This window comes from Acipenser ruthenus, chromosome 4 (genome assembly GCF_902713425.1).
Source record: "Acipenser ruthenus chromosome 4, fAciRut3.2 maternal haplotype, whole genome shotgun sequence".
NCBI lineage: Eukaryota > Metazoa > Chordata > Actinopteri > Acipenseriformes > Acipenseridae > Acipenser > Acipenser ruthenus.
The window spans coordinates 69,601,711-69,745,889 of record NC_081192.1 but is presented as its reverse complement, the minus strand read 5'-3'; the positions used below and the strand labels follow the sequence as shown (position 1 = coordinate 69,745,889).

General features: G+C 38.0%; 6 protein-coding genes across 9 annotated transcripts in view; 3 read left to right on the top strand and 3 right to left on the bottom strand.

Annotated features, from left to right (window-relative positions):
* The window catches only part of aldh5a1 (aldehyde dehydrogenase 5 family, member A1 (succinate-semialdehyde dehydrogenase)), a 12,289-nt gene extending 5,574 nt beyond the window's left edge, over window positions 1-6,715 (top strand). The window contains exons 5-10 of the mRNA XM_034000707.3: window positions 1,071-1,214; window positions 1,731-1,874; window positions 2,195-2,353; window positions 2,939-3,102; window positions 5,315-5,373; window positions 5,803-6,715. Coding sequence (XP_033856598.3) covers window positions 1,071-1,214; window positions 1,731-1,874; window positions 2,195-2,353; window positions 2,939-3,102; window positions 5,315-5,373; window positions 5,803-6,014 — 882 coding nt within the window. The 3' untranslated portion in view covers window positions 6,015-6,715. The remainder of the gene's footprint in view (window positions 1-1,070; window positions 1,215-1,730; window positions 1,875-2,194; window positions 2,354-2,938; window positions 3,103-5,314; window positions 5,374-5,802) is intronic.
* A 21,469-nt stretch (window positions 6,716-28,184) lies between these two features.
* Window positions 28,185-41,133, bottom strand: tdp2b (tyrosyl-DNA phosphodiesterase 2b). Its single transcript, XM_033999112.3, has 7 exons — window positions 40,814-41,133; window positions 37,024-37,139; window positions 35,247-35,429; window positions 32,375-32,466; window positions 31,798-31,916; window positions 31,289-31,459; window positions 28,185-29,041 (listed from the first exon to the last, which is right to left on the bottom strand). The coding sequence occupies exons 1-7, from the start codon at window positions 40,958-40,960 to the stop codon at window positions 28,760-28,762; spliced, it is 1,110 nt and encodes a 369-aa protein (XP_033855003.3). The 5' UTR covers window positions 40,961-41,133; the 3' UTR covers window positions 28,185-28,759.
* Window positions 41,134-41,446: 313 nt separating this feature from the next.
* Window positions 41,447-45,703, top strand: acot13 (acyl-CoA thioesterase 13). Its single transcript, XM_034000967.3, has 3 exons — window positions 41,447-41,668; window positions 44,018-44,202; window positions 45,118-45,703. Exons 1-3 carry the CDS (start codon window positions 41,585-41,587, stop codon window positions 45,272-45,274), a joined length of 426 nt encoding a protein of 141 aa, XP_033856858.3. The 5' UTR covers window positions 41,447-41,584; the 3' UTR covers window positions 45,275-45,703.
* Window positions 45,704-48,701: 2,998 nt separating this feature from the next.
* Window positions 48,702-54,874, bottom strand: c4h6orf62 (chromosome 4 C6orf62 homolog). Its single transcript, XM_034000674.3, has 5 exons — window positions 53,531-54,874; window positions 52,645-52,821; window positions 51,875-52,000; window positions 50,595-50,729; window positions 48,702-49,990 (listed from the first exon to the last, which is right to left on the bottom strand). The coding sequence occupies exons 1-5, from the start codon at window positions 53,657-53,659 to the stop codon at window positions 49,865-49,867; spliced, it is 693 nt and encodes a 230-aa protein (XP_033856565.1). The 5' UTR covers window positions 53,660-54,874; the 3' UTR covers window positions 48,702-49,864.
* A 1,773-nt stretch (window positions 54,875-56,647) lies between these two features.
* gmnn (geminin DNA replication inhibitor) lies at window positions 56,648-62,616 on the top strand. Its single transcript, XM_034001077.2, has 7 exons — window positions 56,648-56,783; window positions 57,854-57,920; window positions 60,696-60,797; window positions 60,916-61,072; window positions 61,280-61,362; window positions 61,607-61,717; window positions 61,802-62,616. The coding sequence occupies exons 2-7, from the start codon at window positions 57,864-57,866 to the stop codon at window positions 61,952-61,954; spliced, it is 663 nt and encodes a 220-aa protein (XP_033856968.1). The 5' UTR covers window positions 56,648-56,783; window positions 57,854-57,863; the 3' UTR covers window positions 61,955-62,616.
* Window positions 62,617-81,426: 18,810 nt separating this feature from the next.
* Window positions 81,427-136,798, bottom strand: ripor2 (RHO family interacting cell polarization regulator 2). 4 transcript variants are annotated; one of them, XM_034000054.3, is made up of 22 exons: window positions 136,672-136,798; window positions 121,677-121,797; window positions 119,714-119,869; window positions 118,616-118,694; window positions 116,119-116,142; window positions 115,943-115,996; window positions 111,964-112,113; window positions 111,391-111,454; window positions 110,115-110,158; window positions 108,559-108,684; window positions 107,472-107,620; window positions 105,269-105,401; window positions 100,123-100,785; window positions 99,331-99,500; window positions 97,054-97,216; window positions 96,136-96,271; window positions 94,008-94,169; window positions 90,021-90,191; window positions 88,848-89,050; window positions 87,803-87,886; window positions 86,191-86,281; window positions 81,427-85,766 (listed from the first exon to the last, which is right to left on the bottom strand). In XM_034000054.3, the coding sequence occupies exons 1-22, from the start codon at window positions 136,778-136,780 to the stop codon at window positions 85,666-85,668; spliced, it is 3,153 nt and encodes a 1,050-aa protein (XP_033855945.2). In that variant the 5' UTR covers window positions 136,781-136,798; the 3' UTR covers window positions 81,427-85,665. The 4 variants fall into 4 exon arrangements, with proteins under 4 accessions (XP_033855945.2, XP_033855946.2, XP_033855949.1 ...); XM_034000055.3 differs by lacking the exon at window positions 99,331-99,500 and adding an exon at window positions 98,428-98,510; XM_034000058.3 differs by having other exon boundaries at window positions 100,123-100,413; window positions 136,672-136,797.
* Between the last annotated feature and the right edge of the window lie 7,381 nt (window positions 136,799-144,179).

Sequence of the window (144,179 nt, the reverse complement as noted above, 5' to 3'; positions counted from 1 at the left end):
AACTGTATAAATGGGTAATTGTATGTAAGAATAATGTGATATCGTGTAACAATTGTAAGTCGCACTGATGTAGATGTAGATATCCTTCTGCCTGGTGTTGATGGCTGAAGTGTAATGCTGGCTCCAGGGATCAGCCTATTTTGCCTCTCTGACGCATCGGAACTCACAACGGCTGCAATGCTGGCTCCAGGGATAAACCACAGTGCGGCCTCTCTAGCGCATCAGCATGACAACTGTCTGGACTGAGCTGAGTAGGGTACTTCTCTGGGGTCTTCAAGTGGGCACCTTCCATCCTTGGTGTTTTGTCGACTAGCCCACGACACCTTAAGAGGGCTCGATAATGATTCTGGTGTCCCAGTATCACCCCCTCCATCCTCCTCTCAGCTAAGCCCAGTTTACTTAACTTCTTTTACATGTACTTTTTTTTTTTTTTCTACTGTGCTTGAAATCCCCAACTATAATCTTTTCGTCTCAACCAGAGCCAGTTGCTGCTCCTCTCTGCTGCTTCAGATAAGTTCTTCACTATGCGTCACAACTCTTGACCACTGAATCCAATGTCTCTGAGAAACCGGGTTGAGGAGTGTGCCACAAATCCTCGACAACCCACCTCCACTGGGTAAACCTGGACTCTTCATCCTCGCTGTTCCGCTTCAGTAGCTAGTTGAGCGTACCGAAGTTTCTTCCTCTCATACGCCTCATCCACAACATCCTCCCATGGCACTGTTAACTCTACCAGGTGAACAAGACATGCTGATCCAGACCACAAGACAATATTAGGTCGAAGGTTAGTTGTGGCAATCTCAGGTGGGAAAATAAGCCGTTGTCCAACATCTGCCAGCATTTTCCAGTCTCTAGCAGCATCCAGTTGTCCTAGATGAGTTTTGGTTTTAATACCTTTTCTTGGAGGTTGCTTCCCTGGATCTTCGTGTGTCATATGTTGCTGGCATTGGTGGCAACCAGTTGGTCATGCTGCGCTTGTCTTCCAATGCTAAGGCAAATAAATACATTTAAAGTAAAATGCAGTGTTTTTAATTCACAGTACTGTACTAACTGATGTTTTTCTTTTGTAGCTGGCTTCTCAGGCAGGGATCCCAGCGGGAGTCTACAACGTTCTCCCCTGCTCGAGGACCAGCACCCCTGCTGTAGGGGAGGTGTTGTGTACTAACCCGCTGGTTGGCAAAATCTCCTTCACAGGCTCAACTGCTACTGGAAAGGTGTGTTTCAAATGTTTAGCACAAAACTAGCCTAAAATTAGTATCCTCCAGCCTCTGGTTGTTGGCTTAAGAGTTTGATAAAATGGTTTTAATGTTGGCTGGAGGCACTTGTATGTTTTAGTTATCTTATTATGAGCTAGGCTTAGTCATGTGAGGAATCATGATTGTTTCCATAATTTAACCATCCTTTTAATGCTTTTTAAATCTTGTGTTAACTCAGCTATTGTTTTTCTGAAGCTGTCCCAGTTGCTTGCACTCCTTCAAACTCCACTTTATTTGCACCTTGACTTGAGTGAGTTTAGGATAAAGGTGTTGGCTTCCTTCTCCCCTCGAGACGCACGACCACAGAACAATTGTACGCCTTTGATACTGGATTCCCTCTCCCCAATTTTGAGGGGGATTTAGTTTATGCACCACCGCACCACATACACAATACTGTCTCAACAGGCTTTTCACTCCATCACTGTCTCACCCTGGCCATCTGAAAGAGCCAGCCTGCTCTGCTATGTTTTGTAGGTTCTGCTGAGACATGCTGCTGGCACAGTGAAGAGGGTCTCGATGGAGCTGGGGGGAAACGCTCCATTCATTGTGTTTGATAGTGCTGATGTGGACCAGGCTGTCATTGGGGCCATGGGCTCCAAGTTCAGAAACTCTGGTCAGGTAAATAGCAGCTTGTAAAAAAAAAAAAAAAGTGTGTGCTGCAGAAATAAATACAATATGTGTTTCTTTCAAAACTGCACATTTGATACCCATGCAGCTAAGATTTCTGATTATTGTGTTAGCTACAATTATTCGAAATTATATCTAAATATAAAATATTTCTATCTGTCTATCTGCCTATCTGTCTATCTTTCTATCTATCTGTTTATCATATATATATATATATATATAGTATATATGTAAAAAATAACAAAACTGTTTGCTTCTGTTTTAATATATCAAAATATTAACCATTGTTTTTCTCCTCTGGGTGGGATCAGACCTGTGTGTGTTCAAACCGTTTCCTGGTGCAGAAAGGGATCCACGACATATTTGTAGAAAAACTAGCGAAAGCAATGGAGAAACAGCTGCATGTGGGACATGGGTTTGAGTCAAAGACCACACAGGGCCCCCTGATTAACGAAAGAGCTGTGGAAAAGGTAGGATTTAACAAGCACTACAAACACTAAAATACCATTCGTATGCAGTGTACCACACATATAGAATACAGTGAAAGGCATATGAAAACTGGCTTTGCAATGTGAGGTATTTTATATTTCTCTGAATAATACTGGAATACTTTATTCCTGTAAACACGTTTGCTTATCTCTGTAAAAGTGAGAGATGTGTTTGTCTCCATTAATCAACGATTTGGGGCAAGTCAAGATTTACCTCATGATCTTGAAGCTGGAGATATGTCATGTTAAAGCACAGTAGCAATAATAGAATATTAAAATGAGCCTGACTTTAATTAAACAGGAGTTTCTGACAAAAATAACCCAATACTCACAGTACAATACTGCTGGGTGAATCAGGGTGAACTGTAGCAATCGCGAGGTGTTACACGTGTTCAACTTACTGTCTCTCGTTCTTGCAACACAATGATCTGTATAACGCTGTATCAGCAGTTTTGAGTATTAGTCCTGTGATATAATTGGTACTGTATTCTGCAGTTCTTGGGCAGGGGTCTTGTTAAGTGCTGATGTTCAGTGCTGTTCAATATAATGTCACTTCTTCTGGATTAGGTGGAGAAGCAGATAGCAGATGCCGTGTCTCACGGTGCCAAAGTGGTAAAAGGAGGGAAGCGTCTCAAAGGGTCTTTTATGGAGCCAACTCTCCTCTCCAACGTTACTACAGACATGCTGTGCACTCAGGAGGAGACGTTTGGACCCCTGGTGCCGGTTCTCAAGTGAGAAAGTCTTATTTGATTACGTGATTATCTACTGCCATGCCTGCTAACAGGGGTTACACACTCGCTATTCTTTCTGAAAATGTATTGGGGACACCACATATGAAATACAGCACCTTTCAACTGCTTTAGAGACGCTTTTGGGAAACTTTGGAGTAGGGACTAGAGGTAGGCCGATGTAAAATATCCATGGTATTATCTGTCAAAACCAATATTATGATAACTTTATTATCCTGGTGTAAATTGTGTCAGTTACATACTTAATAAAAATGGAGAAATACTGTAATTTTACTTTGAAAACAAAATCCCAAACCTAGCACTATATATATATATATATATATATATATACATATATATATATATATACAGTGCCTTGCATAAGTATTCACCCCCCCTTGGACTTTTCCACATTTTGTAGTGTTACAACCTGGAATTAAAATGGATTTAATCGGGATTTTTACCGTTTGATTTCCACAACATACTTAACACTTTGAAGGTGCAAAATATGTTTTATTGTGACACAAAAGTTAATTAAACAAAAAAAAAGACATTTGTTGGTTGCATATTTATTGAGCTTATTTAGGGGTGTCGCAAGCAAAGGGGGTGAATACTTATGCAGTCAAGACTTTTCAGTTTTTTATTTGTAAATAATTTTGAAAAATATGTAGATTTTTTTTTCCCCACTTTGACATTATGGACTATTTTGTGTAAATCGGTCACAAAAAATCCTAATTTAAATCCATTTTAATTCCAGGTTGTAACACTACAAAATGTGGAAATGTCCAAGGGGGGTGAATACTTATGCAAGGCATTGTATGTGTATGTGTATGTATATGTATATATATATATATATATATATATATATATATATATATATATATATATATATTTTTTTTATACAGTCAGAATTTTAAAACTTTAAATGAACACTCTAAAGTTGTCCAATTTATTTTACAATGCCACAGTATGTATTATTCTGAAATATTAAGATCAATAATTTGCCCAAAACAAGATGGTGCTGCAAAGTACAAAAAAAACAAACAAAAATGCTTTGTTTAGTTGATTTTAAACAGAATTTGGAAATTATCGGCTCTATTGCTTGAACCACAAACACTTACTAATCGAGGTTATTATTTAAGAGCAGAGAAGAGTTATTTATACGTATAGTAAAACTATTAAATACATCTGTTATTGATTGTATGTCTACACAACACATTGTATTGCACAAGCTTCCAGTGTTCAACAAATCAATATTACACATCTAAAGTTTGTACAAAAAAAGGTTTCTTCACATAACTTATGATGTTTATTTTGTGTTGCTGAGTTTCCTCCAAAACAATGATCAAAATACAACAATCAGTTCACATTAATTAAACTACGTAGAGCTACAAATAAGACAATAAACATTGTTACATTGTTACTGCATCTTTTATCAGGCACCATTACAATAAATGATGTGTCACTGACAGTGAAAATAGTTATGCTGCTAAACCTGTATCTTTTACCTAACATGTCTTGTGCTTTTTCCATTTTCTTTCTTGATATGTTTGGCAAGTTGTCTTACATTTTAAGTTTCAGCTGCGATAATCCACCTGCGAAAAAAGCTATTTTTGTTTTTATTGGTGAAGCTAGGTGAGAAAACCGAGTACTACTTGAGACTCATTTTGTACAGGATGTTGAATAAAGCCGTTCAAATGAAAACAAACAATGTTTTCCTTAACTTTGTTCATAGGAACACAAACATAGTATTAGTTGTTGTATACATAGTATGAACTGTTGTATACCGTAATTATCATATTCACAGTGCCGCATAACAGGAACAGTGTCAGTACCATAATGCGCTTAAACTGCAAATCCGGTACATCGCCTCCCCGAGGTAGGGACACCCCATTTAAAAAGTAGTATTATCCATATAGGAAACATCTTACACACCTATTGTTTGGTCTTCAAATACCAGAATTAGGATTTGGCCTTCAAATACCAAATTCAGTCTGCATCTGTTGAAGTCATTTTTCCTAACCAATTTCACAGCCATGTGAATCAATGCCAATGTGTAGTGTTTTCATAACTATTGACTGTTCGACCAAAAACATACCTAAATGCAAAGTGTCCTTTCACATTTCTGAAGCATTAAATTGCCAGTAAATACCCACTTTTTAAATAATAAACTCCAAAACTTTTTTTTTTTGTTTACTGTGTTTTACCTCTACAGATTTGACACAGAGGAAGAAGCACTTGCAATAGCTAATTCTGCCTCAGTAGGTTTGGCAGGTAAGTTTAACTTAATACATTTAACACTTGTGTACGGTAGGATGTTTTTAGTCACCTGTACCCTATCTACGAAAGAAATCATGTGATTGCCATTTGTGAAATTCAAAAATATGTGTTAAAATTGTAATAATGTGCATTATTTAGCTAGTGTGCCATAGAACCCTAGCCATAGCCAGTTCAGAAAGGAACTCCAGGTTTGGAGGACGCTGACTGCATCCTCTGCCGTTCTTATAGCAGTACTAGCTCTGAAGTTAAGTTTGTTATAAGGAACATTTGTTGATTTTTTTAGAGAAGTGTGGAAAAAGAGATTAACTGCAGTCCCTGCATTGTGTGCTTCATATTTCCTGGTCACTCAGGCAAAGCGAGGAAAAGTGTAACAAAGTTGTGCATAAACGTCTCAGCCCGTTTGTTTGTTTATTTTTTTGCCAGGTTATTTTTATTCCAAGGACCCCAGTCAGATCTGGCGAGTTGCAGAGCAGCTGGAAGTGGGGATGGTCGGAGTGAATGAAGGGTTGCTATCAGCTGCTGAAGCTCCTTTTGGTGGTGTGAAGCAATCTGGCATCGGGAGAGAGGGGTCTAAGTACGGAATTGAAGAATACTTAGAAGTCAAATACATGTGCTTTGGAGGGCTGTCAACCTGAACATAGAGCATCAATACCCCTCCTCCCTGATCATTGTTGTCCCTTTATGTAAAAAGAGGGAAAGAAAAGACACAGTAAGAACAGTAGTGGAAAGTTACCCATTAAGCACAAATGTTGTAATTTTAATTGTAATTGTTTTAATAACAAACAGATCTACTGTATCAACAAATAATCTTAGTTTCAGTCGCTAGTAAATAGCAGAAGGATTAAACATGTAGGTTTTTATTTCAAATTGTGAATCAGGAATAAGCACATTGTTTTATTTACATTCTACTAACTTTTTGTTTATTGTATTTGATAGTCCTTTATCATAGTGGACAAAGAATGTGTTACAGAAAATGATAAATAAGGTTAACATCTGTTTGTGAATTTTCACTGGGAACCTTTTAATGACTTGAAAAGGTCAGAATTAAAGTAAATGTGAAATGAAACTGCCAAAATTCACCACGATCTTCAATAGTATTGCTAATTCAGAATAAAACCCCATAATTACATGTATGTATGAAGGATAAAAAAGGTTAAGAATCTTGTCTACATCATATCTAAACTGTATTGTTGCCAAATTAAATTAGTTGTTGTTTAGAAAAGATGTTCTACAGAGATTTTTAGGCAATAATGATGTTGTTCTTGACTATCATAGTGTATGCTGTTTTGATGTTGTAAAGAAATTTACATGAAATAAATATTAGTTTTAAGAGAAAGTCCAGTCTTCATTAAAATACCTGACATTCACTGTATGCATAGATAGAACGATGAGAACATTCCCTGAGCCATGTACTGTATTTCACCAGTACAGAAACGAGAATGCAAGTGGAATGGCATTATGGGGTAAACTGGATTCCACTGTATAAAAGGGCCCCTTAAAACAAGGGAACTGTGTTTTGACAGGTAACTTTGCAGTAGGGTGAAAATGACCTAAGACTTGTGCAGCACATGACTCTTAACCCAACTCCAAAATGAATTGTTGATTAGGAACTAATGCTAACAGAATGAAGAATATCCAAATAATTGTGTCAGCACTATAAATGGAAACTTTTGTCAGCCACCTTCTGCATCTTGTTACGTTTGCATGTTTGTTAAAGACACAAACGTCGTCTTTAATACTGTTTCTGTCCAATCTCAGTGTTTACCTTCCAATTGTTTTTATGTTCTAAATGCTTCAAGTGTAATTGTACGCAGTTACTTTTAGTATTAGGTTCACAATTGTCAATCAGGATGAAATCTGAGCATGTACATTTCCTACAGGTCCAAGCAGTTGTTATAAAAGCAGATGTACAGTGTGGGGGGTTCCTGTGCAATTAGTTTACAGCTCTACCAAATCCACTAACATGGATATTGGGATACAGTAAGTAGGTTGAAAGTTTACCAAGAGGAGTCATGGGTATGGAATTTATTTACTGCTGTTTTCTTTTAATTCCATATACATTCCCATTCAGCATCTCTTATAATCTCAGACTTTCTAACACAAAATTAAATTGACTGTTCAAGGCCAGCTACACGCACAAAACCATTTAAAATACCTGTATAAAAGTGCCATTCACTTTCAATTTACAACCATTGCGTACATAACTCAGCTACCCAAATGGACTCCCCACTTAGTATCATGATGGAGTAGGTATTTATTTTACCAAGTAATAAAATAGACCATCTATTTTAAATAGTAGAATAAACTCTTGCTAATCCACACCTGAAATGCTTGCTGCTCAATTTAAATATTACTGCAAACGTCAACCCAACATTCATGACCTGCACATGTACAGTAAAGCATGTTAAAGTTACAAATAACATGCTCCCCCAAAGGTCTATTGCTTTTATCTGATCAAATATAAACGGGGAGATTATAAAAACAGACTAGAGAAGGCATTTTTAAAGTGGTACAGATTATGATAAGTACTCTGAACAAGTGTCCTGTCCCAAGTGGTTTAGATTAGCGTGAGTCTACTGTAATATAATAATGTGCAACACATAAATCACTGACAGGTATTTTACTGATGCAGGAGTTTTCAGCAGAGAAATATAACCAGTCGTAGCTTACAAATGTGCAGTGGTCCACAAAAATGCAGAATTTCACAGGGGTGACCCCAAACAAAGAAATGTATTAAAAACAAATCTTAAAAAAAGAGGATACAAAGAATGAATTATAGAGACGGAGTTAAGAAAAGTGGATAAACTAGAAAGAGATGATCTGATAGATTATAAAAAGAGATAAAAAGGTCAAAAGAGTCCCATTAGTAATAACTTACTCTAAACTTTTGCCCAATATTTCTAAGATAGTTTGGAAACACTTGCGAATTCTACATAATTCAGAAAAATTGAAAAAAGTATTTCTTAATGCCCCAGTTGTAGCATTCAAAAGAGAAGCTAATTTTAGTTCACAGTAAACATAAAAGAATAATTGATCAAATAGGTTATAAGAACACTAGTACATGTAAAGCATGTAAATACATGGAAAAAATAAAAATATAATTAAACATAAGAACACCACATATCCACTAAAAACTAATACCTACTGTAAAAATAGCAATGTCGTTTATCGAATAGCCTGTGAAAAATGTGATGAAATCAAATATGTTGGAGAGACTGGAACTACTTTATATAAAAGAATTCAGAACCACCTTTCATTAATTAGAAATAAAAAAATGAGTGAACCAATAGTACAGCACTTCACCAGTCAGGGACATGACATAAATGATGTCAAGTTTGTAGTATTAGAACAGCTCAAATTAGACAATGCGACATATAGAAGAATAAAAGAAAGTAAATGGATAAATAGACTGAACACGATTATGCCAGTGGGACTCAACAGAAAAGAATGAACTAATTAACTTCAATAAATATATAACATTTAAATAAATAAACAAAATTCATTCAAAAGTTGTGCATGCTGATGCGCTGGGGAGGCCAAATCTAGACTGATCCTCACAGCCAGCATTGCATGATATAATAAAAATATAAGTTTATATAAAGTAGTGTTAATTAGAATTAATACAGATTCAAAGATAGAAGTAAAAATGATGTCACAATATATAGAACACCATTACATCATGTAAGAATAAATCATGGATTTGAATGTAAACAATAACAAATAGTTGTCATGCCGTCAAAAACCTATAAATACCTCCAATGTTTTGATTCAAACACAGGCTCCCTTGAGAAAGATATGTACAACATATCGAAACATTGGGCAGCCGGACCACTGGGGCCACAGCGCTTTGGTGGTTGGTGAGCAGCAGGAGATATCTTCCCAGCAGGGTCCGGTGCCCTGCGCAAGCCAGGGAAACCAAGGGTTGCAGGTCTGGGTCCCGATCCTCTTGCATTTGTCAATCTGAGGGAGAGACTGTGGAGAGCTCTTTGCATGCCGGCAGGGGTATGAGGCACTCGCTGCTATTCTCCTGCTTGTGGTCCCGTTGCTGTCTGGTCCGGCAGTAGTGGCAACCTTCAGGTGCACAGGGACGGCATGATAGGGCATCCGCATTGGCGTGCTGCGTACCTGCTCTGTGCAGGATGGTGTAGTCAAACTCCTGGAGCTGCTCCAGCCAACGCGCCAGCTGTCCTTCGGGCTCCTTGAAGTCCACCAGCCACTGAAGCGATGCATGGTCGGTGCACAAGGTGAAGTGACGGCTGGTGAGGTAGGCTCGGAACTGGCGCAACAGAGTGTAGTTCCCTGCGGGTCAGACAATACCTGCACTCTGGTTTGCTAAAAGCACGGCTGTAGTATGCGATGACCTGCTCACCTCCTGGCAGTAGCTGGGACAGGACCGCACCCGGACCATGGTCGCTGGCGTCTGTGTCGAGGATGAAAGGGACGTCCAAGGCAGGCGGAACTAGGACTGGAGAGTTGATGAGGGCTTCCTTGAGCGTTGCAAAGGCAGTTTCACTCTCTGCTGACAGTGTTGCTGTCACTCTCTCCACACACAAAGCAAAAAAAATCAAAGTATATTTCGGCTGATGATTGTGTCAAGATATTTCCCAAAGAAACTGGACATGCAAATGGAGGTAATTGTTTTGCACATCTTGTAATGTGTCTTTGGAGAAAATCTGATCGATCGCTATTTAGCTTCAGAATCACACATTAAACGAAAGGCTACTACAGAGGCTGCTGAACAGAATGTAAAATAAACAGCTTTCAGAAAACAAACTGGAAAGTCAGCGCAGACAAAAAGTATTCCTGTCGGTTGTAGCCAAGTTAAATCAGTACTACAGACAGGTACGATCTAGCACAGCCACCTCGCTTCAAACAACCTGCTGCTTACTTTTTAAACACAGTTAGAATTTAGACCCGAATAGGCACGTTTTCATTGTTTTGACTCGGTACTAATAAAACAAATTATTGGATGGGACAAATAACATGACAACGAACGTGCTGCATATATTGCCTTTATTAAAGTATGCCAGCTGCCCTTGGGTAACCGAGTTTTGGGACTGTTTCTAATCGATTTCAACATCTGTGTAACTTGGCAAAGGGGTTAATTCTGTCCCTGCCAACAATCACATGTGTGGCCCTTCCCCAAATAGGTAATTGAGTGTGTAAGGTTTCTGCCAGAGTAACAGTGTAGGAAAGAGTCCTTAAGTAAATACACAGAAGTCCAGACTTTTTGAAAGGCCTCAGTCTATTTTCCATCACATGCTTCGTTACGCCATCCTCACAATCATGTACACAAACCACAGCTAGCCAATATATGCATATTATTGTAAGAGTTCCCATATCCCTGCACAACTATTAACTGCCATGCTGTACTTGTTCAACTCTCTTCTCATACACACGCACACACACTGCATCTCCTCCGTTGTGAGGTGGAGTTTGACGTCAGTCTCTCAAGAGCTCCCAACCTTAAAGGTACAAAGCTAATACTAATATATAAGGGATCATTACACGTGCTAAATCGGGGAGTGGCCACCTGTACAAAAGGAGGAGAAATCCTTTGTGGGGCGAGAGAGTTCAGTGAGTTGAACTGTGTTTTGTTTGTATGTGTTCTGTGAAGGCGAATGCTCAGCCTGACAGCAGTGTTTGTGTACGCTTGTTGTTTTGTTTAGTAAATGTGCATGTGAGGGCTAGAACTGCAGCTTCCTAGCCTCGCGAGTCTCCTTCCTGATGCTATCCTGCTACAATAACTGACTACTGTATTGGTATTTGAGAGTTCTGTAGGTGAAGTGTATCCAGTCACAACACAAGGAGCTTGCAAGCGCGTATGATAGGTAGTATCTGTCATGGGCAGCCACTGCTTTCATTACTGTAAACAGTACTACAGCATTTAAATATGGCAATGACGGCAATGAAAATTAATTAGTAAGCAATGTGATCAGCTTTTAAGGAGTAAGAAACTCCTGCACAGTCTTATAAAAATAAGATAATATTTTTGACCAACAACATTCTATATACAAAATAAAAGCAAAATACTGATGTAAATGTAACCCCCCCCAACTCACACAGGGGTCTGGGGTTCTTTTTCAGGGTCTCGGTTTATTCACTAAAAATAGTTAGGAAAGAAGGGTTGATGAGAGGTACAAGGGATAGTGGTATAATGGAGAGTAGGTATAGATAGAAATACTGAAGTTATAGAAGGGTGAATAATCTTATTCAGAGTAAGAGGGTGGTAGCGGCCTGTGTAAGAAATAGACACATTATCATCAGGGGCTGGCCGCCTCTACATGTGTTACATCATATCTTGGCAACAGTACCATTTAACATGTTTTATACTTAATACAAAACCCAACATTTTACTTAACCAGCAATAACTGAATCATTGTTATATTACGTGAAAGTATACACACCTGCTATTTCGCTTTTTCAGGGTTCCAGTCAAACTGCACAACAGGTGCTTCGAGACGCAGCTCTCTCTCTCTCCATCCAGATTTTCACGCTCTGCCGAACCTGTTCTGATGCAACCCCTATAACTCAGTGCCTTAAAGGGATAGTCCTGCATTTGGCTGATATATAAAACTACTCCCTTTAAACCACCCGGTTATATAAAGTATACATAACTCTATATTTTGTAAATTAATATTATACATTTTATAACCAAGAAATTATGATATTTACAGTTTATTTACAAGGGACAATGGAAGCTATGAGACACAAAATTACCGGTTACACATACTGTATAACTATACTACAGTATAGTCTCCGCCCCTGTTCACTGTATAGCTTGTGAAAACCTGTCAAAATTAAAATAAGTATGTCATCACATGCTATTTATGACATCACCAGGGCAGGTCTGGTTGATGGCAGATGAGATCATTTCTTATCTAAATACTTTTATATCCAAGATTCACGAGCAGTCTGAAAAAAATGTGCATAGGAAGAGGCTTTATTATCCATTTTGCCTTGATGGTAGTGCTGTCGAGTCTCTGTCAGTCTCAAGGGTGTATGCTCTGTGATAAAGACATGAAGGATTATATTAAGGAACTTATAGGAGTCTTAACAAACAAGGCAATGAGCCAAAAGACCAAGGACGCATTAAAAGCCATTGAGAAAGAAATGCCAGGAAGTTTAAATGCTCTCAGCAAAAAGGAGGGAAGAGGGGTCTTAGGGTTGGACGAACATACATCTGCTTTAAGTGAATTGCTTGCATTTACAATAGCTAAGAGGAAAAACATCCCAGCGACGGATGAAGGGGTTTTAAATCTTCTAACATCAGTAAGTGATGAAGGGCATCGAGTTCTGAAAAAATATGTGCACCAATTTGACAAAACATATTGCAACCGAAAGTGTGGCTATGTTGAAGTCGAAGCCATGAATTGTAATACGTGTAAGGAAGAAGAAACTACTTGTGGATTAGATCGCTTCTGTGGAATATATGAACTCAAGTTTCATTTAGGAGAGGATGTTGTGATTAACTGCACCCAGCCTTGGACTAATATTATTTCTCATAAGCGGCTAAACACCTTGTTTCAGATTGCAAATCTTAAGGAAAACGTGGTGTCCAATTTCAAAGATCTTGGAACATCTGAAGGCACACAGTGGCTGATAAAGGATTTCTCACAGATAAATGTGGGAAGATATATATGTCGAGTAATGCCCTATGATAGATATGGACTCTTCTATTACCAGGTATATGATGTGACAATGGATCCTAGAAGATTGCCTTCCACTACTACTGCTACAACTACTACTACAATTACAACTACTACCATGCCTGTCTTAATTAAACCAGCTCGAGTCACTTTCAATGGTTTTGTGGCTTCCACTGCTGCAGGAGCAAGCATTGTCATACTGGTCCTAGTAAACACAATGGTGTTTTTCTCTATGAGGAAAAAGAGAGTTGAAAAACTATTGATTAAGTCAACAGATGGGGAGGAAGGGGTGGTGAGTGAAAAAAACAAAGGATTGGAAGAAACACAAGGGAATGTTGAAGAAACAGAGGGAGACATACGAGGAGCAAGTGGAGGAACAGAAAAAGAGGGAACAGGAGAAATAGGGGGAACAGGAGAAATAAGGGGAACAGGAGAAATAAGGGGAACAGGGGAAATAAGAGGAACAAGGGAAATAAGGGAAACAGGGGAAATAAAGAGAACAGGGGAAATAAGAGGAACAGGGGAAATAAGGGAAACAGGGGAAATAAAGAGAACAGGGGAAATAAGAGGAACAGGGGAAATAAGGGAAACAGGGGAAATAAAGAGAACAGGGGAAATTAGGGAAATTGGGCATTTACAGCAAACAACACATGTTGTACAGGAGGAAGATAAAAGAGTAAGAGAGGAAGATGAAAAAAGACTGCTTGAAGCACAAAAAAGAACAAACCAGCCACCCGCTAAAATTCTGCAGCAGGTCATATTTGAAGATTAAAGATTAAAGGAAAAGTCTTACAAAAAAATGGTAAAGCACAGTAAGATCTTTATAAGTACATTTTAAAAGAGAAGTTTTTTTATGTGTTTGATTTGTTTCTAGTTGGGTGGTTGGGTGAGACAACGGTGCCCACGATGTCCAGTCAGCAAAACGTTACTCCCTGATTCTTGACAAGTCAAGAGTGTCTGTAGTATAACGTAGTATAATGATCGGAATCTAAAATTCCTGATGTTCTATCTCTAATGTTTGCTAACAAGGTAGGTTTTCTTACGTTATTTGTACTTCCTGTTATGTGGCTTCTCTTGAAAATTAGATCTTGATCTCAGTAAATAATTATTCCTGGTTCAGATTCTAATAAATAAATAAATACATAAATAAATAGGTTTGTTTCAGAAAAATGAAAAAAAAAATCTATTTGGCTCCTCTTCACCTGATAAAAATGTTTCAATGTACAGATATGAACAGTAAACATTAAATAATAATAATAATAATAATAATAATAATAATAATAATAATAATAATAGACCTTCAAAATATACACATTTAATCTTTTTTTTTTTTTTTTTTTTTTTAAACAATTACAGCATTAAACATGGCAAGTTGTAACTGTTGGTATGAGTTATAAGTTGTGGATTGTGGCTTGAAACCTTCTGTGGAGTATTAAACCTAGTACCATGCCTGTCAATTAAACCAGCCTGGGGAACCAGGGGAAGGTTCAGGCTAGTATGAGGCGCTGCCAGCGGGAAGTGTCGCTCTCTTGCAAGGGGCCGTTTTAGGCATACTGCAATCTTGGTCACCACCTTGGAACGGACCCTGGACCTGGTGTGAGCACGGTTCTACTGGCCAAGAATGAGTGCAGAAGAGAAAGCCTTCTGTGAGTCGTGTGAATGATGCTGTCTGCTGAAAATGCCACTTGGGAGACCTAAGGCCCCGCTAGTGAACATCAACACGTCAGAGCCAATGGAGCTGGTCTGTATGGATTACTTGTTGGATCCTTCGAAAGGTGGAGTGGCCAACCAACATTGTCACAAAACTATATAGAACTATAGCCTATATAATCATCACTCTGGTTACAAACGGTAGTGACATCTACTGTCAGCTCTACAATAACAATATTTATGAATCAATGGATTCTACCACCATGCATGAGCTTAGAGTTAAATAACAATTGATACAGCCAGTGGCGTACACACAATGTCACAGGCCCCATAGCAAAAACAAAATTCGGGTCCCATAACTATGGTATTGAGTAAATACGTGTACCTACAAGCCTTAGTTAAAACACTCGTTTTCTGCATTTCATGGCAGGGAAATCGTCCACAATCTTGTCCGTGTTCAATGTTCTTGCGTGTTCTTGTCCTATGCTCAACAAGGCTAGTCCCGATAGGCCTTCTTGACACAGGGTGCTTCTGGTGTATGTTTTGATCAGCTTAAGTTTAGAAAATGATTTCGGCAACAGTGACAGGAATAGTTAAAAACAAAAAAAAAAACATGCTGACGTGCAGACGTCAGGCAAAGAAAACGACAAGGCAGTGTTTTCAGCAATGAGGAGATGGGTTATCTCTTTGACTGAAGTAAGTTTCTCAATGTTATCCTTTAGTTATGCTCGGAAACATAGCATTTGACTTGGAAATTATGGCGATATGTCACTGCTGTACGTTTTGTGGAACTCTTCTGCTTGAGCAAAGAGCTCATCATCTGGCATAGAAACCAGGGTCTTTTGTTCGAATCTGCAGTCAATGCCCCATTTTAATGTAAGTGAAACCGCAGTCTCCCCATGTATTCTGAAAGTCATTGCGATAGTGTTTCAGCGGCACTTTGAATCAGTTCTGCAGCTTTCATTAGATCAAATATTTCTCGCTGTAACATTTTAGAGACACAATTCAGTTTCTAAAACTTTACACTGCAAGACTACAAGAAAAACAAACTGGAAACACTCAAGCTTCTTTTTAAGCCTGAGTGCTTCAGATTCATGTTTTTTTTTTCTTGACATAAGAATGATCCTTGTCAGTACTTTCAGTATGGCCATGTAGCGAAAACGCAAGGCTATCAGAGACTCATAACGGGATGACCAACGCATCGGACACAGTCCTTTCAGGTGCCCCCCTGACTCACTCGTGAAAGAGGAAAGAATTACCCAGCGTTTAACACAAAAAACGTATAGTCTGCACCACATCAAAAAAACATGACACTTCATGGATGTTCACAACTGCGTCATTTAATTTAGCACCAAATTCAGGTTGTCTGCTGCACAGTGTACATAAAGCGCATTCTTGCAGTGATTTGAGCTTAGTTGTACACCTCTGTAAACGCCACTCATGGCTGCTGCTCCATCAGAGCCTTCCCCGACATTTATTTAATTCCAAACCTTTGCTCTCTATGCACTTTAGAATTTCAGATTCAATTGAATTTCAACAAGACCTAAAAAAATGTTTATTTATCTTTATAGCAGTTGGTGTGTCATTTTCATATTCAACACTGACGTAGCGAAATATTTGGCTCATTTGAACCTTACTAATGTCTTTAGTTGTATCTGTTACAATTGAAAAGAATGGTGCTTTGTTTTATGTCATTGACACTATCGTTTAATACTTTTAGACAATCTCTATAACTTTGTTTTCAATTCTGGGGTTTAGGTATTTAATTGTGTTGCTTGGTAATTGTATGAGCTGTTTCAGCACTTGATCATACTCAGCTAAGAGCTCAATTACAGACAGGACATTACCTGAATTTCCATCGCCGGGACTCTCCCTGTGTCCTCTAAAAGGCAAGCTGCATGTCGCTAAAGTTAAGGTCACATTAACTCCCTTCAGAACTTGTCTCCAAAAGTTCTTTTCTTCCTGTATTTCTGCTTCATTGTGTGCATCCAGTGTCTGATTTGAGTCTCCAGTGATCGTATACAACACATGCATCTTTATGCGTTAGAGAAGTTTTGTGTGCCTGTATTTTGGTTGATAAGCCTTTCCAATTACGGATTCCTTTTGCCCAAGCAGGCTCAAATCCTAATTTGCTATGGTCTCCAAACAACCAACAGGGCTCACAGTATAGAGAATCAAGTTCAGGTGAATAACATAGCCAAGTTATACGCAATCGGACACCTGCTTTTGTTGTACGATTATAATAATGTTCTGAAAAGCATCTCCCACCTTGCTCTTCATCCCCTGGAAAAGGCCCTTTTGGTTGACATGATCCACAATCTAATATAAACCGCTTCACTTGGTGATCGCTAACATTAATAGGAAAGTTAGCCCTATCTGTTGGATATTCCGCTCCTTTAGGTAAGTTATCAATAACAACTTTCAGCACTGTCATTTTCTACTTGTACTCTTTCAACAGTTGCTTGTTTGTCATTCTTTGTTTGCATGTGGTCTTTTTTTTTTTTTTGCAGCTACTTGCAGTTGTATCGAGCCTAGACTGTTCTGTGTCCCTTGTTGCTTCGTTTTGCGTTTCGGTGCTGTCACATTAACGTTTTTTTTTTTTTAAATTTAGGATGCTTATGAATTTTTAATTCTTTTTTCTTTTTTCTCGTCTGAGCTCCACTTTGGTGGTGATACTCAGACATATTGCCTGCTGCCTATCTGTTTTGAATTCTGCCAATACTGTTAGTTCCTTAGCAACTGAAGTTAATACAGTCCTACCGATGCTGATTGGCCTTTTTCCAGTCTCTTGATTTTATTGAGCAATCGTCAATCAGTTAATTGAGAACTGTGTGTGTTTTCTGGTTGCGCTGGCCCTGGGCACGGTGGCCAAAGTGCTGTGGCGGAACTTCATCTGCCATTATGGGTTCCCCGACTGCACTCTGACCAAGGGAGAAACTTCAAGAGGAGGCTATAGAACCGCCACAGCATGCTGTAGATTCATAGTCAATGGATGGTACCTGAGATGTAGGGCACAGAGTCAGAGGATGATGATGATGAGGAGGACCATCAAGGGAAGGAAGGACCAGAATCATTGCCAGACCAGTCTCCCTCTCACCGGTACCCCACCAGAGTACAACGATGCCCAGGGCGAATTTGCTGCAGTACTCAACCCTGCTCTGGCAGGCCAATGAGGGAGGAGCTGTTAGCTCATGGCCGAAAGCTGTGGGGAGAATGGAAAAAAAAAAGAGAGCAAAGCCGTGTTGCTCTATCGAAAGACGAGGTACCAATGACATGGACTTCTTTAACAGACTGGGCAAGGGTGTAACAAAGGGATAGTGTACCTATCATACAGCTGCCTTATTCACATACATTTTACAGCACCAAGTCCCAATGTAAGTGTACCACAGAGGAACCAAAAGTTACAGGTTATGGCTTTCCCGGGGGGAAGATTCAGGCTAGTATAAAGCGCTGCATGCGGGGAGTCTTGTTCTCTCGCTGAAGCCGCCACTCTGTAGTAAACATTGTGAGGGGCCGTTCTGAGTTTTAGGCAGATACAGCGATTTCCCCCTCTCCCCCAAGAGAACTGAGTATTTGGGTTGTGTGCCGACCATTCCTCTGTTTTGCTTTTTTGGGTAATTAATAAACTACAAATTCGAATGAAAAGAAAAGTTGGCTCTGAGTGAAAAATCGGGTGAAGAAAACGGATGGAGGCGGGGAGAAGAAGGAAAGGTAAAAGGGACTTGCACAACGCAAAGTATTAATTAGAAAACACAACGCAAAAATAGGATAACTACATGAAAATACAAGCAGTGACCCCCTGAGGCCGCACAGTCAGGTTACACACTTATGCCCTCTCTGTGCTAAATTTGAAGTAGTGGGTTAAATTTATCTATACCATTTATGATTTTAAAGACTTCAATAAAGTCCCCTCTTTCCCTTCTTTTTCTAGGCTGAAGAGATGTCATTATTTAACCTGTCCTCATAGCTCATGTCATTAAGTGAGCTATGAGGACAGGTTAAATAATGCCATCTGTTCCATCATTTTAAATAATATCATCACATGAACACAGTGGGTTTGATGCATATCAGATAGATAGATCTTAAAAAATAAGCTTGCATAATAATTTCTCCAATAAATATACACAAGCAGCTCATCATTATTGTCTGTTTCACAAATTAATTATATTGTTGATTCACCAGGCCATTTCAGACATTTCCATACTATGCACTGCCTTTTAAAAGCTAAAACCTTGATATCACAAGTAAGATTTAATTGTATTTGTCTATGTTTAACAGCACTAGCTTGACCTGTCCTAAAAGAAAACTGACTAGCTGGGTACTTTTTATTTTATAATAACTAACTCCGCAAATAAATATTTCTTCGGTGAACTAATATCTCAGACCATCAAAGTGCACTTTAAAAAAATATATATCATCATGTTCACTCTTGTGCAGAATAAAAAGTAGTGACACTGTTCTCAATCTGAGCAGACGGGATAGGTGTCTGTTGCCTCATGGTTTATGATGCTCACAGTGGAATTGATGGCAACAGGGCCAGATTAAAGGACATGTGGGCCCTACGCTAACCCATATCTTGGGGACCCAATGCATATTATGGCCAATGGTGTTCTTGGCATATTGATTAATCCGGCCCTGTGTTTAGGACCTATACCAAGCGTTATTTTGGGGGCCACCTACATACTCACTGTACCACAACAACCAGGGTACTCAAGGTATGAGGCTTGTTAAACTATTTATGCCTTTATTGCCTTGTACCATACGACAGAAATCACATAACTGTCACGTCTATATATATATATATATATATATATATATATATATATACAGACATGCTCAAATTTGTTGGTACCCCTCCACAAAAAACGAAGAATGCATAATTTTCTCTGAAATAACTTGAAACTGACAAAAGTAATTGGCATCCACCATTGTTTATTCCATATTTAATAGAAATCAGACTTTGCTTTTTATTCAACATAATATTGTAAATAAGAAAACAAATGAAAATGGCATGGAAAAAATGATGGGACCGCTAACCGAATATTTTGTTGCACAACCTTTAGAGGCAATCGCTGCAATCAAATGTTTTCTGTAGCTCTCAATGAGACTTCTGCACCTGTTAACAGCTAGTTTGGCCCACTCTTCCTGAGCAAACTGCTCCAGCTGTCTCAGGTTTGATGGGTGCCTTCTCCAGACTGCAAGTTTCAGCTTTTTCCATAGATGTTCGATAGGATTCAGATCAGGACTCATAGAAGGCCACTTCAGAATAGTCCATTATCCATTCTTGGGAGCTTTTAGCTGTGTGTTTTGGGTCATTATCCTGTTGGAGGACTCATGACCTGCGACTGAGACAGAGCTTTCTGACACTGGGCAGTACGTTTCGCTGCAGAATGCCTTGATAGTCTTGAGATTTCATTGTGCCCTGCACAGATTCAAGGCACCCTGTGCCAGGCGCAGCAAAGCAGCCCCAAAACATAACCGAGCCTCCTCCATGTTTCACTGTAGGTATGGTGTTCTTTTCTTTGAAAGCTTCATTTTTTCGTCTGTGAACATAGAGCTGATGTGACTTGCCAAAAAGCTCCAGTTTTGACTCATCTGTCCAAAGGACATTCTCCCAGAAGGATTGTGGCTTGTCAATATGCATTTTAGCAAATTCCAGGCTGGCTTTTTTATGTTTTTCTTTCAAAAGTGGAGTCCTCCTGGGTCTTCTTCCATGGAGCCCACTTTCACTCAAAAAGCGACGGATGGTGCGATCAGAAACTGACGTACCTTCACCTTGGAGTTCAGCTTGTATCTCTTTGGCAGTTATCCTTGGTTCTTTTTCTACCATTCGCACTATCCTTCTGTTCAATCTGGGGTCGATTTTCCTCTTGCGGCCGGGCCCAGGGAGGTTAGCTATAGTTCCATGGACCTTAAACTTCTTAATAATATTTGCAACTGTTGTCACAGGAACATCAAGCTGCTTGGAGGTGGTCTTGTAGCCTTTACCTTTACCATGCTTGTCTATTATTTTCTTTCTGATCTCCTTAGACGACTCTCTCCTTTGCTTTCTCTGGTCCATGTTCAGTGTGGTGCACACAATGATACCAAACAGCACAGTGACTACTTTTCTCCATTTAAATAGGCTGAATGACTGATTACAAGATTGGAGACATGTGTGATACTAATTAAAGAAACTAATTAGTTTGAAATATCACTATAATCCAATTATTTATTATCTTTTCTAAGGGGTACCAACAAATGTGTCCAGGCCATTTTAGAATATCTTTGTAGAATAAGCAATAATTCATCTCTTTTCACAGCTTCTTTGCTTTATTCTATGACTTACCAAAGGCATGCAAGTATACATGATAAAATAGCTTTTAATTTAATCACTTTTCAGGAGGAATGAAGCATTATTTCAATGAGCTGTAAGGGTACCAACAAATGAGCACGTCTGTATATATATATGCCTAGAAATAGCGGCTGTGCACATATTTGCTAAACAGGGCCCTCTCCGTTTTAAAATAATGCCTCATCATTTTAGCCATTTCATGGAAAGTTTATGCCTATCTTCATCTCCAGAGTGTGCCAATGGCAAATGTGAGACACTAAAGTAGTCATTTTCTTGGAAAATGACGAGCATCCTATTAGATTATATGTTTATTTACGCGTCTATGGTATGACAGTAAGGAGGACCCCAAGGGCGTCCTTCACAGTGCCATTTAATGTCCCAGCCACACCATTTATAAATTAACCATGTTATTTATAAATTAACCATCTTGAAAATAAATTAACCATATGTTCGGAAATTAACTATCTTGAAAATAAATTAACCATAGTGTTTGTAAATTAATAATCTTAAAAATAAATTAACCATACCGTTTATAAAATTAACCAATTAATTATTTCCTGAACGGCACTCATACTTCAGCTTCGTGTAAATGCTGTGTGCGCACAACCAAGCAATTTACAGACACTTGCAGATTTGTATTTTCAGTGCATGTCATACTGCATTTTTCACAGAAGTAAAGGAAGCATCTAATCAAATGTGTTTTACATCCATTTCCAAGATTTCACTGACTTTATTCAAATTCATGATTTTCACGATTTACGTGACCTCCGTGACTCTGACAAAATCATAGCCTTGGGTATAAGGCCTCGTCCATCCCCTTTTGTATGTCAAACTTACATATGCACCTGTTAAAACAGTAGACATGTCACTGATAGCTTTTTTAATTTTTTTAATTTGCAGCTGAGGAGCGGGCTGCTTGATTAAATTAATGCCAATACTACATAACAGGTTTTTTATATCATTCGGAGTCTTATTGTAAATGGTCTAGCTGCAATCAAAATACAAGATGTGATTAGACGCCAGGAAGCAGCAGACTTTGTTGTACATATACAATATTGTGTTTGAAAAGATGCAAGGATAACGTTACTAATCCCACTAAAGTACTAAGTGAATCCAGCGTCAGTATCAATCAATCAATATTTATTTTATATAGTGTCTTTCATAGTGGACCACCATCATAAAGCGCTTTACAAGATGCAGTAACAAGGAAATCCATAATACTTTAAATACAGAGAAATGCATAATACATGATATACAGTAAAAAAAAAAAAAAAAAAAAAAAAAAAAAAAAAGAAATGCATAATACATGATAGTAACATAATACATTAGATAGTAGCAGCAACACAGCAGCTAATAGCAGATATCAGGCTTAAAGAGCATGGAAAGCAAGAGAGAACAGGTGGGTCTTGAGAGTTGATTTAAAGCAAGCGACGGTGGGAGTATGTGATAGAGAGAGAAAGGATCGATGCTGTAAATCTCCCTCCCGATTAGAAAGGGCGCTGTGTAAGGGGGAAGGTACGCTGCCTCCTAGATCTACCACCTCGGTGGTAGGTGGAAACCGGAAGGTGACCATATTAGGAGGGGCGCGTAGCTGCAAGTACTCAGGACGATTCCAGTGCAGTCAGCTGCGGGGCAGCCCTCTATTGGAGAAACCAGGCGACGCTTTGACTGCAGGGAGGAGTTTGCTGGGTACAAAGGGGAAGCAGCTACGTCAAAACCTCCCCTTGCGCTGAGTTAAAAAGCGATCGGCCGGAGCCGGTGTTTGTTTTTTGTGATTACGTGTTTTGTGTTTGTGTGTCAACAGAGGAGCAGGAGGACGGGAGGCTGTATTATTATTATTATTATTTATTTCTTAGCAGACGCCCTTATCCAGGGCGACTTACAATCGTAAGCAAAAACATTTCAAGCGTTACAATACAAGTAATACAATAAGAGCAAGAAATACAATAAAACAAGTAAAGTACAAGTTTGACAAACCACAATTCAATAATACAGCAGGTAATAGTGATAGTTACATCAGGATATGATTAAATAGTGATAGTTACATCAGGATGTGATTAAATACAAAGTACTACAGGTTAAAAACTTGGCAGATTACAGTATTCTGAAGTACAGGATTAAATGCAGTAAAATAGGGGCTGATAAGAGCAAAATAAAGCACATTTACATGAAGGGTGATAGTGTCCCAGGATACAAACAGAGGAGTTCTACAGGTGCTCTTTGAAGAGGTGAGTCTTAAGGAGGCGCCGGAATGTGGTCAGGGACTGGGCAGTCCTGACATCTGTAGGAAGGTCATTCCACCACTGCGGAGCAAGGGTGGAGAAGGAGCGGGCTTTGGAGGCAGGGGAGCGTAGCGGTGGTAGAGCTAGTCTTCTAGTGCAGGCGGAGCGGAGAGGTCGAGTGGGGGTGTAGGGAGAGATGAGGGTCTGGAGGTAGCTGGGTGCAGACTGGTCAAGGCATCTGTAGGCTAGTACAAGAGTCTTGAACTGGATGCGAGCAGTGATCGGGAGCCAGTGGAGCGAGCGGAGTAGTGGAGTAGCGTGGGCGAAGCGAGGCAGAGAGAACACTAGGCGGGCAGCAGAGTTCTGGATGAGCTGGAGCGGACGGGTGGCGGACGCAGGGAGGCCAGCCAGGAGGGAGTTGCAGTAGTCTAGGCGGGAGAGTACCAGGGCCTGGACCAGGAGCTGGGTAGCATAGTTGGTGAGGAAGGGTCGGATTCTACCAGCGAGCCAGCACTTACCCCAGAGCACGCCCCTCATCGCACAGCACTTCACAGCACAGCGCACGCACCACAAACCCTGGAAAAGAAGAGCACATTTTCGTGCACGAAAATGCAACTGTGGTTATTGGAGTGTGTTTTTGTTGCTTTTGTTTTGGCTGGATGTTGCTGAGTTTTGTTTATTTATTATTAGTATTATTATTATTACTTATTATTACTTATTTTTCCAAGTGGATTTATTTTATGATCTTTTTGTTTGTTAATTATTAAAACCTTTTTGTTTTTGGGAGAATTCAGTCTGGACATTCACTTTCTACAGCACCACACCATTCACCGTGTCACAGAGTATCACGCACCAAAGCTGGGTGATGAGTTCCAAAGTGTCGGAGCCATGAAGCTAAACGAGGGTTCTCCAAGTGTGGTGCACTTTTGCTTGGGGATAACAAGCAGTCCAGAGTCGGAAGACCTTAGCTCGCGGGCAGTGACAAAGCGGGTCAGCAAGTTGAGGAGGTACCTGTGTGATGAAGGGCATTGTAGGTGAGTAGGAGAGTTTTGAAAGTAATATTGAACTTTACAGGTAGCCAGTGGAGCTGGGCAAGACGGGGGGGGGGGGTGATGTGATCACGTTTTTAACATCTGGTAAGGATCCTGGCAGCGACATTCCGAACGCTGCAGTCAGTTTATGGTGCGTGCCGGGAGACCACCATATAGAGAGTTGCAGTAGTCGAGTCAAGAGGAGACAAATGCATGGCAAAGTATCTCCGCATCCGGGAGGGAAAGGTAGGTACGGACTTTTGGAGATGTTTCGAAGATGGTAGAAGGAAGATTTGACCATGAAGGAGATGTGGGCATCAAAGGAGAGGTTGCTGTCACTAAGTACACCAAGGCTTTGTACTGTGGGGGAAGGCAGCAGCAGACAGTTTCCGAGCTTCAGGGCAGATTTATTTAGATTCTTAAGTTGAGTTTTAGGTCCTACTAGAAGGAGTTCAGATTTGCTAGTGTTCAGCTGAAGAAAATTGGCAGACATCCAGGCCTTGATGTCTTGAATGCAAGCCGAGAGCCGGTCCATGGCAGAGGGGCTTCCAGGGTCAAGTTTTAAGTAGAGCTGGGTGTCATCAGCATAGGAGTGAAACATGAGGCTGTGTTGGCGGATGAGGTGACCCAAGGGAAGCATGTAGATGTTGAAGAGAAGGGGCCCAAGAACAGATCCTTGGGGGGCATCACAAGTGACTAGGTTTTCAACACCACTGCACCACTGCATCCAGCATAGAAAACAGACTGCATGCGTCCGGATAGGTAATAGGACATCCAGGAGAGACAGGTTCCGGAGATCCCAGGATACTTCTGAAGGCGGTCAAGAAGAATACCATGATCTAAGGTATCTAAAGCAGCTGTTAGATCAAGGAGGACAAGCACAGAGGGAGCACCAGCATCAGCAGGAGATCATTCACAATCCGGAGCAAAGCAGTTTCAGTACTGTGATGCGGCTGGATGCCAGCCTGTAGAGATTCAAGCAGATTGTTATCCGTGAGATGTTTCGTCAGCTGACTGGCTACAGCCCTTTCGAGAGTTTTGGAGAGAAAAGGAAGATTGGACAGAAATTAGATAAGTCAGCCTGGTCAAGGGAGGGTTTTTTGGGTACCGGTGTAACTTGGGCAAGCTAAGGGCAGCAGGTACCGAACCAGAGTCCAGGGACAGGTTGAGAGAGTGCATTATGGACGGAGCAAGACCAGAAGCACAAGGTTATTCGGCCTGGGGTCCAGGGGGCATGTGGCAGTAGCTGATTTCAACAGTAAGCCTGAGACATCAGCAATGGAGAGAGGAGAGGAAGAGGAGGGGCAGCCAGAAGAGCATCAAGGTGGTCAAGTAGGAAACTGGGTTTGTGGTGGGAGAGCATAGAATAGATGTTGTCAGTTTTGTTCCGAAAGAAAGAGGAGAAATCACAGCAGGAGGATGAACGGGAGATTGATATGTCGGTGGCTGGATGTAGGATTTGGTCAATGGTCTTAAAGAGAACATTGGGTTTACCATGTCCCATAGTTATGATTTCAGAGAAGTACTTCACCCTGGCCGCGGCGAGCGTACGCCTGTATCTCGTGAGATGGTCGGTCCAGATCTCTCTGTTAATCGTTAGTCCAGATGACCTCCACTTGCGCTCAAGCTTGCGGCAGGCAGACAAGCAGTCAAAGTTCGAGGGTGTACCATGGGCCGTTTCCATCTTTCTTGATGGTTCTGGTTGTAAGCAGGGCAACGGTGTCGATGATATGAGTAAGAGTGGCATTGTAGAGGGTCACTGCATCATCAACTGAGGATGGGAGAGTACCAGTTAGAGGGGATGAAGAGACACATTCCAAGAGTTTCAGAGGATTCAGCAGATTCTTGGGATGGAAGGAGATAACAGTATCAATAGTGGAGGAGGGAGCAGGGAGATTATATATTAGCAGTGATTAAGAAATGGTCAGAGAGAGATATCTGAGATAGAGATTGGACATATCAAGGCCCCTGGTGATGAGCAGATTCAAGGTGTGTCCTTGGGTGAGTGGACTTTGACAGATTGAGAGAGTCCAAGACAGTCCAGAAGCATAGAAGTGAGTCACTAGGGGGAGGAAGGCAAGTCAACATGAATGTTGAAGTCACATAGGAGTAGGATTTTGTCAGTAGAATTGCAGATGAGGGAGAGGAATTCCAAAAACTCAGCAATAAAAGCAGAGTTGTTCTTAGGTGGACGGTAGATAACAAAAAGGGTGAGGGACATGGGAGAGGGGAGCTTGATGGCAAAATGCTCAAATGAAGAAAAGACAGGAAAAGAAAGAACTGGGGAAGCGAGCACAGAATTTGCATTAACAGCAGTGCCCTCGCCCCGGCCAGTGAGGCGACGTTTGTCAAAGAGGGAATAGCCATTTGGGGTGGCTAGATATAGAGAGTGCATGTTGTTTACAGAGTGCCAGGTTTCAGCTAGACAGAGAAGATCAAGATTGGTATCGGTTACAAGTTCACTGAGAAGCAGAGATTTGTTAGTCAAAAGAGTGACAATTGAAAAAGGAGATTTTCAGGTTTGTAGCAAGCAGCGTATGGGGAGAAGGATTTAGTAAGGGTATGTGCAGCAGGTACTTACCAGTGTTCATTCTGGGAGTGGAGAATGAGTGAACCCACTTTATCCAGGGGATCCAGACGTTAGGTGTCAAAGTAGGAATGAAACCTCTAGAAGCCATTGTCTACCTGTCCTCGCTCTGACTGCCACAGCTCAGACTGCCCTTGGACGTGTGGCCCTTAGACGGCTGGCGTTCTAAGACATTGATTTCACCAGCGGTTGGAAACACACGCGTCTGTGCAGTGCACTCACGAACTGAATACACGCAATTAGGTATTAATTATCTTTCGCGTTTATATTTGCAAATGTTACACATTTGTATCACTGTAGCTGCCGGTGTGGTGCCAGTAATTCAGATTGTATCCTCCCTTATTTCAACAGGTATCGCTCTCATCTTAATTATCCTAACTTTTTTCCCCCCCGAAGGTTGGTATGAGGGACGTCTTCATGGAAGGTTTTGAGGTACTATTCAGCACAGACATAGTTTAGATGGAAGCTGTCGGGTGCTGCTGCGGGCACCAAAATAAAACTACAGCAAATCAACATGCCTGCATTTCTGATTTAAAAATAATAAAAAAAACGGTTTCCTATATGAGACAATTTCTGCAAATGTCTGCAGAATTGTGAATTCTGTAATCATTTCTGTGATCGCAGAATTGGGGAATCCTGGTAGGATTGGTGATTAAACCAGTTATGATTAAAAAATAGTTTAATGTTGGATGTAAAGATGTACACAAAATAAAATTAAAGTAGGCGAGTTAAAATGTTCTTATTATGTACTGTTTCAAATATGCTAATATGCTGTCAATTAAATATAGTTCAATATTGAACACTTGATTTGGTATGTTTGATGTGTATAAATAAGGGTTAAATTAACGTTTGGGGAGGGGGGCCCACAATAAGGTCCTGCACCGGGGCCCATCTTCCTCTTCCTCCGCCACTGAACACAGCCCAACACAAAGGAATTCTAAATTACTATTTTTACATGCAGGCTGGTTACCCCAAAACTACTTTAACATGGCAAGAAGTATCCCACTAGTATTGTGTCATTAAAATACTGCAATTGACAATTATCCTGTGTTAACATGCCTTTTAAAATTTTTGAGACTTAGTACATCAACTGTTCGAAGAATTAAACAGAAATCTTAAGCAACACATCATCAGTACATTTTAGTATTTATATACTTTACACTGTCATGTTCATTTGTGTGTTTTTTGTGTGTTTGAACTATAGTCTAAACAAATAACGTCAACACTAAAATTTGTTTGTTTCATTTAAAAAAAATTTTTTACAGTGTAGGTGTTTTGAATAGTCTGTCACAGTGTACAATAGAGGTATTCAGATAAAGGCAGGACAAATAGTAAAGTGAACATTTTGGTTTAATGATTAAACAGAACATTACATATTTACAATACAACAAAGTGAAGGTTGATCCCAGGCACTGAGACTCAACACCATTACTAGGGTGGACTGCACTGGACTGCTATGAGAGGAAAAGAGGTCTAATGAAAGCATGTATCTGCTCTACAGAAAGCTGAGATGAGATGGAAGCAAAAGAGGCATATAAGTGTGGAGGTACATATATGCTTGTCTTGCCAAGGATCATTGCTCTACACCTCTTACATTTCCCTGGCATGTCCAGGAACCTGTCAAGTCACCCTATATACAAAGGCGGATTTGTTCTAAGCTGGTATCAACCAACATTAGGACAGTATAAAATGCTAAAAATATGCTGTAAAGTGCATTAATTCAAATTTCTAGGAATGAAAATATAAAAGCGGGTCTAAACAGGTACAATAGATTAACAATCATGTCAAACTTCAAAGACATTTATTTTCTGGTATTTCAAAGTAATTTTTAAAGGCATAATTATGTATACTGACATAACACATAAAAGCAACTTTATTTTTATACACTTAAAATTACATTTTTCGCTTTATAATACAACCCTAAAATCACAGTAGATCCCCCAGTGATCACTGGGGAATTTGCCACAGTCTAGCTTTTCTAGTCCTATGAGGTCCATGTTCTGTGGAATGATCTGACCCCCACCTTTCGATGCTCGAAAGAATACACGATCAAAGCGCATCCTGCTAACGTAGTTTACCTGCAGGTTGTGGTTTGTTTTCGTATCCCAGGTATATCTGCAGTGCTCAGGTTTTCCAAGGTACTCCCAAATATCACACACGTTGCTGGGTAAACCTCCAATTTTAGCAACCTGTGAAGAAATAAATATATATTACATGCATATACCCTCATCCTCCAGGAAATGTTAAGAGTGGGGCTTTGTGGTTTTAACCAACTTCGACACCATGCTTATATACCTTGGTCGTCCTAAAAAGATAATCCTCTCCATTTCAATAAACAAAGTATTTTAATTTTACTCCCAAAAATGCCTGCAATGTTATCATGACTGTAGGGGAGGCCAACATACCTAAAAAATATATCATATTTCAGATGTTCAAGACTATACATATATATATTACAATATTTGAACAATCTGATCAAGGTTTGTTTTTCTTTCTTTTATTTTTTAATACGTATTTTGCCAAAAACTCACGTTTGTCATCAGTATCAAGTTTTAGTCTTACATCTAACCAGCACACCAGATAAGGTTCTGAGTCATTGAGTAATTTAGATACTATCAGCATGATTTTCAAAAGGGGCAAAATAAGAACCAGGTCGCAAAATGATTTTTAACGTCTGATTAATGTAACCACGTCACTTGATTTATATTGTTAAAGCGTCAACAAGTAAAAGACTCTTAACGACACTTCATTTTAAATCAATGCACATTGTTGAACCTGTGTACGTGGATCACTACTCATTAACCTGTGGTGGAGGTTTATTTTGCAAGCTACATGCTGTTGATTTGTATGTTATTCACATATTACTTTATGTTGAATATTACTTTGTTTGATTACTAATCGCATGTGTTTATGGTACAAAAAAAAAGTGGTAGCAGCAGCACACTATCGGTTTGTTAATCCAGTAGCTGACAAATATAGGGTTTGTTACAGTATAATCCAACATTACCTTGACGTCATGAGTACTTTCAATAAATACTGCACATACTTAATGCTAACTTATGCGGTATGCATTAACTACAGCCTTACATTTTAATTAATGTACAAAAACTTGATCTTGCAAGAAAAACTTTACTTTCAATATTTTCCACCTGAAAAAAATCCAGTAATGTCTTTTTCGCAGCCATTTAGTCCTGCCTTAATAATATTATAGTCTGGGAAGTTGCTACTCTCGATGTAGTTATCTAGCACTGTGTTCACCGAGTCTCCTCCCACTAGTACAAGGCTGTTGCAGTTGTTCTAGTTTTCTATAAACGTTACTGTCTCACTCTTTTTGTGCTCTCCCTTTACTAGTCGCCTGATAACGCTCCCAGAAAATTTAAAAACAAACAAACAAAAAAAAAAGTAAAAAAATATGTTTAAAACTGTACCAATACTGCAATAATGCAAATAAAAAAACAATACTATTGCATTCTGTATTGATCACCTTGCATCAGCAATATAAATTGAATATTGTATTTATTACATAAATTTACCTTCCAAAGTTTCAGTTGACAGATAGGTAGATTGGTAGGTTAGGTAAAGGCATTTCTATGATCCATTCTCTAGCTATCGCATGCAGTATATTCACAATTGACCACTGAGACACTGGGAACCAACGAAGTACAAGAAGCTTGATCACATACGAACTCAAGCTGTGCAGAAAAATTGCTAAGAGTATTCTTTACACATACATATAAATATTCATATTTTTATCTGAAGAGTTGCATGTAACAACGTTACCACACGTACTGAAAATTCTGTCAGATGCAGAACGTGTTGCTGGTTTGAACAAATACTTCTGTGCAAGTTTGCAGAGTCTGTGCATTTTAGGGTGTTGCTGTTAAAGCCAGGCTTGGGGTCAATTCCGAATGTGTTGGTAAACTTCAATTCAATTCAACAATTGGAATTTGAATTGAAAATATCTTCAGGATACAGAATTGGAATTTGAATTGGAATGAAAGGAAATAGAATTTAATCCATGAAATTCCACTCATTTTAAAAAGGTTGAATGCCACATTTATTTTATACATCACTATAAACAATACTGATTGCAACAGCATTAATATATACTTTCAAATACTGTATCTTAAGCATGGCTCAAAGCTTTCAAAACTTAGTTTTTTGCTTTTTTTGTAACGAGATGTTTAAGAGCTATAATAGTCGTTAATTATTTGTTTTTCTTTATTCATCCGTTATTGAACCCTTTAGTTTTTCACTCCTATGTTGATATATGCCACTCAAGTCCATGGTGATACAAAAACTGTTACTGCAGAAACAGTAAAGTTCCAGTTCAGACATCACAGCAAATATTATTACAGCTTACTGCAGCAAGCATGTGTTTGTTTGATTAAGGTTATAATGGAAACATAGTAAGTAAAGACTGAAGTTAAGCTAACCTCTTGGTCCCTCAGGTTGGTGTCACCTCCAAATATCACTATAGATGTCTCAGGTGCTTCTTTGATTTTTGTCAATACTGTCTTCAGTTGGTTAATTCTTTCGCCTGAATGGTTTTTAGTGCTTTCCAAATGGGATGTCATTAAGTGCAACTCAATGCCACAAAAACTGGCCTGTGAATATAACAAATACAGGTCAAGTTAAATATTTAATGTCAAACATGATTAAATTGAACACCATTTATTTGCAACTTTGTAAAAGGGAATTACAGCTAAACTACTTTAATATATTAAGGCAGGATCTCAATAAAACATATATTGATACTCAACAAAGCAGACTTGGTCTTATTGACTAACATTCACTCTAGGCATTAAAGCCTTGTAAATTAGCCACCTGTGCCACCTGCCCTGTAAAAATGGGAACTTTAAATGGCAAAGACATCTTCTAACAACAGGCTGTTTTTAATTCCAGAAAGGCATATGCATTGTTTGCATTTACAATGTTGCCCTACCTGCACGGTTAGCAGATTCCTCATCATTGACGTAGAAGGGAAAGGAATTATTTCTGTCTTTAGGAGTTTAACTCGAGACTTCTTCAACATTACTGCAGTAAAATAGCAATCCTCATTTCCTACAAAAAGGAACCACAAAAAAAACAGTGTCATGTTCAGGCTCTTTAAAGAACAACTTGGTATGGCTCAAAAATACTCCAGTTACGTCAGCTAAGGGATTCATAAAAATGTACAGCACACCTGTAGCCTCACAAGGACTCAAACATGGCCCCCAGTATAAAAGAAATACCACATTTGTTCAATGTGGATGTGATGACTGAAACAATACAGTTTCTGAACACAGGTGAATGCACAATAGCGCAGAAGATTAGATAGATAGATAGATAGATATGACAGACAGACAGACTTGAATAATTGCAGCACCACTTGTGTATGTTTTGTTCTGTATTGTTTTCCAGCTGTAATTCTCTTTGACTTCAAAAAAGCCTAATCCACCAACTGAAATCATTATTACTTCTTATTACCATTTTATTACCATTATTACCATTTTTTCTAAAAGTATGCTGAATAGGTTTACCTTCAACGATTGTGTAACTGACTGCTCTTTTTTTCAGATAGGACAAATACGGCGGTACAACTTCTTGAAGAAACACCACATCGGGGCTATACCTAAAAGAAGAAATTGGAAAAACTTTAGCAAACAATGAAATATCATGTTCATATCTACTTATACACTATTGTGAAAGAGAATAGGCACAGTGTTTGTGTTCTAACCAAGTGTAGGAAAAATTGCTAAAAATATAGATAATTTAAATATAAGTTAATGACTGGTCCTTATGAACAAATGCGAGTCCACAGCTGGGCCGGGGAGGGGGTCGCCTTGGCAAGTCCGTCTGAAATGTAACTGAAAAAAAATAAAAAAATAAAATACCCTTACTCAGTTTTACAGACGTGCGTGTTATATGAAATTAACAAGAAAACTGTTTTGGTTTATTTTTGCCAGTCTCGTCTTTTTCATCTATATAAAGCTTGTTTGAACAATCAATCTGAAAACAAAATTTGGGGGCGGGACTGTGATGCCTCATTTTCTCATAAAACTACTTTGAACTGTCTTTCATTGGATGAATTAATCTTATGACCATCACCTTAGGTGATAATAATACGGAAAGTTTTACAGCGGTCCGCCATCAATATTTATTTCCGAGTACTTAAATTGCCCAAAGTAAACAGAGAGAGAATGACACCGTTTAAAACGCTACTGCCCCCTGCCTGTCAGTTCTCCTTTTTTCAGATTTTTTCTCCTTTGTTTTGGTTTCTCAATTAAAATGGAGAAATGTGTTAATTGTTAAATTAGTAACTGCTGATTCTTATTATGGATTGTTATTTTAAATGCGATTCAAATGTGATTGAATGTGTTTGATCAGGAACAGGGGTGTTTTTTTAACTAGATAAGTCAGCTATTGAAAGCGTTACACTTTTTACAGGCTATTAATATTATTTGTTTATTTAGCAGACGCCTTTATCCAAGGCGACTTACAGAGACTAGGGTGTGGAACTATGCATCAGCTGCAGTCACTTACAATTACGTCTCACCCGAAAGACGGAGCACAAGGAGGTTAAGTGACTTGCTCAGGGTCACACAATGAGTCAGTTGCTGAGGTGGGATTTGAACCGGGGACCTCGTGGTTACAAGCCCTTTTATTTAACCACTGGAGCAAAAAACATTACGTTAAACAAAATATACAAATAACTAATGGTGCAATCGGCACCCTAATTTCGTATTCGACTATCGTATCGGCATTTGTCAACGATAATCGATGCATTGACGTTTTATTTTTCAAAATAAAGAACAAACAGTAGTTTAACAGAAGATCCAATAACTAAAAACACTGTTGTGCATAATAGTTAAACAAAAAGGCACAACTTGTATTCAAATTAGAACACTTATTAAAAAAGAAATAGAAAGGACCTGAGTTTTTAAAAACTGGAAAGAATGTGCACACGTCCACATCAGATGTCCCTTTAAATGCCGCGGTTATACTCATACCTAAAACCGCCGCAGGCAGTCATTATGACGGTTACATTTTAAACATCAACATTAAAATCAAAGACAAACTATCGGATACAACTCAAAGGTTTTAGTCAAGCACATCGTATCAAACATCTGCACAGCGTAAACGTTGTATTTAAATTAAAGCACTACTTCAAAAAATCAAAAAACTATAATAAAAACATTTCAAAATAAACTAGTGTGTAAACAGGTACATACAAAACAGTAAAAACGAATGTATTTTGTAATTTAAAACGAATGTAACATGTTTTCTCTGTGTGTGTCACTCGGTGTAGAACTGAATCCAGCTTGAGCTGCTGCAGCCTGCTGCTTTGCAGTTTTCTGATCGAAATGTTTCTGATGAAGCGCTGTGGCTAGCTTCAAGATGAAATCTCTCCTACTGATATTTTCCCCGGTGCATTCCTTGTACAAAACGAAGGAATTGGTGGCTGGCAGGTCCAGTAGAGAACAGGCCTGTATATTTAAAAAGAAAAAAAAAGAATATTGTAAAGGGCAGTCAATGCTCCCACCACGGCAGTCATTTTGACAGTTTTCACTTTTAAAATTTTAAATTACTCTGCAGATGTGAAAGATATGCGGTTGTCCGTTCTTCACTTTTACATTTTAATACATGTATTAAATACCCTGACGGTGTTTGAATATAACCTATAATATTCAATTTTTTTTAAATATACAAGCCTGTTGTTCTCTACTGGACCTGGCAGCCACCAATTCCTTCGTTTTGTACATGGAATGCACCAGGGAAAATATCAGGAGAGGTCATCTTGAACAGCGCTTTGGCAAAAACATTTCGATCAGAAAACTGCAAAGCAGCAGGCTGCTGCAGCTCACCCTGGATTCAGTGCTGTACCGAGTGACACACGCAGAGAAAATATTTGTTACTTTAGTTTTAAATTAACAAATACATTCGTTTTTACAGTTTTGCATGCACATGTACCTATTTATTTTATTACAGTTTTTCATTTTAAGTAATGCTTAGTTAGAAAATAAACGGGGTTCTAATTTGATCAGTAACATTTCAAAAACTATGTTTGTTAACTATCCTCATGTGTGATTTATCAGGTTGATCCATCTCGTAAAATGACAAGTTGTAAGAAGTCATTTCTGAATTTCGTTTTCTACAAGGTCTAGTTCAAATTTGCTTCTGAAAGTGGTCCGAAATGCCTCAGAATGCATCTGAGAGCATGTACAACCCCAGAGCTTTGGGTAGCCTATGCAGACCCCTCGTCAAAAGGTTTTGCCCCAGGAGTTTCAGTCAAAATGACCATTGATCACTTTCACCCATGCATGTCCCATAAATTGTTATTTTCAAAGAAGAGTTACTACTTTGTACTTTGCTATCCTTTGTAAACAATAATGTGACACATACAGGACTTACAGTGCTATGTATGAACATATCCCCCTGGCACGTTCAAGTGGGTTTGTAATGTCAAGTCCATCGATGTTCCAGGTCAATACTGAAAACCTGCTGTTATCCTCTGGCTCGGTCTGGACTTTAGAACCACCACCCTCAACTGTACTACTACTTCCACTGGCTGGCTCTTCTTCAGTCAGGTCAATACTGTAGATCAAAAAGAAATTCCTTTTAAATCAGATGATGTTCAAAGCAACAACAACTTCTGTGCTGGGCCTAATACTGGATTTCAAAAATGGTATACTGTAATATTCAGTAAATTATTCACACAAATGCATTTAGGAATCAATACAAAATGAGGAGATTTTGATTTTCAAAACAAGAGATGTTTAGAGGCTTCATTCCTGTTGACTAAAACGGGTATGGTGGTTCCCCAACTACAGGAAAAGTGACATTGCTGAGTAGTTTTACTGGACAGAAGGTCCAAGCTTATATGGCTTAAAATTAAAGAAAGACAAATACATTTTACAAAGCTTTTGTTCCAGTGCTTAATGTGTACAAAGTGGAATGCATTAGCATTGATATGCCCTATTTGGAAGAACTTACAATATGGCATTGTAGCAGGGCGATTGCCCTGCACGTGTGTATTTAGTGTGGATATTATTTGTATGGGGAAATGGGTTTATTGTGTGTCGTTTTGGAGTTGATTTGTTTAATTGAATTATTGTTTTACAGACGGGCGCTTGATTGAGACTTGCTGCCTGCTAGGCTTGGTTGAGGGGAAGGGCAGCAGGTGATTGGCTGGGCTGGACCTCAATCAGCAGGTGGGCGGGTCTTGATCGAGTGTCCGTCAGCTTCAAAAGCATCCGTGGGAGATGGTTCGAGGCGACTGCAACGCCATGCCAGAGGGGAGCGGCGTATACTCGGGAGGAGAGGGTCTGCTCTGCAGGAACGACAGCTACGCAACCCTGAGACTGCAAGCGGTGCTTGTGAAGGCAATGCCCAGCCAAGGCCGTATGAAGCAGCACGAGTCGTTGTATGAATACCGGCTCGTGAGTAGGTTAGTTAGGGGATTGTGATCCCATGTGATGTATAGCGAGGGTTACGTAGTGTAGCCGGTTCCTGGAGCGAGACGCCTCGTTTTAAGGCTAGCGCTCGCCCACTGGGGCACCTTTTATTTGTAGTTTTTGTACTGTGTTTTATTTTGCCTTTTGTACAGCTTGCTGTATGTGTCCTCTGTGCGTTACCATGGCTGGTAACGTCACATGACCACCTTTACTTTCTTTTCTGTTTTTGTTAATAAATCCTGCGTGCCTGTGCCGGCGTTTCAACTCCACCCCCAGTTGTCTCTCTGTTTTGCTAAACAGAGACTACCCATGCAAGTGACGAAAGACCCGGTCATAGGCATTAATAATAATAATAATAATAATAATAATAATAATAATAATAATAATAATAATAATAATAATAATTTAACTTCTGCCTGAAACTAAGTTGTAGCCTAAGTTTAGTTTTCTTGTATTGTACTTTGAAAGTCTTAGCAAATATATGTCAAGATATAGATAGATAGATAGATAGATAGATAGATAGATAGATAGATAGATAGATAGATAGATAAAATAATGTCTGCCTAAATACTGGGCTGAATAACCGAGCATCACATGGCAACATAAAATGAAAATTATTTGTCATAAGTTAAGCATGATGATTGATTGTAAGTTACTGATCTATAACCCATTTGTTACCCCACTGTCGTCCATTTAAACACATTCAGTACAGTAAAATATAAAGTGGTCCTCACCAAACGAGAGGCTCTGATCCGCACTTCATATTGCTTTTCTTGTTCGAATCCAGCTCTGGGGATATATCACAAGGGATTGTCTCAACGTCAGCTTCAAAAAAAGAATGTACTGCCCTCTAAGGATGGAAAAGAAGAAGTTAGAAGAGATGTGTCCAGTGCCATACTGAATCTTAAAGAATAAGTAGTGGTGTTACAAAAAATATACCATTATACGTCCCCACATTTTGCTACAACAATTTAATTAACGTACCTGTAATTTCTCTTTTCATTGTTAACATCCTGACAACTTTCTACACTTACAACTGGAGTCTGTTTCAAAGCTGTTTTCAAAATGGCCACTCTAGTGCACTGGGGTTTGAGATCTGTCCTCTAAATCACATAACAAGTGCTCTGACTTTTCTGTTCTGTACCGCATCATGATTTCCATTACACGACAGTAGATGTTAAAACTTCATGCTGATTTGAACTCGGCTCTCGCCAAGATAAGCACCAACTAAGGCTTAGCTTTACAGTAAACTAATGTGATCCATATGTGTCTACATCAATTCGCGTTTCCTTCCATATGATGATGTAGTTATCCTTCTGTCTGGTGTTAATTGCTGCTCGTCATGGATTGTTATTGTTGTGCTACGTGTTGGACAATAATCCTTACACTATCAGATTTAGGGGGGCGGCAAACAATTACAAAATGAAAACAAGAAATCAGCATTGTGCACGAAGCACCGCTCCTGTGATGTTTAGCTCCAGGGTAACTGGCATCACACTGAAGAATCCTATCCAAACATGCTCTTTCGCATAGTATGGAGTGATCAAAGGTAAATTGCATTTGTTTGATCTATTATGCCGTTCTACAGAGAAAATTGCTTTATGGAGACCCGAAGTTTCAAGAAGTAATTTATTGTTTATTTTACTTATACTGAAAACTAACTGCGTTTTACAAATGCAATGTGCTCTGAGTGTACTGAAACGAATGTTGTTTAAACAAAAGTCAAATCCAATAATCCAATAATTGCCTTTAATGTATTTGTGGCATGCTGTTTTTATTCCGATGAGGAGACTCCCCGAGCCTGTTTCTTGCAAACGGACGTAGTAGTGTAGTTCTCAGCAATTCTCCATGTGGTCCACACAGGGTATTTTGTTATCATAGGGATGCAGTACAGTATACTGTAGCTGTGCAAACATTTTAACATTCTGCATATTTTTACAATAATTCTCACAACTGATACTGTCTTTGGCTTTATGGTGTATATTATAAATGTGTGTAATTGAAATATTTTATCAGTGTTTTCATAGTGTTTTGGTATTTTGTACTGCAGTGAAGTTCAGTGGGCGGTCAACATGTTTATTAGGCTTCATAAAGTGAAAGATCCTGAAAAGGTCAAGAAGGAGGTCAATTTGATTTGGTGTCAAATTTCGATGACCCGCCTCAGTCACGTTTATGACATCTCATGTGAGGTGAGGGGAGTCAGGAAATATACCCACATGACTTTCCTGATGAAAAACTAATGGCACTTTGTTGCACAAACCATTAGAGCCAGGGTCAACTGTATATATTAAGATTGCTTACACTTCCATGGTAACATTCCTACATAGAGTGAATAGGTATACTGCAAACACTATTTGATCTCCAAACTTTATTACCTAACTATCGCCAACATAACATATCCAATGTTCAGTCCTTGGTATGCAGTGCACACAGGCAGCATGCATATACACCTCATTTAATACAATTATTATATATATTCTATCCATCTGTTTAAATGGGGAACACAATCACATGAAAATAATGCAGTTTCCATTAGCTTAAATCTGCATATTGTTTTAGCTCAATGTTAAGGTCTGGAGCAACTTATGAACACAACTAACGGTTCTGAAATGTATATATTTAAAGCAAGCATACACCAGTAACCTATTCAATACTTTCTTGCTTCACATTTTACTGCTATCAGTGTAATATTGAAAAATGAAAAAAGAAAAAACTGGCACATGCTAGAAGACTTGAAATACAGGCGTACCATTTTCTGACCTTACACGGGTCATGTTCTGGTGCGCATACCACATTCTGACGATGTACCACTTTCTGGCCCTGTTTACAGTATATATTTTGTTTAGCTGTAAAGAAAAACGTGTATGTATATAGTGTAATTGAGGGGTTAATTAATAACTGCATTTGGTGTGTGTGTGAAACAGTAAACTACGACACAAAAATGTAGCGAATGAGATCTGGTGCTAGCGGAACAAATGAACCCACTGTGTAATATTCGTTGTCTGCTTTTTACAACGTACCACCTCCCGCTGTAAATCCTTCTCAATTTTGCGTGCAGCTTCGTAGCCAGTTTCAAAGCCACGATTCTGCCTCAGTGCGCCAGAAATACGCAGTTGACAAGTCAGTGTGTTAAGCTGCATGAAGTATGTGCATAAATCATGCAAGTGCGCTCTGTAGCACTGGCAACTAGTAATAAAGTGTCAATAAGCGATGTGCAGTTGCTAATACTGTATCAGAATCTCATTAACATTAAAGTCTATGGGACGGGATTGGTTCCTGGGAAAACGCTATTAATAACCTAAAGTTGTCTTATCAGGGTTGCTAATAACCGGAATCTACTGTAAATGTATTTCAATACAGTCAACACTTGGATATCAGTTACCCAGATAAACGCCAGTCACGTTTTACCGCCCTTGTATTCAGAATAAACTCACTTGGCCAACTGTGCGCCGCCCCCTGGGAGCTCCCGTCCAGACTATAGGGCGCAAACTCTACGCGAGTGCTTTTACTGTATGCGCCACTTGGGAGCTCCCATTCACCCCAAGATATTTTAAAGTGTTTCTTTGAAAACTGTTTTCAGCATTCTTGTTTTTTTTTTGTATAATATTAAATACGTACATATATGGTGTTATAATCATAAAAAGTACCAATATAGTTTACCACAAATATAAATTTCAATATTTACTAACCCTGAGAATACAACATCCTTTTTAAAACTTTATGACATGTTCTTATCCAAACTGTACTGTTATCATGAAATAACAACATTTTTAATCCAAATGAAAACAGCAGAAGTATTCCACCATTAAACAATTATATCAGAATGTCGCTTCCTTATAACCTTTTAATTTGGGGGCAGTTTATCAAGTGCCTAATCCAAATTCCTGTTTATCCTGCCCTCGTTATTTACAGTGCTCAGTCACATAACTCTCTTCTAGTTTGGCGTATTATACATATTCCATTAGCATCCCCTTTCAGTTGTCAGGTGTTTATGATTGCATGTACTGCAGACTTTGTGTTCCCTGAAAAAAACGGACAAGGGTTGCAACGGGCCAAAAATGAAATAATCAGTTATGCGTCACACACGTTTAACAATCACTGAGTCTTAACTTTTTAAGTCCAAATTTTATAGTGTTGGATATGAGTGCTGACTGTAGAACTACACTTTCGTGGATGAATCCGTTTTAATCCCGAGGTCTGATCCACAAATTAGCACAGTGCATTTTTACACTGCAATTTGGTATTCAATTGGTAAAAGTCTGGGATTAACTGGAGGTGATCCTCATATAGTACCGTACTAGGAAGTACTGCACGTAGTACGCTGTTTACCCCAGATCCGTACTAAATTCAAAAGTGCATTGCAATTGACCCTGCCTGTTTACCCAATAGATTGTTAACTTTACTGTACAATTATTTAAATTGATTACCCCCCCCCCCCCCCCCAAAAAAACAACAAAACAAAACAAAAAAAACATGTATTTTTAAATATTATTTAAGTGGAAATGCAACTAGCAAAGCACATACTTCTATATCCCAGTCGTTTTCAGCGAGGTATCCTTGTGCCACAGCATTATCTGTGCTCGTTATGGAGGCAAATTCATCGCACATGCGGTTCCTCTCTTCCACCACAGCCAATTCCGATTGCTGCATTTGGTCTTCAGTATCTTCCATTTGTTTTGTTAACTTTAGTTAAAATGTAATAATAAAAACAGTATCTAACTTTTCCCTTCTGATTCCTGAAACCGAACCAAACCAAAAGTCAGCAGCAACAAGATGACGTGTTTCTACAGTGTGTCCCTCTCAATTGGAGCCGAGTTGACACTCTACGTCCACGAGCAGTGTAAAGGATCTTTGGACCTAGACTTTCATTACTGCTCTTTAAATGTATTGACATTTAGTGCCAATACTAACTTTATTAGTCACATACTAATATATGTGTGCTAGATTTACTGGTTGTTTTATAAAATGTTATAATGACTAGCTTTGGAATAATAGGCAGGCTTGCCACAGAAAGGCCGCTTTAAATTATATATAAATATAGTAAAGTGCTTTATATTGACTATATTATTTATTACAGATAAACCATGCAGTTTATGCTTGTTTTCCAAAAGTTGTAATGTTTGATCCCAAAGCGGAACCAAATTTTCAAACAGTGGTTGCATTAAGTATTAAAAAGACAGTGGGCTCTGCGATTTGAAGGTTGATATAGATGTTCGGTATTTTGAAGAAAGCTTTGCAGTATCGGTTTTAATTGTTTATTTTGATAATAATAATAATTTACATCACATTTACATCATGGGTGCCAAGTCTCTAAACTGTCTTAAACAGTTAATGAGAGCGATGGTTGATTGTCCTGGCTTTGATCGAGTATTAAGTAAGGTAATGAAGACTGAGAAATCATTTTTAAATGTTTATATTGGGTTATTGTGGTATATATTGGTATATTTGTCTGGTATACAGTATGACGACGTGTTTTGTACGTGTATGCTGTTTTTAGGTGATTCATAATGTATTATATGAATTGTTAAATGTACAGGATGTATACCATTTTCCTCAGGATGTACAGCCTGTGCTGTTACTAACTAACTACTTTACCGTATATATTTTAACCGCGTGGAATTTAGAACCTAGACGAGTTCACGTTCACTTAACAAAGTTTTTGTTAGCTAACTTTAGCCACGGTGCAGACCTTGTGATTTTTATATATGTGATCCATCCTGTGAATGCCCCTCCCCGAATCCTGCGAGACCGCATACACCCTCTAATTATAGAACAATATTGTTGGCTACAATGTTTTTTTTTCATTAAATCCTATTACATTCTAAAGTTTCTTACAGGATTTAATAGGATAATACAAATGTTATAGGAATAATTTTAAAGTTGCTATATGATCCAATAGAAATTATTTCAATTTCTGAAGCATTCCTATAAAATTTCCTATAGGATTTTTTCACCAGGGTTACATTTTAATGTATAATTAAATATGTATATTTATTATCCGTAATGGCTCAGAGACGCAGAACGTTAACATAATCAAAGTTATACTGATTAATAATTTATAAACTCTCCTAAAACTTGGTTTTAAATGTCAGTATTTTATACCATATACAGTATATGTATGGATATAATGACAGACCTGCGATTCCCAGTACAAAATATTCTTGAATTAGCTGTCTTCTGTCTGTCACAGCTGTCTTGTCAGCTTGTCTGTCATAACACACACGTGGATGTGTGTGTATATATATATATATATATATATATATATATATATATATATATATATATATATATAATAGTTTGCCCTCGCAGCATCCCGATTCACAAAACGGCACTGATTTAATTTTAATCAATTAATCTCTAAAACTAAACATTCTTAACATTCCCATGAAGTTTATTTTTGGTAGTTTAAGGTACGTGTTTCTTCAGTGGGAGTTTCGATCTATATCACTGACCAAGCCCTCTGAAATATCCTCACTTCTAATTGGCTACCGGGCAGCGATGACGTCACGACTTAATGATAAACTAACAAAGTATTGTCTTAAGTACGTGTCAACTGAAATAATAGTGCTTAGTTATAAACTAGTAACAACTAAGGATTTAGTAGAGATTTTACGTTCCAATTTAGGAATGAACTTGCATAGCTGGTGCAACCCAGCCCAGGTGATTATATTGTAACACAGCATCTGTGTCACCATATAATCACATGTACTTCTTGACACATATGCTGTGTCACAGTGGAATCACCTGTATGTGTTGACACAGAAGCTGTGATAAGAATCACCAAGTTATTTCTGATACCATGTAGGTAAAAGTGTGGTAACTATGAAAAACAATGGGATACGCATCATTGTGAACAGTGCCTTCACAGTATTAATGATTTGAAATATGCTGCTGTTACAGAAAATGCTGTATCATGTCAATTTATAATCCTGACAAATACAGTAAAATCATCACTCCCTGATCTATTTATCTGGCTTTTAAAAATGTCCGATCCCCGCTTCTGAATTATGATAGCCGAGTGCTAGGTTCTAACTTCCACACGGTTATATTTTAAAACTGTAAAAAGTTACTTTCATGGTTTCAGGCATTAAAAAGTATTAACTTGGGTATTGTCGCAGGGCGTCTTACCTGTGCTGTTCTGTATGATTCTCCTTTAATTTTGCAGTCAGCAGTGTTGTTTAAAATAGAGGTTCAGTGTACTGACTTGATGTGACCAGTCTGCAAGGCTTTTAAATTGTTGAATTGGTTTTCCACCTTCAGTCACTCAGTCTTTCTTATGTAGCGCTTTTCGTTCTAAATCATTTCAAAGCATTTTACAGATAAAAAGAAAATAACTTCAAACATGAATAAAATATACAAAACAATTTAGAGAAATAGTAAAAAAAAAATATGATAAAATACCCCTTTAAATTACATACCTTAAAATAGTTAGTCATTTTAATTCTTGCTGTAAAAAGCAGTGACAAAAATAAGAAACATAGGATGATAAATTGTCCCTTTTAAAATACATATGCTAAATTATAAAAATGTTTTAATGTTACTTTAAAAGCAGCAAGAGATGGTGCCTCCCTTAAAAATCATGGCATTTCATTCCACCATTAGTTGGTTACGGAACAATGCCCTGCTTCTTGCAAATATCTGTTTTTTTTACTCTGGCTTCTATTTCATTACTGAAACAATCGAATATTTTATATACAGTGACTTCAGTACTTTTATTTGTATATTTAGGTGGATCTTGTTTCAGCTAGCCCTGGAAAGGTGGTTTGTGAACTGAAAGTGGAAGAGGAGCACACAAACCGTGGAGGCACGCTGCATGGGGGCTTGACTGCAACCCTGGTAGATGTGATTTCAACAACAGCATTGCTGTACACAGAGCGTGGAGCCCCAGGTGTCAGTGTGGACATGAATATAACGTGAGCACTTTTCACACCACTTTCAATGGACAGCTTAAGCATGTTTATCTTGTAATGTGCAGTAGTTTTAGCTGTTTTAGCTGCAGTCAGACCACATGACATACATCAAAGGTACCAGGCGGCATTAATTTATCTTAAACATTGTATTTGAAATGTTTGCATTTGAATAAACGCAGAATAAACGAAAAATATTCCCAGAACCATCTTTTATTCATTTTAAATTACCTATACATTTGGGGGAAACTATGATTATGAATGGGAGCTTCACAGAAAGTAATATGCTGGGTGGAAATAAACAGTTGAAATAAGTAGAACAAAAGCTACAGATTGAGCCAACAATTTATTTATTTATTTATTTATTTATTTATTGATTGATTGATTGTAAGTAAATTAACTTCTTAAAGGGTTTGGTTGGGTCTCGGAAAGTATTTCAATTCAGAAGAAAATGTTTTTAAAATTGTACATTTTAGCCATTTTGCTTATTCCAGTGTATAGCCACAAGGCATGTTGCTGGTGCACTGCTGTGGAATCAAGAGGCTAAACATGCAAATCAGTCACTTGACTTGCAGACACATTTCCACCTAGAATAAAAAGGGGAAAGAAGGCAATTGTGGTTTGGCTGTTTTCTCATAATTGTTATTCTAATACAAAACCATTGTTATAAAATAACTAAGAAACCTTTATAAAAACACAATCTACTGCCATATAACTTGCATCATTTTTTTTTTATTTAATCCATAACTATAGAAACACTGTGATAATATATGTAGTAATACTAAAATAAACTTTGGTGGCAAACATCAGTGTCTTGAAGACTAGTTGAAACATTTGTCATCAGAGTTTTAGTCATACTATATAATTTTAAATGTAAGTACAATTTGCTTCACTGTGGTTTTTATTTGTACCATTTACCAGGTACATGAATGCAGCAAAGATCGGTGAAGATGTTCTTATTACGGCACAGGTTCTGAAACAAGGCAAAACTCTTGCTTTTACTACTGTAGATGTGACCAGCAAAGCTACTGGAAAACTCATTGCTCAAGGACGACATACAAAGCACCTAGGAAACTAATATGGGCAGCAGTGTGGCGTAGTGGTTAGGGCTCTGGACTCTTGACCAGAGGGTTGTGGGTTCAGTCCCTGGTAGGGGACACTGCTGCTGTACCCTTGAGCAAGGTACTTTACCTAAATTGCTCCAGTAAAAACCCAACTGTATAAATGGGTAATTGTATGAAAAAAAATAATGTGATATCTTGTAACAATTGTAAGTCGCCCTGGATAAGGGCGTCTGCTAAGAAATAAAAATAAATAAATAAATAAATAATATGCCAATGGCTCATTCAATTAAAACATAACATTTGTTATACCGATAAAGCATCAGATCTTTTACAATACGGCTGTAAATATCAAAGGAATCAATTAATGTGTATATTTCTGCAATATCTGCTAGCCTGAATGTAAAGTCTAAATTCTTAAAAACAAATAAAAATACAAAAACTTGTCAGTATGAAAGTGTTACTTATGTTCTTGTGTGTCTGCCAAGAAACTTTTGGCAAAGGAAATGTTCACATTTTTACTTTGTATCCTGTCTCCTGGGTAACTACAAGACTTCTGCATTTTATACTGTTCTTACTTAAAAATGGTGTATTCATCAAAATATATCATTGATGTCATCAGGGATGGCCCTGCCAAACAGAAGAAAATGTATATTAGTTATCCTCCTAAGGGCTAAATTTAAGGGATAATGGCACTGGTGTGGTGTTACAAGGTTATGATGGAAATCCCGATTCAATAAAGCCTGAAACCTGAGGTCAAAAGCATTATTTGAACGAGGGAGTTACATTTTTGCCAAGGAACACACCACAGCAATGCCATTACCACTATTGTACTACAAAGTTGTAGGGCTGTGTTCGAAGGTTTGTTCGCTAGCCAGGGATTCAAAGTTTATTTTAAACCTTCGAAGGTTTGTCACACACCATTGACGCACTGTTTTTTTTTTCCGTTAACAGAAACTGTTTAACAATATATGAACACTATAAATCACACATTAAATGTCAATCACATACAAAATGTGATGTTTTGATTTGTATAATGCATATTACGTAAACAAAAGTTGTTGTATTAAAATCCGCTACCAAATCGTTATACGTAGCAACTCTATATGGTGCCGCTGTATGGAGCAGGGTATAGTATCCAAAGCACTGGGGCAGTACGGTTTTTTTTTAGTGCTTCAGTAAAATATGTACTGAACACCTAGTGTACAAGACAGTGTAAGGGAAGGGCTACGGTAGAATATGTTTGAAACATACAAAATATACGATAACACTAATCATTTTAATTTAGAAAACTGAGCATCGTCCGCCCCTCCCCGCTCCAGCTTGTGTTATCCAGAAGCAAACCTTTAATTTATTCATTCTCCATCTCGACAGCAAAGCGTTGTATAGCGTAAGCTGTATTGAAAGTAATGCCTCAAAACCCCTCTGCTGTTTATTTTTTTGTTAAATGTCCAAACGACCAAAAAAAAAGTTAAATGCAAACTATGCAAGCGACTCATATCATGGAGGTATAATCGATCTCTGGGGTCACTTGACAAGCGGAAGTTCATATTATTATTAGTAGTAATAGTAGTAAAATGTGACTGATAACATGCTTGGAACGGTGACTGTTAAATAAAGCTTTGTTTTGCCTCAGTCCGCTGCAGTTGTGGATTGCAAACTTACTGTACGTATTGCAAACATCTTCAATTACGTGTAAATAAACAATGTGTATTTTTTTAATTATAAAAACATGATTACTGTTCTATATAACGTATTTTTAAACTGCATGTGAATGTTTTATTCCATTTATATGGATTACCTGTAAAATAATAGGATTTTCAATCAAATATAAACAAGTAGCTATGGTGACATCACCAGAAAATTATGCAAATGAGTATTATCGAAGGTTCGAACCTTTGAAGGTCAAAATGTACACTTTGTTGCAGCCCTACAAAGTTGTTTATTTATTTACCTCCGTTTGTCTAAAATAATCATTGTCGTCCACTTGGAGTTAAAGATTTTGTAGAGCAGGGCTTGTGCCTCAATGTGAAGTGTTTCATCAGTAAGTAGTGCTTTTAGAACATGTCTCTTTCATTACTGTGATATTTTCTCATTTGTCCATTTTGACCATGTCTTGGCTGTCTCTCAAGTCCAACACCATGGTTACAACATGGTACTCCATATTTTTTCAACAACTATCCCTGATGGCATATTTGATGCAGCACAAAGTATGACATGTCTTATTATGGAGTGATGATTAGTGACTGTCCTATTTTATGATCCCAAACAGGTGGAAAGATGATCAGATTACCAAAATATCTTCTTTACATGATGCAATACATGTCATCAGTGCTAATTGTATTTTTATCACACACTTGTCTTTCACATGAATGATTAATTTGTTATGCAAATGTGGTTTATTATATTCAACTCTTCTTGCAGTCAAGAATGGTAAAGTTATTCACAGAAACATCTGTTCACAAAATGTTGCAACAAACATTGCAATCTAAGTCAGACTTTGATAAACAGGCGATGATCAGCAGTTAGTTGCTTCCATATTTAAGACTGCATGAATGACTCATTTTCACAATGTTATTCCTCCAAGGACTTTATCACTTTGACTGCGCGGAAGCCAAAACATCTTGCCACAATACCAACAGTTTCCTGCTCTTGTTTGCCTCCTGCTGAAGCTATTATGACCCTATTCTTTGCTGATTTTATGCACAATCCTTAGGGCTTGAACTTCTTGGTTTTTATTTTCCAAATCTCTACCCCGTCCCTTTAAATATTAAATTAGTTGTTAAGCTGTCTCTGCATCCAAATAGAGAAAATTACTAAATAAGACTGTTTAAAGGGTTTTTTTTGCTATAAAAATCAAGGGAGATTTTAAAATGATGGACTTGCTATCAGTGTACACTCTGTACTGTGTATTCCATGCTGAAAAGAAAATCTGTCACGACAACTCTGTTAAATGAGTGAAAATAACAAAAGCACAACGATAAACTTGGCAAATGCAAGAATTAAATGCAATTAGAATCAGCAATTAATGTAATTTGTCACGTCTATTTGATAAGCTAAATAAAATCAGTCAAGATATCAAGGTAAAAACAAATGAAATTGTTTTGTAAATGAACTACTGCTTCTGTGTTTAATTAAAAAACAGAATCAGCTCAAAGTAAGATTAAAAGGGACGTCATGTGATCAAAATTAAAACCTGAAAACTTCAAGCCCTAAAAAAGTCCTTAAACCTTCTGCCCAAGAAACAGTTTTCATAGAAACACTATTAACTAAATAGGTAAACCTCTCCCAAATATAAGTGGATATGAGGTCACCTACATAACATTAGAAATAAGGGACTTCTGACTTTTTTGGAACAAGAGACATGTTATTAAAATATTTATAATCCCTTGTTACTGTCCCTTGGTTAATAAACATAGGAAATAAATGTACAGAACCAGTCAGTCAATTTAGAAACACATTAGGTTTACCCTTTATTTCAAATTACTATATTTTCAAATTTATAACAGAGAAGACACTTTAATTTGCTAATGATTTCGTGCTTTTATTCCCAGTAAAGCCAGCTTACAAAAGACCCAGCCCAACAAAGCACTGCAACAATTAACACTGTTACAGCTTTGCATGTCAAAATATAATTCTTAAATCTAAACTCACATTTTTTTGACCACAGTGTATAATTGCTTGGTACCTCAGGTTTTTTGTAAATGCATTTCCCCCACATATAAATCTCTACATATGTTTTCAGTAGCTAGAATGTTATGCATAACCTTCTTGCATGGTAACAATTAATGTGAATGTATGCATTGAAAACATTGTCTTAAGCTCAGTTTTGCAGTTAGAACTTTGCATTACAACAATATTGCACCAGAATTATGATCTTCGCTACCTTTATCTCTGGTCTTTTCTAGAATATACCTTTCGATAACCTGTGCAAGTCTTAAAACAAATCTTTTAGACGCTTGTACAGCAATTCAGGGAAAGAGATCCAACAAAAAGTATCAGCAAACTCAAAAATGGCTCAGCAAAAAAAGGCCACAGTGCCTACATTGAACAGAAATCTCTGAACCCCAAATATCTTCCCAACTCATTTTAGCTGCTCGTGTTTCTCTGCATTTGCAGGACTTATAAGATGCTATAGTTAAACACCTGTTTTGCTTGTAGGCCTTCACTCCTATGCGATTTCTCTGCTATGATTCATCCATCATCCTGTGTAAATACTGACATTTAGACTGTACTGCTTTTGACAAGCATACATGACCAGCAAAAAATAAGACCACCTTAAGATTTCACGTTCCTGTTGTGTGTAGAGAGTTCCTTAATTTTCTAATTTCTGCGAAAATAATGCTACTGCAAAAAGCAGCCTTTCAAACCACAATGTTCATGCAGGAAAAAAAAGAAAGTTTGGAGATGCAAATGGGTTTAAAAACCTAAACAAATAGCAACAAAAAATAAAATGAATCATAAAATGTTAGATCCAGGATGAATGAGAATTGTTAACATGAGTGTTCCAAGCACGAGTTCACTTGTCTTCTAAACTTTGGAGATGAGAAAGTGAGAATTTGCTGTTGTCATTTTCTGGGTTCTTCCCTGTTTTGCTCGCCCAGATCCTAGTCTGGCATGTAGGGATGGAGGTGGTCCTCAATGCTTCCCACCCCCCACTGGGTCAGCTGGTCCTGCGGCAGGTACAGGCAGATGCTGCATAACTTGAAAACTGTGGCCTTGTTTTTTGGAGTCTGTGAGGCAAAAACAGATGGGATTAAGAGACAGTGGCTTACCTACTGTTGGTACAACAAAACTGATGTGGTTACACAGGCTTTTGGGCCTAAGCACCATTGTATAATTGGGCATAAGGGCTTTTACAGAGGGCTATTTTAATAATATTTAAAAATCCTTCAGAAATCCATCAACAAGGCTTTTATACTTGAATTATTACTGAAGACATTTCACTATTAAACATATCATGCGGTTCTGCTGATGTGACCCTCTCCCCCATTACACAAATATTTTGAGGGAACAACAGTAGTGAGGGAAATTTCAAGTAACCATCCAATGCAAAACTCCAATAGTGGACCTGGGACTATTAGGCACAAACTCAATAAGCTAAACTACTAAACTAAAACGAATCTTGGGTGAGGGGGCCATCTTTCTTTATGGTCCAGTTACAGGTTCATATGCCTGAATAGACTGATAAGATTAATGTATGTAGATCTATGCATCTTTACAGAACTGAAAGCAAATAACCCCTTGTTTACAAAATGACCAGGCATCCTTTATGTAGTTCATTAATTTCGTAATGGGAATGCTCTATATTAGTTGTGTTGGGGGTTATCCGTTTACCTGCAAGTGCTGTCTGTCGATAAAGAGGAACAGCGACTGGCTAGGGTTGTTCATGACAATTCCTGCCTTGTCCTTCCGACTCAGTGCATGCAGAAACTGCTTTTCATAGTCTCCATGATGAAATTCAAACTTGGCCTACGAAAAACCAAAAAGAAAAAAATTGTAAAATGCTACTGTAAAAAGCGATATCAAAGTCTTCCAAAACAGAATATAATAACACACACGTTAACAGATATTTACATAAGAAAAGCAATAACTTACTTTAACTTAGTGGTGCTTTGCTTCACAACACATTAACCCCTTTAATATATTATTTTTGTTAAATTATACAATTCTGAAACAATATTCCAACACAAGTATCAACAATTTTAAAAATTTGCTTTAAATTTAAACAAGGCATGTATTGTGGCTCGGCCTCCAACTCTGAATCATCTTCCGTTTGTTTGTATGTGTGTGTGTGTTTGTATGTTTGTTTGTATGTTTGTGTGTGTGTGTATGTGTCTGTGTGTTTGTATGTGTCTGTGTGTGTTTTATTGACTTTGTGCCCACATGTCCAGCACAGGTACATCAATAGTGCAGTACAAATACAAAGATACATTTGCAGAAGACACAAATACAAAGATACATTTGCAGAAGACACAAAAACAACAATACAAATGCTTTTAAAAAAGACCAAAAGATTCTATTGATACTTTAGTATTAAATGCAGGACAGCTGCTATATGATCGTTACCTTTACTAGAAATGTGCACAGATGAATCCACTGGTTAATCAACTAATGCCCATATATTAACCAAACAAATACTTTTTTTTTGTTTAATAACTTTGTAGTTAAGTCTTTGCTATGTTAAAACTTTATTTGCTTATTTAGGGTTTCTTTGCTTAGAAAATACTAATCAGGGCTATCAGTATACATCATAATGTAATATAAATAGTGTGTGTGCGCATGTAGATATGGTTTAAAACATTCAAAAGCTGACAACTGCATAGCATTTAAAAAGTTCATAAAAATGTACCAAATGCACATCCCTACTAAGATTCACAGCAATCAACACAAATTACAGGAGATGTTTCTTCCACTGTTTCGCTTGTAATGGTAAATTAGCCCTATCAGCAGCACTGACCCTCCCCTGGGTGTCAGAACTTGCTTCCTGTGGAGAGCTCAATCTAATGCTCTGTAGAGTGCATGAATACATTTGGAGCAGGGTTATAGTGACAGGTGGGGTATGGCAACTGGAAAGCAAACAATATATTGAAAACATGAACTGAAAGTAGCAGTACCTGAACAAGCCTAAAGGGCTCATCATCAGATCCCTTCCACCTGGAGAACAGGAGACAGACTATTTTCTCGATATCATTACGAGGCCAAAGGATGAAGTCCATCTCCTGGGTGCAACCTATGACATCCTGCAACAGGACAAGAGCTGTACTATGAATTGGGTTGAATTTGTTATTAAAATGTTGCCTTTTATTTCTTGATTAATAACAAAATACCAACTTATTGGTAAGTAAGTTACATTAATTGCCATTTTCTCATTATAAAGCTATGGAGTATCATTTTATCTGTGGGGTATCCCTGAAATGCAGCAAATACACTAAATGAAAATCTAGGATTATTATTCCCATAAGAGGTATGTATACACAGTAAGACAACAACTTTGCTTTTGGTCAACAATACCATCCATCTCAGGGAAATGGCATAGCACTTTGGGTATTACCTTATAAAAACTAAAGCCTTCAATTACAGTTTTGCTTTTGTATTTTAAAACATATATGTTAGGAGGTTCAGATTGCTCAAAAATGGCATACAATATGGAAAAAAGGTGTTTGACTCTCACTCAGAATAGTTATAATGCGAGTTATACCTGTATTACATTAATTTATTTTGTGAAATGAGGCACAATGGCATACATTATTGTTCAGCAATCACACCTTTGTTTCTGGTATGAACTGTTGGCTTAAACTGTTTTTCAGGTAACACAGTGACCAGAGTAAATTTTCACCCATCAGAAACAAACGACAGAAAAATAGACAGTACAAAGAGAGCTTACTCTGCGCATGGACTGATAGCGGGGTGCGTGCAACTGCACAACATCCTTCTGCAGAAGCTCCAAGGAACTTTCCAAAGAGTAGCTGCAATCCCGCACACCCTTAAGAATATTCTCTTCGTAGTTATTGGTCATAACTGGTACCACTTCAGCTACTTCAAAAAGAGCAGACTTTTTCTTCTGTAACAGATGAAGCAAATGTGATCAGGAGTGTCTGTCAATATGAAACTCAAGAGCTTATTACTGCACTCATCCAAACACCACACAAAACAACTATTGCTTAAAACATGTTAAAGTCCTACAGTGAAACTTTAGAGTCCTTCACTGGAAACACATTGGAGAATTGGGTTGTATTTGAATTACCCAAGTACAGTACCAGAGGATCATAATAAGGTTGCCACAAAGTGATTGTTTAAGGATGCTAGAAGGGGTTTTATAAATCAGCTGTTATTCCATTGTACCTAAAACAGGCCATTTAAAAATGTATTTTGCCAATTCTCATTGAAGGACAAGGGACAAGCTACAGTCTAGGGGAGAATCTCCCATACTGCATCTCTTTTCATGCTGCAATCACACCAGAAGTCTGACCTGAATACTCTGCTACTTAAACCAAGGCCTTTAATTGCACATTTTTTATCCACCAACATAAGTGTTGAGACCATCAAAAACATAATTCACTTACTTGTGCTGGAAATTAACAGCACTAAAACAAAGAGGAAAAAAACTGAAATGTCAGAAGAACCAATATAGACCAGTAACTTGGATGTAGGTCCCTACTCAGGTATGGTATACCAGTGTAAACAAGGTTAACAGTTCTTCATACAACACAAAGGAATCGGTATTTTAAAAGGAACTGTGAGGTGTCAAGCACCTCTTGTTGATTACTCACCTTATCCTTGAACACAAAGGCAATGTACATCTTGAAATCAAACTGATCAGCTAGCGATTCCTTTTTCTTCCTAAGCTGAGCACGAAGTCGGTTCATAGTTTGTTTTTTTCGGGAGTTTGGGTCCCCCATTGTGAATTACTGGTGGTGTTTGCTGTTTTTATTCATTTACTTTTGAAAAAAAAAAAATCTAACACGGGGCAAGTTTCTTCAGAAACTAGAAGTAAGAATGTATCTTACACTACATAAGTCCTATTCTACTTCTAAAGGACAGGACTTAAATAATTTAAGTCATTTTTCCAGTCATGGTGAAAATATACGGAGGGTTGAGCTTATTTAAATATATATTATTTTTCATAGTTATATGTAGACAAACTACAATTGAATGCAACAGTCCACCAAAAAGATGTCACTTGTACAACAAAAGGTCCAAATAAACAATAAGTGGGACCTAAACTAACCGAAAAATAAAAGTCAAACCAAACTGCGATTTATTTTTACAAATGCAAATGACAAGAACTTGAAAGGGTGCTGCCAAATCCATCCCTACACAACCGCTACCAAATATAAAATAGGTACACACGTTTGGCTTCTCCCAACCTCATTCATGGCTGGTGTTACTTATTTGTACTTAAGTGACTATTTTATGAACATGTAATTAAAGGATGGGTAGAAATGACCAAGGCAGATGCAAGCACATGCCAAACAAACACAGATGGCACCAACAGAGGAAACGGAAAAAAACCGAGAAGTCATTTCTGAGTTCGTTAGCATTACTATTATCTTAGTACTCGTAAATTTAGTGGAGGTTGTTACGAGTCTTTTGAGACTATACAACTACATCTTATCTCCCCGTACTACGCAACGTAATCATGGCCTGGGAGTAATGCCTGGTTCTCCGCCTTTTACATTCTGTCTAGTTCCGGTATTTTAAACTTAACTTCAGTACATTTCGTCATTTTGTAACCTCTTATAGTAACGCCATGGCTACAGGTTATAAATCAATGATATCCTTTCTTAAATTATCATTGAAAAGTCGACTCAGTTCTTTTTTTGCTTTCTTGTTTTTAGATAGTTTTACTTCTGCTTTTTTTCTTCTTCGTTTAAACGTTGGCCCCCACCCTCCAATAAGCCATGTCAAGATAAATTGACCAACCAGCCAAAATCCTCCATTCTTTCAAATGTTACACAGCAGTTTCTGCTCCCTGGCGGACCCATACTACAATGAATTAATAAAACTATGTTTTTGCTCGTTGGTCTGTCTTCTCAGTTCCTGCGATGTGTTTCTCTCTCGCTGGTCTGAAAAACAGAGCCCGTAGGAACAAACAACCCAAAATGGCTGATAACACGCCACACCTACGCATCGTTGTTTTAATTAGAAACTGGAAATATAATCTTTTTCTGTTTAGTTCGTTTTTATATTATATCATTAATATCGATGTGTCGACTGTTTGTGTTAAAATTAGTTTTAAGCATTGGAAATGAATTGCTGTTGTCCGAGGGCATGGGTTAACTCCTCCCACTTCTTATATGATTGATGTGCGTGGTGGAGAGAAGAAGAGTGAGCGTTTTACGTTTAGGGAAAGAAAGGTTGAGTGGGGAGTGGGTGGTTAGTGAAAATTCAAATTTCAATTAAGTTCTCATTATTTACTAGTTTGAATGTCTGACACAGAAATGTTTGTATAACATTAAAAAAACAGCATTGTGATTCGTTTTATTGAGCAATCTTATTCTGCCCCCTTTTCTTAGAATACATTTTGTTGCGCCCCAACCCCGACACACATATTAAAACTTTATATTTTAACTTCATATTTTAACAGGTGTTTTTTTTCCCCCCGGATTTAATGTAAGTCGCGTATTTTTAAGTTCAAAACTTTATTTTATCTAAATCTGCCATTTTTTATTTTTTTATTTTTTAAATTTTTTTTTGGTTAAACCTAGGAATAAATACGCGATTTACATTAAATCCGGGGGGAAAAAACTTACAGATAGGCTGCATGTAGTCGCCCCCTCTCCACGCACCTGGTCTACTGTACTCATTGAAATGAAGGAATGTTTTTGACAGGTTGCTAGTGTGTAGTGTTATTTTCAGGTACACAGGTAAAAAGTGGTAAGCAGCACACTGCATAAACAACTTCCAAATCTGTTGCGTTTGAATTGTATAATGTAGCCAAAAACACGTGGATTGTATATTCTAGTATCATTTAGTCAATTTCGATTCCTTTTTAATTCCTTTTTTAACATCAGTTTCCATTTACAATTCCCATTCCTTTTTAATCAATTACAATTCATAGAAGGGGCTTGGAATTAGAATTGATTTTAAAAAGGAATTTGAATTGAAAAACAAACGGAATACACCCAGACTCTGGTAGTATAATTGTTAACCACAAATAATTAAAATGCAGTTTAGGTCAGTTTACTTTGTGTTCATTTTTTAAATATTTAATAATATTCTTTAATATTTAAATATGGAGCACACAGTCATAATTTGTGTTTTAAAACTAGCAAAACTGCACAAGTGGTTCCTACACGTGGCAAAAACAAGAAAGTGAAAATACACATTTTCACAAGTTCCTTTGTGAAAATGTGGTCCCATTAAAGGCAAAACAACAGCAGGGGTTGCAGGTGCTTGGTACAGGTACAGTAGGTACAGGCGGGGATTGCAGTAACCACACACCGGCCATGACTTTTGCAGACATTAAAGGTTTGCTGACATAAGGGTGATTAACAGTAGAGTTTTGACCAAAATACGGGAGAAAGTCTGTCGCAGGAGATGTCCGGGAGAAGGATCCAAACTACGGGAGACTCCCGGTAAATACGGGAGAGGTGACAGGTCATACTTTTTTTTTTTTTTGCTGCAATCATGTTTATTGATCTTCTTTGTGTACTGTACTGTGGTGACAAACTGATATAGCTGACTTTGTTAATTTTTAATTTTTAATCGTTAATAAAGCAACTCCAATGTAGTATATAAACCTCCCTCATATACGATATTTTTAATTATTTTATGGACCCCTGGAACCAATTACATTGGATACGACAGGTTATACGTACTCAAGTTTTCAAACACTGCTGTTTCTTACAGTTCTTTGTCACATCTGAGGGTCCGCCTTAAGAACGACGATCACGTGACAAGTGATCACAAATTAACCCAGCGCGCGATTATGTTGCATTCAAGTACCAGAGACCAGTGAGCGCGGATGTGTATGCGTGGATAATACATTGGCGTGTCTCACAGCTCTTTGTACTACACAAGGTAAGTGTGGGGAATTGTTTGACTATTTTTTACATTAGTAAAATATATATAATCGTGGTGTGTAACATGAAGTTAAGCTTTTGATGGTGTGCAGTTCTTTTTAGTTTTTATAACAAACCAACTCCACCCGGAAACGTAGTATTACAGATTACACATGTTTTTGTAAAACGCATTGGTAAAAGTTATTGGTATCGCGTGGTGTTGAGTGAATTTATCTGTGCCATTTAATACAGATATGGTGAACCGTGCAGTTTTGTTAAACAATTTTATTTATATATATATATATATATATATATATATATATATATATATATATATATGTGTGTGTGTGTGTGTGTGTGTGTGTGTGTGTGTGTGTGTAAGGCGCCTTTCTAACCCCAGTTTGCGTTATCAACTAGTAATGCTTCATTAGTAGTAGTAAAATACTGTTTTTTTTTTGTTTTGTTTTTTTAAGGGACGCGTGGCTTGTACACATTTACACAATTTGTCATTTTAAGGAAGGAATTTAAGGAGTAATTTCTTTTTGTTAATACATACAAAGTACTTTTTGATTTTTGTATTTGCTACGTTTTAAGATTAATGTCTCAACATTATTGCCTAAAGCTAAAGTCAGCTAGTAAATAATAAATGGCAGTAGCATCCAAAAACCCAATCAATAGGGCATGAAAAACTAGTGGTAGGATGGGGAGCTACTTTGTTGTGAGTTAGGCGGTTTATTTTTGGCGGGCTCATGCTTTGTAACTACTTTCTTATTACTAGCGTGCAACTCAATCGGTAGAAACAAACAAATGTAACGCTGAAGTTCAAACTGGTGTCCCCATGGTAGATCAAGTGTACCATTTGCTAAAAGTGTGATAGGATATTCTTCCTGTTTACAACATTTGGTTTAATGTAGTGGATGTTGACGAATTTTGAGTTATTTAATTTTAAATGCATAGTAACTTAGCTGTGACCATACAGGGCTTCAGTGTATTAAAGTATTTTGGATTACATTATGCTGTTTGTATGTAAATTTAATGTCCTGTTTAACCCATGTAGACATGCATAACTGGAAGCCTGTTTTATTTTAGCATTGAAGAAATGAATACAAACATGAAGCACCGACTGGATGCAGACAAGTCTGTTGTAAGCATAAAGGTAAGCAAATTAATCGGATATCATTTACTCTTCAGTCTTTGAATAAAATGCACTATCGGTGTTATATCACTTCTACTTTGGTCCAATGGTAAATTGCCTGCATAAAGAAAAGCTTTTAGAATTAAACCAATGTATATTGATGACAGTTTGTAGATATTACCCTTCAACCTCTACAATAGTTAATAGTCGTTTGAATAATAGTTATACAACAGTTTTGACCTTCACCCCAATGCTTTTTTATTAACAGAATCCTTCCTACCCAGACCCCATGCAGTGCTTTTGGTAACCACTGTAGCTGGTGCTGTCACACTTTGTCATTAAAAAGTATTAACTAACCTGTAACACTAAATTGGCCTTAATGATAGAGAAGCCTGTTCCCACGCTAGTTTGTTCAAGAGCACTGCATTATTATTATTATATTATTATTATCATTATTATTATTATTATTATTATTATTTATTTGTTAGCAGACGCCCTTATCCAGGGTAACTTAGTCGTAAACAAAAATACATTTCAAGGATCACAGTACAAGTAATAATACAATTAAGAACAAGATAAATACAATGACTTTGGTTCTAGCAAGTGACAAAATATGATTCAATAACGGAGCAGATAAGTGTCAGCGATAGTTACAGCAGGATGTAATTAAATACAAAATACTACAGATTAAATAACACTTGTGACAGATTACAGTACTCTAAAGTGCAGGATTAAATGCAGTAAAATAGGGGGCAGATAAGAGCAAGTAAAGTGCATTAAGAAAGAGTGATAGTGTCCAGAGGGAAAAGAGGAGTTCTACAGGTGCTGTCTGAAGAGGTGAGTCTTGAGGAGGCGCCGGAAGGTGGTCGGGGACTGGGCAGTCCTGACATCTGTAGGAAGGTCATTCCACCACTGCGGGGCGAGGGTGGAGAAGGAGCCGGCTCTGGAGGCAGGGGAGTGTAAAGGAGGTAGAGCCAGTCTTCTAGTGCAGGCAGAGCAGAGAGGTCAAGTGGGGGTGTAGGGAGAGATGAGGGTCTGGAGGTAGTTGGGTGCAGTCTGGTCAAGGCATCTGTAGGCTAGTACAAGAGTCTTGAACTGGATGCGAGCAGTGATTGGGAGCCATTGGAGCGAGCGGAGTAGTGGAGTAGCGTGGGCGAAGCGAGGCAGAGAGAACACCAGGCGGGCAGCAGAGTTCTGGATGAGCTGGAGCGGACGGGTGGCGGACGCAGGGAGGCCAGCCAGGAGGGAGTTGCAGTAGTCTAGGTGGGAGAGTACCAGGGCCTGGACCAGGAGCTGGGTGGCGTAGTTGGTGAGGAAGGGTCGGATTCTTCGTATGTTGCTCAGGAAGAATCGGCAAGTGCGTGCCAAAGTGGAGATGTGCTGGGAGTAAGAGAGGCAGGGGTCCAGGGTGACTCTGAGGTTCTTAGCTGAGGAGGAGGGAGTGTTGTAGATTCCAGAGGAACAGAGAGAGAGAGAGATCAGAGGAGGAGGAGGAGGAGGGAAAGAAAAGGAGGTCAGGTTTAGAGAGGTTGAGTTTGAGGTGATGTGAGTGCATCCAGGAGAAGATAGCAAACAGACAGGTAGAGATACAGGAGGGGATGGTGGAGTCAGAGGTGGGGAAGGAGAGGAAAATCTGAGCACCATCAGCATAGAAATGGTATGAGAAACCATAGGATGCGATGAGGGGGCCCAGGGAGCGGGTGTAGAGAGAGGACCCAAGACTGACCCTTGGGGGACCACAGCAGTCTTTGGCAAAGCGGCTACCCATGGAAATCTAACAGTTTCTATATAAAGTATCCACCACTTACACTGTACAGAGTTATTTCAGGCAGCTGTTTATATTGGACAAATAGCGTTTGCCATTCCCATTGATTTCAATAACAAAGGCATTGTTTATACTCTATTAAGCACACCATATATTTCGGGCAAGCTCAGCTGTTTGAATCTTGTTATGTGCCATTCACATAGATTTCAATAACAAACGCACTGCTTGTACTGTAGTAATCGCTCTTACTAATCCACCAATTGGCTCTTTTCATCTCGCTACTTTGCCATTCACATAGATTAATACAAAAGGCAGCGCTTTACTGTAGTAAAAGCTTGACAGATCGATCAATCAGCTGTTTGCACCTCGTTACTGAGCGATTACCCCTGTACTGTACCTTGGCTGTTTAATCCCTGTACGTAGTGTCGGGTTTACAGTTTGAAAAAACAGCGCTGACTGCAACAGCAAGTATGGCTGGAAAGAGAAAAGCGATATGCATCGGCACAATTTCAATGGAAGTAAAATGTCTCTTAAATACTGTGCGCTTGCTAAAGCGTGCTTGGAACTCTGTCAGTCGGCAAACAATACAATGTTGCTTCAAAAAAGATGGGTTTCTGTAGTTGAGGAGAAGGAGAGTGCTTACAAATACAACCGAAAACTGAAACTGACAACACCAGAGGGGATGTCGGAGGAAGAATTCTCAGCTGTGTCACCTTAGTGACCAGGATGCTCTGCCTGAAATGGATACCGATGATTTAAGCGTGCATGTGGCGCTTAACGCTGCTAATATGGAGCAGCATCCGGATATAGAGCAGAATTGGAATTTTTTTTTTTCCAGCTTCTTGAAGGATCCCAGGGTGTCGACTTCAACCACATGACTTGGATGTGATTAGGACGTATCTCTTACGTTAGGCAGCACTGAGCAAGTGTTTTTTAGGACGTAACAGATACATTAGGCAGCATAGAAGTGGTTAAAGCTATCGTTGCTCAAATGGTAAAGTTGTTTTTTTTATTTTTTTATTTTCTCTTAGAACTTCACAGCAGGAGTTAATGGAGGCTCAAATCCTAGGCGTACCCTACAAGCAATTCAACCTACAGGGACAACTGGGCACCTTGTTGGGAGGACCATAGAGGTAAAAAAAAAAAAAAAAAAAAGTTACTTGTTCATGTATTTAGAAAATCGAATCAAACATTTTATAGGGATTACATTTGTTATCTTGGGAGTTTAACATAATTTGTATTATTTTGTAGCCAGTCAAATCTCTTCCAAAAAGGAAATTGTGGAGCACTGAACAGCCAAAAAGCTCAAGGAGGGCCAAAACTGAAGTGGCTTTGTATACAGAGGACAATGAAAATGAGAATGGGCCAGAAGGAATGACCAAAGAGACTTATGAACTTATGGTCAAAGGTAAGAAGTCAAACTTGCATGTTTTCTCTGTAGCTAAACCTTTTAACTGCTCTACCAATTGTGGTAACTTGATAAGGTCATTGTGGCTTGCTTGTGTTTTAAGCTATGACCTTGCTGGAACAAGAAATTTACTAGCATTTGGAAGCACCAATTTCTGTAATCAGTAATATTTAAAGAATGTCTCTCCTTGTTTCTGTGTTTGATCAGAAACTCCGCCTCCTGCCTACTGGAAAGAACTGGCAGATGAAAGGAGGGAAGCACTTTATAAGGTTCTTCAAGAAAATGAGAAGGTATAGTTTTTATTACTTGTTGTCTAATCTGTAGTTTGAATGTACAGACTTTTTTTTTCCCACGCTTTGAATGACTTGCATGTTAATTAAAAATTAATAAACTCTTGGCATGGGATCAGAATACATCAGTGCCAGGTTCAGTGAATCATTGCTACAGTAAAAGACAGTGTGCAATGTGGCCTGTGAGATTAACTCTTGAGACCAGTTTAACTTATTGTTTTTTTTTTTTTTTTTTTTCAAAAAGCTACATAAGGAAATTGAGTTAAAAGAGGAGACCATCTCAAAGTTAAAGCAAGAAAATGAAGAACTGGCTGAACTTGCAGAGCATGTACAATACATGGCCAGTATGATTGAGGTAAGATTGTATATTTATAAAAACAAAAGAATCCATAACTAGGAAGGTTTCAATAGCTCGAGTAACATATTTCTTTCCTTGTAGAGATTAACTGGGAAGAGTCCAGATAACCTCAAAGTCCTTGGAGACCTTGATGTAGAAGAACACAAAGATGATGAGGAATACATTTGCAGTGAGGACAAAGACGATAATCTTTCAGAAATTGAAAGTGACAGTAAAGATGATAACTCTGCCTGATTTTTAATGTTCCCAAATCCAGTTAAACAAGCCAGTTTTTTTAATATATACACATTATTAAAGGGACCAATGTGGGGGAAAAAGCATTTTGCATTAGGATTCATTCATTGAACCAGTGGGTCTGTATCGACTTGGGCAGAGAACCTTTCCAAAGATCAGCTTTTGCACTTTTACAAAGGTTAACCGAGGTGAGAATGAACGGTTAACTGGTGGGAAGTGAAGGCTTGGATTCTGATTTATACTGCCGGAGGGAGGGTGTTTGGACTTCTTGTTTTTGGAGATAGGAAGCTGTTCATGCACTGCATGTGTTAATGCAGGGGTGGCCAACCCTGGTCCTGGAGAGCCGCGGGGTCTTCTGGTTTTCGTTCCATCTGGAGTTCTCAATTACTTGATCGAAACAATTATTTTCTTTATTGGTCAACGCTAACATTGTTTCCAGGTCTTTAGCCATTGCTTTTAAAGATACCCAGAAAACCTGCAGGATTGTGGCTCTCCAGGACCAGGGTTGGCAACCCGTGTTATTGTATAAATTGTTGCCTGTCCAATACAGGTTTAACCAGCTGTGAACAGTTGAATATGTATATTTGAAGTTGTATAGTTTTATTGCATGTTTGTATATATTTTAAACCCAAATAAAATTGGTGATTCTCAATATTCTTTAATAGGCTTGATGTTGTGCTTTACATGGCTTGTTATACTTTAAGACATTTAGTCAACGTACTGGTACCGAGTAACCTATAACTGCTCTTCAATATGTATGACCTGAGAAGTCTGAAGACTATTGCATCAATTTCAGGGTATAAAATCCTATTAATTTAATTGTTTTTAAATTATTAAACATGAAACATAGTCTTTTAAATAGGTAATAGGTGTTTTTTTTTTTTTTGGTGATGTTTCAAACAACTCGAACAGGTAAAGCTATTAAAATAATATCCAGAAGCCATAATCCTCAAACAATTACTGGCACTAATTTACTAATTTTACTATTTAATCTCTTTGGTGGGAAGTACAATCCTTCCTATGCCAAATGAGTCATTTTATAGAAACAAATGTTCTGTGATTCATATTCTGGGTGGTGATTCTTGTCTGAGGCTGTGTTTAACCTTACCTGGAAATGTCTAGTTAATTCGGGGCTAAATATTCAGTTCTGAACCTGGACCAAACAAGGGTACAGAAGTGAACATATAATTGCAGTATTACACAATCTGATTGTGTATATCAAAATAAAATTCCAGTGTAACTACTGAATTAAAAGTGTGTGTGTGTGTGTGTGTGTATATATATATCTATATATATATACTGTATATAATTTTTTTTTTTTAAATTGGCTCTACATTACCAGAAGTCAGGACTGTTCCATTTGTTGACATTAGAAGTTCCAGGTGAAGGTACACAAGTTGTCTACTAGCTATTGATAATATTGAAATTATATTTAAAGTTTCAAGCTGCTTATTTTAACTGGTAAGAGTATGGTGAAATACACCAGGACCCTTTAAAATGCAGTTGTGGTCATTCATTAGCTAATGTCTTCCATTCAAGAGAATTAAATCTTAAGGTCCAACCACTTGCATTAAAAAACTAAATATATATATATTGGACTTTAGGCTTGGCAACAAGTGATTACTGCTGATCACTCTAAGTAGGGTAGAGGGAGTATATCATTGTGTGCTGTTCTTGCAACACCAGCAAGGTAACGCAGCATGCAAACCAATATATAATAAAAACTTTCTGAATTGTTATACAGTCAAATCTGCTTAATGTCACACTCCGCTTATTTATAAACAAATTGAAATGTCTCGGCCCGAATATAAATTAAGTCAATAGAAACAAACGCCTGATTATATCACTGATTAATGTCAATTAGTATCACTTTCAACTGCCAATCTATGACCAACCAATTTTGGCACGTTCGGTCTACCTTAGTCTTGCGGTTATGTGATCAATGTGGCTACATTCCGTAACTGTTATTGTAACAGTTAAGGCCTCAGTAAGTGTATGGATACAAAACTTTTCTAATCTAAAATGAAGATGGAAAAGACTTGTAAATGATCAGATGTAACTTTAGCCACAAAAGCTGAAATAATTACTCTATCTGAGAAAGGAGAATAAAACAAAACTGCCTGAAAAGTTTTCCATGCATCCATCAACAATTTTAAAGGTAGTTAAAAACAAGGATGTATTTTTAAGTGCCAGTCATAATTCTCACATGGCCTCCACTACTAAAAGAATGTGTTCTGGGAAGTATGATTTAAACATGCTGTTGAACTGGTTTAAATTGGTACGTGGTCGAAACATACCTATTAGTGGGCCACTGTTTGCTGAAGAATTTGCCGAAGAATTTGGACTCTTGGACTTCTCCTGTTGGAGCGGTTTTTTAGAACGCTTTAAAAAGAGACACAACATCAAGTTCAAAGTGGCAGCTGGTGAGTCTGCATCAGTTTCTGAAGATACTGTTTCTGCATTTAAGACAAGGTTGCCATTACTGCTTGATGGATACTCTGCAGAAGATGTGTATAACATGCATGAGATGGGCCTGTTTTACAGAGCGCTTCCTGGCAAGACATTTTGCTTTGGAAATGAGCAGTGCCATGCAGGTAAACAAGCAAAGGATCGGATCACTGTTGCAGTGTGCACAAGCATGTCTGGGACTGACCGATGTAAACTCTTGGTGATCGGCAAATCCTAAAAACCACGCTGCTTTCATAATGTGAAAACCTTGCCTGTTGAGTGTCGGGCCAACAAGAAATCCTGGATGACCAGCAATCTTTTTCAGGAATGGCTTGTAGCCTTTGATCAGCGCATGAAAAAAGAGTGCCGCAAAGTGATCATGTTTGTAAACAATTGTCCTGCCCACCCTGAGGTCAAGAACCTTTGCAATGAAATAGTTTTTTTTTTTTGCCTCCAAATATGACAAGTGTATTCCAGCCTTGTGATCAAGGAATCATTATGTCTTTTAAACAGCAGTACTGAAAGCTGTTTGTAAGGCACTCTGTGCAGCTCATTGATGGTGGGGAAGATGCGCCACCACCACCACCAGAGGGTCCAAAAGGGGTACCGCCGACAGCAAGTCTGGCACTTGCCCCCACTTTGGGCCCACCCTCTTTAGAGGAGCCTCGAGCGGGAAAATGCCACTTGGGCTTTGGGGATAAAAAGAGGGTTGAACAGGTGCCCCCTTATAAAAACCCAGGGGTCTTAAAAGGGGTTAAACAGGCGTCCCTGATAGAAGACCCAGAATGTGTGTGTTACATAAGTAAGCCCTGCACATGTCAATCGTGTGTGTGTGTGGTTTTGGTTTTGGGTTTAAATAAAGACTGATTTATTTTTAATGTAAGTTTGGCAGAGAGATGGTTTAGATTTTGAAATATCAAATATTTCAATTTTTGTCAGTTTATCGTGTATGGAGAACTACAAAGCGGTATGTGATTCAATATGTTAACGTAACATTATTCAGCACGTTTCATTCCACGTTAAAATGTATTGATTCTATAGGGTGTTGTGCTAAAATTTTGACCATAGCTGTGTAGGTAACAGTATCCTTCAGCAATATAACAAGATGTAGTAATGTAACACCTTCCGCAGGCCACAGTTTGAGAGAGGACCCTTTGCATGTTACACGATTGAACAAGCTACATATTGTATACATTTATGGATATTAAAACTAGATGCCACTATTTAATATAGACATTTATTGAAGAATGAAATACTAAATCTGGCAATTGTTGAATTGTTTTAGACTTTTATTGATAACAACAGTTTTTTCATCTACAATTTTAGAGATCAGTTTTAGGAAAGTGATACCCCAAAAGGTAAAGGAGTACTTGGGCATAATTATTTGGCCAGCCATACCATCCTTTGTGTGCTAAAATTTCCAGATTTCTCTGAAGACTTTCATCATGGTTTAACATTTTAATAACTGGGATGTTGTTGCAACAGAGGATATTCAGGAGGTAACAGGTCCAAAACTTCAGTTTAATAGATTCATGAGAATCAGGCAGAGGATTTACTTCTTTTGTGTGGAGATAACTCAGTAAAAGTCCATAGAGATTGAGCTCTTTGGCCTGTTTCTGGGTGTTGGTGTTGCCATAGCAAATTCCACTCAGACTCTGTAGAACTGTTACTTTTTCATGATCTGAAAGATCTGGAATCAGTAGGAAGTTGATCAGATCTCCCATGTAATGTCCAGCCTGTGATGCTTCTCCAGAGCCACCTGCAACATATAATAATTAAATAATTTTATAAATATTATGTTCACTATGCAGGTCTGAAGTGTGCAGTTTTTAACAAAACACAGGCTATTTTAAACCTGTATTTTCTTTCTCTCAAAAATGATTTTTACAACAAATTGTGGGGGAGCATGGGTGTTTATATGAAGATAATTAATGGGTTAATTCAGTTAGCACTCTTAGTTACAAATTTCTCCCAAAACGAGCTCAAGATCGCGAGGAAACAATTACACAGTAAAACACCAAGCACTGTTCTATCTTTTATAACTTTTATCAAAAGTTTGTGAATAAAATTATTCAAGTTCAAGTTCATAGATCGCCTTGCAATTCTAGCTGCTAGCTGCAATTCAAAATTAAAACTAGCCTTTTTGTAAGAAAACAAAATATAACACACACCCTTTTTACATTACACCACTATCCACTTTTCTGCAAATATACATCTATTTAATTCCCCAAGTATAGTTTCTATTCTATAGTTTAATTGCGAATACTCAGTTTGTTCTGCAGAGTTGATGCAGTGTTCATCATGTTTGAACTCTTGTAGAGTGGTGTCTCCTTTCAGTCTTTGTTTAACAAAAAATAAATTCTTCCAGTAAAATTGACCATTCCCGGGAGGTCAATTCAGCCCATTAATTGAGTCTTTAAATCATTAGTTGTCCTCTTCTTGATCACAGGTAGTGAAGTTATTTGTATTTTAATATACTTTAAACAATCTTCTTCAAGTTTATTCATTATTGTTTTTTAGATGTTACTCAGAGCTTGCAGTCCAGTTATTAAAAGCAATCTCCTTACTCAGATATTCGTTCATGTTTGGAGCTGTTGGTTAAAGATGTTATATGCAAGCTCCTTTTTTCTGAATTTGCTTGATGTTGATAGCAGCATTGCCGTTCAAGATGTTATGCCTGCTCTTCCCTTACTCTGACTGACTGTACAAAACTCACTCTAAAACAAAGATAGCCTCTTGGTTGCCCTTGAAGATTTCCAAACTTACAGTATCTCTCAATGTTCACAATAACTATAGTGAATTGGCCGCAACACCTGGCAATTCTAGGGAGTCAAACTTGGTTGAGCCTGTGTGCCTCACTTATCGGTGTAGCTATCGTTACTGAGCCAGACTCATTCCCTTTTACCTCTTTTATTACAATTTTGCATCTTCAGTACTATTAAAAATAAGTTTAAAACACAAAGAATAAAAGGCTACATTCCTTATCTTTCTGGTTGTCATAGAGACTTGGCCAGCTGCCTCCAGTCCTATATGCCGAATCCTATTACTCTGTTATGTTCCTACAAAATTACTTCATTCTACCTGTAATCTGTCATGATTCAGAGGGAGTGTATCTGTTTTATTTTGTGTCTAGTTGTAAAAACATTAAGCTACTTGTGAATTACCCCATTTTCATTGAAGTATATGTTTGCCGTTACTTTTTCTGGATCTTATCATGGCACCTCATCAAAACGTTATCTACGTTTAAAGGATGATCACTTTAGTAGGTTTTATATCTGGTTTATTGTCATAGGTATTCATATACCAGTTGATATTAGGAGGCTGTGTGGTCCAGTGGTTAAAGAAAAGGGCTGGTAACCAAGAGGTCCCCAATTCAACTCCCACCTCAGCCAGCAACTCATTGTGTGACCCTGAGCAAGTCGCTTAACCTCCTTGTGCTCCGTCTTTCAGGTGAGTCGTAATTGTAAGTGACTCTGCAGCTGAGGCATAGTTCACACACCCTAGTCTCTGTAAGTCGCCATGGATAAAGGCGTCTGCTAAATAAACAAATAATAATAGTAATATATTTCCTGGAACCTTACCACGACTCTTTTAGCTCAGGACTAGATATGTTTATAGTGAAATGATGATTGTTGAAGTATTAATAAAGTATCTGGTTTATTGTTAAATATTTTTATTTATTAGTTATTTTAAAGACCGTGGTCGAGGGCTGTTTATACTAGCCAGAAAAACATTTTTGTTTTTGTAATGGAGTCAATTCCATTTTTGTATAATTTAAGTAAACTATTGATGGCACTTGGTTACAACTCCTGTCTTTTTAGTGACCCTGAGGTATAGGTACTGTAGGTAACCCACATCCTCAAGTTCTTTATTGTATACAGGTAGTTAGGAAACTGGGCAAATGCTGCTGGCTTAGAGGAGTAATCAGCATATTCAACATCATTAGGAAATTATATTCAACAGCTGAATTGATTTTTGATAGCCTGGATATGACTCATGTTGATGATGGCTGGGATAAACCCTTGGTACACAAAAACAGTGTGATAAGCCACGAGAAGCATCTATATGTTCTGTAATGGCTGCAATTAATGGAAAAAAACACGTTGATAAAGTAATTACAGTAACATCATTTAACCAGCCTGTGGAAGACCTTTTTCTTATATGTTGCTAACCTAGTTGCTCTGAGGATCACAATTAATGATTAATCAGTTGTTTGTTGCTCAACAAATGATTATGAATGAACCAAACACTGACTATTTTCAACTGTAATATTTTTCATATAAGTAAATAAAAAACACCACAAAATGCTTACAAAATGCTCTATTAATGCTTTCTTAGGAGAAAGACAGGGGGAATTAGGTCAGTTTGTTTCATGCTTTGAGTAGGTGAATATTAATGGTCAAAACTTTAAGATAGCATAAACAAGAGATGATAAGTTTGTCTGTCTTTTAGGATTTCATCCTCTTGTCATTGTGTTCATATTTAGTTAAATGCATGTATTTTTAACACATTTTTTAAATACAAAAATCGTCATACTTACAAAATGATATAATCTTAATAAAATGCATGCTAAAATGTAAATACCATGTGTTTAATTATATTTAAAAGATCGCTAGCCAGTGCTTTAAAATCCATTGTCTTACCTCATATTAGCTGTATTATCATTATTCTTGCTCCTCCTCCTTTTATTGTGCCAGTAATCATTTTATTGTGCTGACTCTTTTGATTCTTGATTTATTTATTTAAATAATTTAGTATATATTTCAAAACAGACCTCCCCATATTCTGTTTTTACAGCTCATTCTCTTTCACTTTTTGTCAGTTTTATTTTTGTCTGCTCTATTCTTCTTTAACCTTGTCTTAACTTGACAGTACTCTTGAGAACACCCATAAGCTTATAATTCTTATAAACATCTGTCTAAATGTATTACATTTCTTTTTTGTGTACTATAAATCACTAAGTCATCTCCCATCCACAAAACGTGTTTTACAATTGTCATGTTACTCGAATGTTACTGGTAAGTCTTAATAGGGAGAAAAGTTAGAAGTGCATTCAAACTTGTTGAACACTCTGTTAACAGTTCCATTTTAAAAAACTTAATTTCATACTGAGCACATTTTTGCTAAAAAAAATAAAATCTTGTCGTAGTTTTTGTTTAAATGGATTTGTGAAAAATACAGCATCTTGGAGTTTTCACATTTTTGCAACAGTAAAATAGCTTTAATTTATCCCAAATCAATTCAAGAATTTCCTTTTCCCAGGATTTTCTGACTGAACTGGTGTGCACTGGGGCTCCACCAGTCCCTGTTAGAATTCTGGGCTGGCAGAATTTGGTCTCTGCAACTCTGTGATAGTTACCTAAAAAGTGTCCAATTCAAACTGTAGAAAGAAATATATTGGCAGAACAGGTGGTAGACAATACAATTTAGTATGAGGGAAATATTAGAGGCAGATGAAGACACTTATGAAATAAATATTGATCAATATTGACTGATAATTCATTATGTGGGTATCTGTGACAGCATGGCAGGGAGAATGCCCTGCTGGTGCATGGTGTGTGTGTGTGTGTTGGGGGGGGTGTGTGGCTGGAGCCAGCCACAGGTGTATAAATAGGGGGATAACGGGTCTCAGTACAACTAGTGTTGGGATCGTGAAGGAACAGTGCATTTTTTTGTGGATTGTGTATGTAAATAAAATGCACGTAAGGTCTGAGTCTCCTTGCAGACATGCACCCCGTCACTTATGGTGTTGGGAGTGGGATAGCGGCCCTGGGCCGTCACCAGTACCTGAGTGCCCCACACTGTTGTCAGCATTGCTGCTGCCGGAGTGGCCAACACCACTGCCACTACCGGAGTGCCCCACGCTGAGGTCAGCATCGTGGCTGCCAGCAGTGCCATGGTCAGCTGCACGTCTGGAGGAGCCAGCATTTCCGATGCCAGAGTGCCCCACATTGCCACGGCCAAAGTTGACCCTGATGGAGTGCTCTGCATCACTGCCACCAGCATTTTCACCATGACCAGCATTTTCGCTGCTGGAATACTTCACACCACTGTCGGCGTTGGGGACTCCCAGGCAGAAGGAGGAAGTAAGGAGACCTCCACCACAGCCTCGAGTACCAACCCACCCATGAGAGTCCCAAGTGGGGAAGGATGGACATACGGGGAGGGGGAGAGGGGGAGAGGTGGCCGATGGCGACCATGTGTGCTGCAAACAAGGGTGGAGGAATGTGGCAGCATGGCAGGGTGAAAGTGCTGCCTGTGCACGTGAGTGTGTGGGGGGGTGGGGGGGGAGTATTGGGTGGCAGGAAGGGGTGGCAGGAAGCATGTGGGGACATGGCTGGAGCCCTGAATTGAATACATAATTAAATGAATAAATAAGGTGTATAAATAAGGTGATCACGGGTGTCAGTACAACTAGTGTTGGGATCGTGAAGGAACGGTGCGGTTTTGTTGTTTTGTCTTGTGGATTGTGTATGTAAATAAAATGTGCATAAGCGCAGCGTTTCTGGTCTCTGAGTCTCCTTGCTGACATGCACCCCTTCACAGTATCATATGGGACTATTTGAATATATGTAATTGTGGCAATGTGGCCACGCCCTTGTGCGTAGTTTGTTTATATGTTACGTGTTGTGTGTAAATGTTGGTGTATAGTCATTGGTACACGGGATATAAACGGGTCTGTGTTTCACGTGTATTTAAAAATGTAGATTTGTATTTAGGCACGAGGATGGCACAAATCACTTCACGTGCTGGTTAAAATGTAATGTGTGGTCATGGGAGTATACTATATTAATTCACGTGCAGTTGTACCGAGACTCCAATTGATTGATTAGCAATCGAGTCTCAGTACAGCTGCATAAAAGCAGCACGTTTTCACTCACTCAGGGTTGGGTGTTCGTGAGTGGAGAACAGGTGAGAGAGAGAGGAGATAAATTATTAGAAATAACAATTGCTACAGCGTGCTGGAAGTGCCAGCACGGTACTTGTTTAACGTTCGTCCACTTGTTTTGTGTGTTAGTACGTTTTGTTTGTCTGTTTATTTTGGCTCAAGTGCCGTGTCCTGTTTTGTGTTCAAACCTTTTTATTTTCTGTTCTGTTTAATTATTAAATGCTGAGCGCGATCACGCTTCATCAAGTCTCTGTGTGTTGCTTCCTGTTTCTGGTCGGACGTCACCCACTGCAGCCGTCTTTGTGACAGTAATGTACATTTTTTAGTAGAATTTCAGGTGTATTCTTCTGCTGGTGGAAAGTTTTTTGCAGTTTCTTGTGATGAAGTCTCAAGAAGATTATGAAGCAATACTTTACCATTTTTTTCCGCCATTGACATTATAATAATACCCCCGAATTTCCAAAAATTACAAACAGGTAATGAGCATGATTCCTCGTCTTAATCTTTTATAGTTTTACCTTTTATTCAGATTCTTAACCTGCAAAGGTTTACCATTATGCTCTCAGCTAAGCCTGTCAGCTAAGTTTCTTTACCCATTAAAATGAACAATACAAATGATGACTGATTAATTAGTGTAAATAAAGCAGAAGCAAGTAACTGATTGCAGAAATCCCACTTGGGAAGTTTAGCTTATCATTAGTGCTCAGTATATACTCGAGAAAAATTTGTTAAAAATTTAAACATGTTTTTGTATTTATTTCCAATTGTCTACAGTGGCCCTGAAGTGCAAAACACAAATACAAACCGAAAAACACAAACAAACAGAAAAACACAAAGACTGCCGCCCGATGCAGAGGCAAGAGCCTCAGGCGAAGCCACAAGGTGAGCAGCGACCCTAGGGGTTTGCTGCCACAGGTCTAGGGCCCCTCCTTAAGGAGCTATCTGGAGTATTGGTGGTAGTGCGCTACAGACATCTGAGTGTTTACTACTGTGCAGACCGGCAACTCACTGCAGTTCAAGCACGGTCCCCCTCCCTTTCAGGGAGTGACTGCAGCATCAGTCTCGGACCCACAGGACGCTGCTGTGGTGTCTCAGGAGGTAAGTGCTCTGCTGCAAAAACTGACTATTCATATGGTACACTCCCTCCAGTTGGAGGATGGGTCTACTTCATTCTCAAGCGGGATGGTGGTCTCAGACCAATCCTCCTCAGGCAGGTCTACCTGTTTTTTAGCCGAAGGAGGTTCAAAATGTTGATGATGCAACAGCTGCTTGCTATATCGCCTTCGCAAAGGTGAGCGAGATGCAGGGTTTCTCCTTAGTGAGAACCTGTTTAATGTTTACAGAGGCCAGGACAAGGGTTATGCTCCATAGCAATCCTGCCTTTACCAAACACTATCTCGGTTTTCCATGTCAACCAGTCTGTGGATTTGGAGGCTTCTTTCCAGCTCCTTCCAGTCTGACAGGGAGCTACAGCTCCATACGCTTTGGCTTAGCCTTGTAGCATTCCAGTTGGTCTGCAGTATTGCCTTGTGACAGCTTTGGTATTCATTCAGGCTCGGTTGTACAGCGGAAAAGAGGCATGTGGCTCTGCCTAAACAACACTGTTAGGTAACCCATTCATACCCTCACCACTCTCTGTGTGAAGGTGTCTCCTTCCCTGTCCTAAGTCTATCTCTACTTAATTTGACACTGTGGCCTCTATTATAAGTCACATATCAGAAATCAATCAATCACAGTGCAGTATTTGCCAGCATTCCAGTGCATCTTATTCTGTGTACAGATGTCATCCCGTGCATAGAGCACCACAATTCCAATGTTCAAAAATGTATCATTTCGCACAGTTCAAGCATCAGAACAGCTCAGTTTCACTTCGTTTGGGAAAACTTGACCCAGGTTTTTAAAATCTATAATTAGTCAACAAAACCAACACCAGTTCCTTCACACAGAGACCAGCACAAGAGGACATATTTGGAAGTTGATTGAAGACATGTTAAGAACAGAGGGTAGTTGCTTTTCGCAGTTACCCATAATACCTTGGTGCTGCAGGTGTTAAAATAGTTGGTCTAAATATGATTCCTCTGAAAAAACTAGGGAGTGATGCTCATGAGATACAAGGGCAGTTTCCATTGAAAAATGAAAATAAGTCTCACCTTTTTCTAACTGTGTTTTAGTGTGTGTTTCCAATTCTCTTTCCAAATGCAATAACCTAATTCATATTAGGTTATTGCATCATGGTCTTGCGCAACTATTGATATCTTACAGCTTTCTTAAACTGTGTTTCCACAAAGTTTTTAGGCTGTGTTGAAGCACTGAAAGTGCAGCCTGCATCATTTGGCTACAAAAAAAAAAAAAAAAAAAGCAATAACAAACTATGGCAAACAAAAGAAAACAAAAACCGAGATACAAATACAAACAAACAAACAAAAAACATTCCATAAGAAAGTGCTGTGTACTATCCTTTATAATTTGACTGCATATATATTTATTATAAACCTATTATACACGTACATATAATATATATAATATATACAAACTTTCCTACAGAACCATAGCTTCAGCAAATCTGATCCTTATAGTCTACAAACAGAGCTAAAATACCAGCACTTAGGTTAATGATTTAAAATTGATCTAGTCAAAATGTTTAGTACAGTACATTTTTTTTATACTGGAAGTAAATCTACAATAGGCTACCTTACTCGCCCACATTTCTCACTACATAACAGTTCTTATATTCATAATAAAAAACTGTTTTTTTTTCCCACTGAGGAATAGCTATAGATTGAATTATCCTCCCATGTACAAAAATATTTTTCATTTTAAAGATATCTGCAAATAACAATGAACTTGGGATTAGTTAACATGTCAAAGCTGGTCCCTGTAGGCTTACACATCTAGTATTTACCTACCTGTGTATGCTAGTAGACCAAGATGGGATGCAGCTTGGACTCTCTTCTTTAGAGGGATACATGTGTTTCTAATGTCTTTACCAGCCCGGGTTATTTTTCTGACATGTAGATTATCTGCTGCTAAATCCGACAAATCATCCTTAGGAAACAAGAGGTGTTTGATGTGGTTCTCATAAAATGCTGCTATCTTTTGAAACATGTTGTTAGTTTCAGTAGTTCTCAAATGTAAATGTAATCATACACAAATTTACACATTTTTTTGAAGTAATTGAAACTTTAGTGAAGTGTCAAAGATCAAAACAAAACATCAAACACATGCTGCAGTGATTCTAATTATAAATGACTTATCAACCTGATTGTGAAGTATTAATGACATCACAATTTTGGTTTATGATGTTAGCATCAAACTCGTTGGCAGGCACTTTCATTGGAATTCCTGTTATCCTGCAAAAACAGGACATGGTATAGTTTCAATAAACGAATGTCACACAGGCTCCCCTTTACAGTACATCACATCCTGCTGAATGACTCATTCCATTGCTTAAAAAAAGGAAACTGATATTCATGGTTTCTTTATCCATCAAGCAGACTAACATTTTTAAAATATCTTTATGAGTTAAAGCTTTGTGAATAGGGCCATTATCTTTAATATTCAGGTGTAAACACCTTGACAAAAGCTTCACTATTAGAAATAAATGTAAACACTTCAGGGATCAACTATCCAAGGAAACTGTTATTGTTGTACAAACATATTTATTTTATTATTAAAAAACAAACAATAAAAATATTACTTTTAAACAGTAGGGTTTACAAAAGACAATGGTTAACACAAATAGCATGGGAAAAGGACAATACCTTATAACAGAAGGGCAAACTTTTGAATTCACACACTTAATGAAGTCGATCTTATCAGTAAAAAGGCTCATTTGTAAGTAACAGTGGATCCACAGGATTTACAGCTATTTTACTAACCCTCCCCAGGCAGGATTATCCACAATACCAAACCATTTTGGTCAGGTCTCTGTTTTCTTGGTCTTTAATTAACCATTAGGGTGGCTTATGTGAATTTGGTCCACTAATTTATATGTTGGAATTAAAATACCAGTCTATTAATTACATTTTTATTTTTTTATTTTAAAGTAACTTGACTTTAATGGTATGGTATATTATTAAAAAATATGTCAGACGATGGTTAATGCATAGTATATGCATGGGAAGAGCATGTAAAAAAAGTAATATTTCTGTGCACATTTACCGTGGTAAACTTTTACAAGGATGGATGTTTCCACTGACGGCTCAATCGGCCAGTTTTTCTGGCTCGCTTTGCTATCTGCTACCAGACGCGGTCAATCCGCCCACAAAGGAAATACGTCATTTTCAGCAGTGGAGCCGACAGGAAATAGAGACACATCAGCTATGTCGCGAAAAAAGAATGTCAGGTGGTGTGTGGGATCATGAAGAAATTAAGGTTTTATTAGCAGCATGGAGTGATGTCGACATACAAAAACAGCTAATGGGTAATTAAACAAAGTAAAAAAGAATAATACAATATACACATGATTTCATTGCCATTTCGAAGCTATGCATTTACTTGTTAAATAAATGAATAAATACATACATAAAAAAGACAATGCCGTTTGCAGTGATGAATACTAATACTGCATAAATAATATAACTGGAGAGCAGAGTAGAAAGCCCTGGCCCTCTCATTCACGCTCTCCAGACGGCTCTCCAGCTCGAGCAGCTCCCTTTCCAGCCGTTCAATCCATGTCCTTGTGTCTGCTCCCGCCCCTTGTGTAATCCTGACAGAAGATCTGCGCCTTCCCCACGTCCCACCACTGACGCCAGGTGGGGAAGTGAGATCGCCTGCTGTGCCAGACCATCCAAAAGTCCTGGAAAGACTGTGAAAAGCGCTCGTCCTCCAACAGGCCATTGTTGAAGTGCCAGTAGGCAGCACCGTGCCTAGCTGACACCGGGGCCATCATCACGGCCATCAGGTTGTGTTCCATGTTCCATCTTTCAAAACTTGAGTGGCATAGCAATAAGGAAAGGAATGATCCTGGTGAGCAGTGTTAACTTTTGGGCGTCCAGACCTAGGGGCAGCTTTACAGCTTCCAGACTTCTTATATTTCTCCATGATCCTTGATACTGGGCTGGAACCACAGTTGGCTATCTGACGACTACTAAAACCTTCCTTATGAAGTGAAATGAAGACTGAGTGTGTTTCCGAGGAGATATGGCTCTTCCCCATAGCTTCTTCTGAAGTTACACAATCTGTGTAAAAATCATGCTTCTATATCTTAAATCTACTCGTTACCACTTTATGGCAAAATTAGATAATTCTAGGCTGATAACTGTACATAATCTGACTAGACATATTTCACATGCCAAAAACAGCTAAATTGTAATCAAGGGATTAGCCATATAAAGACGTGATGTCTACAGAAAGGAGCGAAATCATACGAGATTAGCTAGCTTCCTCAATTTCTATTACAGCAAGGAATACAAATAAACTGGCCTATTTTATTGATATCAGAACTTTATATAACTGACCGGTAAGGGGCATTGTACAACATTAGTCAGAGCTGAATCAATACCCCTGAATTGTACTCTACTACAGCATTGTGCTGTAAGGGGTGCCTTTCTTGGATGAGATGTTGACTCAAGGTTCTGTCTACTTGTGCTCATTCAAAGCAGGTTGCAGTGTAAACCCTACAGCACTACTTACAGTAAATACCAATACAGGGCAATTTCAACCTAGCTAAACTTCTCTTACCATAATTCTCAGTCTCTTGTTCCCCAGGCCATTTCAGGAAACAAGAACCTGGTAATTGGTGTTGCCTGGATAAAGGATTTTATTGATTGATAAGGATAGAGGTCAGAATGTGCAGTGGGTGCTCCTGACTGAACTTTGAACCTGCTGCTGTTGGTATAATACAGTAACTGCTTAAAGTAATGTAACATGCTCCTTGAGTATTATAGACTTTAACCCAAACTTACATTCAACAATAAAAATAAAAAAGAAAATCATATTTTTCAGAAAATAATAGCAGAAATGAAATGTAGCCCGGGTTTTTACAGTATAACAAACTCCCAGTTTGAATTTACTTTCCTTAAAAGACCTTAATAAATCTGGCAATTTATTTCATTCATTTTTATCATTTCAAAATAATTCCAGTTTAATAACATACTTGTCATTGTGTATTTATTCAACTTTCCCAATAATTGTTTGTGAATAGTTTACTATTCTGGGGTCAATATTTTTCATGGATTTTAAAAAAAAGTTTGATATTCATGAACATGTTCTAGATTGTTGTTGGGTTCTTTCTCAAATATCTTACTGCCTATAAGGTCCTGTGGAGCCAGAAGTCATGGCCAAAGACATAGTGGTCTCCATTTAGTACTTCTGGGTACAACTGAATTTACTACTTGAGATTGTTAAAGTATGGCTAGTATACTGGAAAGTATCAGTAAAATGCATTTGCATTCTGATACAATTACCACTTTTTTTCGTTTGCTTATATTAAGCGTTATATTTTACAGATGTATACTTGGAATTAAGTCAATTAGATCTATTATTCATTTACAGTATAATACATTTTTGTGAGTAAAAAAAGAAATGAAAAAAAAAATAATAGGAAGAAATGAAGGTAAATACCTTTTGTCTCTATCTGTCAGTGACATGTCAGGTGTAGTAATACAAAGGGCCTAATGATGCACATCTTGTCCCCAGGCATGTGACTGAGTGTGTGACAGAAAATTGTATTCTTGCTCTTATTGTATTACTTGTATTGTAACACTTGAAATGTATTTGCTTACGATTGTAAGTCGCCCTGGATAAGGGCGTCTGCTAAGAAATAAATAATAATAATAATAATAATAATATGGCAGAATGAAAGGGCTCTTAAGATAAGAACAGAATGCTTCTGGCCTCCTTTAACCACCAGACACAGAACTGAAAGTGAGTTGGCCAAAGAGCCTGTTGTTTATGGACTGGAAACCCAGTGTAAACAAATCTGGCACCTAGTCTATATGCAGTAAAACATGTCTTCACGGTCAACAAGTTTGATTTATTAAATTACAGTTTTCGCCTTAAGCAGACACAAATGTAGTCCCTTTGGCCACTGGTTATTTCACTGTGTATGCAGAGGTTGGACAAAAAATTGGAAACATATATGCTATATAACACCTAGTTTTGTCAAAATGGAATGTCCCTCCTTGTCGCTGACATATAGCCTACTTTGTTACATGCAAAAGCTGCATCTCCCTATTACAAGTCAGTTTCACTCACAATGAGCAACAGTAGATTTGGCAGACTTCTGCTTTTGAACAAGGAATGGTGTCAAAATGATGAGTAACTCAAGAAAATATAAACGTCTAGCACAGATGGAGGAATTGACCTTTAAAAAAAAACTACCTCTAGCTCAGTATACAGTTTTATCAAATATAAGTCAAGTAGACTACTTTGATGCTAAAACACTTGATTTGATTTTAGCAAAATAAAGCATATATAGCTGCATAAAGACATTTATGGTAATCATGTATTCATTATTAAACATATCCTATTTTAAAATCCACTTTGCAAAGTCACCCGTATATTTAGAAATAAAAAAGTGGGTTTAATTATAATTGCTAGCAAGAATCAAACTAGGGTCCGAAGCCACACAACAATGGAGCTAAAAGGAGTAGTCCTACTGACTCAGGTCAGAAAACACTTGGTTAGTTCCCACGGCCTCTTCACCAGCAGTGCATTCCATAGTGCCTGCATTCTTCATAAGTTAAATCCCTCTAGCTCAGGTTAACTGTTGCACAATTAGAAAGCCTTTGTAAGGTTTGTTTGTCTATTTGAGTGCACTCAGAGCTGCTCACCTGAAATGTTGTTTCAGGGCTTCCCACAATGGATGATAACAGCGTGAAGAAAATGCAGCATTTCATTATTATTATTTGTTTATTTAGCAGACGCCTTTACCCAAGGCGACTTACAGAGACTAGGGTGTGTGAACTATGCATCAGCCGCAGAGTCACTTACAATTACGTCTCACCTGAAAGACAGAGCACAAGTGACTTGCTCAGGGTCACACAATGAGTCAGTGGCTGAGGTGGGATGTGAACCGGGGACCTCCTGGTTACAAGCTCCTTTTCTTTAACCACTGGACCACACAGCCTCCTATTTCATGTGTCCCCTGAAATGCTGGCCTTGTTTGCCGGAATCAGTACATCATCAAAAATGTAATTCTTAACTTTCTAAGAGTGCTTCACTTCATAAGAGAGCTTTTCTGTGTGACTGTAATATTAAAGAGGAGAAATAACTTAATCAAGAGTGGTATGGCAGCCCATACATATGTACACACCAAAAAATACAACCTTTGTAATATGTAGTACACACTTTCACATACATCCCCAAATGTGTGTGTATATATATATATATATATATATATATATATATATATATATATATATATATATATATATATATATATACAGTACTGTGCAAAAGTTTTAGGCAGGTGTGAAAAAATGCTGTAAAGTAAGAATGCTTTCAAAAATAGACATGTTAATAGATTATATTTATTAATTAACTAAATGCAAAGTGAGTGAACAGAAGAAAAATCTAAATCAAATCCATATTTGGTGTGACCACCCTTTGCCTTCAAAACAGCATCAATTCTTCTAGGTACACTTGCACAAAGTCAAGGATTTTGTAGGCATATAGTGAGGTGTATGATTAAACAATTATACCAAACAGGTGCTAATGATCATCAATTCAATATGTAGGCTGAAACACAATCATTAACTGAAACAGAAACAGCTGTGTAGGAGGAATAAAACTGGGTGAGGAACAGCCAAACTCAGCTAACAAGGTGAGGTTGCTGAAGACAGTTTACTGTCAAAAGTCATACACCATGGCAAGACTGAGCACAGCAACAAGACACAAGGTAGTTATACTGCATCAGCAAGGTCTCTCCCAGGCAGAAATTTCAAGGCAGACAGGGGTTTCCAGATGTGCTGTCCAAGCTCTTTTGAAGAAGCACAAAGAAACGGGCAACGTTGAGGACTGTAGACGCAGTGGTCGGCCAAGGAAACTTACTGCAGCAGATGAAAGACACATCATGCTTAGTTCCCTTTGCAATCGGAAGATGTCCAGCAGTGCCATCAGCTCAGAATTGGCAGAAAACAGTGGGACCCTGGTACACCCATCTACTGTCCGGAGAAGTCTGGTCAGAAGTGGCCTTCATGGAAGACTTGCGGCCAAAAAGCCATACCTCCGACGTGGAAACAAGGCCAAGCGACTCAACTATGCACGAAAACACAGGAACTGGGGTGCAGAAAAATGGCAGCAGGTGCTCTGGACTGATGAGTCAAAATTTGAAATATTTGGCTGTAGCAGAAGGCAGTTTGTTCGCCGAAGGGCTGGAGAGCGGTACACGAATGAGTGTCTGCAGGCAACAGTGAAGCATGGTGGAGGTTCCTTGCAAGTTTGGGGCTGCATTTCTGCAAATGGAGTTGGGGATTTGGTCAGAATTAATGGTCTCCTCAATGCTGAGAAGTACAGGCAGATACTTATCCATCATGCAATACCATCAGGGAGGCATCTGATTGGCCCCAAATTTATTCTGCAGCATGACAACGACCCCAAACATACAGCGAAAGTCATTAAGAACTATCTTCAGCGTAAAGAACAAGGAGTCCTGGAAGTGATGGTATGGCCCCCACAGAGCCCTGATCTCAACATCATCGAGTCTGTCTGGGATTACATGAAGATAGAGAAGCAACTGAGGCTGCCTAAATCCACAGAAGAACTGTGGTTAGTTCTCCAAGATGTTTGGGCCAACCTACCTGCCGAGTTCCTTCAAAAACTGTGTGCAAGTGTACCTAGAAGAGTTGATGCTGTTTTGAAGGCAAAGGGTGGTCACACCAAATATTGATTTGATGTAGATTTTTCTTCTGTTCACTCACTTTGCATTTTGTTAATTGATAAATATAAACTATTAACATGTCTATTTTTGAAAGCATTCTTACTTTACAGCATTTTTTCACACCTGCCTAAAACTTTTGCACAGCATTGTATATATATATATATAGTGTGTGTATATATATATATATATACACACACTGTATATATAGGACCTGCACACACAGCTATGGCAAGTATGTACTTTTTTTTTTTGTTTGTTTTTACCTAGATCTGTACCTTTACTACAAAATGCCTGACATCTGGTCATATGATATAATTTGCAAAAATAAACTTTATTGCAACTTTTGACAAACAGAAAAAAAGCTGTAAATACAGAAAAAATACATAAAGTTAACCAACACTGCAACACACTGTACGACCTAAACCAACAACCTAGTTGTAATAGAGACAGGTTTTACTTTCTGTTCAAAGTAATAAGTGCTTTTGAAAAGCCAAAGTAAGTATCCAGCTGTACAACTGATACAAATGTAAACCTTTATTTATTAAACTAAAAATGCAACACAGTTCACAGTGCCACAGGCAAAAAAACACATAAATAAATAGCTTGTTTTCAAAAACAGGTAACATTGCCTTTTTCAGATAGCAATTATTTCAAATACATATCTTTGATAACTGATTGTTTATTAAACAGTTTGAGATGGAGGTGGAGGTGGAGGTGGGGATCGATGTTGCCTGTAGCCCATGGCTACCCTTTTGCGTTTCACTAGGCTAACTCTCCTCCTGCTCTTCCTGTGTTTAGCTGCAGGGCTTGCCTCATAAGAGAATGTTTATACTTTGAGGACTTGTCTATCACACTGTCATAATCTGCAGCAGTGATTTCCAAACTACAGTTACAAATAAAATAGGTTTAGTGACTTTTTACATGATCCACAAGTTAAAACACCCAATAATAAAATCTAATTAAAAAAAAAAAAATCTTATTCCATTTTCACATAAACAAAATAAACAATTTCTGGTAGTCTGACAAACAATCTTAAGCCATTTCATTTGTTCATGACAAAAGTATTGGCACCTTAACATTAGAAGTCTGTAAAAATGTTATAGAACTAATAAATATTTTAATAGATTTAAATAGTAATTAAGCTGCATTATAAAGTCAATAGCCAGAAAAAGAGCTAATTATTTCCAACATCTGTTGAAGAAGAACATTTTGGCAACACAGCAGATGATGTTCAAGACAAAGGAGTTGGATTCATGTTTGAGAAAAGCACTCGTAGCAAACTACAACAAAGGAAATGGCTACAGAACAGTATCAACGAAATATGGAATATCAAAATCCATAATCAGAGCAATAATCAAGAAGCACCACAGAACTAATTCAACTGAAACACTTCAAAGAAGTGGACATCCAAAGAAAACTATGGGTACAGCCAAGGACTTAAAGAAGATATAGAAGTATCAGAATTGTACAAAGGCACCTGAACACAGAACAGTTGTATGCACATAGACCTCACTGCAAACCATAAAATTCATATAACAAACTGCCTAAAATTTGACAAGAAATATGAACAGGAATCTGAAGCATTCTTCAAAAAAAAATTCTCTGGTCCAGAGAGACTAAAATATAACTTTTCCCCAATAATAGACAACAGTATATTTGGACAAATAGAAGGGAAAGCCTTCAATAAAGATAACCTTGTACCTACAGTTAAACATGGAGGTGGCTCAATCATGATATGGGAGTGTTTTAGCAGCAGGGACTGGAGACATTCATGTGATTGAATATCGAATGAATGCACCCATGTATCAAAACATTCTAGAAAGTACAATGATACCATCTGCTCGTAGGCTGACTGGCAGACGGTTTATCACCAGATCTCAATCCAATATAAAGGCTTTGGGCTGAAAAAATCTGTAGCCAAGCACTGTGTATGCAATCTGTCTAAGCTGAAGGAAATATGCAAGACAGAACAGGCCCAGTTTTCACCAACAAGATGTAACATACTAGTTATCAAACATGTCTGAAAGCCTTAATAACAGTAAAAGGAGGAAACACAAAATACTAAAGAAGGGGTGCCAATATATCATGAATAAATACTTCAAATGAAATAACTTAGTTTATTTTTTTGATAAAGATCATATGTTAAATTACTAGAAATTGTGTATTTGTGGTTAAAGTTTACTAAATGCGTGTCCTTAATCTGTTACCTTGAATTAAGCTATAATAAGAGAAGGGTGCCAATACGTTTGCCTGTGACTGTATGTCAGTTTTCTGTTGTCATTGGGGTCTGATCTTGAATATCATCTCTGGTCTCTTTTAGTTAGCTGAAACTCTGTGCTTAAGTAAAAAGTATACATACTATAAATAAGAGTCCTAAAAAGCTAAGATCCCCGACACTTTTAACTGCAGTCACACAATATTTATTTTAACACTTTCTAAATATGCACTGGAATTTACTTGTGATGTAAATGTTTTCCATATGACATATTATCAAATAATTAATCTACACCTGAGCTGAAACACACCTGTTCTTGAAAGGCTCCTTAAATGAAAAAAAAAAAACGACATCAAGCACTGCATTTATTTAACTTTGCATTCAACACCGTTTTAACACTGTCCTCGTGGGCCTATACACTACTGTAGTTATTCACGACTCAAATCCCTGAAATAAAATGGTATGTAGAGGAATGAAAAACAAAATAAAATGTTCCCTGAAATAGAAATGTAACTATTAATGAATGGGTATTTACATCCTAAAGACCCGAAACCTGAAAATTGCATACCAAAGCTGCTCGACGAGCCTGTGAAGCAGCCGTGGCCCCGCCCCCAAAAAGGACTGTGCTCACAGAAGGACTGTGCTCACAGATCTCAGCGTCATTTTTCTTTCAAGCCTGCTGCTATCATGGGCACAATGACCTTGAGGATAATTGTTACATTTCTATTTCAGGGAACCAGGGTATATGATAATAGTCTAGTGTTCCCTTTCAAGTATGAAATGTAACTATTACAGAATGGGTAAGTGTACCAAAGCCATAGCAAGGGCAGTCTCTGCGGCTAACCGCTCAGGAGCTGCAACAGGGTTAAAACCTAGGTTCTTCTGGGACAGTATGGGGCTACTAAGAGCAACTTTGCCTGGTACTACCTGATCTCCTTCAGACACAACAGAGATGCCACTGGTGTGCAAAGGCATCTATTCCCAGCGGTTCCCCGCCTCCTAATACGGAGAACCAGTGGGAACAATGGGTTGATTCCTGGGAGGCAAAGAGGTTTATCTCTGCTGTCCCGCACCTCCCAGATAAGGCTCACCCCCTCAGAGTGAAGCCTCCACTCTGACACACTGGGTACTCCCCTTGAAAAGGGGGTCCGCAGCCCATTTCATCACCCCGGCAGATGAACTGCCTGAAGTGAAAAGAGGTTCTAATACGCCCACAGCAAAGCAAGTGAGCCATGCAGACAAGCACATGTCTCACTTGAGCCTCCTGCTAAATTTTTGCAAGGATAGATAAACTGCCTGCAGCTCTAAAAACATTAATGTGGAGACCTTACCATGGGGGGTTCCACACATCTTGCATGCCTTGGCCATTTCACACAGCGCACCAGCACAGGCTAGACGTGTCCGTGGTGATGACCTCCCTTGTGGTGCCAGTGCCCAGCGCTACGGCTAGGTGTAGATGGGCCGGCTGTTTCCACCAATAAAGTGCCCTTAGACAGAGGTGGTCGCAATTCAATGTGGGCTGGAAGACCTGTAATTGAACCAGGCCTACATAGGGCACATATACAGGAGACCCAATAGATGGGTCTGGGAGCTGCTGCCATCAGACTCTGGAAAGTCATACCATTAATGCTCTGTTGAGCTGAAAGAGCTCCAAACAGACGGTTATTCTCTGCGCTCTGTCATCCGACAGAGTGGTGAGTATGGACCCGGAGACCAAGCACACTCTGAGAAGGAGTGTCTGGAGAGGTGTGAGATGGCTCTTCACATTCTCCTTAAGGCCCAATCATTGAAGGTGGCTGGTGACAAGTTCTGTGCAGGCCTCTGCCTGAGCTGGAGACTAGGCACAATTAGCCAGTCGGCCAGATAGGAACAATGGCGCTGAGATCTGTGAGCGCAGTCCTTTTGTGCCCTCAGGGGTATACCATTTTCAGATTTCTGGTCTTTAGGAGGTGAATACTCATTCAGTAATGGTTACATTTTGTACTTGAAAGAGAACAGTAAAATGCACAAGATGTACATAAATCCAACAATTATGTGAAAATTCCAAAGCACAAACAGTTTTATGAATTTAAAGTTTTATGAATTTAACCAACTAAAATCAATAATAAAGAAATGCTCTGTAAAGACAGAAATGGCTTGTTAATGCTATGATGTGAATGGACACAGAATAAGCACAGTCTCGACTTAAGAGCTGTAATTCAATATAGAAACTGAACTGAAAGCTAGCACTTGTCTAGCCAGTTTAAACCATCTTCCCCACACCATGGGGGCTCACGTAGGTGGAGCACAGTTGTACCCCACAGTTAACACTGAGGACAGGCAGGACTGCGTCCCCTTTAAAAAGCTGTGGTAACGACGTTCCCTCTTCGGGTGCCCAGTCTAACCATCTCGTGAGGAACTTTATCCAGCTGCTCGTAAGCCAGTCGACCGTCTTCTCCTGTAAAGAAGAATTCATTATTTTTTGTGTTGCTGCACATGGAAAGGACAATATCATACAGTACTTGAACATACAAATCATTAAGTTCCTTTCAGCCAACAGACATTCTGTGTTTGCTGAAATTTGCCTTTGCCTTTTCACTTGCTTAAAAATAGGACCCAATATGTTACTAGAGCTGCTTTACATCACAGACTAGTTGAAAATGATTACCAGCAGATTATTCTTCGTATGCCAACACTACTGCTACAGGTTTTTAAATGAAATGCTGCGTCTTAGACAATGTCTGTATAAAAGCTAATTCAAAACCCAGATACATTACACCACATATTGTGAGACATAGGTTATTCCTAGTATAACCCTTCATTGTTCATTTTAAAGAAAGGCAACCAAAAGTCAGTTTTTTCTATCTAACTTCAAGACTTACCGAAGGTCAGAAGGGTTTCTGCAGCAACGTGTCCGAGTTCCTCATTGGCAGACTTGCACAATGAAACCACTGTGTCAATACTTTCAGTGGCCTAAAACAGAAACAAGGAGCTTGGTCATCCATCAAAACACTTCACAGGTTATTTAAATCAATTCTAGGTCTATGCCTAATAAAAGCTATATTACTATGATTTCTGAAATTGCAAAAATATGTTTTCTGTAAATCACAATGTTGGGGATCAATTTGTTGCATGTGTTTGACTTAATTTGAATAATTGTCGCCCACTTGAGAGATGCCAAGATATTATGCAGACTGCAAATCTGCCACTTGAACAGGAACACCAGTGTGCCATCAGAAAGTGTGTTCACTACAGCAGGTGATGTAGCACTTTTATGTAAGAAGTGCTCTAAAGGCCAAACACGTTGACAAGTTAGTGTTTTCAAGAAAACCTCAAGTGTGTGTTACAATTTAAAGGCTTATGTTGTGTCTCTACAGCTAATACTGAAGAATGCAAAAAAAAAAAAAAAAAAAACACTGTCAACATGGTTTTCAACCAGCACTCCAGATAAGCTGTGTATTGGGTGTTGTACGCATTGAAAAAATGTGAATTCCATATGATATTTAAAATGAATGCATAAAGAATATGCAAAGCAATTTTGCTGCGCAGCTTGAGTTCGCATGTTATCAAGCTTCTTGTACTTCGTTGGTTCCCGGTGTCTCAGTGGTCAATTGTGAATATACTGCATGCGTTAGCTAGAGAATGGACCATAGAATGCCGGAACAGCTAATTGTAGTCTGCCTGGAAACTGCCAGAAACACGTGACCAATAAGTCCAGGTTTTCAAATATTAAAAAAAAAAAAACTGAATTCTTGATCCTTAGGATTTTTCTGTCATAGTCCTCCTCAACCTAATGTACCTATCTGTCAACCGAATTTTTGGAAGATTAATCTATATAATAAATACAATATTCTGTGTTTAGAGAGAGTTGGATGCTTTATATTGCTAAGTATCAGTACAGTTTTTTTATTTGCTTTTAAATTTTTAGGGAGCGTGTCTGTCGACTTGGAAAGGGACATAAGACTGAGAAAGGAAGATTTACAGAAAACTAAAAAAACTAACAGCCTAGTAGTACTAGCAACTTCGCAGACTAGAATATCATTAATATTATTAAGGCAGGATTAATTGGCTCTGAAAATACATTGTTGGATTTTTTTTCAGGTGGAAAATAAGGAAAGGGAAGTTTTTATCGTAAGATCAAGTTTTTGTACAGTAATTCAAAGTAACATTACAGTTAAAATGTTAGGCTGTAGTTAATGCAGCTAAAAGAGCTGTGCAGCTTCACTCCTTGTCACTAACCTGACAAGGACCACCTCCATTTCAAAGTACCATGTTTTGTATTTATTTATTTTTACATATTTAAGTATTTACTTATTAGACTGTGTTGAAAATGTCAGTTTGATAGGTGTTTTCTGTAAAGAAGAAAATCTTCTGCTTTTGAGTGTGATGGCAAGTAGGTTCGAAGGGGGAGAAGCCCCTACAGCCATCAACTTTTGAGAGCTGGCTGGGTAATGTAAACAAACTGGAATGACCACTTAAGTAATTGTAACTCACTTTAAGGCATCTAAGTGCCACACAAGCAGACATCTGCAGCTGGATACTGGGCTCCGACAGTGCTTCTGTGTAATAGAGAACTGCCTGTAACACAGAAGACAAACACAGGTATCAGCACTGTACTGATTAGGGGTGTGCCAAAACTCCAAGTAATTACCTTTAAGAAATGTGAAGTTGTTATGTAATCATTAAATTTAATAAAATGTGTTATTACTCAACAAAAAAATGGGGTCCCTTGGTTTCTCGTGTTTACACAATTATTAAGTATCAATCAATAACAATCTGATCGTGATCAAACTAAAGTGTGTAATCTCTGCAATGCATTGTGGGATTGCAGTACTAGGCGAGGTGTTACTGTATCTGATTAAACTTAAAGAAATATACATCCCAGTTTCCACAGCGGTAACTCGAGTTCACGTTTACATGATGAATCAGTTTCATTTTGCAACATATTTTTATTGTCAGTGAAATGTCAGCACCCTGGATGAGAGGAAAATTAGCTTCCAATCAGCTTTTAAAACACAGTGCAGAAGTGAATTGCCATTGATTGGTACTCAATTGTAAAGGTGAGGGTACGGTAGCTTTTCTTGTTTTGAAAACAACACATAAAGAGGTGTATCTTGATTTATTTAACACCTGCCAACAAATACTTATTTGGAAAATATGAGTATCGGCACACCCCTAGTGTTGACATTTACAATCTGTCTCTGCAAATGTTTACTCTTTATTGTTCACTATTACAGCTTGTCTTTAGAAACCTAGGGTTTCTAATTTATAAAAAATATTCCATTCACCATGCACATTTCATTATGTTTTACTATACTTTGATATGCTTTCATCATTTTTCATAAAGGGATCCATTGTAATATTTTACCCATATTGTAAAACAAGGCCAAAGCAGCTGGTTTGCCCTGTAATAACCTGACAATTTCCTTTCCCCCAGCAACATCATGGATGCAGTACTCTCTGAAGGATGAAGCCACACTGACAGAGCGTGTCTGGTTTTGGTCTTTGAACTTCTACACATCACAGAGGTGGAGCTCACCTTTTCTCTAAAGTGTTTGTCCTGTCCGGCTGCTTCAAGAAAGGCTGCCACAGTCTGACTGACTTCAGCGCTGTTTCTGTTGAGAAGTGAAGCGAGAGCCCTGAGTGTTTCTTGCCGTGGTCGCAAGGCCGGGGCCTCCACCTCCTGCAGCTTCCTCAGCACTGTCTCGGGTGGCGCAGTGAGCAGGATCTCCACCAGCAAGACTGAAACGCATGAGTTTTATTTTAAAGAGGTGCCAACGAATATTTTGTATCAATATTGCTTTAAAGCCATTTAAACTTAGTGAATAAAAAAATAACCTTTTATTTATTTATTTATTTTTTACAACTGGATAGGTTTCTAACAAACATTAGGTAAGTGCCTGTCCAGGTAAGATAGACAGCGGGGTAACAGGTGTGACACACTGCTTAGTTGCTTCTGTCTTCTACAAGTGGGTTTTCAAGAAAACATAGGAATCACAATTCTTACAATTTCAGACTTTCCTTTGATGATTTCTTCCACCAAATCCTAATTTCCTCATAGTCCCTGAATGATTTTACTTTATTCTCTAGTATAGCTTCACAATTCATGTTCAAGTTTTCAAACCAGCTGGATTAAGCTAGTAACAAAGCAATGCCTTTCCAAAGCTGCACCCTAAAAGTCTCCTCTCAAACTCTGCGTTCCCATATCTGTTTGACCTAACTTACCTAAACTTTGCTTCACAAGTATCAATAAGCTATCAATAGGTAGAGAACCAAACCCTTGACCCACACACAAAGGGTATAATATTCCATGCACTTGTTTATAAGTAATTGCATATTAAAGAGTATACAGAAGTAGAAGAGGACAGACTAACACTGATGTCTCTCGCCAATGTTAAAAATAAAAGCACATATAAATAAAATCAATTTCCAATCTTCAGCAGCAAGACAATCTGCACCAAAGGATCTTCAAAGGCAGCTAAAGGATGACCCACTTTTATGTATTTCTACATATACCACCACTGAGTGTTTTATAGTGATATCAATGAAACTGATCATTAACCACCTAACCAAATATGGTTCACACTGCAGTAACCCTGCAGGATACTCAAGGCATCTATATTTTTGTTTTATTAAACAGCTTCTTCTGACAGATATGCAGACTTTCAATTTGGAGTATCTGAATCCAATGGTGGTGCTGTAAATCCCATACCTTCATTGGCTGTGTGGAGCAGGTGGTCCTCAATGTTGGACACTCCATGTGTGATCATGTAGTTGTGAAACTGGAAGATAGTTATTACATCTGGCGAGAGACTGCAGCTGGAGGAGGAGGTGGAGACCAGTTCACTTCTGTCCATCATTTCATTCACCACGCATCTGACTGCTGAAACACCAATACAGTTGAATAATAAATACAGTGTAACCAAAGTAAACAGTGAGTCAAATTAGGTGCCCAGTAATTAGGAGCAATCCACCACTTCTTAATGCTATTTTAAAAGGCTGATTGGGGTTGCATCTGTACATGGCCAGAAATACCAGCTGAGCAATTATTCAACTGTTATCATTATCTGATGGGTGAACATTGTTTAATCTAGAAAAGATAATGTATCAAACTATACACAACATCATTTTTTCTTTTTCTTTTTTTTTTTTTACATATTGTATGTATTCCACTGAAAAAATTAAAATTTTACATTACCAAAGTAATTGCTGTTCAAAAGATTTTTGCTGGTTAAATTTGTTAAACTAAATACACACAGTATGTACAGTATTTACATCCCTGTAGTTACCTAGTTATCTAAACCAGTGGTTCAGAAACTTTTTGGACCTTGCCCGCCTTCCTTTTGTCTGTGTTATTTGACCCCCCCCCCCCTCTTCCCTCCCTCCCTCCCTCCACACACACACACACACACACCTACATATACCGGTAAAAAAAAAAAATCCAACATGCCACTGGCCTCTCTGTATCTTACTGCTGTTGTGTTTTTTTTTCTTTTGCACGAACAAGCCACTGATCCATCGTAATAAGAGCAAACTGCAATTTTCAGTTTACTGATTGTGACCAATGCTCACTAACATGCACACCATGTAGTAAGCCGATAACAACGTACATCACCAGATGGCAGCGACTCCATCCAATAATATGCAAGCTTAAAAGGCAGCAGTCAGATACGCAGCATCTTGGAGGTGTCAGCAGTAAGATTTATTAGCTAGCAGTAAGTTGTAAGCATGAGGCGATGGGCATCGATTTATCGATGCATAGTATTGTTTGACATCTAACGATAATCAAGCCTCTGCATCGTTATTGTGTTTAAGCAAAGGAAAGCTTCTGTTTTTTTTTATTTGCAATCTGCAATTATTTTTTGCATTAAGCGCAGAGCTTCTCTGGTCCCCTCAGGGCTGACTCTCTGAATCTGCATGCAACTGAGCTCACCTTCTCCCCCCTGCCCCGCCCCTGTGAGCGTTTACTGATGGGATTGGATCTGGGCAGGAGTCTTCAAACAAAGCAAGTTAAAAGAGCGTTGTGCTAGAATTACAAATACTGTATCGACCGAGCTACAGTGCCTTCTGATGTTTGGCAATTATATTCTAAAGTAAGACGGCAAGAAAGTAATGTTAGGGATACTCTGGTAACACAACTAATTTGTGTGACCATTTAATGAGATGGCACCCTCCCTACAAAACGCCAATCACCATTTATTCATCTGAACTACTCTGGAGTAAAAATGAAGAAAAACAACCAAGATCATTCCAAAAGTTGTATCTTTGGTCAGAAGTATTAAGCATTAAAGCAAATTTATCCCCCCTGATAATAGATTTTGAATTAACAATGATTTCTTCGGGAAATTTTAAACCTATTTAAAATAGGTTATGTACGCTACATCATTTTTATGCAAACTGACTTCAAAAACATCTTGGTCTTAGCACTTCAGACCGTAAGATCAGAAGCACATTGTGTTAACATGATTAAAAAAAAAAAAAAAAAAAAAAAAAAAAATAGCAATGGAGTTTAGTTTCACTGGAGCTCGATCATGAAGTGGGATGTACTGTAAGAACCTATTTACTGTGCATTGTTGGGAAGGACATGGAGACAGTGATGCCCTTAAGTTACAGTCTGAGTCTCACTTATGACTTTGGTTCAAGAAGCCATGAGTCAGACTACACTGTGCGGTTACTAATATATCACAATTTTACATTACGTAAAAACATTTAACATGAAATTTGATGTTGCTGACTAACAAAAAAAATGGCTAATTAGAAAGAGTATAACCAAGGCCCTTTATTTTCAGTTTTTAAAAGATTTTTACCAGAAAATATTGGTTTTCAAAAGCTATGTCGATATTTACAAATTTTCATTCATCCCTGAGTATTTTCATCCGTCCCTATTGTATTACCTACCATATTTACCTGGAAAACTGTGAAATTAATTATTTACACAGATTTTGACCTGTTTTATTTATGTATGTATGTACAATATGTATGTATTTATTTATTTAAAATAAACACTGATAAATTCACAGGATTTTTTTTTTTTTTTTTTTTTAATGAAAAACAAAAATATAGGGCCTTGAGCCTTAAGTAACTCAATTGAGGCCTTGTAAAACATGGACTACTGTATAATATTATTTGGTGAACAAAAACAAATTAACCTTATACACAAAACCTACTATTATTCTAGTGAATTGTGTGTGTGTATATATATATATATATATATATATATATATATATATATATATATATATCTATATATATATATCTATATATATATATATTTTAAATAAATCCCTAACTGGTGACTATAAATCCTTATTTTTTTTCATTTTTTGAAGCAGACAGTACTGCTTAATTACAAAAGACACTTTAATACCTCAGTGCAAGTATTTGAGTTGTCTATCTTGTCTTGAAGTGCCTAAAAACACATTAGTGAAGTCTCGTGTTTCAAAGCCCTTTAAGGAGCATTTGCAATACCCCAAACACATTTTTATTAGATAAAGAAAAAAGTGGGACTTGCCCAGATGGCTTCAACAATAGCATGATTCAAATTATCAACCATGTGTAGTAGCATAGGCCCTAAATAACATTAACATAGGCCCTAAATTAACATTGCTGTATGAAACTAACCTGTCAGTAAAACATGCTGACCCACAATATTTTATGCTGTGCATGTGATACTGGAATCTGAGAACTGTGAGGGAGGTAGTGGCCTGAGGTTGTGTGACCTTGAAGTTACAAAGGTTATCAGTGGAATACAAAGAATAGCTTGGTATAAAGTAGTAATTCTGAGAAAATAACAATTTATGGGACATGTGAGGCGCTAAGACCTATGGCGTGATGTCCGGTGAGCGGGGGTATTGATGTCATTTTTTGGGAGGGAAAAATACTGGAAAGTACAAGAGCGTTTTGGTCTCTTCTAAAAAGGTATAAATCCCCTTTTTCATATGTGAGCCGTGATTTATACAATGACACCCTTTGACTGACACCCTTTAACTGAAAGCTGTGATGCTGCGGACTCCCATTTGTTCCTGATAAGGACCAGTCTCTGCTGCTTGTTTTATGTTCAGGCACTGGATCCCATATAGGTTACTGTAACTGGATACAGATAGAAAGGGGGGAAATTATCCTACCTGTTAACTCCTATAAGGAATCTTTTAATGAATACATCCTATCAAAAGATGTGGTGATGGCCCTCACATTGTAAAGAGACTTTGTGAGTTCTGGAAACATCTCTGCACACTTTAATTGCTGATCTACATTGGGTTTCTCAGATGAGAAACTGAAGAGCAATGATTAAAGTACAAGAAGAAAACAATGACTGTGTTCACTTTAAAGGATTAATACTTGTTTGATGGAAACCACTTGCCAGCAAAAGAAGAGGATCTTTAGTACAGTTGTGGACTTTCTGTAAAATACTTTGCATTTTTGTTTTTATTTTCAGTTTTTTTCATCTAATTCACCAACCATCTTTTTATATTTTTCCTCCTAATAAAAACGCTATTTTGTCCGAGTCATATTTGGGTTTTGTATATTTTAATCTATACTGTGTCTGAGCTTGTATATTTGTGATTGAAACAGTAGGAAATCACACCTTATTTGGTACTTGGATACTTGACCTCAGCTATATTTCTAGCAATTGTTCCTACACAAGCAAATGGATTGTGATGCCAAATGCAGAAGACTTACTACAATAAATGATTTATACCTATAGCAGCACCACCTGGATGTTTCTCCTGAACTGCTGCTGCAAAGCAGTTGTGCATCTGCTTTATGACTCTGTCGACGGAGGCGTGGAACACACTGCCTGGCCCACTGCACTCCTCCCAGAACGAGAGCAGCAGCTTTTTCTCATCAAGGGCTGGGATTGCTGAGAACACAAAGAACATCGTAAGACATGGCTCTTCTATAAAGGGAACAGGCATTACCAGCACTAGCTAACTCCTCTTATCTATTAGCGCAATGTAATGTCTTGGCAAACATTAAGTCTAACTGTATTGTTTTATTGAGTTAATTACCAGACATGTAAAACCTGGCCAAGACACCATGCTTGGATTTGTGTAAATGCGGCCTCTTAAGAGTCTTTTACAATAGGGTTAAATGAATGCAGTCAACTTTAATCCAGATGTAATCAACATCAACCCATTATACACAAAAGATTACTGGCCTGCTATAAATGACAATATATTTGATTATTAAGCACACACATAAGTAAAATCTAAAGCAAATCTAAATCCAAAATGTAATGTTATCTTAAAAAAAAAATAATACAGTACAACAAATAATCTACTCAATAAGAAAAGAATACATAATAGTAATAATTTGATAAAACACAGTATTGAAATATGGCATAAAAATGTTACAATATAGTATTTAGGACACTGCAATGAGTATGTTTAAATATGTTTACAGACTTATTTTCTTTTTAATTATTACAATGTGTTGCCCATATACATTATAGAAGTACTGATTAAAGAATACTATTGTCATTATTGCAATACCTTGTACTATATTTCCATATTTGTTGTACATGTCTTCTGTGTTTTAATGCTTATTTTCCAGGTTAGTCGTGACTGCCTGATACCCTTTTATTCTGAGACTCTTTGAAGTGACAATCTGTCATATAAAGATTTGATGTCTACCATGAGGGTTCAGCTCATTAAGGATATAAAATGGCTAACAAGAAACGATTATGTCAAGAGAACATATATGTCACACTCAATCATGCAATATAGAAACTAAATTGTAAGTGAAAGAATGTTAGTTTTATCGGATACCTTTATATAAAGCCACTAATACCACCTAATGGTTAAACATATTAATCCCACGTAATTACTAATAATAATAATAAAAATAAAAAGTTGCTTAAAGGTAATGTAATAAATAATATAATGTTTTTTAATGCAGTTCATTTGTAAACCTGAATCCCCAAAAACTGACGATAAGTGTAAATGCAAGACGCCATGGCTAAGATGCTTATAAATCAGCATTAAAACACATACAAGTGGTGGCATTTACATTGATAAAAAGCACATTAAATCACTGTAATTGGATTTCTAAAATATTTAGATCTTTTATTTTTCTTCAACAATTTTCTAAACAAGACATGGGAGTTTTTGTGAACAAAAACAAGGTATCATCTAAGGGGAATTTGCAAATTCATACAAGCTCCTCAGAAGGATTCTTAAATAATATACAGTAAGACCATACAGCACGTGTTGCCTTGTCCTTCCATGGTTTACAGGATATATTTTCATTATTGCTGTCCAGCTGCGGAAATAGCCAGCTGAACTCTGCTTGAAACCACTGTTTTCTTAATGGAAAGAAATACCAGTCGATTCTCAAAAACTGTTTAAGATGTCATTTCAGTACAGACTACCATTTCTCTAATGCTTTTTTTCACATAGTTTATAAAATTCAGGGTCTTAAAAAGATCACTTGTGTTTCCAACTTGAAAGTAGATTTTAAAGAATAAGAAAAAAATAACAACTTTGTATTACTTTTAATTTGTATATTGTATTTGGAACTGACGCCCGTTTTTGGGCGGACACCTGAAAATAAGGCATAACTGTGCATTGACCCCATAAACACATAAAAGTGCTGATAACATGTAGAAAATGTATTACAAATTGCATGCCATACAATATATGTATGAAAGAATATACAGCTTGTAAGTATATCTTCTACAAGGAGAAACTGGCAACCATCAAGTGATAATAAGAAAACTACACCCAACACTACAGTATAATGTGAACCGAAATATTTGATTTTTTTACCTGGAGAAATACTATGATCTTCCCCTGTCTGTCTCTGTAAGATTTTACAAAGGTACAAACCTTCTGCCGCAGAGGTAATGCCTCCAGGCCTCTCTGTGCTGATCTCCCCCAGGTTCTCCAGCACCAGGGTCTGGCCTGTGAGTTTCTCCAGAAGTCTCCTCTGAGCAAGAGCATTTCCCTCTGAAGAGACAAGTTGCTGTCCAACAGAATAAAGGAGAAATATCATTACACTGCCGGAACTACTTCTATTTTCTCTCAAATAAATTCAAATGTAGATTACAAGTCATCTCAACTGAAACATAGCAACTGTAGTAGCAAAAGTATATCAGATGTTAGGCTGTATTTGTTCTGAATCATTCAGTTTAATGTAATTTAGATTTTCTGCTGGGTTCACCCTTTTCTTTAAAAGTGCAAGGCTTTACTAAAAATAAATACAGTAAGGAATTCAGCATGGCGATTATTCCAGAATAAAGGCGTAGTGTTTTTTTTTTTTTTTTTTACCTTTACATTTACATTTGACTCTTAATGCAATAAAATGAAAATATTTTAACAGCACTTAATTGCAATTATCCCCTGCACGTTCAGTGCACTGCACACAGCAGTTTAGAAATCAAATACTGTACTACCGACAGAAATTATACATTGATATGTCATACTGTACTAAGCAAGATAATTTGTGGTGAAGAATATTTATACCAAATGGTGAACAAAAAACGAGCATAACTTTGGCATGATGCAAGTTTGAATTGTTTGTAAACACAAAGTAAAATGGATACTTGAAAAAGTATGTTGTCTGTATCATTGATATGGCAACAGGTTTAAACAATGTGGTGTAATTTTTTTTTGCCCAACTCCTGTAATGGAACTGAATGAATCATAGAACAAAGATGTGCAACTAATATGGAACCTATATCTCAAAGTGTGCTGTTATTTAGGTACATGTACATCAGGTAGGGTGCTTAAAATAACTTGAATTACCTGTAAGACTTGGCTGCAATACTGTAAGTGTTTAACAACTGTTATGTCCAGGCTGTCATTCCCTGTGGTGAGTGGTAGAGGACTACCTGCTACGCTGTTGCCGACTCCTGTGTCTTCAGTAAGAGCTTCACTCAGGTGACCTCTGGCTTGTGGGTGCCCTGAACTGAGTAACCATGGAAACAAAAAAATCATGTCACTAGGGAGCATGGCAGACTTTTTCACACCAAAGACATGTGAATAAGTGCCTACATTGCATGCAGTATATATGTTACAGTAAAAGTCTGAATATTGTCAAATCTTATGATTTAATCAAAACCGTAAATGTCAGAAATAAAAATATAATGCTTTACTTCGGACATTTACCGGTAAATCTCAAGAATAACCACGTGGCTTTGGCTAATGACAGAATGTCTCGATTTCACGCATTGTAAGGCTTCAAGTCCTGTGTAGCTCCAAGTGTAGCAAGAGTCTACCATGATGAGAGAAGTAAGTAAATATATATATTCCGTGCCTGTATTTGTTGTGTTTTGTGTCATAACCAGTGTAATTTTCTGTTGAAAAAACAAAGGTCCTAAATTATATAATTAGCATTTAACAGAATGTTATTTTTCATAAAACTAGTATGTATTTGGAGTACAATATCCTTCAACGCCATTGTGAATTGTTTTATACACAAATTTGCCAGAATGTTGGTTGTTCTACATAAGTGGATCACAATTTTGTTCAGTACCATGTTGAAGTTGATTAGTGATTATTTTGTTAATGGAAAATGTATATGCAGAAATACATATATTTTTTGACATTAAATATTTTCTTATAAATTGACAATTTCTAGCAGGAATAAATACACCTGCATTTACCAATAAGGTTAGGTAAATCATAAGATTAACCGGTAAATGTCTGAAAATCTATTTATGTCTTCATCATTTTGGACATTTACCACCTTATTTGGTAAATGTTGACATTTACCGGTAAAACTTGAGCTTGACCAGACTCTGACTTGTACCGTAGGAACTATATGCTCAGGTAAGGACAAAAATAGGTTTTCATAAGGATACAATTTCTGATAAATCGCACTCTGCATATACAGCAACAAATGTAACCAATATTGATCCCTGACGATAAAAAAATGTACGTAGAGCATAAAATAAATTACACATATACCGTACAAAAAATTAACAAGTGCATCTTCTTAAGAAAAGAAAAAGGATGTTTGACACAAATGTAGTTTTTACTAGCATGGTGTGTGATAAATCGAGAATATGCTCGCAAATTGTCTTCTGTCAAATGAAAGGCAATGACATCAAAGCTGGAGACAGTAAAAGGAAGACAGACACAAGTGTGAACCCACTATGTTACATTCATCACTCTTACATTCCAAAGGACACCCACACCATGCTTGTTAACTCTGCTACTGTGTTATTGTTACTGACAATCCACTGCAATGAGTCACAGGGCTACAGAAAAGACAGAGTAAAAAAACAAGAGGCATTAGTCACCGGGCTTAAGAGGCTCTGAACATTGTGTGTCACACAAACACACATCAGTCAAGACAAGCCTTCAGAACAGAACATGCTAATGTGTTCTGACAGCAAGAAAATATTTTTTTGCTCTTTTAATGTTATTGTCCAAATCTTATATTTGCCTAAACTCAGTTCCACTTGGAATTTTTGGAAGCAGAAAGCAAAATTGTAGTTAAACTGCTGGTACACAAAATGGTAACTGACATTATATAGAGGTTGTTTATTATTGTCAGTTTGCCACTGCAATGCTGCTGTGAAAATTATTTGAAGAAAGCCATCAGGAGATTTGGTATGCCTTTGTGAAAATGCAGCTATTGCAGTAGTCTGGTGATATTCTTTGTGCAATGTTACCCATATTTAGCAGTAATGCAATGACATGAGTACTGTAGGTGGCATTTATAGGGACCTTTATTACCCACTCCAGATGCCAAATTTCCATGCTCTATTAAATGTTTTCTCACAACTTAAGTGGCTTACTGATTTAATATATTATATTATCACACAGTAGGTGTCAAGTTATCAGATTGTCCAGCACTAAAACTAAAACTTATACCGTGCTATCATGCTTCAGGTTCATAAGTAACACTGAGAAAAGAGCATTTCAAGCCAGCCCTGTCCCTTGACTGATTGTGTACTGATGAGACCCTGTTTTAGTGGTGTAACCCAGCCTTCTTTGAAGCATCAGCAAGAGGGAAAAGGAAGGAGAGGGTTGGGGTGGGGGGCACGTTTTGACGGCAGACTCCCTCCGACTCACCCATTCTTCTCTGTCTCCATGTCAAAGTACACAGAGTGAGGAACTTCCCCATCATCACCATTGTCATCGTCGTCAAAGTCTGAGGTGTTGAGGAAATCAAAGCTTTCTAAAGCGTTCTCAACAGTCAGACTTAAACTCGAAGACCTGCTTCTGTGTACAGCTGGCTTGCACTACAAAGCAGAACAAATAAGTGAGGACACTAAAACTCTGGAATTGGCACAGTTAAGATGTCATACACATGAGTCTGCTTTCTTTTCAGTGTACGTGAGGGTGTACGTGTGTGTGGTGGGGGGGGGGGTGGTGGTGGTGGTGGTGGTGGTGGGGGGGGTTGCTGGGGTGGAACCAGCAGGAGCTATAATTACATTCCTATGGAAGAAACAGTGATAATACATTTTAATATGACAAATTGTTCAAATAAATTCAATTAGGCCTACTTGTTAACCTTTGAGATGATGGAATTCCTGGGAAACCCAGTCTTGTGGACTCCTATGACCCTTGTATTGACTGAGTCAGCTTAGTTCTACTGGGAACTGTTATTTTACACAAAACTGTAAAAACTGTGTGAATACAGTTCTCGACAGCTTTCCTATATTACACAAGACATTTCGTACTCACAAGCTGAATTTGTTAATATGACTAAATTCTACAGTACTATGGTATATTGCTACAAAATGCAGATGCAGAAACTTAATACTGCATGTGTTGATGCAAATTCTTATGTCTTGGTTTAGATAGCTCCACCAGAGAGTCTAATCTGCAAAGGCTTCATGCTGTGTTTTGGGGTAGACTAACCTTAAGCAGATCCTCCAGCCGCATCACCTCCTGTTCCAGGTCCTGCAGCTCCCGGAACCGCTCCTTGTGGGTCTCCAGGCCAAGGAGAAGCCCCTGAAGGGAATCCTCCAGACTGCCATCCAGGAAGGACCTGCTGCCGTCGGACTCCCAGCTTAGGGAGCCGTCGGACGGCATCCTCTCTGGGGTCACCAGGGTCTCCACTGAGGTCAACCTTTTCACCAGCTGTTTGGTGAGGTTCCCGTCATCCGCGTCAAGCTCTACAGGCTTCAGCTCAGATGTCTCGTCAGAGTCCTGCAGGAGAGAATCAGAGACACTGGAGTCTAAGAACACATCTTCAGGTCCTAGGCCAGACAGCTGCTGCCTGTGTTCCGAACACAAAGAGCCAGGCCCATTCTGGAGGCTCTCAGCCTGTTCTGATTCTGTTTCTGTCACGTTCTCGCTTGCTAAACTTCCATTTGGATCTTTCTCAGAGGAGTTCTGGGATTCAGAGTCATTTTCTGGCGGGGTGACTGTGATCTCTGGATTAGAGAGGCCGAGAGCTGAAATCATGAGAGCAGGGGGCGGGGTACAGTGTCCGTTGGGGAGCTCATTGAAGCTGAAAGACAAGCACTTCTTTTCACCAGCTGAAATCCCATTTTCAAAGACATCGTCAGGCAAGGCAGACTGCAACAAGACACGCAGGGGTTAGTGACATGTAGTTAAAGCTTAAGCCAGAAGACAATCTCATTTGAAGGAAAAGCAAAGCAACAAATTGTTTCAAGAACAGAACATTGCTAAAGCAAAAAAGCAATGTGCGGGAGATATGCTCAACAGAAATCTAAAAGCAACATACCAGTATCTTTTGCATTGATGGGCCAAAGGGCCTTGTTTCGTTCGTATATTTTTATGTTCTTACACTGCATGGTTAAGCAGTCTCTTCCAGTATCTACGTGGAAGAGGAAGCATTTAAATGAATCCATATTCTTTATTTCTATTTACTTGTCTTTTATCTATTAAAACTATGCAAGTATATATTAAACATTTACTCTCCTTCAAATGGCTCCCAAGTCTCATAATTTCCAAATACAGATTCAAATTTTTGTTCAGTGTTGTGTACCAAACTCTTTCCTAGAGTATACAACAACCACTTACTGGTCTAATGCAATTCATACGTTCACTATTTTATGAACAATAAATTAGCAAAGCATGCATCACGGCGGACATGCAAGAACACACGTCTCTCTGAGCAATTGCACAGCACACTGTTAACCCAGGACTCACATAAAGCTCCAGGCCTGACCTAGGCCTTAACCTGAGCGACGGCAAGTCAGTAAATGAGTGACTCCGTCGGAGCTTTTCAAAAAACGTGTCCCGCAGGGCCTCTATAAATGACAAGCGCTGTCTGTCTTGGGGAGGATGCAGCCATTTCTTTAAACATTGAAAGCAAAAGCGCGGTTAGTGAATTTGAGCATTCGTTGTGACAAGCCAAAACAAATTAAAAGAAAAAAGAAAGGGTATTGGAAATCAAGTTTAATATATTGTGTGACATTTCTGGTAATATTTGCTGCTTTTAACATTTTGATTAATGTTGTTCATGCCATTTACACACCATAATCATAGTAGTGGTACTGTTGCCACGTGATGTGCTAGTAGCTAATCTACGACGGTTTGAAGTCTAGGGGCATGTTATTATTAATAAAGAAATCCAGACATTTTTTTTGTTGTTGTTGTTGCTTTATGCACAGTCAGAAGTGCTCCTATTATTTAGATCTATGGCAAGCATTTTTTACTGTGGTGTATAGGGCCTTTTATAGAGTGGCTATTAAGTCTAACTACATACATACTGTAAAAAGTCGATTTTTGTATTTAGACGTTTATTTAATTAACTAAATACTTGTTTTAAAAATGCAAGATGTAGCCTAAAAGGAAACTTTGAAAGGCTAATCTACATTAACCCCACCCAGTTCAAGAGGTTGCATTTCAGCAACTACAAATAAACTGCAACAAATAAGTCACAGTTACATTGCGTGACAGGCAGGATTTTTCAATCTAGCTGTATTTATGCTTTTTACTTTAAAAGAAGCTTTTTTGTATGTTACAGTGTACTCCACGAGAAACAGATTTTAGAAATAATATTATCGTATGTATTTGTGCACGTATTTGCAAACGGAGAATACAGGAGGCTGTGTGGTCCAGTGGTTAAAGAAAAGGGCTTGTAATCAGGAGGTCCCCAGTTCAAATCCCACCTCAGCCACTGACTTATTGTGTGACCCTCAGCAAGTCACTTCACCTCCTTGTGCTCCATCTTTCATGTGAGACGTAGTTGTAAGTGATTCTGCAGCATAGTTCACACACCCTAGTCTCTGTAAGTTGCCTTGGATAAAGGCGTCTGCTAAATAAACTAATAATAAATAAAAACATATTTTCTCCCATTTAACAATGAACTGTATTTTAATGTCAGTTATTTTGCAGGAAGGCATGTGAATATTTTAAGCTATACAAAAAATGTAATTATTTTTATTTATTTATTTTTTTAAATCAAAAAGCATACACTACCCCTCAACCCTCCCCAGCACACGGTTTCCTCAAATTTCCCCTCAGTTTTGCCCTTAAGAGTTTCTTAAGTTTAAGGGGGCTGCAGAAAGTAGCTTAACATACAGGTCGCTGACATAAAGTACTGGCACTCTACACTTAATATAGGATTAATCAAGAAATCATGTTAAATAAAAGCATTTAGTAAATTTTAACAAATATTTGAAATTGCTTAAGTGCTTTTTTTTATATAAAGATTGTTTGTTAAACTACCCGATGATTTTTTTTTTTAATTCATTTTGGTCTTTGTCCTATTAATTAGTGGCTAATGTACACCAAATGCTTGTATTTAATGTTTTCTTGAATTTTCTTATACTAAGAGTGCCAATCAGGGATTCAGACCAATTTTTTTCCCGTTCCTGTTCGTCTGCCAACCGAACTGAACCGGAATTTTCGGCCCCGTTTCCTTAAGTTTCAAACGGCAGATTTAGTTCTGTTCCGGTTCAAACGAAATGAAATAACAGTTAATACCGGTGTAGTGTTATTTTCAGGTACGCGGATAAAAAGCGGTATGCTGCGCACTGCGCTTGCAGGTGTCCACTTTTGAGCTCACTGGGCGCCTGACCAGCAGGATTCGCTATAACACGATGAGGAGAAACAGTCCCTGCCGGTTTTGCCTCCCTAAATCACATGAGCACCAGAGCCAATGCTACGCTCCCTTCGGAATACCAGAATACCAGACGAGCCCCTCGAGGACCCTCCTGTTATACTTAAACTTAGTACTTAAAGTGTTTTACGCAACCAGCCCCAGTTGCCGGTGAAAAGATTTTTTCACTCGGGACAGTTAAGCACAGTTATCACACCGGGATACTTATGGTTGTATTTTTTTGTCCATCTAAAGCTTCCAGCAGTATTCCTACCCAATTTAACTTATATGGGACAGCAGGTGCCCATCATGGGCATCTGTCAATCAATGTTTGCTTCACTGCATCACTAGCATGCGTCCTCATATACACAGATTAGGTAAAAAAATTAGAAAATAGAAAAAATACATGTATTGTTTATTTATTTAATTACTGTGTGTAATAAATGTTAAAACATTTAATTAATAATTAGCTATCAGCACTAGGGCTCTTTATCGTTGGTAACCTATACCCTGATTAAAGTAGTACCTTTTTTGTAAACAAAACAAATACAAAAAACTGCTGCAGTATTTAAGTAAATATACAGTACTACTGCTTATTTTTATATTCCTTTATGTGGTCGTTTTAAACCGATCAAAATATAAGTTATATTTAGGGCAAATATTGTACTGAATTATAGCCAACACTGCATACTGTACTGTAAGACAGCAGTACACGACAGTGAATATGTATATATGTGTACAGTATTTTCTTTAGTTAAACATTGCCATGGTATTTGTTATGCACATAATGTAGCCATTATTTTAAATCCTCATCTCTGTTTTCAGTTGAATCAGTGAATTGCCATGAAATTGCTAGCAATATTGCTATCAAGATTAGAAAAATTGCTGGCAATTGTTTGCCCTGTGTAAAGCCACCAGGGGGAGGGGTGGTGCAGAGTTAGGGTTGAAAACCCTAACTTCGCATATACCTACTTTGATCTTTTTAATATCAACCCTAACTGATGCATTAACAAAGTTCAGTCGCAGTGTAATTAGTAGCAGCGGTATCATGTTGGAACAACTTTAGCACAGCAAATTAAGGAATCTCTTTTGTGTTATGAGGGAATCTTAATAGAAACATGTAACAAATAATTACATTTAACTATCCACTGTAGCAGCACTTGGAAGTTTATTGCAATAAAGCCTTGTCAAAATAAAAAGCACACGGTCAAGGGATTTTTTTCAGGAATACAAGCGCTACAATCATAGTGTTCTATTAGTGTTGCAAATGTAGCCACTGTTACAGTATATAATATAATGTATCTTTGTTTACAGACTATTGATACATATTTTCTATTTATACCACACATGTATAGCTTGCTGTGTTAATTTCAGAAGTAATACTGATGTGGCTTGTGTTAATGTAATCTCTAATCAAATACCTTATTTGTCTTATGTGTTTACAGAGTACTAGGGTTTACATATATAATCTACATACAATGGGATGCATACCATGACTTATTTGTGCACGTACTGTTATACCACTGGGAACCCTTACAATTGCAAATTACAATTAAGAACTGCATGTGTCGTGCAATTGAAATAAAAACAAAGCAGAAAAGCAATTCATAACCCCAATATTATTATTATTATTATTATTAATTTCTTAGCAGACGCCCTTATCCAGGGCGACTTAGAATTGTTACAAGATATCACATTATTCTTACATGCAATTACCCATTTATACAGTTGGGTTTTTACTAGAGCAATCTAGGTAAAGTACCTTGCTCAAGGGTACAGCAGCAGTGTCTTCCACCAGGGATTGAACCTACAACCCTCTGGTCAAGAGGCCAAAGCCCTAACCACTACTCCACACTGCTGCCCATAAATATAGTGTTTATATATTGTAAAGTTCAAAGATGATTTAAAGCAAGCTGTACATTAAAAGAAAAAGTTGAAGGGTTATCACTTTGCTTGGTTGGTAAAAAGGCTACATAAACTGTAACTTACAAAAAACGAAGTTTCCTCAAAGGTGGGAGTTTCTGGGGTGCCCTGGCTGTACACTGAGACTCTCCTCTGCAAAGCAGCAGCTTTATTCACATTGCCAGTGCTGGACAGCATCAAATCCTCAACATCAAACGGACTGTCGGGGAGAGAAGTTATTATAAGGGACAAAACTGTATAGAATCTTATTTGATTTAAATATACATTAAACCCTAAATGTGTTTAAAGGCAACCTCTGAGCTAAATGCTGTAACCAAACAGTAACCTTTTTTAAAGTGAAATGAGGCATCTTGAAATACCAGCCAGTAGGGTCATAAGGTGTCTCCTGTTACTGTAACAAAAACAGTATACGTTATTTTTTTAATTTCTATTTTGCTTCCTGAGCTATAGCTTGAAGATACCATTCATAACACACTACTGCAAGTAGTGGCGAGGGATGCCTATTTGGGGAATGTAAACAAAGTTTAGGGAAGGTGAACAAACAAGGTATTTCTAATGACACAGAGGGCTTTATATTTTAGAGTGCACAGAACTGTAAAATTGTACGTTGCCAATGGGGCACTGCTGCTTTAAATTAAATATGTTCCTGATTCATTTTCTTGGTTTTTTTTCTGTGGTTTATTTGCTATGATCAACAAGCTTACTAGCATTTGTTTGGTTGTGTGTTTAATGGTTAGTAATATGTCTAAACTTTGAAAAAGCAATGACTTATGGGAGGGTCACTTTGACTAACCATGGGGAATAAAATGTTACCCAGTGTATTACAGTACAAGGAAGTGGCTTTCAGTTGAAATATAAATCTAATTATTTAAACCACTTTGGGTGGCTCTTGAGCCATATATGGCTTATTGGGCTTCACAATAGGCTCATTTTATTCAAAATGTGAAGCCTGGACATCTGTTATTATTGGTAGAAGCAAGTGTTTTAACACATAACATGTTTATTTTGGGGTTTTTTTAAACTCCTTGGTCATCTTTGTGATTCTTGTAGCCAAAAGGGTCTGATTTGTTTTAATTAAAACAAGCATTTCTATAGACATGATGTAAGTTAACAAGAAATTATTGACGTGGCTTCACAAGTACAAACTATAATGCCAGATCTTTATAATATCTAGAACATAAAATGCACCCTAAACAAATGCATATAAACACAGACACGGTTTTATTTTAAGTACTGTAGATACAACTTAATGCAAGTAAGAGGTGATGGCTGACGATACTTGATAGTCTATACTTAGGGCTTCTGATTTTCTGTTTTAACTGATAAAGACCAATAAAACACCCCTAAAAAAATAAATAAATAATTGCTGTATATCCAATAAACACCAGAAAAACACTGGAAATGGTTACTCACGTTGACTTGATATATATATATATATATATATATATAAACTTTGCCAGTGCATTTAGTCATTGTCCCTCTTTTCTGACTTGTATCTAGCATTGAATCATTCTGAATACTGTAAACCCACCCCAGCTGCTGAGTGGCAGCGAATTCTACGTTTCTATTGGAGACTCTGCAGACACAGAGGATCAGCTATATTACAGTTTGATAGGGAGGATTTACAGTACACACACGTGGGATTTAAAACAAAATTGCAAATTGTAGTGAAATGTAAAAAAATGCCTAGACACACAAAAACCCCAGAAGAATGTGCCCGTGACCATAAGGATTTCACTGCGGAAAACAGCAAAGGAAAGAAGGTACAAGTGTTCTGTCACGTTACTATACATCTTGTGACAGAAAAAAACACTGAGGAATTTTGGAAAGTATGTAATATTTAGTATATATTATATATACATTTTGGGGTATCTACATAAAACTCACAAATAGGTAAAAATAAACACCGAAAAATGAAATTAAGAAACACTGAAAAACAGAAGCCCTAGATACACTGTACATTGCATCATGAACAGTCTACCACCAGATGGCACTGCACTATTATTTTACAATACTGTAAACAAAAAGCAAACGCTTCATTTTTAAAACAATACAATTAACAGATTTCATTACACATTATATCACTTCTACTTAAGCATTGTTGTTTACCTTTTCTTTTCTTGAGAATTATGACTTACTTTGACTAATATGGTACTGTAAATTGTTACATAATGGTATGGCAGTAACATAGGATGATACAAGTTTTTTTAAAGAGGAAAATAAATTACATTTCTTATTTCTGCTAAAATAATAATAATTTGACACTTACTACCAGGTTACCTCCAGATTCAGTTTGATAGTACCAAGGTCATTGATGTCAACAGCAACCACCTGAGGCCTTGCAGTAAACAAGTCCTTGGTTTCACAGGTAACACTTCCAACCAAAATGTGCGTGGCCAGGCCTTTTAATTCAGTCACCTAAAGAGAAACATTGGATCAATATTTTAGCATACAATAAATGTGTGTGTGTATATATATATATATATATATATATATATATATATATATATATATATATATATATATATATATATATATATATATATACACAGCGCATGTGAGAATAGATGAACCATGTTATTATTTGTCCTCAGCAAAAAATAGCATTTGCTCTGTGCGTCACAGCAAAAAATAACACAATGCCACTTGTGAAGGTGAAGAGGCAAAGGCTAAATTCAGTTTGTTAAATGATATATTTTTTAGATTCCACACTAGCAACTTATAATAGAGTTGTATATATATAAAATTTATATTTACTTTTTCACAATTAAGCTTCATAATATAATTTCAAATTCAACACAAAAGTCGAAGTGTTTTGCACTGTAGTTGGTTTTAATGACACACACAGAGCTATAAAATACTGGGGCTTCCCCTAAAAGGAACTCAAATTAGCAACTGAGAGGGACTAGTGAAACCTGACTACAAAGCTACAAGAGAATGCAAATAAAGGGTAATGCTACTGACTGAGGGAACTGTATCTCATCATTTATTTGTGCGCTTTTGTCATTTAAAAAATAAACCAAATGTATTTTATGTATGTTGCTTGCATTGACAATGGCTCTTTGACAGAATGGCCTTGCAAATTGAACCAATTCCTGTTACCACACATTCAAGGTCAGATTTAACACGTTTCTACTCCAATACAAAATCTACATTGTTATTATTATTTTTTTTTAAATGCTTAAAATCTACCAAGAAATAACTTCATGGCACAGTAACATTCTAAAGCTGTTTGTTTCTATTAATTGTAAACTTGCAAGTAAATTAATAAACAAACAAACAAACAAACAAACAAACAATACAAAAACCGGCAGGCTTTTATTCAACCAAACAAAATGTATTTCTACACAGGTTACCTTGATGGAAATTAGATCAGTGATTAGTGGCAGAAAGATCATTTCTTCTCTGTCCCAGCTCTGCCTTGCATTCACTTCAATTTTGCCCTTTAACTTCCAGCGCTGATGTCCATACCGCATGAAAATCTGAAAGAAGATTCACTGTGATTCCAGGGGTAAAGATGGCATGCTGGGCATTCCAATTGCATGCGATTTTGATGAACATACATAGGGTTGGACAAAAAAAGTCAAACATCTGCAGTATGTAACACATACTCTGTGTAAAGGAGTTGCCCTAATTCCATCTTTTATGAATAATGCATTCCTGTTGCATATCATTTTCACTCACAATGGGCAAGACATTTATGGGCAAGACAGACATTAGGTTGGCAGGTGCTCATCCAAGACAAATTTATTATGTTTCACTGAAAACAGACTCAAACTGTCTTTTCTGTACAACAGAATTCAGACCTTGCATTTTTACATTGCATAAAAAAGGATGTCCATATGGGGTTCTCTGCTACACTGTTTGTTTGTGAGAGAATGTCTGTGTGAAAGAAAGTTGTGTGTTTTCATCCTATATTTCAAATTGGTATGCATGTACAGTAATCATTTATCTAGTCTTGTTTTTAATACATGCCTGTTCATGTGGACATTGGTCATTTGAGTATACAGTACAGGATTCTGATATGAAACAGAAAGGCTGCATTTCATGGATTTATTTATTATCACTTCCAGTGAACCAATCATATTACAGTATCCTCACAGGAACAGGTCTATGCTAATTACTGAGCTCATAATACACATTGCAATTCCAATTGCTGTAACACTAGTATCAGCAAGAGACTGACAAAACTATTTCCAGATCTTAATTCATGTTGGACTGAGGGCTGATTTAACAGAGAGGGTGGTCCTACACTAAGGAGAAAATCAAGAATCTGTGATATCCTGTACCTGATAGGAAACTGCTCTGTGTTTACCTAGGAGATGGTATTTACAGCAGTGGTGCTGAAGGAACTAATTGCAGCTGCAGCCGCACCTCTACCAGTACAGTTTGAGAATTCCCACTAAAGGGATAAAACAGAGTAAACTGCCCAAAAATAATGCCTAAGAGTCAGAAGCAACACATATTATTTTAATTTAACTGCAGTAAATTGGTAAGATCAACCCTAGTGTAAACAGCTATATAATCCTTGTATGTTATTTTTAGTTGTATAAAGGACAGAGATGTTGTTTATAGTGTTCTGAAGGTGAATATACTTAATGAAAGATGCTCAATTATTTAGCAGGTATTGCTGCTAAAATGAACCAACATTTTATTTGTGTGTAAAGATATTTTCAATGTGCTTTTAGTTTGTTCTTTCCTCTTACATATATTTTATTTGGCTGTTGTGTATAAGAGTTCATTATCACCTGGCCCTAACGTCAGTTGTGAAGGTGCTGAGTCACTGTGCTGCCTGACAAACAGGATTTCTGTCCTCAGATTTCAGAGAGCATTGCTGTTTTTGTTGTTCAGCTTCAGTTAAGGTGGTTAAAATCAATAGTTTTCAGAGTAATGAGAAATAAACACCACTTACTTCATACTGATCCCCTGGGCAAAGACGCGCAAAGCCAGCAAGACCTGCACAGCAAGAGGTAAAAGATAGAGAAAGGATTTGTCTTTAATTTTCAGTAACACTATCCTTAGAAGCCACTGCAGCAGGATAGTCAGCATTTAATATGATATCTACTGTATTTACTGGTAGTTGTTGTGGCAGGGTGACAGTGTGGCAGGATGAAAGCCCTGCCGGTACACTTGTGTATGTGTGTGGGGAATATTGGGTTGGCAGGGAGGGGGGAACAAGTAGGAATGTGGCTGGAGCCGTGAATTGGATAAGTGATTAAATGATTAATTAAGACTCCAGCCAAAGGTGTATAAATAGGGTGATCACAGGTGTTTATATAGAAAGGATAGGATTGATGTTGATGTTAGAGGTGGAGGGCTGTGACCTGTGACCTGTGACCTGAGACTTGTAATCTGTAATCTGTAATCTGTAATCTGTGTTGTGTGTTGTGTGTTCCGTGCTGTTCTTTGTTTGTTTCCGTTTACTTGAGTGTTTTGTGTAGATCTTTTATTTTGGCCCTTGTGCCGTTTTATTTTGGTAATGTGTTTGGTAATTTTGTTAGTGTTTGTTTCTGTGTTTGTTTGTAATAAACGTGTGCATTAATGCTTCACTGCAGCTTTCGGTGTCTCTGAGTCTCTGAAAAAATTGTTGTCGATGAAGGGCCATTGGATGAGATACATTTTCTTACGGAGATGTCAAGCAATAGTCAATATTCCTATATTAGAAATTATTAATGTTACCATTTAGACAACATGAAATGTTATCACGCTTAAATAAACAACTATTCCTAGCTTTAATTTGCCACAGCTCATGCAGAAAAATAAACTTTGATGTTTTGAATTGTTTTTATTACGCAAGGTATGTAAGCTAGAGGGTCAGTCAGCAGAACATGCTACTTCACAACACCTTTTATCTTTCTGTAAATGCACAGGAGCCCTTAAGCACATCTACAGATATAGGGCCTCATTTATGAAAGGGCACTAGATGTAGCTGTGACATGCACATTAAGTAGTGAGCCTAACATGCACCAGACATCTACATTTACTGTCCCATTTACTAACAGAGAACACATTCATTTACGTGCTAATTTACATACCATAGCGTGCAAACTACATGTATTGTGAACGATAATTTATTGTGCACAATAATGTCCAAGACTAACCCGTGACCACAGTGATATAAAAAACTTTTCATAAATGAGGCCCATAGTATACAACTAAACCCAAAGCAACCTTCTTAGGCACCTTACCTTTCATTTTAATGTGGAACTCCCCCAAAAGATTTTCCAGCTCTCCTTCAAAGGTGCACATATTCTATTAAAAAAATAAATAAATTATATATATATATATATATATATATATATATATAAATTTTATTGGCAGGAAGCAAGGTTTGTATGAAAAATATAGTATTTTGAAAATATAAAAAACATATCTAGAAAAATATTACTAAATTGTAGCCTCTGCTACAATTTAGTAATATTTTAGTAATATAAATGTGTTGCATTGTGACAGCTGCCGCTGCATACCAGAGCAAGCCTGTCATGCACCAGTACTGGTCCGTGTACCACAGGTTGAAAACCACGGCTCTAAATCACATCCACATCACAAAACAATGTGTACTGTTTCCAGTTATTGTATGAGGCCCAGGCCTCAATGGCAAGAGTCAAAAATGATGTGCGCTTTAAGAGCTTGGAGGCCAAGATCACACGTGCCTGCTGGCATTGTGTTTGACTGTAGCCAGTGCCATTGTAATGTATTTCACCTTTCATGAGCATTAAAAAACAATCCTGAGGGGGAATGCTGAACGTAAAAGCTGGTACCTCGCTGTACTCTTTGTAGCGCCGGTTTATCTCTACTAAGCTCTCTCGGGCAGCCTTTGAGGAGGGAGACACAGCAAAGGCTTGTTTCATCTTGCAGGCACCATCTCGCAATCGTCTCTGGATACAGAAAGCCTCATACAGCTCATCCACCTGTAAAAAATAAGACACAAGGATGAACAGTTTGTATATGAAAACCTCAGATGTTCATTTGGAAGGAGGATACTCAAAACAGATCATCTACTAACAAAAAACAAATGACCATTTTAGCCAAATTGATATAAAAACGTAATCATAAGTCTTTATTATGGAAATTAACACAAAGAACATTTACAACTGAATGCAAATGGCCCCGGTTTTTCTGTAAGGGATAAACACTGATTCAACACTTTGAGTTGTATATGTCACTTAAAACATTTCTTCCTAATTGATACTTGTTCCATAAGGAGATTCAGTCGATTGTTAATTTGGTGATTGGATTTGGTTTTTGTTACGCTGAGTAACAATGCTTGTCTCTCATATTGTGGGAATGTTGACATGAGTTCCTTGGAGTTTGAGTTTGAAATCCCACTTACTCAGACAAAGATGTCTGCTGAAAGTGAAGGTAGTGGCAAGGACTAGATTTAGAACTTGAAAGTTAGAAAAATAAAAATGCAAAAAACAAAGAAATGTGAACCAGGAACAGAGAGTAAATTATTGCTCATTTTGCCGAACCTAAGACTGGATGTAAAGACGGGTTTTACTGTGAATGCACTATTCGTGTTTTAGCGAAACATAAACAATGCCAAATATGTGCATTTCAACTTTAACTAATAAATCAGTGTGTGGAGAAACAACTGAATGTTTTGTTAGATGTCCACGTTAGTAATTAAAGACTTCATGTTTCCCAACATAAAAGAGTGTAATTATCGCTTCTGAGAGACACATATACAGTCTTCGAATCAAAATATCAACAGACTGACTGGATACTATTTACCTATTAAAGTTGTAATGAAACATTTGAGATACATTTTATATTTCTAACTTTAAAAGAATGTATTTAAAAAAAGTATTTAGTCTGATCCAAGCTTTAGACTTTCAGTAATGTGCTTTTTATCTGTTACTTAGATCCCAAAGTGGATGGTGAATACACTGCTGGTTAGTGGCGAGGAAAGGAAACTTGGGTAAGACATTTTAAAATATTAAAGCAATATTTATTTATTTTTAATTCCCTAATTTCATAGGTTCACTGCGGGGTTCTCCACGCACCTAAAACTGATGTGAGCTCTGACTAACTTGTCCAATTCTACCACAGCCTGTATACAGCCTGACCGATCACAGCCTCAGACAACCACACAACCAACATTTGTAAAGATTCATGCTAACATAAATTTGGTGTGAAAGTTGCAGCCCAAATTAAACATTTAGATCTGCCTTAACCAAACAAGTTGCAGCACTTCAAGTCATTATCTGCTAATAAATACCTAAGGAAGTAAACCAATGACGAATGTTTAAACCAATCTTATTCATATTGCAGCACTGAATATTATTATATTAAGTTGTTTGATATTAGCTCTTTCAGTACAATTACTTTAATTCTGTAATTCTTTGCAATTCAGGGGTATCCACAAAATTGCTCTCCAGCCTACATTTCCTTCGTTAGTTTTTTATTTGAATTATTAGAATTATGTGTAAGTACACCTGTGAATAGCATATGGCTCACAAGCTGGCAACAGCAGTGTGTTCATCTTAATACAGAGGACTGCGGATTAAAAAAAAAAAAACAGCAAGATCCCTGTTCTAAAGGATGCACATGGCTCTGAATGAACAGAAATGTGATACTGAATGCTGTTTATTCTCACAGCTCCCCACTGCGCCTTCCTCACAAGTACTAGACTTCTGTAGCAGAAAGTGGTTTTGTTCCCACTTCTGGGATTGACATCTGCAAGAGACTTGTGTTTTGACAACCCCTGCTGGTTGGAACACCGTCAGTGTCTGGGTACTAGAAAGACGATGGTAGGGTCTGTATTTCAGTTTAGTTATGGTGTACTTTATAGATACATGGCTTGGCAAACATGTTATGCTGTTAGAAGCAATACAATCGAATCGGTAAAGGTAGCATTTTTGGTAACGAAGTGATATACTGGTACGGTTATTAATTGCTCCTGCCATTGTAAATATGCAAGGACAAGAGGACACCATTCCTATTTAGATAAATTTAAAGCCATACTAAATATAGTTGGCTGTAATTGCATATTTACATTCAATATACTGTACTTAAAGTATGTTGCCACTTCTTTGGCACATTGCCTTTGTGGATATAAGTTATCATCTAAGGCTGTATTTGGAGCAATTATTTTTGTTGCTATAGTTACCATAATAAAAACTATTAAAAAAGCCAATAAACAGTGCATAATTATGTGAAATAAGTCATTATAAGGGACATTATTTTTAAAAGAATCTTCAATTAGCACTGATACAAATACAATTTTTATTTTTTTTTCCATTCAAGTGAATGGGCCCATACATTTAAAGTAAGGTATTAGATATACATTGAGTAGGGCTTGAGGTTTTCGGGTTTTATTTTTATTTTTGATCACATTAAACACATTTTGAGCTGATTCTGTTTCTTAATTAAACTCAGAAAAAGCTGTTAATTTACACAACAATGTCACTTGTTTTTACCTTCATATCTCGAATGAGCCTGATTCTGTTTCGCCTTATTTTTATTTCAAACAGAGGTGACAAATTACGTTAATTGCTCATCCCTGATCCTAACTGCATTTCATTCTTGCATTGCCTAGTTTATTGTTGTGCTCTTGTTATTTTTCCCACATTGCTTAAGAGGGAGCTTGTGGCCTGTAGGACAATGTGTTTAAAACACAAACAATAGCAGGATTTTACCAAACATTTTAAGACCCAAACCGCTGTAAAAGGCATTGCTAATAAAACAATAACCACCCTGCAAAATGCCCTTATCGGTGAACTGGGTCCCTACACATGCTTGTGTTTTTAACCTTTCTAATAACTCACAGTCTGCTTCAAACACAGACCCGTATTAATAGTAACCCTTTGTTGGGTAATCTCAGAATATAAACAGCTGCTGCTGGCTATGTGAGTGATAACGACTCCACCTTCCACTACAAAATTCTACCATCTGTTGCAGCATTTCCTGTTTGCCTGCCTATAGTTTCCTGTGCTGAAAGCTTTATCTGTGCAGTGCAATCTCTGATAAGATAGTTGCACAACATCCCATTACAGCCCTCCTCTCCCCTCCCTCTTGCTGTGCTGTGATGAAAGATTGTGATAAAACATATAATACTTGTCAAAAAGGACAACAGAATTATTTTACTAGATTCTTGTCACAGCCCGTTCTTTATCCCTTACACCCATTTTGGCCCAAAGTAATTTCAGCCATATTCTTGTAAATGTCTCTTCCCAAATTATAATAAAATCCCATTTATCTAGTATATGTCAAGCCTAATATTTGAAAGGATTAAATTCCAACAATAGTAACATTATAAATAAGTTAGACAAGGATTTTATAACCTTTTGTTCCAACGGAAATTTTGCCTTGTCTTTTATGGGAAAAATAATCTACTGATTTAGTAAAACTAGAAAATAAAAAAGCACTTCATGAAATGTCTGTGTTGCCGTTTAACTGTAAATATTACTTGCCCATAGAACGGCAAACACTATTAATAGTGCATCAATTAGCTGTGCTTTGTGCTTCCATTTTGTGGTTTCCATGGCTACTCTGGTGTGTCAGCAAATCACAGTTGTGGTTGCTTCTCTATTCCTGTCAAATTGAATATCCCCCAGTAGCTAATTAAATTGGGCAAGTCACGTCATGGGCAGGAAATATGCCAAGTAACCTGCAGAAGAAACACTGGCATGGTTTCTTTTTTTTTTTTTTTTTTTTACAAAAAAATGTAACTGCCGTGTGTTCACCTTAATGCATTTCATCTGTATGACAAAAAATTAGTAATTGGAAAAGAAATACCTTACTAATGTGGAATTCCAATCTTCGAACATATCGCTCTACTGTTTTGATTTGCTGTAAAAAGAAATATAATAATCTTTAAAAAAAGCATGAGTTTAACATTATAGTCTAAAATATCAATCACTGACATTATCAAAAATACACGTCACAGTTTTAAAAGTTTGATAATAACTTACCTTATCAAGATCATACAAGACACCCTGCAAAAATAAAACAATATTTATCAAACTGAGCTAAGGTAACCCACCCAAAAATACACTTATAATGCTGGTCGAAGATATTATTACATGGCAAACACAATTATTTTAATTATTCACTCATACCTACAGTAAACACAATTAAAGAAGTGGTCTCGATATAGATAACAATGTGCTAGATACAGGTTGTCAGTTGCATAGCATCAACTATCACAGTAATGCATGTGCACCACCAAATTTTCTCTGCCTGTTCCCAAAACTGTTCCTTTGTTTGGGTGCTACACTGCCTAAATGTTTGTAAAGCACTTGCAAGATATCTTCCCGCCATTCCAATGAGGATGATAGGTATTGCCGTAGCGCTCCATTAGCTATCGCTCTGAATTCTTGTGTTTTTCTGAAGTTAGCAACTGATACGAGCCACGAAGTAGAGGAACTGTACCTTCAGTGTTTATAATTCATTTTTAGTTTGATCCATCATCCAACTGTAGTCATGTAGCTAAGCTTTTCAAAAATGTATTCTGTATTAGCATTTTGTGCCATTTGCACAAGGGTTTTTAGATAAAAACAAAACAGTATATTCCCCCACGTTAATGTGTCTGTGTTTATAAAGGTAGCCTAATGGAAATATTAGTAAAATATAGTGATGGGAAAAGTGAAGCTGCCTGAATCACTGACAAGGTTCTAAACTGCCAATAAAAAGGGCAAGGTCAAAATGGGCTTCAGTTCAATAAATTTGTAGAGGACACCAAGGCCACTAAACTTAAGTCAAGGCCAAAGAGCAGGATGTTGTGTAATTTTAGGATTCATATATAAAGCTAATTATTAGCCACAGAAAGAAACAACACAGTTTAGCTTTATAATAACAATGTATTTGTTCAGAAAATGCTGTTTTTCTGCAAAAGCTGCCTCTACATTTTTAATTGTATGAACTGTCCTGTTTGGCTATTGGCCCAAGGCAGTTTTTTTTTTTAATTATGCAGCTTCTGTGCAAATTGCGTTTTGATTAAAATATAAGTAAAATTAATTCAAACAGCAGCAACTGTAGTTAGATTCACAAATAGCAAGATGCTGTAGCATAATAAACAAGTGTTGATAACCATCCTGATAACAACACAACAATCAAGCAAGACTTGAGACATACATTCATGTTTAAAGCTAGAGATAATACAAGAATCCGTAATAATAAAGTGTTTGGTTTCAACCAGTAATGTTACAAAAAGGTCAAATGTAAAATAAAAGTGGTATGTACATGTGCTTGCTCTATTTATTGTACACTAAAAGAGCTGAAAGATGCCCTATTTGACAAATGTATTATAATAACCAGTTCCTCCGCCCCCTCTGAGCGCCTCCACGCACAATGACAATTTCACTCTTTGGAGGAACACAGCTGTCATCACAAGACCGCACAGAGAGGAATTCAGCACTTGGCAGACAGGAGGGAGTGGTGCACAGAGAGGCGGCGAGCTCCCTGACCGAGAAATGGAACCTCCCACCAGCAATCCGGCCAATTGCATTGCTGCTGGATGATCCCGCTGGCCCAGCAACCAGCAGCCTAGATTCAGAAGGCCTTGGCTATTTGGTTGTAATAGCATATGTTCTACACAGTTTAAAATAAGCTAAACTCAGAAATATCGTTCCCACGTGTAACATACATAATGCCGAGGCGCTGTGTTGCATTTATGGATGAACTGAAAAAACATAAAGTTACCTTTATCATAAGATGGATACATTATGAAGCCATTATTAATGTTCTCAGTTATACAGGGATCATAATAAATTGAAAAATGCAGAATTCATGTATTTGCCATTGGAATCACCTAAGCCTCAATCAAGCAACAAACCATTTGAATTGCCTGAAGCTTTATCTGTCCCTGACCCAGTTGAATCGCAAGCATTTGTATCTTCTAAAATGTTGGTTCACTAAATGGCAAGGCATCTTGAACCCTTTGGAGTGCTTCATAATAAATTGGTAGTAATTACAAAATGTAAAATGAATATATAAAATACATATGTGACTTGATGGATTTGAACCAGTATGTGGACCAAGCTTGTCACTAACATGCAATGCGCTACCACTCAACCACAAGCTACAAGGTTCCCAATACTTTACATATATGCTATTTTTTCCCTTTGTGAATTTGCACATCAAATAATTCATATAAGATTGTACAACTTTCAAAAGTGAACAATGCCTGGAGTATTATCCTGAATTAATTAGCTGCACATTGACCCATTTTAAGTCAGAGAGAGGCTCGTATTTAATTTTGGAGCATCTCACAACTGTTGTTTTTGAGCCTCATTACAGCAGCTAATTTTCTGGTGCACTCACAACTTAAGGAGTCACCCTACACCCCTGCTGGTTGCCAACATGCATTTTCAATGCTTCTAGACTTACTTGAAATTGAGTGTCATCAAGGCAAACTGTTCACAAAGGATTGTTATTGAAGTGCAAATACTGTAACAGGGTGTTAGTTACCAGTCTGGAATTTCTCTTCATATCTTTCATCTGAGGGGTCAGCTTGTCTAGTTCCACTTGATGGACTTCCAGATATTCACTGAGAAAGAATGGCATACATTTAACACATCTGGCAAATACACATAGAATGTATACAATAGAATATAAAAAGGTGAATCTGAAATGTCCACAAGATAGACAGGACCTCCGTTTCTTCAAGATTTGTATTAGCATCTAGTTCTAATGTCTTTATTTGCACAATATACAGTGTCACTAAGTTGTGAACAATATGTGTTCTTGTCTTGGCATGCATTTAAGTGTTAATCACAGTGACACAACTGACATACAAAAAAATGAAAAACTAAACTGAAACAAACAATATTTTTTTGTTCTTGTTTCTTCCAAGAACATTGCTGTCCCCCCCCCCCCCCTCCGTTACTACAGGAGAAACATATGTGTTCAAATCAACTTTTCACTGGGCCTAAATCTGGATATGGCAGTCACAATGAAAGGTACCACATTTGGCTAGATGGGTAATATTCATGTTTACTATACAAATTAAGTTAGAATATAGATCCATACTACTTATGCTATCTAATTAAGTTTGGAAGCATTTGCTGTTTTAAAAATACAAATATAATGTTTTAGTTATCTATCTTTTATATTCCATTTTCAGTTGACAGACCTGGAGAAAAAACACACAGATTGACACATAATAAATAGGTTGATTAAATTTTTTGTATGTGAGTTATCAAACTATGCCGTCATGGCTGATGGTCTTAATATATATTAACACTCCAACATGAACTTTTACTTGTAACAAGGACCACATCATATTTTAAGATGTCAACCCCACTAATCCAAAATGTCTGGGGAGTATCATACATTACCACGTATGCATGTACCTGTACTAAATTAGTCAAAAATGTCACCCTCACAGCAAAACATCCTAATGATGCCATTGGTTGTTATTCAGTGTGTAATGAACCAGATCACAAATGTGGTTATGTGATTTCATCAAGAAAGGGATTACTTAGCTTAGTTTATGTTTCCACAACAACACAATGATTACAATGCAAAGAAAGCAACAGGAATATCAGAGCTCATGGTCAGCCTTACTTCAGTCCACGTTTTAATGCCTCGTACACTTCCTCTACACGTTTAGGCTGGGACTCCTTCGACGTGCTGCTGGTTTTGTGTCCCGACGTGTGCATTTTCTTTGGCTTGGATTGTGGCTTCTTAGAAGCAACTGAATTGCCAATAAAGGAGTTACACCTGTTAACATAAAAAAATACAAAGCAACTTAAGGAATGTATGGAACCCCTAAAGGGACATTGTGAAAAAAAAAAAAAAAACATCTCATGCTGACCAGATACTATCTCATGCTGACCAGATACTATCTCATGCTCACCAGACACTGTCTCATGAGCACCAGATACTATCTCATGAGCACTAGATACTGTCCCGTGCACACGAGTTCATGTCTTGTGTTCACGAGTTAATATCTCGTGCACACGAGTTAATATCTCGTGCACACGAGTTCATGTCTTGTGTTCACAAGTTCATGTCTTGTGTTCACAAGTTATTATCTTGCTGACTGCAGCAGACACCTGGTGTTCTTGTGGATACGTTAGGAGACAATCATCGTATTTTCCTCATGGCATAAAAACTATGTAAAACTGGTGTGCTTTTAGACTCATGCTATTTTAACGTAAATGCATTATTTATTGCAGCCAATTGTATTATCTTACTGTCTGGAACATTTCACCTGGTTACAAAAGCAAATGCGGAAGGAGTAATTTGAGTCATGATTCAGGATTTGCGACTTAATTATCTCAATTTATCATGAAGATAAATATGTATATATATGCCCTTTACATTATACAGTAGGCTACGTCATACAACAGTTCATAGCTCCTGAAGACTAACTTGCAAGAGAAAGCTATTTTACCCCATGAAAGTCTTCATGATAAGGAGTTCATTGAGTCATGAGTGTCTCAGTAATTTGTTAGTTGCCATTACTATTGTATTATATAAATATATTAGGATTTTACTAGGAAAGCCATCATTATTATTAGATTATCTCCAAACTAGCTCAACTTTTTATTCATGGTGTTAAGTGTTTTACAGCTTCATGCACAGCAGACATTGTCATAAATCCTGCATCTCACCACTGTACCTCAAACAGATGCACTGTGATCATCTTAAAGAGACTGTTACAGTCAATTGTACTACTACAAGTAGAGCCAACAGTATAAAACAGAATATCTCCTGTAGATCTACCAATTACATCTATGTTATTGCTTTTGGACCTGTACTATTTGCTGATTCCTGTTCCTCGTCCAAATCTTTGTGAAAGTTTCACTTTCCGGGCATGGTTTTTTTTCTTAAACAAATTGACCTGAAAATGTTTGTAACGAAAGATAAATATTAAATGTTTCACTGAGGAATATGTAACGCGTGCTGGGGTTAGATCTGGCTAAGGAGCAAAATATACTTCTATTTTGACAAACCCATAACAGAAGTTATTTTTTGCTAAGTACAAATAACATGTTTTATTTATGAAAATGTATTCTCACACGCATTGTTTATGGTCTATTTTGCCAAAAAATTTAACAAAATGAAATATGTAGCAGAGGCAGGTGAAACATTATAAATAAGAACACAGAATCAAACATACAAAATAAAAAAAGTAAATCAACCAATAAGTCAACACTTTACAAAAATAAACATAACATGAAAGATCTAAAACGTGTAGTTTTAGAAGAAATAAAATTAGATAATGTACAATATAAAAGATTCAAGGAAAATAAATGGATACATAGACTCAATATCATGATGCTGAAGGTTTAAATATAAAGGAATAGTAGATTGTTACATCATTAACTATATAGTAAATTACATCACAGGTATATAGAAATAAATAAATGAGTGTAGTTACCATGGCAACAAATGTCTAGAAGTACCTCCACTGTTTGTTTTTAAACACACTTTCCCTTGACAATTGGTATGTTAAACATTGGCTCTTTTGAGCAAAAACTTATACTTATACTATTAGTGGGCTTCAGTTGTTTGTTTTTACCTGGACCTTCTCTCCTGCAAGGTGCTGAAACCAGCAAAAGACTGGCTCCTTATTATCCCATTGGGCCCTCCTGGGGAGTGCATTCCTACTGACATGATGTCTGGGAATCTGGAGGACACTCCTGCAATGATAAAACACGGAAAAGTGTTAGAAAGCAGTAATGCTGCACACACTTCTGCCATGGCTTATGGATTTATTTTTGCCTTTCATACAAAGCTACAGCTAAGTGATACAACACCCAATTAGCAGTTTGATAATAATGCTTGTTTCATAGTTCAAGCTTCTTGGGGAAAACATTCTTAGTTAGGGATGGGTACAGTAGGTGTACTGGAATCTTTCTCTGAGCCTCGATCTTGACCAGACAATTACAAACTATACTGTTTACGCCAATTAAAAGTTTACAACAATAATATTTCTTAGTACTATACGTTAGTAGTTTACTATGTTTTTTCCATTCATATAGTGAATTCCCTGTGTTTTAACACTAACCATGGTTTTACTATACATGCCTGGGATTTACCATGCTTTGTGCTTTGCACTGCTTCCATTGGTACACCCCGCCCCTGTGCGTATTTTGTATTTGTTGTATTATTTGTATATATTATTATTTAAATGTATGTATTTGTGCACCATTGTTTTAGGTTGTGTAGAATGTGCCTGAGCCCGACTGAATGATTGACAAGCAATCAAGCTCAGGTACAGCTGCATAAAAGAGGCAGGAACCTCTCAGTCTGGGTTGGGTGTTCAGGGAGTAAGAACGAGAGAGACGTGAGTGAAAAGAAATATAAACAATTGCTACTCGTGCTGGATACTTGTTTGTTCACTGTGTTTGGTATTGTCTGTTTGTTTTGGCCAACGTGCCATTTTTGTTTGTAAAGTGTTTGTTTTGTGTTTAAACCTTTTATTTATAAATAAACGCTCATCAGCTCTTCAACTCGCAGTACTGAGCCTGTGTATTTCTTCCTTGTCTGACGTCACCACCAAGTTATCCGTGACAGGCAGTAATAGAAGGATCCAAAATGTGGGAAAGCTCAAGCCCATTGCTCTGCCTGTTCAATGAATAAATAGAGAAGACTATGTGCTGCCAGTGAGTGAGTCAGTGAGTGAGCCGGGGACCTCCTGGTTACAGGCCCTTTTCTTTAACCACTGGACCACACATATAGATAAGAGTCATGCTCACATACAAACTTATGAAGGCTGCTTGATTAACTAATCTAAAGACAGGTTTTTTAAGACAATGAAAGCATATCACCTCAGAAACCAATCTTTGCTATAAAAACCAAGACTCCTACACGTTAACCACAGCTCGTGTCGCATGATTATTTTGTTTTGTAGATACCTTTCCTCCAAGCAGTGCTTTCTCTAGCATTCACCCACCCTTTCATTTCTTTTAGTAACAACTACTATTTTTGTATTCTAGACCGTTTAGGGAGTATTATTTTTAATATACCAATGGTGTGACCCAATAATCATTTTTAAATTTGAATTGTTTTGGGAATATAATGTATGAGGAGCATCAGCCCAGAAAATGTTAACATTGTGATTTCTGAAAAATATCAGCCTTTGCTATATGGGGAAAGCTCAAGGGCAAAGGTTGAAAATATGGCATACAGTATGAAGGGTTTAGAGACCTCTTCATTCATTTTATTTCTTTTTTTAATGTGACCATTTATTCAACGTTTCAAATTATTGCCATTTGACTCTTAAAGTTCTTTATAGTTAAGTTGTTTTAAAAGCAAGGTTATAAAAAATACTGAAGCTACTACAAATAAAAAAATAGCCTTTGCAATAAATAAATAAATAATGAAGCCTTTTTTTCCATCATTTACACTTTTGTTATCTTTATGATTGGTCATCGGCTAGCTGATTGCTTTAAGCCTAGACTTTTCTGTCCCTCAGCAATAAGATGCAATTTCTTGTACACTAACTTAAAGTAGCATCTATCATGGGTACCTACCAAGGAAAAGAAAAGTCACGTTTAAGGAGAATTTCTATGGCTAAAAGAAAACTACATGGAAATCCACACTACCCAAAATGTACTACCAAAATAGCGTGAGAAAAAGGTAAGACTTATTTTCCATGGAAACCCAGCCAATGTGAGGCTTCTCCCCTCAGAGAATGCAGCTCTTGTTCATTGGCCTAGACATGGTGAGCCAGCTGGATCCAGTTGACTAACGGGGATTCCAGCCAACTCGACCCAAAACCAGGTCGGTCCAATCACTGTCGGACCCAAGTCAAATCAGACGTAAGTCATTTCGGACCTAAGTCAACAGATATAAATCAGCTCAGATTACGCCCCAGACCAAATATACCCGCATTTGGCAGGTGCTGATTTCGAACCCTGCAATTCCTCCAATAATTTAATAACTACCAATAATTTAATAACTACCACAAAAGTTATTCAGCCCCTTGTCGTTAATGTATAAACTGGGGCTGTGCTATCAACAGGAAATGTCTTTAAAATTTATTTCACAAACACAAATATAAACTACAAAAATAAATATTACTTTGTACATGGAAAATGAAGATGTCAATCTAGTAAATAACCAAGCAAACAATTTGTCAACACATACCTGTGATTCAATATGGGGGACAGAGCTGAGCAGAGCTCCCTTTGCAGTGCTGTAAATTATTTAAGAGCACTTCATTCATAACACCTTTTACTACAAAACAGGTTCCCCGGTTTATCTGATGATAATAACAGTAATATTCTAAGGTTAATATTTACTTTTCTACTTGTAGCATCCTGATGAGAGTGCATCTGCGGATGCTCTTGCTAATCTCAGAACAAACTGGGTCATCACGGTTGTAATCAGGCCCAATTTCTGATTTCCAGCACAATCCCTGTCTGCCCCTCAGTAAACATGAGAATGCTGAAATCCCTGCATTTAAACTCCCAGCATGGGGTTCGTGGATGTGTTAGCCCCCTGGGTCTGCGAATGCCCTTAGAAAATAAGATGTGCCAGTTACATCCGTTCTTATTGTAAGGCGCAGGTTTGAATCTTTTCTAGCATTTGGCTAAATGTGCTTGGCTGCCAAGAACTGGGTTATCAGGGGAATAGACATAAATAGGATGAATTGTATAAAAAAATCTAGCTAAAATAATAGAAGCCAGCTTCAAGAGCAGCTTAGCAACTGTTTAAGGCCTGCAAGCATGTGATCGAAATTAGATTCTGCCTACATCAGTTTCCACAACAGAATAATTTTCATATCTATATAAATTATACTCCCATGGTAACCGTAGACAATCTAGGATCTGTTATATAGAACAACATTTCTATTATAAGGTTGGACTAAGAAATGGGCCAAGTAATCCACATGCACAGAGCAACTCTGTGTCATATAGAAATGGTTAATGAAATAAATGGTGCAGGGGCTCCTCCTTAGTTAATCAAGCCAATCTATCAATGAACCCCCTAGTTAAGCCCTGGGTCGAACACTCATTCTCTGTCTGTTTTTTGCGTTTGCATATTGTCTCGCAGTGCTGCAGACCCCACTTGTCGTTTTCATTTCTGTAGTCTGTGCTTCCCTATGAATCGCCAGGCTTTTGCTTACATTGTTACATTTTTCTGTGCTTTGGATGTGAGAAAATTTGATAGGAGCGGTTCCCTTAGTTTGTTTTCATTTATATGTGCTTGTTTGGTGGGCTCTGCCATACTTCTCTTGGCTTCACAGTGTCTGTGTACGCCCCGCACTGTTCTGTGTTTACATTATCATCACGACTGCGTTGGTTCTGTCTACATTCATTATGGCAGTATGTATTCACGGTATTCACGACACCTTCTCATTCTGGCTTCCAAGCTGTGCTGATATCTATAGCCTCTGTGCTCTTCAAAATATTTTATATAGGGGGGGGGGGGGGGGGGGGGTGCATGGGTGCCTCTGTGATTTTTCATGGCTGGCTATGACCCTGATAATAATAATAATAATAACTGCTTCAAAAAAGCTAAGCAAATTGTAAACAGTAAAGGTAATACAGTGGTATCAAGTCTGAGCAGTTAGCTATCCCTTGGAACTGCAATTGTGTGTTTATGGTTTACAGAATTAGATTTCCCCCACCCGAACACACGCACATACTTTTGAAACCAAAGTTACGCCACTGACTGTTGGTAATACCTGACCAACATTGTTCATATACTGGACATAGTGGACATTTGCTTGTATACTGGACACGATACAAGCAAATCTAATGCTAAACTAACACGGTTCAAAGTAATTCTTTGGAAATGTTTTCCATGATATATCACAGTGATGGTTATCTCATCTTTCTAAACCAAGTAATGTAGGGGGTTCGAAAACTGCACTTTCTAAACAATTCAGAAAGCTTGCCTCATTCTGTCATGCCTTAAAAATCAACTGCATTGACTGAAGACTTGATGCAAACACAGGCTTTTCACAGCTTGGGCAGTTTCAAGAGCCTTCTCATTATGCACACAGTAATTGTAAGCCTCCCTCTTCCTTCACGCATTTTAAGCTTCTCTTTGGCTCCAAGCTACATTAAATGGTAATGTACATTTTAAAACAAAAAAAGAAGAAAAAAATAGGATAGCTGAAATATTGTTTTCATCTGTGGATTTGCTTATAATAATCCTCAGCTATATAACATTAGTGTATTACTGTGAAGAAAGCCTAGCAAACTCAATAGCAACAACAGCAACACAATTTATTTGGAACAAATGTTGCACACAAGTCCTGATACAGTAGCCCACTGGTACTTGTATTCTACAGTCCTGCAATGGATTACCAATTTGAATTGTTTCACCTAATTCATGCTAACACTGGCATGTCAAAATTATGTATAAAAATGGTACCACTTTGGTACCATTCTATTAATGGCAGTCATTATTGTAGGTGCCCTTGTACTACCACTACCCCTTGGTACGGAACCAATGCATTTCAACTGAAGATCATTGGGTAAGGGTTACTTGTATTTTAAACATTACTCTGAAGGCTGGCATTACTGTTATTCCAGGCAGGCTGATGCAGCTGGTCTGTGGATTAGCAAAACACTCCCTCAACTGAAGCTGTTTAATAGGAATGACGGTACGGTAAATAGCTATTCGGCCGCTGACATAGTTTTTGTTAAGGCAAGAATGCTGACACTGGCCTAGCACGTGGCATTCACCAGTTTAGTCCATTTCTCTCATCTGACCCCGGGGCTATCAACTGCGCATTGCATTAAGGTTTCTTTGCTTCATGACATTAATGCATGTGTGTAATCCAATCCACCAAACAAATACCAACCCCAAAATTAGGACAGACAGTTGAGATTCCAGATGCTATACACAATTTCTTTTCAGATACACAGCCATATGTATTTAATGCAAACAAAAATATGAAGGAACTAATAATAATAATAAAAATAATAATAATACACGCACATACTTTTGAAACCAAAGTTACGCCACTGACTGTTGGTAATACCTGACCAACATTGTTCATATACTGGACATAGTGGACATTTGCTTGTATACTAGACACGATACAAGCAAATCTAATGCTAAACTAACACGGTTCAAAGTAATTCTTTGGAAATGTTTTCCATGATATATCACAGTGATGGTTATCTCATCTTTCTAAACCAAGTAATGTAGGGGGTTCTAAAACTGCACTTTCTAAACAATTCAGAAAGCTTGCCTCATTCTGTCATGCAAACACAGGCTTTTCACAGCTTGGGCAGTTTCAAGAGCCTTCTCATTATGCACACAGTAATTGTAAGCCTCCCTCCTCCTTCACGCATTTTAAGCTTCTCTTTGGCTCCAAGCTACATTAAATGGTAGCGTACATTTTAAAACAAAAAAGAAGAAAAAATAGGATAGCTGAAATATTGTTTTCATCTGTGGACTTGCTTGTATTAGTTTTATAAGCTATTTTTTTTTACCTGCCGATACTTTCTTATATTAAAGAGGTGTTGAAAATAAATGGCTAAAGTAGGGTTTCCAAATTCATTTAAAAATTAACTGGACTGCTGTGTTTTACTGCCTGGTAGTCAGGTTGTTTATCTGGAGGAGCTGCCTAGAATTAACCCCCCTTTTAAAGCAGTATTGATCTCTATAGCTAGTGCCTTTAATAATAGGATAGGCTACTATTTCTAAAATGAATAGGTTCAAAGGGTTATGTGACACCCTTCAAATGGATGCTTTTTTAAAGAAACTAAATTATAGAACAGCTAGAGTCATGATAGGAACCTGTTTGTTTTTTCATCTCTTGTTTTTGGAATAACTAGTATTTTAAACTTCTTAGTTTTGTAAGGAACATAATAGCTGCCCCACACAACCAGACTCTATGGGGGTCTTCCCAAGTAAAACAAAGAGCCGAGTTATTATTGCTGACTAACTGTAGTGAGATGTTCCCATATTCCCTTTAGCTTGAAGACTGCATCTTGTTTTGTTATTTTGTTTCGACAAACAATAAAACTACAAAGTTGAATACATAAAGTAAGGAATTCATTATATTACTGCTGTAATGCATGTGCAATGCATTATCAGCTACTGAAACACTGAACATAGAATGCAGTATAATTCATCACAATGAAAACTGTCCATTACTGTTTGGAAATGTACTGTGCAGACATATCAATGAGGATAGGGGATCAAGTGTCATAGTGCTATAACTACCCACATTTTAAACTGTATTCAGTTATAATTGTTCTGAAACCGCTGAACTTTATGATAATAGGTCAGCTAATTTTATACTGAGCAAACAGTCCTATTATGGCAAGTCTGTCCGCTTCCAGCAGTCTGTGAACTGAAAATGACCAAAATAATTTAATTTAGTGAAACAAAGCCTCTGTAGGTCTATATCACATGACCTTATAATCTATCAGTGCAATTTCGCAAGGGGTGCAATAATGTACTGCCATAACATAGAGGATATCACTTCAGACATACTTCTACTGGGGTTACTTACTGCTTGTCTTGTAGACATCAAGTGTTGGAGGTCTCAGAATTATTTAATGCTAGTGGGCTCTCATAACCAGCTGAAAAATGTGGAATTACATGAACTCGACCCTAGTAATCGCTCATTAAATCTTAAACTAGAAATGAGAAATGTGGGGGTCATCTCTGATCCTGATCACTCATTTGAGGCTCATATTAGGGAAGTTACAAAAGTATCTTTTACTATTTGAGAAATGTAGACAAATTTAGACCAATTATTTCTGTATCTGATGCCGAGAGACTAATGCATGCCTTTGTTTCATCTAGAATTGATTACTGTAATGCATTTCTCTCTGTTATCCCAAAAGGTGTGGTGTCTCGCTTACAGCTCATTCAGGACACTGCCGCTAGAATTTTGACTAAAGCATGAAAAGTGAACATATTACCCCTATTTTAGCCTCCTTACACTGGCTCCCTGTGCAGTATAGAATAGATTTTAAGATTTTGCTGATAACCTATAAAGCCCTAAACGGATTAGCACCTAGTTATTTGCAGTAGTTACTGACCCTGTATCATCCAAATCGCACTCTTAGATCACAGAATATGGGGCTACTGGTTATTCCTAGAGCCCTAGAGCCCCTAAATTATGGAATGCCCTCCCTACTTTTGTCAGGGAAGCTGTAACTGAAGCAGCTGAAGCTGTTTAATGTAACTTAAACATTTCTGCATTTTTAACATTATTATTATTATATCTTTTTTATATACTGTTAATATGCTATTTAATATGTAGCAGTTGTGTGTGTGACATGCCTGGGGACCTTTATACAAATGTATTATGTTGTGTAAGTGTAAATGTTTTTTTTAAATGTACTGTACAGTGCTTTGTGATACTTTGTATGAAAAGCACTATATAAATGTAATAAATAAATAAATAAATACAATGTATTTAATGCAAACAAAAATATGAATTGCTCATTCAAATTATAAATGTATTACATATTAATCATTAAGTCCCTCTCAGCAATAAAATAACCTGATTCCTAAACATTACAGATATTTTACCACTAGTGTCGCCCTGTGCATAGAAAACTACAATAGGCACATGCCATTTTCCAGTGTGACAGAGACATTCTGATAGAAAAAAACGTACGAATATTGGAAAATAGGTTTCTGTATTGTCTTCTCATCAAGTAAAGCGTCTTTATAGGAAGTTAATTTGTACAGGTGACTCTGTCTCTTGTGGTGTATGATTGTTTTCTCATGAACACTAGGGTGGGCAAAAGATTCTGTCACCAAAAGTGACAGAAGATGTCAACAGAAATGTCACATCATTGGTACTTTCTCTATTGCTGTCAGAAGTCAACTGAATCACTTCCCTTCAGAAGCCGAGAAGCAAAATGATTAAAACAAAAAGGAAACCCAAAAATAGTAAACTTAATTTAAAATAAAATAGATATGCCTCAAAAATGTTATATATCAAATGGACAGTATTCAATGAAAAACTATTTGTGCAAGCGCTTGTTTGAGGTCCACTCTCCTGCCACATACCAATAAACCAGTTGTTTTAATATGAATTTTAACCCCCAGACGTCAACCTAGGGTTCTGCGTTGATCCCACAAGACTGAACAAGCCTGCTATAGAAGGGCAAATGTACAGCAACACAGAAGCTATATAATAAAGCTTTCTTTCAGTGTTGCTTTATAGTAACAGAAGACTGAAATGTATAGCTTCGTTAATACGACAATTCATGCACTATGAAATATACTTTTACACAATCTACTTTAAAATCATAAACACCAGATCATAACATCACAAGTGGGTCAGCACCTTACCACATTAAAAAAAAAAAAACACAGCAAAAATGAATTCAATATTTTTAGGTCTTCATCCCATTCAGCAATAGTTCAGTTTACATTCTTTATAACTTTACATTAATCACCAAAGACTAATACTTTATACATAGTCTTTGTTAATTGTAATTTAAATACCCTGCATTACTCACCTCAAAAGTAAGAGCACATTCAGTGTGCCAGTACAGCTGGTCTGCTAGCTAGCTGCACCCTTCCATCTACTGTGTGAGCAAGCCTTTTCCTCTCACAAGAATCTTCATTTATCATGTAGTGTTGACAGTAAAAGCCAGAAAAAAACCCTTGCTGCTGCTTTTTCACAAGTAGCTATTCAATATTGCTCCATGATAGATAATGCCAAGACCAGACTGAGAGCAACTAACAGAAATCATGTGCAACCCACATTAGGATTAGTTTCCTTTGAGAAATAAGCCAATCAGCTGTCACCCCACACCATGTGGGCGGGTCTTACTGTTAAAGATCCACAGTGGCAAGGAAGACAAGAGTTACACTGAAGGCAGCTTCACTCTGCTTCAACTGCTGTCGGAGAAGAGTTAGAGGCAGCTGCTGTTCAGCTACTGCTGGCTCAGAGTCTTGGCTTCCAGCAGCTGTTTTCTTAGGCATTCCTGCTCCTTCAAATAAAACCCCAGAAATGACTGACCATCTCTTAACCAACATATACATTGCTTCCTGCAGTAAGTCAAAAGATTTTTTGTACTTTTTATAACTTTTCTACAAATGTCATGGGCAGTTGCCAGAACTTAGGGAGGGAAAGTGAAAAGCAGCCAGGCAATGAAGAAACCTTTAGCTTTGAACATAATTGAACCAAGAATTATTCACATTTAACACCACAGTTCCACACATAATTTATTTAAAAATTAAAGGAAGGTCCCATTTAGTTCCAGTTTTAGAAACATAATCATAAATCTCAAAAGGGGGTTTCATTAGGTGTGGAGCTTGTCCTCCCATGCAAAACTGTGTCCTATTTGTGAAACTGGTTGCAAGACAGTAACATAATATATCAAGAATTTAGTAAACTACTATAACCAGATGAGAACTAGAATCAGCATTTTAAAGGTGTGGTGTAGCAAAAACTGAGGTCCTCTTCTATACCATAATACAAAGCAGCAGACAACACTGATGGCACATTTGCATGTTGACAAAATATATAATTTTGAATCAAAAGTTTTAAAATGTGTCTAAAATAAAGCTCTGGACTGGTTATGTTACAAACCAGACACGTACAAGCCCATACTTTTATATTCCGAGTTGTTTGTGTCTAGTTTTTTTCCATAAAACGTAGATCAGGTTCAGTAATCCAGACATCACAAAAATGTACCTCTTTCTGATTTTAAGATGCACTTTTACTTGTCAACATCTGAACATTTCTTGCTGCACAAATGTGTTCAAAAGTATGCATTATGATTCATTTCCTGGAGGTGAACTGAACAAGACTCGATTTATCCCAGGCCCATAGGAAACCAGGTGCTTTTTTTATGCTGCATTGGCTTCATAATAACAAAATATCTCTTCCTTTCTGAATATCACCCATTGGCACATCAACAAGAAAAAGGATCTCTCTCAGTGTCTCTAAATGTCTTGCACCTCAAAAAATACTTTTTATTGTATCATTTAGTTTTCAGGGCTGCCATAGAATTTCCCTCTTGGTATCTGTGGTATGCAAGATGTTGTTGAAGGGCATTTCCATGTTTCAGCAGGAATAAAACAGGGATGTATATACACAATATATCTACACAATGTAAAAATGTAAGTGTAACAAACATATGTACGACTGTTTCATAGGTACGTACAAGTTCAGATTCTGATGGAGTACTCAATTATACAACCAATATATTTTGCCAAAGCATGTCAGTATGTCATATTTATATGTAAAATTATAAAAAGTAAAAGGTAATCTTAAATGAATGTGTCATTTAATACCACATCAGGAAGTAGTGCATTTCCATTTCTTGCCAATACATTCTTAACTGCCTGTTTAATAAGATGCTTGTAATAATCAATTAACTGAAAAAAAGGATAAATCTACCAAACCTGTCAACTCTCCCTTATTTGCCATGAATCTCCTGTTTTTTGGACACAGGCAATTCCCGGCATGTTATATGACGGACACCTTACAAAATACTGACCTCACTAATGGACATGATCATATATATGCACATTTAATTATAATATAAAATAAATATACCTCATAATGCTGTGCTAGCATTACTGGTGCACTGTCCGATTTAAACCACACCATTTTCTGTACTAGATCATTATGTTTTTCATTTTCCAAACAACTGAATATGTCTGCAGATTTTCTGCATTACAGCGTCCACATATTTCTGTTAGGTTCAAAATCTCAGAGCGAACCTGCTTCAACATTTATGAAACGATGGTAAAACAATAAGTTGACTTGTGTCACTTTTGTCCGTGCTTTCATCACACATTCTGTGCACAAACAGTGATTTCAGGGTTTTGCTGAAAAGGCAGTCGCCAAATTTCTAATTGCTTATGGTAACAGTTTATTCACTACAGTGCAATCTTTGGAAGGCACTGGAATTGGGAAATTTCTTTAAAGACGATACCTGTTGTAAATCGTAATAGCTTTTGCCAAACTGTAGGTAGTGCTGGCAACACGAAGATCATTCTGTGCGTCTTTTTGGTCGAAGTTTACAAACACCAACATACACCGAACCTGTTTTATTTTGCTTCTCTTACAAACATCTCCTTTTCTGCTGCAGACATGTTTAATATTTTTGTCATCTTTTTACACCATATCTCGGCATGATCTCTGCTTTGAATTGAATTGCTTCATTATCTGACCATACCTCATTCATTCCATGTTACCATCTCTGGATGTTCAAAAACAAAATATTCATTTCCTCAAGCAGGATTGAAATATCTTTTTTTAGGTTTCAGTGTCTGATACTGGACTGCCTTTCTGTCTTCTTTATTATTATTATTATTATTATTATTATTATTATTATTATTATTATTATTACTTAAATTACATAAGATGGGCACAGTACAGCTTTAAAAAAAATAGTACCAGTACATTAAACCTCCCGTTCGCAACCTCACAACATATCTTGTTTCCAGAGGAAACTGCAAGATGTGCCTGAGCAAGAAATGTGAGATAAATGGATTTTAGAAACTGAATCCTGCCTCTTGTAAAGATATTGCTTGACTGCTTACCCCCCCCCCCCCCCCCCCCCCTTTTTATTTTTTATCAAAGCTACTATAAGCTAATAACGACAAAATACAAACAGCCTATAAACATTCATCTTGTTACTGTATTTATTTTTGGGTTGAATTACAAATACTATTCTAAATGAAATTATATGTAGATGTAGATGTGTAGACTATGTAGATGTTTTTATTTGTAAGACTTGCAATTAATGAAGATAGACATTGCGTGCAGTCATCCTTATGCAAGTTTACCATGTTTTTTTTCACTTTTACCATGTTTTTTCCTTGGTAATATCATGCATTAACAATCATTTACCCTGGTTTACCATGTTAATGAATACGCTTTACCATACCTCAATGTGCTTCAATGTCAGTCTCTCTCTCTCTCTCTCTCTCTCTCTCTCTCTCTCTCTCTCTCTCTCTCTCTCTCTCTCTCTCCTCTCTCTCTCTCTCTCTCTCTCTCTCTCTCTCTCTCTCTCTCTCTCTCTCTCTCTCTCTCTCTCTCTCTCTCTCTCTCTCTCTCTCTCCTCCTACATCTTTGAAGATGACCAAAGACGAAAAAAACAAATAGTGTCTTCTAAAAGTAGTGTTTTTTAAAAAGTAGTGTGCATTTTTAGTGTGTTTTTTGTGCATAAGACTTTCGAAGCAGATAGGATGTAGCCCCTTCAACCAAATGAGAGTAATCAAAGATATTCTATACGTCATTATTGTAAACATCAAATGTATACCTATGTGTATAAAAACATGTGGGTAAGCAGTCTTATTCTACATGTTTATAGTTTTACTTTACAGTAAAAACAATACTCTCCAGGTGCAGTATAAAAACTAAACAAATAAGTAAACATGAATTAACATTTAATTAAACAGTAATTAAACTGTTTTCCATCATTGAATGCTACCCTGCCCATCACATCTCGGTATCTATGTGAAAAGTCCAACCTGGATAACCTGCAGTGGAGATATGGGTAGTGTGGCATTTCCTGAATTTTATCGATCAAGCCGCACCATTGAAGTTAATTTAATTGTAATTTTGTGTAAGGAATTTCCTAATTTTTGTGGCTTCAAGCTTAAACCATAACTTTTTTTAACACATTCTTTTGTTATGAATTACAGTCATCATTCATTTTTTTCTTTCATGTACTCTTAACAGATAGTAACAGTTGCCATCTGTCTCAAGCAGCCACCAATGGTCAGTCCCTTTCCACTGACTATAAAATAGTCATTAGCAGTCAACACTTGGTCCACCTTGGCACACATGGCAAATATAATTACTGTTGCCTGGAATGATTATGTGACAAATTGTTGCTTCTTAATTGTAAAACAAAGAAGGGGTATAGTAATAATGTAATTAAAGATCATTCACTAGACACTGCAAGTGGCTGACCTACTGGCCTTACCAACAGTATAAGAGTTGTTCATATATAACTTAAACAGTCAATCATAAAATCTGAGTAAAGCACTTAGAAAATGTCAAGATACATGCCCAGTGCCACCTATTTACTGAAATTTGCTATATAGGTACACCCAAAATTGATATCTCCAAGAATGGGTTCTTTACATAAAAAAAACACCCAACACCCCACCCATGTACAAAAGGGTAGTATGTAGAGAAGAAGACAAAAACAGCAATAGTACAAAATATGTTTCTCTCATAAGCGATTTCATTTTGACCACCAACTGGTGATGGTTTTGCTTCCTGCACAGGAAAACAACAGCTGAGCCCAAAGTTGTTTCCTCTTCTCTGTGGTATTGATGCACCACACCCAATTAGTGCTATCAAAAACATCTTGGTACTTCCTATCGGCTGTAACATCTTTAACAAACAAACTAAAAAAATGATTCACAGGTGGTCACAACCAACAGATTCTAAGAAAAGGCAAGAATCTGTTAAAATAATCTTATCCTGTGTACAGACCTCATCATGTGCATAAAACATATGATAGTCCAATTATGCTTCATGTCAAGACTGGTAAAGAAAAAGTAACTATTACAAAGCTAATTAAAAAAAAAAAAACATGATAAATGATGGTAAACTATGGTGAATGCATGATATAACACGTATGATCAGCATATGACCACAGTAAACCTTTATAGATACTGCCAAAGCATCAGCTTTGAAGTTTAAATGCCACACTTATAAAATTCTCTGAACTGTTTAAAATTTCAAATGTAAATGAATGAAATCATTTACAACAACATAATACATTACATGTAAAATATGCTTATTCATACAGGCTTAGCTGCATTACCTTAATAAATTACACAGATACATCATGGAAAGTGAAGTAAAGCAAAAGCAAGCTTAGTAAATCAGAGATAATAGTAAAGCATGGGAAAATACATAGTGAAGCAAAGTATTCAAAGTATAAACATATGGAAAGCATGATAAAGAGCTAAATGATAACCTTCTACAAACTGAGAATTACTATGCAAACTATATGCAATCAATTTAGAAATCCTTTATTCAAAGGTACAGTTAGCCCAGATCAGTTGCATTGCATACTGTAGATTATTGCTTTTCTGCAAGATCTGTAGATTCTGCACACTCAAAAATATTACATAGTACACTGTGTCTTAAAATGTAGGTCTCTAGACAAAGCAAACAGCTACAAACCCCATAAAGGTCCAAATAATCTACAACCCTTTAACAAAGCAATTATACCTATGCCAATAAGACAGTGTAGTGGGACCCCCACTTTTTCATGCATGTCCATGTGTAACCTACACACACATTCTCATGTAACACGAGTCTAGTCACTCTCTAAGGCAATTCTTCTTGCTTAATGCATAACATCATCTTTAAAGTTAAAACTATAAGAACCCTAGTCAAATAGACAGCATTTTGACAACAATTTGTTTTGTATTCAATGAAGCCAAACCTTTTTCTACTTCACATTAATGTACCGGTATGTACTGTAAGGCTGTTCTTATGCTGTCAAGGACACAGTTTAAAAAATGCTTGTGTTTAAATAATAAAGTGTAAGCAATGCTCAGTATTCAAATATTAAAATAAACCTTAACCCACTGCTATTTTGTATCAGTGTATTCTACATTGCAGTATACACAGGTCACTGTACCTTCATAAAAGACATCTTCAGATTCCTCATGCATAACGGCATCTAGGTTGTCTGCAGTGCTCTTCATCATAACCTCTAGTGTCACCTTGCAGTTTCTAAGCAAGTACATTTACTGTTAAATGTTTTCTGGGTAGCCCACTTCCTCTAAACAATTTCTTAACTTCTGCTTCTGGTAGTGAGAGCTGTGCAATGCATTGCTTCATTAAAGGAAAGTTCTGTGCAACCCATAATGGTTACATTTCACCATCAATATCTAGATTTCATCCACTTCTCTTAAGCAATAAAGGTTCACCTTCAAATACAGCAGCATAACAAAGACCCATAGTGAAGACCAACTACATAACAGGAGTGCTATAGTGCTGCAGTTGTTATAACAACAATGCACAACAAACCAAATTCAAAATGGTCAGTAAAAATATGTCTTTATTTTCATGACAGGGACTGAAAAGCTGTTTTAACATACAAATTACTGATATATTTAAGGGCTTATTGAAAACATGTTATGGTAATAAGTGAAACATGTAAGTAGTATATAGTTATGCCTTATGTCAAAATTTGATTGATAACTTTTTGCTTTGATAGATATCATTTCCAGTATTTAAATTACATTATTTATACAGCATTTTCTTGAAACGACATTAATACAACTCAGAATATATATTTTTTATGTTTATTTTTTTGTTTCAGTTTCACTCAAGTTTTTAAACATTTTCCTGTTTCTATTACTATTTTGTTAAGAAAATGTTTTCCTTTTTTGTATTTGGCCTTTTTCGTTTTAATATTTAATATAAATACTGTACGAAAATGAAGTGTACATGTCGCTAACTCCAGTCCTTCATGTTCCATCTACTCCCATATTTTACTCAAAATCATACACATCAAATCATATTGCAGCAACAGAGAGGAAACAGTATGCATCTCCAATATGACTATATATGACATATACAGTATAAAGAAATGTTAGGTTATTATCACAACCATGGTTCCCTGAAATAGAAATGTAACCAAAAGACCCTGAAACCTGAATAAGATATATCAGCTGCTCGCAGATCCTGTGACACGGTTATGGCCCGCCCCCGAGGGCATAAAACTGCTGTGCTTACAGACCTCTACATCAAATCCTTCAAATCTGCTGCAATCATGAACGCAGCGACCTTGAAGGTTAATGGTTACATTTCTATTTCAGGGAACCAGGGTTATAATAATAACATAATGTTCCCTTTTAAGTACAAAATGCAACCATTACCGTATGGGTGAGAGTACAAATCTGTCGCAAGGGCAAGATTGCAGAACAGCTGGAATGCTGCAAGGCTAAGCCAAGAGGCTGCTTTGTACATTACTATATGGAACCCCAGTAACAAGTAGCTAGGGTGAAAAAACTGAGGGAGAAACTCACCTCTATGTCTGTGTTGTAAGGGTCAACTGGGAAGCCGCCCTTAACACTAGTTCCAAAACCAGGGTTTTGAAGATCCACAACATTAAGTCTGTAGAACCTAGTAAAGATATTTGGAATAGCCCACATCGCTGCATTGCAAATGTCTTTCACAGATGCACCCTGGAATAAAGCCCACAAAGTTGCCATGCCCCTGGTGGAGTGGGCAGTTTGTGGCATTTCTGGAGGGGGCAAGTTGGGTCGCTCATAGACAGTCCTGACCTTGTCTGCTATCCATTTTGACAACCTCTGCTTAAACAGGGCTTGACCATGAGACTCCAGGGCCCGCACTGGGCAATGCGTATGGAGCTGTCTCTCCCTGTCAGACTGGAAAGGAGGGGGATGGAAAGCCTCCAATTCCACAGACTGGTTTAAAAATGAAGCAGGCTTTTGCAATGGAGAATACCTGCATCTCGCTCACCCGCTTTGCGGAGGTGATAGCAAGGAAGAAAGCCGCTTCGAGCAATAAATATTTCAGCTCAGTTGAATGCATGGGCTCAAATAGAGGCTTCATGAGTGCATTAAGCACCACATTTAACCTCCAATGGGGAACAATGTCCTTCATAGGCGGCCAAAGCCACCAAACCCCTTTCAAAAATTGCCCCGCCAGGAAGTGATTTTGACAGTTAATTTTGACATGGCAAGCTGAAATAGCTGCCAGATAGACATGCAGGGGATTTCCCCTCGTCAAAACTACAAAAACTACAGAGGGGTCAAACCCACAAGGCACGGGGCACTTGTACCCGTGCGGGGAATGCGTGGACGCTGCTCTGGCATTTTGTAGGGTGTCAATAACCCTACTGGACAGACCCAGATGGCTCAAATGCAGCTGTTAGGGGTCCAGGGTTGAAAACCAGAGTCTCCTGGGCCAATAAGGGGCTACTAGGAGCACCATGGCCCTGTACTGCCTGATTTTCTCCAGACACAGCGGGAATGCGGTGGGAATACATATAACAGTTGCCTCGGCCACTGGTGTGCCAAGGCATCTACTGCCAGCAGGTCCCCATATCCTATTATGGATAACCAGAGTGGACAATAGGTTTATTCCTGGGAGGCAAGTGCTCTGACTTTGCTCTCCCGAACCTCTCTCAAATTAGGCTCACCACCTCGGGATGAAGACTCCACTCTGAGGCACTGGGAACTCTCCTTGAAAGGAGGTCCACCGCCCAGTTTGTCACCCCGGGCAGATGTACTACTCATAGTGAGTGGAGGTTCCCATGTGCCCAGAGCAAAAGTTTGTGGTCCACGCGATGAAGACTGGGCGACCTGAGGCCGCCCTGGTGGTTGATGTAAGCCACCACTGTTGTGTTGTCTGTATGGACAAGCACAGGTCCCCCTCAAACCTCTTGCAAAAAATTTTGCAAGGCCAGCTAAACTGCCTTAACACATCCGTGCTGATGACCTCGCGTTTGTTGACACTGCCCAGCTCTACGCTGAGGCGTAGATGGGTAGGCTGTTTCCACCAAGAGAGCGACTTTAGACAGTGACAAGACACCGCCAATGGGCGGTCGAGGTTCAATGCAGGCTGAAAAAGTCTGCTGTTGAACCAGGCCTGCAGAGGGCGCATGCGCAGAAGACCCAATGGAAAGGTCTGGGAAGCTGCTGCCATCAAGCCCAGATGTCTGGAACGTCACTACCGTGAGCGCTCTGTTGATCTGAAAGAGCTCAGCATAGACCTGGTGTCTAAGCACACTCCTTGTTAGGAGGCTGTCTGAGAAGGCATGAGCTGGCTCTTCGCATGATTTACCGTTAGGCCAAACTGCTGACGGTGACAAGTTCTGTCTGTGCTGGAGACTGGGTGCAAATTAGCCAGTTGTCCACATAATTCAGCACTCTGATGCCTTTGAGTGTCAAAGGAGCCAGAATAGCTTCCATGCAACAGTTTACCAGTTTGTCGCTGGTTTGCGTTCTGGGTGTGTGTGACAAAGTGGTTTGCAGTGCGCAGGTGTAGAGGTGATGCAAACAATTCTTTATTTGTTTTTAATCCAGGTCGTTTTGGCGACCATAAATAATAATCCCTGTGTTACGGGAAGGCAAGTGGTAGTGTGCAAAAATTACGTCACAGGAGACAAGGGATAGTCCAAACCCTTACACGGGTACTTTATTATTCTGCGGGGGCTCAAAGAACCCCCGGTCTAACCAGCAATGGCTAAGACCATGTTGTAAATTAAGGTTGCACAAAATAAAACAGCACAAAATAAAACAGCACAAAGTAAAACGCCTGGTTGAAACCTGTGATGGTTACAACAAAGGGCAAAATAAACAGTTCAAACAAAAAAATACAAACACTGCCCCAGCAGTGTGCACGTGCCCCTCTACGTGCATAATGGCCATCTCTTTATGTGTTCAGGGAGGTGTAGTGCAGTTCTCCTTCAGACCAGACTGGATCCGTGGTAAGTGGTGAGTCCAAGATCCTGGCTGGAATAGCTTCAGGCACGAGTTCGTCAGTCTGGAAAAAGTAAACAGTACAAGGTCTCCACAGCAATACATCCTGACGGCATTTCAGTCTTTGTTTCTAAAGTGCAAGGGGCTGAGTGAATGAGCTGCATCCCTTATAAACATCTGAGCCCCGCCCTGCAATCAGTGCAGCCCTATGAACGAGCAAATTGCCGTACTTCCGGTTTCGCATGAAGGGCCAGTCTAGTCAACCATTTTGTGCGAGCACGACCATCCTTACGCAGCGCCATCACAAGACGGGAGGGAGACTTACAGCATTGATTCATTCTCTCCCTGTCACACCCTGGCAATACACAGCAATGTGTATTGCACAGTTTAAACCACGGGGTACAGTCCCAAAATAATAAACACGGTATAAACACACACAGAACACAAACACGATCACAAGTCTGGAGTGAGTGCTTTGGTGCAAGTGATGAAATACAATTTATTCGTGAACAACAGTGCAGTGCTGTCCAGGTTAGTGCTGGACTTTAGAGACAGCTCCCGGAACGTGTTAGCCGTCTAATAATGACAAACAAGTACAATTAGAAACTACAAAATAAACAAACACTAAACACTCACGGTAACTTTACGGTCCTTCAGCAGTTCTCTCGCAACCATAACAAAGGAGCAGTTCGCTCGGCCACATCCTCTTTTGTACCTTCAGCCACGCCCCTTGGTTAGCGAGTGCAATCGCTTTTCCTCCAATCCGCGATTGCCACATCGCTTCCCGTCTGGAGCGATGACTTGGTGTACTGTGGCTCCGTCCTCTTTCTAGATGGCCAACTTCCACCTTGCCCTGGAATGAATTGACAGACCATACAGTCTGGGGCACACTGTTCCCTTTACACAGCAACCTCACAGGTCGGGAGGGAGATTTATAACCAAGATTCATTTTTTCTCTGTCACCGGGTGGTTTCTTGGGAAGCAAGCAAACCAGCTCCTTCATGGATTCCTGCGAGCAGTGAGAGCACTGCAGCATCTTGTCCACCGCGGGACCAAACGTATTCCCTGGTGTAATAGGGATATCCAACAGCTGTGCTTTGTCCCCATCAGGCACGCGTGCCTGGGAAAGCCAGAGCTGCCTACATGCAGCTATCAGCATAGCCAGGTTCCTGCCTACAGCCTGCCCATTGAGCTTTGACACACAGAGCAGGTTCTTATTAACCAGGCGCAGCTCATCCAGCTGTTGTGGTCAGGGCCTGTGACTGTCAGAAAGGGACCTAAGCAAATAGGACTGGTAGGCTGCCAGAATACTATTAGAATTGCCTAGCCGTGTGGTGAACGTACTGGCTGAATAGGCACGCTTAAGAATCACCCTTGAGACCCGGCACTGCTTTTGGGGCAGGTAGCGTCCTTGGACAGGAGTGCTAAAGTAGGTGTCTGTACCAAAGTGGCAATTGAAGCCTCCGCTAGTGGAAAATGGGCCAGGCCCAGCTGTAGCCGGTTGATCCCAGGACGACTGGATTTCAAGAAGAAAATCTGGGTGCACTGGGGGGGACGACATGGGAGAGATGGTAAGCTCATCATCAAAGTTGGACTGTCTTGTTTCCCCTTCTGTAGGCCAGGGCCTTGCAGAATTGAAGCTCTGCCGACAGGGAAAGCTTAATCACAGGGGACGTGTCGTCGGACTCCACGTCCTGAGATGGAAACAGTAAAGTGGTGATGGACACTATGTCCTCCTGTGGCCAATCTGTGTCCATAGCTCCCTGGGGCCCCAAGGGGACAGACGGGGCAGATGGCGCAGAATATTCACGCAGTAATTCTGCTAGAACCGTTCCTTGGTGGGAAACAGCTGCCCAGAGCTTTTCCATCTGCTGTGAGTCCACCAATCATTTGGAACGGCGACTTTTCTTTTTCTTCCTCGGGGGAGGAGAAGAAGACGCAGAGGAAGATGAAGAAGACTGTGAAGACAGTTCCCTGCATGTGCTACTTTACCAGGTTCGTCGTCCGCTCTCCCTTGGCACAGAGCCATGGGGTGAGACACAGTTGTGGGACTCCAGCGTGCTCTTAGAGAAATGTGCAGTTCACCAGTGCCTCTTTGGCGTGCTCTGGCCCCAGGCAGGAAGAGCCACTGCCATGCTTGTCCTCAACAGGCAGACTGGCCTTGCATGTCTCGCAGGGATAAAACCCAAGCATGATGCAAGAAGCAAGCAATTCAGTGTACAGTATACAGATGCTGCCTCAATCTGCTTATAGATATCGACTGGGCTAGTCAAGACCCAGACAAGACTGGTTTAGTACTGCAACGGGGGCGTGAACATCGGTTGGTAGTGGGCTGCTGCGGTGTTGGACCGGGGTCTCGCGCGGCCACCTTACCGTCAAGTCCCCTTGATGGCTCCTGTGTTTCCATCCTCTGCTGAAGTTTCATGGCGAGAAACCAGTTCACCGATGTGTGGAACAAGCTGGGAGGTGAGCCACATCGACCGGGATTGCCCCATTATGGGATATGACCTCATCCAACCAGGTAAGACTGTTCCATTACATCAGTCACTCTAGCAGATGGGTTTTGTGATTCCTGTGCCAGTGGATGATACACAAACCCAGGCTCTATGAGATTCAGGGTGTAGTCAGTCCCTAATACAAGAGAGCTTAATCTCACCAGGGCATAAACAAATAACAGGACGGGTGCATATTAAATGTATTCATGGGGATGTGCGCACGTATCCAAAAATGTATGTGAATTAAAAAATTGGCCAGCAAGTGATACGAGTGCAATTGGGTTTGTGTCCTCGGTTGCCAGTGTCTGTAGTTATGGGACGTGACTGTGAGTAGTTCAAAGATTGGTTGGCTAAGAAAGAGGAAGTCATTGGAGAGATCTTCCCCTTTCGCGACCCGGAGTGGTATTGCCATAAATTTAGATCCCGCAAAACTAAACGGGAAACCAGGCCGCTAAAAATGAGGGCTGGCAATGGAGGGAGCACTGCTGCACGCACCCAGGACTGGTGGTTATTGTGGGGCGGATATTTGTGTTTATTGTTTGGGACTGCAACCCATTGTTATTTACGCCGCGCAATACACATTGTTGTGTGTTGCCGGGTATTATTATATGGTCACCAGACCTGGATACAATAAAATTCCTTTCCAAATGGATTATAACTCTCTTTGTCTGTTTTATCACACACTGCATCACTCCTGCACCTGTACCCATTTAACCACTTTGCCACAGTCTGTTATTACATAGTGTCTTTATAATGATACGTTGCTTTTTGATGTTTTTAAATTGGGTTGTTGTCAAAGGGATATTACCCTTTATTATTATTATTATTATTATTATTATTATTATTATTATTATTATTATTATTATTTATTTCTTAGCAGACGCCCTTACCCACGGCAACTTACAGTTGTATACAAAAAATACATATCAAGAATTACAGTACAATTAAGAGCAAGATACAAAATACAATGACTTCAGTCCTAATAAGAGCAAGGTGTTCAATGCAATTTCTGCAATAGGTTTGATAAGATCGTCAGAGGCTTCTTGTAAAACAGCTCTTCTCTGATGAGAAGAACTGTGAACTAGAATCTTTAAGAGATGAAGGTTCCTTTTCATTATGACCGACATGGTTTACCTCTGATGCCCCCTCAGCTAAATAGTTACTTTTAAAAATATACTACCTGTTTCTAATGATAT

Coding starts and splice junctions, on each gene's coding strand:
- tdp2b (XM_033999112.3), bottom strand. CDS start 40,960: ATGGAAGATACTGAAGACCAAATGCAGCAATCGGAATTGGCTGTGGTG. Junction 35,430..37,023: donor GGATCAGAGCCTCTCGTTTG/GTGAGGACCACT, acceptor TTTGATCTACAG/TATTGACCTGACTGAAGAAG. Junction 32,467..35,246: donor ATATGTTCATACATAGCACT/GTAAGTCCTGTA, acceptor TTCTTCTTTTAG/GTATAGCCCCGATGTGGTGT.
- acot13 (XM_034000967.3), top strand. CDS start 41,585: ATGGGTGCCAAGTCTCTAAACTGTCTTAAACAGTTAATGAGAGCGATG. Junction 41,669..44,017: donor TTGATCGAGTATTAAGTAAG/GTAATGAAGACT, acceptor TTGTATATTTAG/GTGGATCTTGTTTCAGCTAG. Junction 44,203..45,117: donor AGTGTGGACATGAATATAAC/GTGAGCACTTTT, acceptor ACCATTTACCAG/GTACATGAATGCAGCAAAGA.
- c4h6orf62 (XM_034000674.3), bottom strand. CDS start 53,659: ATGGGGGACCCAAACTCCCGAAAAAAACAAACTATGAACCGACTTCGT. Junction 52,822..53,530: donor CCTTTGTGTTCAAGGATAAG/GTGAGTAATCAA, acceptor CATCTGTTACAG/AAGAAAAAGTCTGCTCTTTT. Junction 50,730..51,874: donor AGCCCTTTAGGCTTGTTCAG/GTACTGCTACTT, acceptor GGTTTTTCGTAG/GCCAAGTTTGAATTTCATCA.
- gmnn (XM_034001077.2), top strand. CDS start 57,864: ATGAATACAAACATGAAGCACCGACTGGATGCAGACAAGTCTGTTGTA. Junction 60,798..60,915: donor TTGTTGGGAGGACCATAGAG/GTAAAAAAAAAA, acceptor ATTATTTTGTAG/CCAGTCAAATCTCTTCCAAA. Junction 61,073..61,279: donor TTATGAACTTATGGTCAAAG/GTAAGAAGTCAA, acceptor GTGTTTGATCAG/AAACTCCGCCTCCTGCCTAC.
- ripor2 (XM_034000054.3), bottom strand. CDS start 136,780: ATGTACTTGCTTAGAAACTGCAAGGTGACACTAGAGGTTATGATGAAG. Junction 99,501..100,122: donor GGCTGGAGGATCTGCTTAAG/GTTAGTCTACCC, acceptor TCTGCTTTGTAG/TGCAAGCCAGCTGTACACAG. Junction 86,282..87,802: donor TGGCACTTAGATGCCTTAAA/GTGAGTTACAAT, acceptor TTTCTGTTTTAG/GCCACTGAAAGTATTGACAC.